Here is a 141096-nt window from a genome sequence, read left to right as displayed (position 1 = left end):
GATGAAAGTATTACTAAACGGTTGAGCAGCTGATCCTGAAGTTAAGCCTATTTATTAATAGTTATTACTTTATGGTTCATAGACGAGAATAACAAAAAGGAAAATGTCCAACAAGAGCCTGGTGTGAAGGCTGAAACATGCTTTTCCGTGCTGCCTGTTTACTTTATACTTTTTTTTTGTTTTAAAATCAGGAAGTTGGATTAACCAATTAGCTTGTTTGATGTTCAAGGCCTCTATAAACCAGGGTCACCCATAAAACCCTTTTCTGCCTAAATGTGCAAATGTGTTTACTTGTATCTTCCAGTGTTAAAGAACTGCTATCTTAGAAGGCTACAGTTTTAACATTTCATTACATTAACAACTGTTCGATGTTAACATAGCAACTGTTAGCATATAACATTTAGCATTGTAGCATGTTAGCAAGTTAACAGATTCATGTTTAAAATATAACCTTTTATCAGGGAAGATTGGGTCATTAATTTGTGGCTGCTCCCTCTACTCTTCAGAAGAAGCTTATAACTGTGCCACTTATATGAGAACACCACCAGGGAGTGTTGGGTCAACACAGGACACGAAACTTAAATGCTTATGGATGTGGTTGCTAGAAAAATGTTCAAACTAAGCATCTGTATAGGTGAATGAAATGTGAGACCACTGAAAAACCAGTGTAACCAGCAAGAAAAGAGCCTGTTCCCAGTACCTGGATGTAGTCATGGATTCTCTCCACGGAGGTGAAGCGAGCTTCTGTATCAGAGGCCAAACGCACTGTGAACTGGAACAACCCTGTTAACTGGAAGAGGGACATCCAGTTTCATGTCACAGTGTTTGGGACAAAAGCTAAACAACACAGGAAGGTGCATGTACGTTACCTGGACAGCGTAGGAGATGGCGAGGCCGGCGTAGGCAGGAAGGATCTGCCCGTGCATCAGGACCATCATCAGGGCAGTGATGCTGATCAGAGCCACACTTATGACGTCCAGACGCACCGCCAGCCAGCGCATCGCACAGCTGAACAGGTAGAACGGAGCCTGGTTCTGGTCCAGCAGAAGCTGGTAACTGAAAACAAAAACACGCTCAGAATAGGCATAGGGGTCACGTCCTGTATCATATCATGGCTTTCAGGGTATTTCCCCATTTTTCATGGTTCCAACCCTGACCGGTTGAGGAAATCGCTGCCCCGGCCATAGGCCTGCAGAGTAGCCAGGCCGTGGATGCTGGAGGTGATGTGGGACATGAAGGGTGACATCGTCACGTTGTCCAGGCGCTTCAGCTCCCGGATGAAGACCCTGGAGACACTGTGGAGCGCAGCAAACAGCAACACCAGGGGACCCACCGCTACCAGGAACCATGGGAAAACACAGCTGATGACGCTCAGACAAAAGAAGACCAGGATCATGTTCTGGATTAACATCTCAGTCTGGAAGGGCAGACGAGTGTCGACTGGAGGGAAAAACATAAGAAGTTATCAGAAAAGTTCCAAAAGGCTCCCTGACTCGGTCAGATACTGAGCAGCATCTGGGAGAGTGGTGTAGTCCGGTCCTTTACCTTCGTCCATGTCCCTGGAGAAGCGATTAAGTATTCGTGCTGTGGGTGTCGTGTCAAAGAACTTCATGGGGCAGCGGAGGATCTTGTGGAAGAGTTGGTCATGCAGCTTAGAGGAGGCGCGCAGAGTACCCTGCAGGACACAACCAGACCCAGATTCAAAACCAAAATCAGAGCCATATTGATCCTGAGCTTTTGATGCCATTACAGATCAGTATGAGAAAGTGAACACAAAACAAACATCCCTCCATTTTTCTTTTTTTCTTTGGGTGTGGAGGGCATTCTTGGGTAATTTTGGGTCACCTTTGCATGTTAACTGGTCTCTGCCCGCTGAGGTGAGCCCTTTTTGTTTTCAGTTACTGCCACTTGACTGTCAGCATGTTAGAAGAAAAGCTGAACACTGAAGTGAGCTGATGTGAGCTTTGTTCTGTCCTACTTCCACTCCAGCTTCAACTCACCTAAACCTAAAAAATAGCTAATGAAACAAAACAGGAAATGTGAATATTTACATTGCATTTACATAAAAAATGAATTGATCATGAATTGAGACAAAATGTAATCTCACATTCCCTCAGAGTGCATGTGTGACTATTTCATTTGCTGCTATATGTGTGATTTTAACATCAGCATTTTAAACCTGAATGGAGCCAGGGCTGATTTTAAGAGAGCTGCTCTTTTTAAACTAATGGAGTTAAAGAAAGTGGACGTGATGTTTTTACAGGAAACCCACAGCACCAAAGACAATGAGAGTGACTGGAGGAGGGCTTTTAATGGGGGTGTCATTTTAAGCCACAAGTCCAGCTGCAGTGGAGGAGTGGGGATTTTATTTGCCAGAAGTTTTTTACCCGTTTCCTACGAAGTGGAAGAAATTATTCCAGGTGTTTTATTGAAAGTTAAAGCTCTTTTTGAAAAGGTAAAGTTAGTGTTTTTAAATGTCTACGCGCCCACCAATGGGGTGGACAGGGTGGCATTTTTAAACATTTTATCTGATACCGTTAGAGCTTGTAGCAATGATGATTTTCTGTTTTTAGGGGGTGATTTTAATTGCACAGAAAGTCCGAACCTGGACAGGAATCATCCTGAGCCTCATCCTGCCTCGTCCTGCAGGATCAGGCAGCTCATTGAGACGCATGAGCTGTCTGATGTGTGGAGGGGTTTTAACAGGAATAACAGGCAGTACACCTGGAGTCACTCAAGAGGAAATGTTTTATCTCTGGCCAGACTGGACCGCCTCTATTGTTTTAATCACCATGTGAACATCTTTAAGAGAAGTCACATTCAGCCTGTGGGCTTTTCTGATCACTGTCTTGTCTCCTGCTCTGTTTTTATAAAAAATGTTCATTTAAATAGCGCCTATTGGCATTTTAACACGGCTCTTTTAAATGACCAGGTTTTTAAAACTGCTTTTAAATTGTTTTGGTGTTCCCACAGAGAGAGCAAACCTGCTTTTAGCTGTATTCAGCAGTGGTGGGATTTTGGCAAAGTGCAAATTAAACAACTTTGCCAGCAGTTCACTCGCAATGTCACTAAAGACATAACCCGGTCTATGAAGGATCTGGAGACGGAGGTAGTAGCACTGCAGACTTTAGCAGAGTCTACAGGAGATTGAGGGCTTTTAGACTCCCTCAAGTCCAAAAAATCGGCCATAGCCAGCATGCTGGGCGTTACGGCACAGGGAGCTCTGGTCAGGTCTCGTTTCCTGAACATCTCACAGATGGACGCCCCCTCTCAGTTCTTCTTTGGGTTGGAGCAGAAAAATGGACAAAGGAAGATCATTCATGCTTTACGATCGGGTAACGGCTCGGAGATCTCAGACTCATCTGAGATCAGGAAGTTTGCTGCCGGTTTCTACAGAGACCTCTTTAAGAGTGAATGGTCACATAATCCAGATGTGTCCAGATCCAGCAGTTTCCTCAATGGTCTCCCTCAGGTGAGTCCAGAAGCAAACCGTCACCTGGAGGCAGACATAACTTTGCAGGAGCTCTTCACAGCCATGTCGAATTTGCAGAGCGGCAGAGCTCCGGGGATGGACGGCCTTCCTGTGGACTTCTATAAGTCCTTTTGGTCTGAAATAGGAGAAGACCTGCTCTCCAGAGAGGGAGACTACCTCTGAGCTGCAGGAGGGCCGTCATCACTCTGCTGCCCAAGAAGGGAGACCTACAAGACCTTAAGAACTGGAGGCCAGTCTCTCTGCTGTGCACGGATTATAAAATCCTGTCCAAAGCTCTGGCCTTGAGGATGAGAGAGGTGATGGCGTCCATCATGCACCCTGACCAGACTTACTGTGTGCCCGGCAGGCTCATAAGTGACAATGTCACTTTAATTCGAGATGTTTTGGAACTCTCCAGTTCATTGGCTATAGACACCGGTCTTATTTCCATAGACCAGGAAAAGGCTTTTGACCGGGTTGAACACCAGTACTTATGGCAGACTTTGGCTGCCTTTGGGTTCAACCCAGGCTTTATAGCCAAGATACGGGTTCTCTATAGTGACATTTTGAGCGTCCTGAAAATAAATGGTGGCCTGAGTGCTCCTTTTAACATCCAGAGGGGGGTGAGACAGGGATGCTCTCTCTCTGGCATGCTGTATTCTGTAGCCTCCTCTGCTTCACAAACTGAGAGATGATCTTAGTGGTGTGTGTTTCCCTCATTGTAATGTGCCTTTTAAGTTGTCTGCGTATGCTGATGACCTTATTGTGCTGGTCAATACACAAAGAGATGTGGACATTTTAGCAGACGCTGTCAACAAGTTTGGTTTTATCTCATCTGCAAAGGTAAACTGGGGGAAGAGCGAGGCTGTGATGGTGGGGGAGGGGCTGGGGGATCAGCTCAGGCTCCCTGGTGCTTTATCTTATCTTATCTCACCTTGACGAAGGCTATGCCTCTGATGAGCTTGAGGAGCAACATGACTCCCATGGAGGAGGCGTAGACGGCGGCGTAGTGTTGCATCATGGGATTATCTTTCATGCTGACGCTCACAGCTGAGCTGTTGCCCTGGGTTACCGTGGTGTTCTGGAAAAAACAGGAACAGAAGAGACATGAGAGGAGTCAGGAGGAGGAGGAGATGATGAAGAAGAGGAGGTGATGATAAGGAGGAGGAGGTGAGAAGGAGGTGATGAGGAAGACGAGATGAGGAGGAGGTGATAATGATGATGAGGATGTGACAACGAGGAGGAGGAAGTGATGATGATGATGATGATAATGAGGAGGAGGTGTCTCACCCCGCTGCCCTGGTTGATCCAGTAGCTGAGCCACCACTGGCAGAAGGCGGAGCTCCCCACGTTGAGAACAAACAGAGCCAGGATCAGCAGACAGGGGGCGGAGCCACCACAGGCCGCCATGTAGAGCCGGAACACAGGCCAGGCCACACCCCCGCACTGCTGCTCCTCCCCTTTAATGTCACATGACCAAACACAGTGAGGATAAAAATATTCTAAAAAAACTACTTTACAGCACCTTTGTGACGATGAAGGTCAGACACTGGTGTTACAACAGACCTGGTCCTTCTCTGTGCACAACTCTGAACAACACAAATCAAAACCATGAAGTAAACGGACTTCTGTGGGCGATTATTATTATCACTCAATATGCTGATGACACTACCTTCAATTAATATAATATTATTTCTACAGCCTGCCATGTTTGAATAAGTGCGAACTGTTACAGTCTGTGGTACATCGGTCACATTCAGAGATTATCATCATCAAGAATGAAGATGAACGACGCTCTGCAAACTTTACTTCTTATATTTAAGTGTATGGAAAATGTACTGTTGGGTTTCAAATTCAATTAAAATAACAGATTTAATCAATTTCATTACAATATCAACAAAATACAATGTCCTCAAATGTAAATATGCAAATTAAAAAACTTAATTTTTATTACTGAATAATAGAATCAAGTAGAATTGAATAGAATGAATTAGAAGGGTAGAGGCGTTTAGTTTTACCATTATCCTTGGTGACCGTAGCGTTCTTCTTCACTGATCCTGGTTTAATGTCTGCTGGCTTCCTCTGAGAACCACCATTCTTCCTGCTGGGAACCTGAAACATTACATATCATATAAATATATATGATATATATCTGACAGGCAGGCAGGCAGGCAGGCAGACATACAGGCAGGCAGCAGGCAGGCAGACATGCAGGCAGGCAGGCAGGCAGCAGGCATGCAGGCAGGCAGGCAGGCAGGCAGCAGGCAGGCAGGCAGGAAGGCAGGCAGACATAGAGGCAGGCAGGCAGCAGGCAGGCAGACAGACAGACAGACAGGTACCTCTATGTAAGCAGTGTCTCCCAGCTGGAAGTGGTTGAACATGGCGGTGTAGTCTCTATTCAGTTTCATCAGATTGTCATGGTTACCCTGCTCTGCTATACTCCCCTCCCTCATCAGGATGACATCATCACAGTCCACCAGGTACTGCACACACAAACACACAGGTTATCTCCACGGCAGCCATTTGCAGTAAAGCATTCCTGTACCTGTAAGGAGGAGGTTCACCTGCAGCTGGTGGGTGATGAAGATGACTGTCTTGTGGCGAAGCTGCTTCCTAATGGCGTTGTGGAAGATGTGGTTGGCCACATGGGCGTCGAGGGCGCTGAGCGGGTCGTCCAGGATGTAAACATCCCGGTCACTGTAGAGGGCGCGGGCCAAGCTGATTCGCTGGCGCTGCCCACCACTCAGATTGGCACCACGCTCGCCAATCTGACGGGATGGAAATATGAACGTCTTCAGAAAGATGAAATTTGTTTGAGCTGTTGACACATTCATGTCCTCGATCAACAGTTTGTCAGTAATGCAGATAAAAATTTGATAAAAAAGTTTGTCAGTAATGCAGATAAAAATTCTAAATCTTGTTTTTGGAGGTTAAATCTGGAGTCAGGCGCTCTCTTCTGGTTTGGAAACATAACCACTGCTGCAAAGCTAATTCCACCCTAATTAGATTATGTCATACTGAAGATTTCGGGGTAGTCTGACCTAAGTGGTCAAAATGTTTTTAACCCCCAAACTACTGGGAAGGGGGTTCAGGTCTTCATGCCACTCTCAATAGATTTAATAATCCACCAGAAGGTACTGTTGACATAACCTTGTACAGAGACACAAGCCAGATACAATTCGCCCACTTTGGTTGAGTTTCAGTTGCATGTAGAAGACAGGGCTGTGTTTCATTTCTCTTTAAGAAATTGTCTATAATGAGGTCAGAGATCTTACTTATCTTTGGATCATCACAAGGTTTTGGTTAAATTAACTGTGAGCTCTTTTACACTGCAGGAATTTATCAAAACGAATGTAACATCTCTGGTTTTGTTTTTGCTGTTCTCCGAATACTTTGAGGGCGAGTTTGTGGAACTAAATTTGGGCTCTGCTCAGGATTTGATACTAAATCCAAGTTAGGTATTGGGGGTAGTGTTGTCGACAATGGTTGTTAAGCAGATGTGATGTCACATCACAACAAGGACAACTACAACAAACACAATAACAGTAACCATCACGATACTGCTGTGTCTGCATGGAGCAGGACAACCAATCCTTGGAGAATGTGTGATGGAAAAACCAGCATGTCCAGGCTTTATTAGTGTTTGTAGAGAGGAGGTCATTCAGAGCAAGCTGGAGTCAGATGTTAGAAACCAAAAGGAGGACCAAAAGATTTCTTTGGGTGTGGCAGAAATGGGGATACAACACACATACATCCATTTTCTGCCACCTATATGGGTAGGGTTTGTCATGGAAGCAGGATAAGCAAGGTAGCCCAGATGTCCTCCTCCCTTGCCACATCCTCCAAGTCTTCCTGGGGGATCCCAAGGTGTTCCAAGACTAGACAGATATATAATCTCTCCAGTGTGTTCTGGGGTCCCCTCCCAGTTGGATGGACTTCCAGAGGAAGCGTCAAGGAGGATCTTGATCACATGCGCAAACCACCTCAACTGACTTCTTTAAATGTAGAGGAGCAGTGGTTCTCCTCCAAGGTTGTTCAGGATGTCTTAGTTCCTCACCCTATTTCAAAGGGTAAGCCCACACACCCTGTGAAGGAAACATATTCTTTCAGTCAATACCCAAAGCTCATGACCATAGGTTAGAGTTCTAAAGACCAAAACATGCATCAACCAAAACATAGAGAGCTTCAGGGTCAGCTCTCTCTTCACCGCGACAGTCCGGTACAGCATTGACATCACTGCTGATTCTATACTAATCCACCTGTGAATCGCACACTCCATCTATGTGAACAAGACCTTCACTTGTCATTTGGCAGTGACCTACTCCCACCCCAAAGGCAAGTCCAGCCTACCATGGCCTAAGACTTGGAGGTACTGACCCTCATCCTTGCCACTTCAAACTCAGCTTCAAACCATCCCAGTGTTCACTGGAGGTCACGGTCTGAAGGAGCCAGCAGAACCACATCATCTGCAAAAAGCAGAGATACAATCCACAGGCCACCATACCGGACACGCTCCACATCTTGACTGCATCTTCAGATTCTGTTCATGAAAATCACAAACAGAATCAGTGACAAGGGACAGCCTTGGGCGAGCCCACATTCTCTTCCTGCTGAGAATGTGGACAGAGTTCTCACTCCAATTATACAAGGACCGAATGGCTTGTAGTAACAGCTCTGGTATCCTACACTCCTATAGTGCTCCCTACAAGATACTCCAGGTGGTCTCCAAAAAACAAGTACTGTTGCTCCTCTTGAATTTTAAGTTCAACAGTTGGCCTTTCCAGAATCCTGGCATAAGCTTTCCAAGGGAGGCTGAGTAGTGCCATACCCTGATAGTTGGAGCCTTCAGCCCCCTTTTTTAGCTACAAGTATCCCCATTCATTTCACAAGCAGTGTCCCCAACTTCATACCCAAACAGTCCAGGAAAAAATAAATAAAAATAAAGGATCACCATGCTGCATTGGAGCAAATGAAAAAACTACTAAGTGGTAAATGGGTTGGATGCTGTTTTGAGCCACCAGCCGACTTCTGAGATCACCAAACCGGTCCATGGATGTCTCTTTTCATTGGTCAGTACATTATCAACACCTCACCTCAATCTGAGCTCTGTAATTTTCATGGTACCTCCATCTTATTGTGCCTCTCCTCCCACCTTTGCACTGTGCAGGTGAGCAGGGCAAAGTACATTTTGTAAAAGAGTAACAAGTTGTAGCACTGATTGTGCTGGTGTGTAGGGTTGTGTACTTCTACCTCTACCTTTACCTAAATAGTGTATACTAAAGGACAAACAGGAAGTGATGTAACCTCTGTAAGGTCAGCATTGGGCAGCAAGGCAAGGTCTGGTCTGAGACAGCAGGCACTCAGCACGGTCCGGTACCTGCAGAGACAAACAGACAACCACAAGTCAGTCAATCTGTCCTGGTCTAGGGGCTGGACCACACCCCATACTTGAACGATAGAACAATAGTTCAAGGATGTCCACACTTGTCCTCCAGGTGTTTTTCTCTCACCTGTCCTCCTCGTACTCCTGTCCAAACAGGATGTTGTCTCTCAGCGTTGCATTCAGGATCCAGGCCTGCTGAGCCACGTAGGCCAGCCTTCCTCTAACAGCCACACTGCCCTCCAACATAGTCATCTACCCATAAACCAATCAATAATCAATTCTATTCATTCCACCAGCAGCAGTCATCATGTAGGAATTGAGTTTTTACAGGATGCTGTGGCATCAGTTATCAGAGGTAACTTCACCTGTCCTAAGATGGCGGAGATCAGGGATGTTTTTCCACTGCCAACACTACCACAGACACCGAGCAGCTTCCCCTGAACAGACAGACAGACAGGCAGACAGACAGACAGATACTAGTGGTGTATGATGTTCACTCTCACACAGGTGTTGCAGTATTTAGACCTGATTCCTGGACCTACCTGCTGGACACTGAGGTTGATGCCGTGCAGAGTGCTCTGAAGTCGCTGTGCAACAGGGGGGGCAGGCAGGAGAGGAGGACAGGCCTCCTCCTCCCCCTCTTCCTCCTCTGGACTCGAAGCTACATCTCCTACTCTCTGCAGGGAGCCGGTCACCTCCTCCTCCTCCTCCTGGAGAACCAGTCTATCTCTGCACCTGAAAGTCACCAAACAAACTACTTGATCTACCTCCTTGTGAGCTTTTAAAATAATTTTCCTCCAAAAGAACCAGAATCTGTATTAAACACACAATAAACACAAATGTTGGACACTTTGGCTAATGTTTAAAAACTATAATGTTAATTCTTTATTTAGCATTTTGATGTTCAATCTGTTGTTGCAGTTCAGTTTCAAACACTGTTCAGTTTTCTGAATTGTTTCTCCTCTGTCACAATGCTCTGAATGTACTGTAAATGAATGTCAGTTTTCATACTTAGTTAATACTGTATCTGAATATGGTCACTGGTTTACAGGCTGTAAAGTGTACATGTCCCCGGATCAAACCTGCTACTCAACTGTTCACTATCATCAAAGGCAAAAATGCTCAAATAAATCTAAAAAACTTGCGATGAAACAAAGGTTTCAATTTCTTGCAAAAGTTGACTTTGCAACTTAACATATGGGGGGGGGGGCAGGTTGGGCCAATCAGCCTTCAGACCAGTGAAGAATAAGAGGTCTCAACTGGGACACAGATGACGTAAATGTCAGTTTACTTGTGTCGATGTCTGTTGGTAGTTCGGACACATGGGCTGGGCTGAGCAAACTGTCCGCCCCCCTCCCACGCCAGACTGGCCCCACACATCTCCACAGCAACCTGAGGATCGCCAGGCAATGCACGGACGCTGTCGACCTCCGGCAATAGGAAGAGACTCTGAGAAGAGAGACAGAGAACCAGATCCAACCAGAGGACAAGCCCTTTAATTTCACTGGGTTTTGATTTTGGAAAATATTCATCCATCTGTTCATCCCTCCATCCAACAGCCAGGCAACGGCTGAACCCTTCAACCTCTCAACACCACAAACTGGACCAACGGAAGTATGCAGGTACCTTGTGTAAATAAGTAGAAAGTTAGGAGGTTACAATGTGGCAGGTAGGGATGTAACTAAGTAGGTAGGCATGTAGTTAGGAATCAGACCTTGAATCTCTCCATGGCCACTGAAGCCTCAGACAGAGACTTGATGGAGAACGGAGTGACCTTCAGGGCAAAGGTCATGGCATTAAACACCGTCACCACAGTGAAGGCCTACAGAGACAGACAGACGGTAAACTTAAAGACAAAGTAAATGCTAAGATATGTCAGACAGTTGGCTGCAGCCTGCAATAATGCTAACGGGTAAAGAGAAAGAACAGTAGCAAGGATAGCATGTTAGCGTTAACCTTGTGTAATGCAAAAAAAATATGAAGACAGATGTACAGCGAGGCTAGCCAGTTAGCTAGAATTTGTTATATTGTTGACGGGGATGAAAAGAGACTGTTTAATGTATTTATTTTGTTTAATTGATCAGAATCAGAATCAGAATCAGAAACTGTTTATTGCCAAGTAACATACATTACAAGGCATTTGCCGTGGTCTGATGGTGCTATTGTTTTGACAACAAACATGTAAAAATATAAAGGTAAAAAAATAAAAATAAAAGGCACAGTTAGCAATAAAGACACAAACATTGAAACTACACAGCACTGCTTACAGATTTCATTTTTTTTTGTTTGGTACCTGTGCTGCTGTCAGGTCATATCCTAGCAACATGTGGGTGGAGAATGTTGCCACGCTGGCAATGACAACAACTATAGGAGCCACGCCCACAGTGATGCTCTGGAAGTAACCTGTCAGTTCCAAGATCCTCCGCTCCTCGTCACGGATCCCTGAGAGAAAACACGACTCAAAAACACTGACCATATCACTGTTTATCTCTGTTACTATGGCGACAAGCCGACCAGGTGAATGTGTGCAGGTGAGTACGCACTGTGGATGTCCTTGGCAAAGGCTTTGACCCAGGCGTACATCTTGATGAACTTGATATAGTTGAGGATTTCGTTCATCTTCTGCACTCGTCTGTCTGTGATGGCCACGCCCTTCCTCCTGAAGTACGCCGTCAGTCTGGAGCTGAACATCTGATCAGAGAATAATGATCAATAAACCTGATCAGGTGGGACGATCCCTTTCAGCAGGTAGATCGTTTAATCACAGACGTGTAGAAAGAGACGCTGTAAACATTTTGTATCCGGCTCCATACCAGACTCCCTTTAAAAAATAACAACAATCTCAGATGTTACAGACCTCTCCACTGTGGGCAGAATGTGACTCTATATGTATACTATACATTTAATGCCAACAACAAGTATATAACATATCATAAAAAACTCATTACAGGTGGTACAGGTGCAACACAGCTTGCAATATACAGTAGTTCACTATGATTAGCTGTGGGCAACAACTAAAGCCCTGTTTTTTAAGTCAATATTTGTTTCCATTTAGTCACATTGTCCATTACAGCAGCTGAATCAGCTGTTAGCAGCTCCTGTCTGCAGCGTCCTCATGGATGGACAGACAACTATCACTGATCACTGTGATAGTGAAGGAAACTTAAAAACAGGAGGATTCTCAGGCAGGTTCTGCAGTCTTGGATTTCTGGAGGTTTATTCTGGATGGACATCAGAGATGATGATCTCCTGAATGATCCATGTGTGTTCAGATCTGACTGAGTTATGACTCTGAGAAGGAGAAGGAGCACAGTCAGTTACTGACCATGGTGGGGTAGAAGAGAATGAAGACAGCTGATCCCAGCAGAGACGTTGGTCCCAGTATAAACAGGTTGTAGGCAACACCGAGCACGGCCACCAGGGGGCCTCCTGCCAACAGACTGCCCACTGCTGCTGCCTCAAACATCCTCTGCCCATCACTGGAACACATGTTCACCAACTGAGAGACAGACGAGAGAGAGAGAGACAGATAGGGAGAGGGAGAGAGAGACAGACAGGGGGAAAGAGAGAGAGACAGACAGGGAGAGGGAAAGAGAGAGAGACAGGGAGAGAGACAGACAAGGAGAGGGAGAGAGAGACAGGGAGAGAGACAGACAGGGAGAGGGAGAAAGAGACAGACAGGGAGAGAGAGAGAGAGACAGACAGGGGGAGAGAGTGTGACAGACAGGGATAGGTAGAGAGTGACAGGGAGAGAGAGACAGGGAGAGAGACAGACAGGGAGAGGGAGAAAGAGACAGACAGGGAGAGAGAGAGAGAGACAGACAGGGGGAGAGAGTGTGACAGACAGGGATAGGTAGAGAGTGACAGGGAGAGAGAGACAGGGAGAGAGACAGACAAGGAGAGGGAGAGAGAGACAGGGAGAGAGACAGACAGGGAGAGAGAGAGACAGGGAGAAGGAGAGAGAGACAGACAGGGAGAGAGAGAGAGAGAGACAGACAGGGGGAGAGAGTGTGACAGACAGGGATAGGTAGAGAGTGACAGGGAGAGAGAGACAGGGAGAGAGACAGACAGGGAGAGGGAGAGAGAGAAACAGATAGGGAGAGGGAGAGAGAGACAGACAGGGAGAGGGAGAGAGAGAGACAGACAGAGAGACAGACAGACAGGGAGAGAGACAGACAGGGAGAAGGAGAGAGAGACAGACAGGGAGAGGGAGAGACAGACAGACAGGGAGAGAGACAGACAGGGAGAGAGAGAGACAGGGAGAAGGAGAGAGAGACAGACAGGGAGAGAGACAGACAGGGAGAGGGAGAGACAGACAGACAGAGAGAGAGACAGACAGGGAGAGAGACAGACAGGGAGAGAGAGAGACAGACAGACAGACAGGGAGAGAGAGACAGACAGGGAGAGAGACAGACAGACAGGGAGCGAGACAGACAGACAGACAGACAGACAGACAGGGAGAGGGAGAGAGAGACAGACAGACAGGGAGAGACAGACAGACAGGGAGAGAGAGAGACAGACAGGGAGAGAGTGAGACAGACAGGGAGAGGGAGAGAGAGACAGACAGGGAGAGAGTTATACTACTACTGTAGATCACTTCCCGGACATCTGGGATCGAGGTCTCATCACGCCGAGCTTTAAAAACAGGAATAAATGTAACCCTGATGATTACAGAGGCATCTGTGGGGAAGATTTTCTGTAGCATCTGATACCAAATCATCGCTCATCAGACCACATTTACACCGTAGTAGATAAATATGTTTATCTAAATAAAAACTAAATATTTGTATGTTTCATTGATTTCAAAAAAACATTTGATTCAATTTGGCACATTGTTTTATTTTACAAACTACTTCTGAGTGGTGTAGGGCGTAAAACATACGACTTAATAAAATCCTTCAAGATTGGACACAATAGAACAACATTTATTACTCAAGAACGTGGTGTGAGACAGGGCTGCTGTTCATCACCTGCCCTGTTCAACATCTACATTAATGAACTGGCCACCATCTTGGAACAGTCCTCAGCACCTGGTCCCACACTTCATGACTCACAGATCAAACTCCTGCTTTACGCAGATGATTTAATCCTGTTAAATAAAAGATGGACTTCAGCAGAGTTTGAACATACTTGAATGTTACCGTCAGACCAGGGCCCCGGCAATAAACATAAAAAAGAGCAAATCAATGATATTTCAAAAAAGATCCAGATGTCTGAGAAACAAGTATCAATAGAAAACTGTTTGGAATACAATTATTTACGCCTGAAAAGTTCCACCGGAAGTTTCAATCCAGCAGTCAGTGAAGTGAGGGAGAGACACACAGGACATTTTATACAATCAAAAGACAAATTCACTTTCAGATTCCAGCTTTAATTTGGCTCAAAGTTCTTCAGTCAATGATAGAACCCATTCTGCTCAATGGAAGCGAAGACTGACAAACCTAAACTTTGACCAGTGGCAAAGAATCCTGCAGGTGCAGGACAACAACTAACACTGCCTGCAGCTGAATGAGCCGCTTTACATTCTTATTGAAAATCCAAAAACCATCAATTAAATATTGGCTTCATCTAAAACAAAGTGACCCCCACTCCTACCACCACAGAGCCCTGCAGTGCCAAGAGACGTGCAAAGACAAAAACCACCTCACTCAGCTGGTCCTGACGCTCTGGTCCCAAACCAGTTCAAGCAGGGTTCTGCCTAAAGATCAGTCTGAGACCAGAACTATCAGAGTTAACCAAATTATAAAACTAACAAATAAAACTACAAAATCACACAAAGTAAAATGCAAAGTTAAAAAAGACAGTAAACTGTGGCGAACCTGTCCCATGGACTTGTCCCGGATGCTACGGACCTTCAGGATCTTGTGGAAGGCCAGACTGAGAATGGCTCCTCTCAGTCTGGATCCTGTCCTGTAGTTCAGGGCCCAGGTCAGAGCCAGAGACCAGGATCGAACAAGCTCCGTGGTCAGAAGACCCAGCACCAGCAGCAGCCCGTAGCCCAGGTCTGACGCCTCCTGCTGGGTGTACTCCAGCAGACCCCTCACCACAAACGCCTGGAGGGGGGGGGCATCACTGGTTATACTGGTCATACTGGTCTTATCGATCATACTGGTCTGGTTGGTTATACTGGTCTGACTGGCTTAAGTGGTACTGGTCTTACTGGTCTGACTAATCATATTGGTCTTACTGGTTATACTGGTCTACTGGTCCTGACTCACCGGACCACTGAATCCTGCCAGCTGTGTGATGGTGAGACAGAGGATGGAGAGGAGGAGACGAGTCCGGCAGAAAGACCAAACCACTGAACACAAAGACGCATCGCTGCCCTTTGACCTCTGCTCGTCCTCCCACAGAGACGCCAACCTGAGGACACACAAACACACACACAGTCAGAGTCTGCGCAGCAGTGATGGGGGGTGGAGCCGCGAGGTCGAGGTCCCGCCCACACAACAGCCTGACCCAATCGCGAGCATCGTCAATCTCAGCTGTCAACCTTGACGTTTCCCTCTGTTTTTGTAGCAAAAACGAATTAATCAAATAACAAATTAAAACCGAACTGATCAGAAACACGAACACAAACTCCTAAAAACACCTGTCTCTCTCTCTCTCTCTTTGTGACCACCTGTCTCTCTCTCTCTCTCTTTGTGTCCACCTGTCTCTCTCTCTTTGCGTTCGCCTGTCTCTCTCTCTCTCCGTGTTCACCTGTCTCTCTCTCTTCGTGTTCACCTGTCTCTCTCTCTCTTTGCGTTCGCCTGTCTCTCTCTCTCTTCGTGTTCGCCTGTCTCTCTCTCTTCGTTTCACCTGTCTCTCTCTCTCTTTGCGTTCGCCTGTCTCTCTCTCCGTGTTCACCTGTCTCTCTCTCTTCGTGTTCACCTGTCTCTCTCTCTCTTTGCATTCGCCTGTCTCCCTCTCTCTTCGTGTTCGCCTGTCTCTCTCTCTTCGTGTTCGCCTGTCTCTATCTTTCTCGTGTTCACCTGTCTCTCTCTCTTTGCGTTCGCCTGTCTCTATCTTTCTCGTGTTCACCTGTCTCTCTCTCTCTTTGCGTTCACCTGTCTCCCTCTCTCTTCGTGTTCACCTGTCTCTCTCTCTCTCTTTGTGTTCGCCTGTCTCTCTCTCTCTTTGTGTTTGCCTGTCTCTCTCTCTCTTTGCGTTCGCCTGTCTCTATCTCTCGTGTTCACCTGTCTCTCTCTCTCTTTGTGTTCGCCTGTCTCTCTCTCTCTCTTTGTATTCACCTGTCTCTCTCTCTCTTCGTGTTCACCTGCCTCTCTCTCTCTTTGTGTTCGCCTGTCTCTCTCTCTTTGTGTTCGCCTGTCTCTCTCTCTTTGCGTTCGCCTGTCTCTATCTCTCTCGTGTTCACCTGTCTCTCTCTCTCTTTGCGTTCACCTGTCTCTCTTTGTGTTCACTTGATTAAACTGTTCATTCATTGGCTCCTCCCACCTTAGGCTGTTGGCATGGCAACCTTCCCGCTGTGACACGGGCCAGATGTCATCCAATAGGAGCTGTCCTTTCCTGCGGGCGTGTACGGCCAGAGGAGTCATCCAATGAAACGTCATGAAGGAGAAAAGACCAGCGCTGTCGACTGGATGATCACGCCTGAGGACACACACACACACACACACACCTTAAGACACACACACACACACCTGAAGACACACACACACACACCTGAAGACACACACACATACACACACACACACACACACACACACCTGAAGACACACACACACACACACACACACACACACACACACACACACACACACCTGAGGACACACACACACATACATCTGAAGACACACACACACACACACACACACACACACAAACACACACACCTGAGGACACACACACACACACACACAGCTGAAGACACACACACACACACACACACACACACACACACACACACACATAAACCTGAAGACACACACACCTGAAGACACACACACATACACACACACACACACACACACACACACACCTGAAGACACACACACACACACACACACACACCTGAGGACACACACACACATACATCTGAAGACACACACACACACACAAACACACACACCTGAGGACACACACACACACACACACACACACACAGCTGAAGACACACACACACACACACACGCACACACACACACACACACACACACCTGAAGACAAACACACACACACACACACACACATAAACCTGAAGACACACACACACACACCTGACGATGCGCACACACACACACACACACACACACACACAGAACACACGGCTCAGGTGTGTGTGTGTTACCTGTCCTTCTCTCCACCTGCTTTCTTCTGGTCTGTGTTTTTGGATCCGCCCTCCTCCAGCTCTTCACCATGGCAACCAGCTGATCTGTCCTCACGCAAACCCAATGCACCCTGACAACACACAAAGACAGACAGAGGGACAGAAAGACATGCAGAGAGACAGACAAACAGATAGAAAGATAGACAGGCAGACAGACAGACAGAGGGACAGAAAGACATGCAGAGAGACAGACAGACAGATAGAAAGATAGACAGACAGACAGACAGAGAAAGAGACAGACAGACAGAGAGAGAGAGAGACAGACAGACAGACAGACAGACAGACAGAGACAGACATTTTCAACTTTAATAAATGTTGTGCAGTAGAAGTACAAAGTAGCTTAGTTACTTTACAAATGTTGATACACTAAACATCTGTAAACGTTCAGCTGAAACGATAAATTAGTCGATTAATCAATTAGTCGATTGATTAAGTCAAAATTAATTGGCAACTATTTTGATAGTCATTTCCCGGTTCCAGATGTTCCAGATGTGAAAATTTGCAGCTTTTCCTTTGAATGATTTTACTTATTTTAATATCAATAATAATATTATACTAAATAATAATAGTACTCTTACTTTTAAGACTTTAAGTACATTTTCCTTTCCATTATACTTACATACTTTCACTGAAGTAACATTTTCATTGCTTGTGTATTTCTACTGTATTAGTACTCTGTTGTTGTACTCTGCAGGAAGCTTTGACGGATGAGATTGATTCTCATTAATATTCATGACCCTCACTCCTCCAATCAGCTTTCTTTATCAAGTTGACTGCTAACAGAGCCTGAAGCATCAACCCTGTTGCCGTGGATACCTGCAGGGTGATACACCTAGAGTTCTGATGGAGGTTAAACCAATCAGGGAGCAGCATTTATCTGTATCAGTTGTATAAGTGTGTGTGCGTATGTGTGTATGTGTTTCACAGCCTCCTCTCTGAGCATGTTCAGCTCCCCAGAGCAGATGAGCTGCTACTGAGCACGTGCAGAACTCACGTTTGCTGCCTCATGATGCTCACACACATCCCATCCATTCACACGGCCTCGGCCAATCAAAAGACTTGCAGCTCCCTGACCCTCGGCCAATCATATGGCTGGATTCCCCTCAGCGTCAGCTGGGAAACAGCAGGAGGCGGGGCTTCATTATGTAAACAAAGACGTGATGTATGTGAGGATGAAGGTTTTTATTTGCTCTTCTTGTGAAGCCTCGTCAGGTTTAATTAGTGACTCATCTGTTCATCATCTGACAGACCAATCACAGCTGGGGGGTGGGGCTAATCAGTTTCTGTAATCTTTGATCATCTGATCAGTTATCGAGATGAGACATGTCTCTAACAGCAGCTCCCATCTTTATTGAAAGACACATGAAGAGCAGCAGCAAATGGAAATACTCAAGTAAAGTACAAGTACCTGACGAATTGTACTACCTCCTCACCTGGACCTGGACCTGGACCTGAGGGCAGGACGGCTGCAGAGACGCCGTCTGGCTCCGTCCACCGTCATGTTCTCTCATCTTCTGTCAGACCACATGGAGCTGAGACCCTGACCCCCAACAGGAAGCTCCTGAGACTGGAGACAGACAGAGAGACAGGCAGGCAGACAGGTAGAGAGGCAGACAGAGAGACAGACACGCAGACAGACAGAGAGGCATACAGGTAGAGAGACAGACATGCAGACAGGTAGAGAGGCAGACAGAGAGACAGATATGCAGACAGCTAGAGACACAGACAGGCAAACAGACAGAGAGACATGTGCTTTTCTTGTAAAAGAAATATTAATGAATGTGTCATCATTTAAATATCAGTAAAGACACGATATCAAAGATCATAATCTAAGAGTAGAAGAAGAAATGATAAAATACTGTAATATTCAAATATACTGTAGTGATGAGACAGACAAACTATAATCAGATATAAAGATAAACTAAACACATAATCAATACCACCACATGACCAATCAGCACAAAGGACAGTGTGAGATACAACAGCAGTAAAACTACAGGAATACTTCTAAATACTCAAAAGAATACCATGAAGATTACCACAGATGGATTTTATGGAATATAATGAAAATAATTAATAATCATTTGACTTCAGGAGAGAGAGGTCGATCAATAAAACACACAACTACAATACTAATACATCAAGTTACAGGGATGTAGTATTTCACTACACGCTGTACATGTTAGATGACGTACTGTGAAGAGAACCAGAGTACATGAACTTGCAGTACTCCAAGAAGAAAATAATCATTTACTACAAAGGAACATTATAGAAGTATTGTAGTACTCCACACAGTACTGTCTCTGAGTGTACACAGTATATATAAATACTGCAGGAATATTACAGGTACATAGCGATACTTTAAAAATACAACAAACACAAACATTATTAAAATGATATATTGTTATTTACTCGTTATTAGACATAGAGCTTTACAAAATACTGCATGAGGAAAGTACTAAGAATATTACAGTACTAATACTATGAAAATACTGGGGCTGTTGTATAAAGTATTATTGGAGTATATCATGTATACAAACACCAGTTAATCCTTCAGAATAAAAGAATGACTCGGTCCCTTCAGAATAAAAGCATGATGTTGCTGTCGTTATAAAACAAAGTGTCCTCGCGGTCTGAGCATCAGACAGGAAATGAGTCCAAATCAAAACCAAAGAGCAGCCGAGCGACCTGCTCACCTGTCTGTCTGTGTGTCCGCGCGCTGAGGACACACGCTTGGTCCTGCCTGTCTTCCTTTAGGTCCGCCGTTCTCAGTCAACAGCTCGTGCGGCTCACACTCAAAGCAGCAGAGCAGGCGCGCGGGGTATCATAGGAAATTGAGTTTTACGTGACGACATACAACCACACGGGATGACGCCAGTATCGACACCTGCCCTGAGTGTGGTCTGTCAGGCAGCGGAGCCCAGAGCTGCTTAATTAACGTCATTAATTATTCATCTGGATTCATAATCTCATGTTGTGTGAGTATACTAATGAAGAACCGATGTAATCTGGATCTGATTGGTGAAAAAATGACGTGTGTAAAGTCACGTGATGTCAGCGCATGCGGTCTTCAGATGTTTCACATTTAAAATGACGTGAAACATGAATTAATACTTCAGGAAGTTGTTTGGGACATTTTACTTTGAAAGTAATTACTAATAAGTAATTCACATTTCACATTCAACATGTGAAAACAAGAATCTCACGTTCTTCAGGGAAGGAAAACTGCAGTAATATTACAGGCACAGCATACAAATACTGCAAACCAAGAACACAATAAAACAGATGGACCATAGCAACGTTCTGGAGTATTGAAGTACTGCAGTACCAGACAAATATACAAATACTTTAATTTACAGTAAATTTCAACATTTAATTAATAAGGAAAACTAGAGGCAGAAACATCACGACAGATGTTATAAGTATTCCAACTTATTGATTTGTTATTGGAAACTTCTCATCTGTGTTAAAACTGTTTTCATGATCAGCAGATTATTCAGAACGCGTTTAGATGTGAGAAGAGTTTCATCACATTTACACCTGCGACGTTACTGGGTCCAGGTCTGAGCTGCAGGTCTTGATCAGACCTGTCTGATCAGGACTCAGGTGTGTGAACAAAGTGACAGACTCTTTCATGTTTAACTGTAATCAAAAGTTCATCAGTTTATACTTGAACAGGTCTGAATGCCACTCATATCGTCTCCCAGAATGCTTTGCTGTTGCTGCAGCTGAAGATCATTTATTTTGACTAATTAATAAAAGTCTTCGCTGACAGTTTCAATAAATCAAGAGATGAGACTCAAGTTGTTTTCTGATCAGTTTATTGTTTCTGTACAAACAAGAACATCAAACAGCCGCAGAGATGACGCGTCCTCTTCACACTCGAGAAGGATACAGCATCTGGAAACAGACAGGAGGTCAGACCGTCACAATAAAACACAACATGTTCACACCAATATCTGATCTGAGAGCCGCAGAGAGGAGACGCTTTCAGAAGGTTCATGAACCAGAAGAGGTGACTCTGCACCAGACTCCATGATGATTGTCTGGTGTTCAGGGGAAGAGGGACTTGAGGCAGGCCACTGATGGACGTGTGTGTGTTATTTAGTGTTCTCAGCATTAGACCATCAGCACTTCTCATCTGGCTTCACGAACAGCTGCATCCCACTAAACACTTCACAATCCAGCCATGAGCACGTTCACAAAAAAGGGGCGGGGTTTGCAACATCTGACAAATCACAAACATGGACACATCTTCTGGCAGCAGAGCGGCATATTTTACAACCGGACAGCAAACTACAATATTAGACAAAGAAGAAGTTCAACACATCACCCAGGTTGACAGCCCCCACTGTGTGACTGAAGGCTTCTAATATCACTGCTGCATCATGAGGGCCCGAGGAGATCTGACTGATTACATTTGTGAGTTCTATTAAATTCATATGTTGCGAGATCTGTTCTTATGGCGTGTTGGACAGTTTTAGTCTTATTCTGTCAGCTGCAGCCTGCATGGTTCACAGTGGTGAGTAGGCTTTCTTTCATATCCCTTAAGAACGAGTACAAGGCGTCAGTGCTTCAGTCAGTCTCTGCTGGAGGATCTCCAGAACATAACCGGAGCAAGTTATATTTGCAGCATAAGTTACCACCTCAGCCCTCAGCACCCCCCCCCCCCCGACTCACCACTCTGACTCTGTGTCCGATGGCTTTAGCCGGCAGGTTGCTGCTGAACTTCGCTCGGACCATCCCGCTGTTCCCGTGGGCTCGGGTCACCTTTCCCCAAATCACTCTGGTCTTATTGGGTTTACCGCCCGGCGTCACCGTGTTCCTGCCGACAGGGAACACCGTTAGTTTCATTCGTACTGCAGGACGGGCCAGTCGGGTGGAGTCGGACTGTTATCCTCCACAAACTTTACATTTTACAGACAGACCCTGAAGTTCTATATTTAATACACAAAACATGATGCACACAATGTCAAACCATTCTTCACACATATTTAACATTTTAACTGAAGTCTGCAAAACATTTACAGCTTCGGCTCAAAGTTAAATTCAGTTCTAAACCTTCAGGTGTGTGTTGATGTTTTCTCTGGAATCTGACAGTAATTCAGCTGCATTCAAGCCACCTGCTAAAACCACATTTATCACCATTATTAATGTTAATAATTAGTCATTTAACCGTCTGTGATGTGAACACTGAATCTTTCCTTCTCTAACATCCAGCACATGACCTGAACGCAGCACAATAGGTTCAAACCTGCCGTTTTAACATATTTAAATACATACGTTTGTTTGGAACGCCTCAATGTTCAAATCTAAAAACGTTGTGTGATTTATAAACAGGCGGTGCAGCTACATCACACTTCAGCCTCATGTTTTCAGCTGACTCACAGAAACAAACTGCTGAGTATTAACTCACTCCTCTTTCTATTAAAACACGTCCGTTACCTGCCGTTGATCTTAACGTTGTGTTTTAATCTCTACACAAAATCTATTCTGTCGTTTCTGATCAACGTTACGTGTCACGTAAAGCTGCTCTGGATTCAGCAGCTCTCACTGGACCACAGCAACACGACATGTATGTCATAGACACCTGAACAGATGTAACTGGTCACTTGGCAGCGTTGGTTCAACTGCACCAGCCAATCAGGTGTCACAACTGTCTTAATAACTTCTGAATTCAAAGTTGATCCTGTTTAAGACCCCCAAAAAACAGCTGGCCTCAGTGACTCAGGTGAGACTGGTTCCTGTGTATTTTCACAGTAGTGCAGGTGTCCTGACCCCCAGACCGTTCTTACTTCTTGGCCTTGTAGACGTAAGCGCAGCGTTTCCCGAGGTAGAAGTCGACCTCATCTCTGGTGTAACATCCCTCCAGCTTCAGGAGAGCCGTGTGTTCACGCTGGTTCCTCAGACCACGTTTGTAGCCAGTAAAGATGGCCTTACTCCACAGTCTGGCACACACACACACACGCACACACACACACACACACACACACACAGTAAGCAGATAGTCTCAAATAGAAAACACAAATGGCCTGTCGGACACTTTGACTCCAGTTTAACAAACTCAGCGTCTCAGCAGCTCAAAAGAACCAAAAAACCTCTTCAATCTGTAATACACAGAGACAGACATCATCATCATCTTCACTGCTTCCTCCAGCAGGAAGAAAAGAAGAGTCATCTGAATGTGAAGACAGGAGCTGGACTCAGGTCAGATTAGCTGATACAGATGTGAACTTACCTTCCAGGCATCGTTAGTCTTCTCCAGGTGAGTCCACCTGCACACAAACAGTCATGTTAAAACCTGAAGTCACCTCTATGAACTACACACAAATATAAATGAATGTGCGTCAGAGCTGTCGACTACATTTTAACCATCAGACTTATAGAAGTTAGCGTGTAGACCTTTACATAGAGAAATCCCTGGCGATGCTCTTCAGGTGAGCCACAGGTGAAGTTACGTCAAACCTCATGTACCTGTCCGGAGCCACGTTGGGACAGTGTCTGCAGCAGGACTGATGATTGTAAGGTCACACTCTGGTGTGCAGTTCTAAAGGACCATCTGGTCCAACAGTCCTGTAATAAACCCTCCCCCGGGTTCTAATGTTCAGTTTGTGTTGGATCGCTGCTGTTGGACTGTTACACCAACAGGTGCATTCAGTGTTTTGTCCACCCAAATCACATCAATGACATAAGATCCATAACAGGACTGTTGCTTTATACCGACTTAGTTTAAGCTAACTGTACCTAATAAACTTCTCATAATTTCAATGTATGTTTAACTACAAACCTCCAACAATGACAAGTATTATTAACTCAGTAAAAACGGGGGGGGGGTAACATCTTAGAGTAACAGCACCACCACCACCACACTTCGGGGTAGACACAGCGGCTCTCTGCAGACTACAACTCCACACTCAGACGGTGACAGGCGACCTGTTTGTAACACCTACAGAACTTCATACATAACTTCACTTGTCTGCAAACAAACACGTCACACATGAGACACTCACACACTCTGATGCTAACATGCTAACGTTAGCTCTGCTCGCCGCTACCGGTACACTTTATCCAGTGAAAGCTCTGTAGTATATTAACATCGGGAGAAACGGTTTGAACACCGCCGTGATGCAACAGCTCAGCTCCGACACACACCGGGACGTTAAACTGAATCTAAGCCAGCCCTCAGACCCTGTGCTCGGTCTGTTCTCCGGACTGGTCTCCGCTCAGTTAGCCGCTGTTAGCCTCATCCTAACTCAATCTCCGCCATCACGGACTCCACACCGACACAAACCGACCGATGACCAGGGAACAAAGTGAACGTTCACTGACGGTGAGTATCAGCCAGAAATACACCAGATTAACGGTTATAGTTGAACATTTAATCAGACATGTTGAGTCCCTTACCTTCACTGTGAGGGGAAAAATGGCGGAAAAGGAAGTGAGACAGGAATTCTGGGAAATTATTGTAAATAGAGGTGGCCGCGGATCTGCCTGATCAAAATAGTGAATTTAACGAATAAAGTCCTTTTTCTTGCGTTATTGGGACGATATTTTGTTAAGAAAATTAAAAGTAAATTTTCATCAGCCCATTTTACTTTTTAGTTTTTTATCTTTAAATCATATTATGTTTATTCTATCATTATTCTTCTCCTACCTTATGTTATTTATAGACATTTCTAGCGTCTTTATGGCAAAGAACTTTGTGCTACATAAATAAGCTTGTTATTAAATAACCCCAATACCTTTAAAACAAACGTTTTAAAATGTATAAAGAACTTATGTCCATTCAAAACACGCATGACTTTGTACAAATTAGACAAAACGATAATTTGTAATGCAGCTGTAACTTATTAGATCTATTTTTTATTCACTTGTTTTTATTAGAATGTAGTTATTAATTTTGTATTGTCAGTTTCATTGTTATTTAGATTTCTCATACTGTTTTTGTTGAATTTTGTTGTTTTATTCTGAAAACTAACTCAAAGATAAAAATATATTTTGGATTTTTAGTTAGAGAAAAAACATTTCGACCCTTTAAAATGTATGTTGTCTGTAAGATACCCATCACAAGGATAGTTTTATTATTCATTTCATTTACTTTGTTTTACATATGTGTGTGTGTGTGTGTGTTTTGACATCAATGAAGATTGAAATAAAAACTTGTTTGACAAAGAACTGTTCAGAGAAAGAGAATGTCCACTCATCATTTTCTACTCTGGATTGAACCAATCAGATGATGTGATGGACTGCAAGACAACATCAGTGAAAAGAGTCAAATTAAAATATTTATTTAAGCACTTAAACTTAACTCAACTCTTCTTACAGCTGTGTTCAAATCTTTTATACAGTTCAGCAAAAAAGAAAACAAAGTGGAAAAATGTAAAACTTAAAAACTGTGAGACAGTCTGTTTGTCCTCCATGAAAAAATGGTGGAATGTCCTTTAAAACCACGTGAGCCCGCCGTCACCTGACCCCCCCCCCCCCCCATCTCCGCCGCAGGAGAAACACACGAAGAAAAACATAAAATATCTGTACAAACATGAAACCACATCGTCCATCAGTCCACGTCTCAAACCTCCAGAGAATCACTGCACCCACAGGGGACTGTGGGCCCTGAGGTCAGCCTCACAGGCAGATCACAAACCCCCAATGAACCCCCAATAAAAGAGCTGAAGCAGATTAAATTCACACAGGTGACAGGTGGGAACACATGCTCTGACTCTGGTGCCAGCGTGATGCTGCATTCAGGTGAACTAGGAACAAACCAAAAGTCGTTTTCTTGCAGCAGATTATTAGTTTGGTGCCATGTTGACTTCTCCCGAGGAAACACTCAGCTGATACTGAACATCTGCATGTCCCACGTCATCTGAATGCAGCATGAAATATAAAATGCTGTCGAATTTTAAATTAAAACTTGTCTCCTGTCCCGTCAGTGGAGTTCAGCAGCAGCTCAACGTTAACCTCCAGACAAACTGTTTCAATATGCTGCGGTTCACTGTAACAAAAGGATCAGATACGAGTTATTGACATAAACGAACCGTCAGTCATGTGATGATCAGAAAGTAAACAGAGGAGTAAACAAATACTGAAGGAAATCTAAAATGTGAACCATGAACAGGTTTGTTCTGGAGGAGGTGAAAGGAGGAGTTGGCAGATAAACTCCAGTAACAGGAGGAGACGATGACTCGGGTTACAACTCCTTTAAAAAAGGAGCAGAGGACGAAGCCCCGCCCACCGCAATGCCTATTATTTATATTCTAGTCCTTTGACCTTTGATTAGGGACCAGCCATGATGCTCTATGTGTCGCCATGGCAACACACACGTTTCAGCGTGTGTGTGTGTATATACACACACGACAGAATATATTTGTACACATACATTACATGCATTTAATAAAGATAAAAACTTGTGACTGTAGACCAGGACTCGTCCTGCAGGCCACACTGTTTTAGTGTCAGATCAGGAGGATTCATGTCACCTTGTCACTAGAAAAATGTCCCAGAATGCAACAGAAACATGAGGAGGAGAGGGGAGGAGATTGACCACCTGATTGTCCTCCTCCAATCACATGAGGACCACAGAGGTTTGTGTTTGGAGACTGAATATTTACTGATATATTATGTAAGTTTATCATTTCTTCTTTATTCCACTGTATTTGTTTGTTCCTGGACGTTGGTCCTGAACTCAGTTGTCTGTCCAATTGATTCATTTGAATATTTGTTCAGTTCTTTCACAATAAAAGCCTTTTGTTGTCACTTGACATTTTACTGTGTTTGGTTTGTATTTTTTCATACGTATTTTACATACAATATAATATCATTGTTGCTGTAGCATTAAGATTTCCCTTCATTGGAACTAAAAAAAAGGAAAAACAGACCGCTAAAGTCAACAGACTTACGGCCAGATAGTGAATCCCTACCACCCAAGGGAGGAGTGCAGCAGGTTAACGTGATGAAGGTCCTGATCACATGAGGAGGATCAATCAGGTGGTGAAGGAGCCACAAACATCCATCAGAGCTCTGACATTAACAATAATAATTAAAACATCAGAATATTATTAATGACAGGGTGCAAAACAAAAGCAGTCCATGTGTTGGCTCTGGGTCTGAAGACAATAAAAGAGACTCCAGGTCAAAGTTCGGGGCTGAAAGACATTTGTCTTCATCACATGACGTCCATCTCTGAAGCGACTCAAACTGACGTCGAGTCAGAACTGAATGAGGAAGCTGATATTATGATTAAATATGAAACTGTAAATTCTGATCTTTGGATCTAATGGAGAGACTGAAAACTAAAGATTCAACTGATAACAGCTATTATCATGTTAGCTAACGTGAGCACTGAGCTACATTAGCTCCAACTCAAAACCTAGCACTTTAATGTTAGTTAATGTTTAACTTAACGTAAGCTCCAAACTTGCTGGGTTCATAATGTTAGCTACATTTAGCATTTTCAATCCAGTTATTTTTAGCAACTTGCAGCATGGATGTAATCTCTACCCATGTTAACTAAAGTTAGCATGAAGCTACATTAGCTTCATAGCCAAACAGAGTAGATGTTTAACATTACAGCTAACTGTAGTTAAATCAAGTAGATTATTAGCTAATTATTAGCTAATTAGATGTGAGATGTAAACTCAACTTAACACCATTTAAGTTCACGTTAGCTAATATTATCAGCATTTTCATACCAATACTACATTTATGTTCGCCATCATTAGCAATTCATATTGGCGTAAACTCTAAACCATCTTTATCAACTGTTTTTAGATAAGCTTCAATCCCAAACCAAGTGGTTTAATATTAGATAATGTTAATAGCTACCTGTGTTGGTTTCATCTACAAACCAACTAGCTTCATAATGCTAGCTAACATTAGCAGTGAGCATTTTAAGACCTTCTACTGTATATTGTTGTTGCTATTGTTAGCAATTAGTAGTGTTAACATTAGCATTGACCTATATTAACTTCAACCCCTGAACCAAGTGGTTTAATATTAGCTAATGTTTACAGCTAGCTGTGGTAGCTTAATCTATTTGTTAATGTTAGCTAATATTAGCTGTGAGCTGTTAGCATCATCTCCAAACAAATTAAATAAATATTGGCTACTGTTAGCAGCGAGCTACATTAGTGTCATTCAAACAAAAAAAACTTGCTGTACATTTATGTTAGCTATTGTTAGCAATTAGCAGCGTTATATATAAACCAACTTTTTAAATCTGACAAAAAAATCTTAAAGGATGTATTTTCACACTCAACTTTTTAAATGTAAAGTAATGTTAGTATTTAGCCACGTTAGCTTAATTTCCAAACTGGGCCAGGTCTTATTTATGGAGACCGGTTATTAAATATTTGTTTTAGTTGTATTTAGATGTTTTAATTTTTGGTTTGTTTCTTTTTACTGATAAAATTATTTTATTTTTAATGATTTTATTGTTCATTTTACATGTTTTGTGAATAAATATCTTAGGATCTTGTTTGCAGCAAGTGTTCTTTCTCTGATACGTTATCCATTTGATTCAGTGTGTTTGGATCCATAAATAAATAAAATCAAAGGTCAATGTCAGCTGAAGATTACAGAGAGCTGTTCAGGCATCAACCTCCATGATGGTCTGTAACAGTGTTAATCCTGACCTGCAGTTCAGCCAATCAAATGTAAGAAAAACAAACAAGAAAGGAAGGTAAAGGCCTAACATCAGCGAGGAGGGGAGGTTCACTTCAAACCAACTAGACCCAAAAACTTAGCCAACATTAGCAGTTAGCAAAGTCAGCCTAATGTCAAAACTACATCGGTCCAACATGCTAATAAGTCACTGAATAATTCTCCAACCCTGAGATCTAAAAGCTGTTCTGAAAGGACTGTATGACGCTGCATTCAGACCGAATCCGGTGGCTGCAGTGATTAATGCAGGGTTGAGAAGCGATGTGGGAAATTATGTTGTGAACTTTAACACCCAATCCAGAGGGTGGCGGTAATGCCAACCAACAAAAGAGAAGAAGATCTTTAACCGTTGACTCAGGCTGCTAGTATGCCGGCTTGTCCCCGTCAACAGATTAAAAACACACATTTACTTTTGGTAAAAGGTAAACAAGGTTCTTCTTCTCGTGGGCTTCTTCCAGTCTGATCGGCGGTCTATATGATTGGCCGCCGCAGGGTGACGTCGGGTTGCATTTCTCCAAAAGTTGAATCCGTCTCAACTTTTTTTTTCTGGAACCCCCTGCGGTTACCATTGCCGCAGCCTAAACGCACTACTCTCATTCAAAATGAATGCAACGGCTGCAACGCCGGATTTGGTCTGAACGCCGCCTAAGGCTGTCAATATGAATATTAGTGTTTACAGACAATGTCTTTCCAGATTGTAATCATTGTCCCTGCATGAATACTTTGTTTTCTCTTAGTAAATTTGTAAAAGTGTCTTTTGATAACTCATCCTGAACTCAAACATACATTTAGCCCCAAAAAAGGGACCATGTAGAAAAGAGGGGGAAGGTTTTCAATGCAGAAACATCAATATTTAATGGACTAAATATGTGCACAGATACAGGAGGAGCTGCCAGGCTGAGCCTTTTTTGTGTTTTCTGTGCCATTGAGTGCATGCAATGGTGCACATATTTAGTATATTAAATATTCTCCCCTTTCTTCATTCGACTGCCCTCTTTTCTTTGTGATGAAACCTGTCCAATCATCTAACCAGGAGGGATCACCTGTCACATGATTAAAGCTAAAGACCCTTTAACAGCCACTTCACTTACTAAAGTTTGATCATTGTGAGATACAAACTGAGCTGCTGTCAGAAACCTTCAGCTGTGCTCGTCTCTCCATCAGATCCAGACCTGCTGCTCTGGAGGTTTTGTCTGCTCGTAGGTTTCCTCTCATCCTCCACCTGCTGCAGTTTCTCCACCTCAACACTTTGAAACATCTAACAGGAGCGTTACAGGAGGCTGACTGAGCGGGTGCAGTGTTGGTGTTGTCTACATGGTGACGGAGGGTCCCGGTGTGGTTGTCGTCGTGGTGAGGGGGTGACGGGGCGGGGCCAGGTCAAGCAGGGCGCTTACGGTCCCGGCCACCTGGGGGAGCCCTCGCTCCTCCAGGATGTGCAGAGGAAGACACAACTGACTCTACAGAGACAGACACCACAGAGGAAGACACACAGGGGGGACAAAAGAAAAACAACGGAAAGGTGGGTCAACGGATGGCAAATTAAATGAATGAGGAAATTAAGAGTAACCATGGCAACACGAAGGATGAAAATGAGGAGCAGCAACATCAACTGAAAATGACAAAATAAACTGATGGAGGGAAGAAAAGGTGAGAAACAGGACTGAGTGAAAGCAGCAGTTTGACAAAATAATCTCAACTCAAGGTCCACTTACTAGCTTTCTTACTTTTTTACAGATATGAGTTCTAACATAACACAAGTTCAACACTGAGAACTGATGATGACCATGAGAAGTGGTTGACAACTCTAGTAAATGGACCTTGATGAAGATATTTTTTTCTAAAAGAAAGAATTACATAAAGTTTTCTATCATCAGATATTTTTTATTAATGTTCAGAGGGAAAAGCAGAGCAGGGGCACACAGTCTGTAAAAAAAACTCAACACATCTTCACCATCATCATCCTCACTCTTCATCTTTTATAAAAAAACAAGTGCGCAAACCCACAAAAGTCAAACCAGCTCAGGGCTGGATTACAGCTGATCACAGGTTTATATCAGGATCCTGTCCCTGTCCAAGAGCAAACCACGAGTCATTTTCCACTGCAGGAACCAGTAACCTGGTTCTTCCCTGAACTGGAACTGTTCAGAACCATGCAAGTCTTTGGTACAAGGCTCTTCTTGTGTTTCCACTGTGTTTCTCTAACCGTTCACACATACGTTCAACGAAACAGATCATAAAAACAACGTTGTGAAGTCAGCGGCAGTTGGAGAGACAACAATGGAAGACGCTGTGCTAATAATTAGATGCTTATGGTGTAAGTTATTACACCAACAGAGCATTCCTGGGTCGTGTTGTGTCAAAGTCTGTTTCCCTGTTGGTTTGCATCTCCCCTTTGTCACAGCATAAGTAGTAGTGGAGAGATGATTTGCGGTTACGTCTAGAGACCTTGCTGATATCCACTAACCAGCCACTAACAGGCTGTAACATGTACTGGGTGCCATCAGTTCCTGCACCAAAGAAAGGAGTCCGACTTGGTGGACTCTGGTGGCGTCCCTTTCGTCAGCTGGGTGGTGGGACTGGTCTGGGCGGCTCACAGCAGAACCTTTGTTTCAGTTCATTCAGGGGAACATGAACGTAGACAGAAACTAAACCAAACTATTTAAGGGATGAGGCTTCAGCTGGATATATAGCGGACACGAGGGGTTAACAAGAGTGTTGCGTTCAAGTTCAGAGCAGCTGGAGCTCTGCAGCGTCATCACTTTGCTGTTTGTTAGTGAAAAAGAGAAAACTGCAGTCTTTAACTTCATGTCATCTTCACTCTCAACAAACTCCATCACAAACACAAGCAGCCAATCACAGCTCTTGTTGTCTCCTGGCATTTCCGATGGCGTAACCTTAGAGACTACGCATGTAGCTGCAGTAGGTACGATGTAAACCCTGAACACAGAAGTAGAAATCCAGCTTTATTATTCGTTGTCCATCATGGACTCAACAAAAAGTTTCTCGCCATCAGCAGCACGTAGCATAGAAACCATGTGACCGTGACACCTCACATTAACCTGAACCAAACCAGTCACCCGTGCGATGCCTTATTATAACCAGACCTAAGCCATAACCACAACATCAGAGAACAGCACCACAGAAGACATCTCAAAAGGGAAACAGGACATAAACACAACACAGACACAAGACTGTTCTGTGCCCAAAACGGCGTCCGGTGCATCAAACCGCTTTTTGTCCAACAAGAGTCCTCCACTGTTCTTCAGTACAGGTCATCCTGCTCCATTCAGACGCAGCAGTAAAATGGTGGTTACTGTTCTTGAGCAGACCCCAGATTTAGTTCAAGGAACTCGCCCCCAAAGCAGGTGGAGAACAGTGGAAACAGAAGCAGAACCAGAGAGGATGGAAACATGTTAGGTTATGATTCAATAAGTTCCTGCAGGGGAATGAAAGGACCATGAGAGTCCCTGACCTGCTAACACTGAAGGGTTCCTACTCTTCGATTATTTTTATTCATGATGAGTTGCTCAAACACTGTTGGTATCACAGAGAGGGAGACCACGAGTGGAAAACACTGATTGTTGGTGCTCATGCACATACAGTATGGCAGGTTTCTGACCCAGGGAGGGTCTCCAGAGGATGTGTTTGGGTGGGGGGACTGGTTTTAGACCACTTTACGAACAGTAAAAATAGTAAAAACATACACATTCACACAGGCAGCTAAACATAAGGCACAGGGCGGAGCTTCAACAGGCATGAAACAAGCTTCAGGGTAAACCGTAACAGATCACGTGATCCTCCATGGCTTCAAAGAATCTCCGACCCTCAGGGAGATAACAAACATATGGCAACATATGGCAGCACAGGTGGACAAAGTCATTGTTTTGGATTGTTCTTGGCTATGAAGTCCCAAGTCATGGCCAACAAGTCCCATGTCAAGACCAACAAGACACATGTCAAAGCCAACAAGTCACCTGTCAAAACCAACAAGTCACCTGTCAAAGCCAACAAGTCACCTGTCAAAACCAACAAGTCACCTGTCAAAACCAACAAGTCACATGTCAAGGCCAACAAGTCACATGTCAAGGCCAACAAGTCACATGTCAAGGCCAACAAGTCCCAAGTCAAGACCAACAAGACACATGTCAAAGCCAACAAGTCACCTGTCAAAACCAACAAGTCACAAGTCAAGGCCAACAAGTCCCATGTCAAAGCCAACAAGTCACCTGTCAAAACCAACAAGTCACCTGTCAAGGCCAACAAGTCACATGTCAAGGCCAACAAGTCACATGTCAAGGCCAACAAGTCACATGTCAAGGCCAACAAGTCCCAAGTCAAGGCCAACAGGTCACCTGTCAAAACCAACCAGTCACCTGTCAAGACCAACAAGTCACATGTCAAGACCAACAAGTCACATGTCAAGGCCAACAAGTCCCAAGTCAAGGCCAACAGGTCACCTGTCAAAGCCAACAAGTCACCTGTCAAAACCAACAAGTCACATGTCAAGGCCAACAGGTCACCTGTCAAAACCAACCAGTCACCTGTCAAGACCAACAAGTCACATGTCAAGACCAACAAGTCACATGTCAAGACCAACAAGTCACATGTCAAGGCCAACAAGTCCCAAGTCAAGGCCAACAAGTCCCAAGTCAAGGCCAACAAGTCCCAAGTCAAGGCCAACAGGTCACCTGTCAAAACCAACCAGTCACCTGTCAAGACCAACAAGTCACATGTCAAGACCAACAAGTCCCAAATAAAGACCAAGTCAAGTGCACGTCGTAAGTCAAGATCAATAAGTCCTTTGTGCTTTGACTCCAAAACAAGTCATTATTTGTTGTCCACTGATCTTCACTAACTAACACCTTTTCCTCCTGCTCTAAAACCTGATTGGCTGCCATCAGATTGACTGATCTGTTGTCAAAAGGCTACGGCCCAAGTAGTCACGAGTCACCGGTGTTTAAGTCAAAGCTGAGTTACAAGTCTTTTGTCAGGTCTAATGTCATCAGACTCGTCCAAGTCCTGTGATTCGGGTCCACACCTCTGGAGTTTAGACCTACATGCAGGACATTAAAGGCTTGAGTGATTTGATAATGATCACTGTCATCATCAAAATGATCACAAACACTGAAAGATGAACATCGTTAGACGCAATAAGAAAATTGATAAGATTTGAATTAGTCTGAATTAATTTGTGAATACTATACTCAATTCAGAGCCAATAAAATTTTAGTGAACCCCAATCCTATTGCCTAATAGTGTGTTTCATGGAATTCCATCCCACAAAAGAGATTAACTTAAGACGTCAAAAAGCTGGCTATTCTGAAAAAGATGAAACTGTAGCCTGGAACTAAGAGACTTTTCACCTGTGCTTGATCTGTCCAACATATCTGCGTCTCTCCACCAAGTCACAGCAAGAATTTAACTCTATGACTGGCTGATCTGACATGGGTGAGGGTAACATGTCCCAGGACATTGGTGCCTTGTATTGGACTGTTGTTGCTCTCTAAGTACTGATCAAAAGCATGAGATCCAAGTGGTCGAAATGAGATTTCTTGGCAGGCTGGAGTTCCTCAGACACCCGCTGAGAAGACTTGGATTCTCTCCTCAAGGAATAAGATTGTGGATACGGGTGGTTGAAATGAATTTCCTTGGCAGGGTTCTGGGCTCAGCCTCAGAGACAGGGTGATGTCTCTACTCAGGCAGGAACTCAGAGAAGAACGGTTGCTCATTTTAGTTGAAAGGAGTCAGTTGAGATGGTTTGGGGGGCTGTGTCCGACCATTTCTGTAACTTTCCAAAACAGACAATTCAACAATCACACCTTCATGCCGTGATTGGTCAGCTATGTGGAGGTGAGAGAGGAGGGTTTAAACTTCTCTCAGGTCTCTTTCTTCATTCTTCACACAACTATTTCTGTCACTTTTCATGTGAACAACTGAGGTCAACACTATGCATGTCTTCCAGGAAAGATTGAAAATGTGCTCCATTATCTCCATAATTATATCATGTCTCTTCCCTCTCTATGACGGCCGGCTTGTCAAAATTTGAGGGTGGCTGTTCGGAACACCTATAAACACTTTTGATTTCCAGCGTGGCTGAACAACATGTGTACAAACTAGTTCTGATCGAGTATACCCCGGCCCTTATATATATCCCATCTAGCCTGGGAATGCCTTTTGATCCTCCAGGAAGAGCTGGTTGATGTGGCTACAGAGAAGGACATCTGGGCTATCTTAATTAGCCTGCTGGCACCACAACCAGGACCCAGGGAAGTGGCAGAAAATGGATGGATGACACACAGAGCCAAGCTACCCGTTTCCCCATGCCTCCAGTTTTGTGCTAAACAAGACTAAACACAAAATGTTGAACAATTACTTTAAATTTTGTGTTGTCATCAGATGTCTGTTGGGATGTAACCACCTCTGACACATTTGCGCTATTCTTGTATGTATTGCCTTTGTGGTATCTGGTTAGATATGTTGTGCTCAGGATGGGTTCAGACATGCGGTGCCAGGTGTACATAGATGGCACACAGCACCAACATGACAGACAGGTAGAAGAGGGCGAAGCCTGCCAGCTGGACCCGGGGGGAAGGGCTGATCAGAGGCGGGGCCATGGAGAGCAACACACCCACTGTCCCATAAACCCCGCCTCCGTTCCCCTCCAGGACCTCCCCCGCTGAACAAAGACTGTCCTGAGTGTTGGTGAGTGAGTGGGATGGACATGGCAAGGGATAAAAGTTATAAGACAAAGGAGAGAGATGGGCAGAATAAAAAAGGATTAATGAAAGGCGGGAAGATGAAAGAGAAGAAAGAAAGTTGTTTGTTTAGGAGAAGCAGCTTCGTACAAGTTTCAGTACAAGGACCGGACAGTGATATCACAGCCAGTACACTTCCTGTTTATGGAGCCAAGATTGATAAATCCTAGAGTGATTGACAGTCCTTTGGTGAGGCCACAGCCATGTAACTATAGATCAGTGTGAAAGAATCAAAAGGTTTTTCTTTGTTAAAATAGTGTTAAGATTTAAAAATCAAGGACCATCCACTCTTGGATACTGGTGCAGTTTGCAAATCATTATTAGGAAAAGCTCTTCAATTGTGGAAAACAAAGGACTGAGGGGTTAAAACACTGACCATGAACTGCAAATCCATCTCTCTCCACTATCGCTACTAATGAGGCATAAAATGTTCAAAAAACTATTTTAGAAGAAAGGGAAAACAAAGAGTTCTCCAGAGTTCACAACTGCTGCAACATCACTGTCCGTCCATCCATCCAGTTATTCCAGTTAGCCCACACAACTTAGATACATACTGAAAATACGAAAAAGGGTCCCAGGTAAGTCATCATTAGTCCGGGATCCTCAGATCACAATACTGTTTTGGTACTAAGATGTGTCTGCTGATATTAAATGTCTGATCAGATTCATAATGTTGTTAACTTCTTTGATCAGATAGTTTCTGATTTAAATAAAAGGTATAATGTTGGTATCATTACTGATGTGTGCGTTACCTGTGGAACACCAATCCTGCGACACGCCTCCAGGAAGTTCTCAACGTTTCGTCGACATTTGGCCATGGTCAGTTTAGGCTGCAGGACACAGAGGACCAGAGTTTATATGATCAGAACTAACAGCAGCAGCAGCGATCTCAGTCTCCTCTTGGTGATAATAATCTGTACTCACCACAGCGGGGGAGGGGACGTGGATGCTGGGGACGGATCGTGGTCTCACGTGATTGGCCAAGTGACAGAGCACCACCCCATCTGTCAGAGCTGCTCCCAGGTCGCTAGGCAACGACACTTTCAGACGAGCCTCGATATTCTGGACAGACAGAGGAATACAGAGAGAGAGAGAGACGGGTTAACTGTGATGTCATGAGAACTGTAGTACATGTCAAAGATGTGTTTGAGGTCATTTAGAAACAGACCTGACAAGCGTCACAAGTGACTCCAGGCAAAATATTATAAAAACTATGTAGAAAGATGTTGTGACAATACAAATACAGACAGCTACATATTTCAACACTGTAAAATACATTCTGATCATTATTCTTTAAGAAGCACATTAGGGTTCCTGATCACTAAAGTTTGTTGTGTGTCTAAAAGGATGAATGTCAATGTATCTTCAGCATTTCTTTACTCTCAAGTATCGATATTTGTCTCAAAGACAGTAACGGCTGGGCTTAACGTTACATTCAGTCCGACTGTCACAGATCACGTGTTACATTATGACGACACTTTAAATAAGATGTGACATTTGAAGAACAAGATAATCTCAGGTTCAGTTCTCCACGCAGAACCCCTGCAGTTCCTGGAGCATCTGTGCAGTCCACAAGGAGGACCATCCACGAGTAGGCCAAAGTGTTAACTGGACTGTACACACCAACACATGTGTGAACACCCCACCATCAGGTGTTATTAGGTGTAGTAGATACAGGTACAAACCTTTCGAAGCTGCTCCACCAGCTCAGCATCTTCTCCAAACAGAGGAGGAGCAGCAGGAGCCTCCTCCTGGTTCTGAGGAGCAGCAGCAGCAGCATCACCTGGAGGACACAGTGGAGACAGCAGGAGTCAGATACTATTGGCCAGAGAGCTAACAGGTAAAAATAGTAAGCTTGTTCCAAGGGGTCACAGGTCCAGGGGGCTGAAAAGGAGGTCTGATGCCTTGCTCAAAGGCTTTATGAACCATTAACCTTCCAGCCAACGCCTCCTTTCTTTAGCTGCACCTGAACAGGTCAAATGGCAACATCTCACCTTTCCTCTTCTCTTCTTTCTGACTGAGACGAAACAGGAAGCTTTCTGGTCTCAGACTGGCTGTCCGACAGGAGGCCACGCCCCCTGAGCTGGGGTAAGAAGGCGACTGATTGGCTGGAAGAAAAAACTAAATCTGTCAAAATCAGTCAGTCAAAAATGGACAAATGTAAACACCAGGGTGATACATGAGCTGTCTCACCTGTGGGAGACAGAGCAGCTCTGTCCTCTCCCTGCAGAGACACAACACAGGACAGTTACACACCTGAAGTCACCTGACACACAGGAAGCTCTTCAGCTGGTTCACATTAAATATTCAAAACCATTTTAGATGTTTCTTCTCATCATTAAACCTCATGTTCAGACTCAAAGCAGCAGTGACTGGTTCTACTAACAGTGTTGTGTGTTTTTTCACAGCCTGACATTTCTTCTTCTTCTTCATTACCATGAACACACACTGTAGTTTATCTTGACTCAGTCCCACACACACCTAGAGCACCACATGTGGATTCATCCGCCGCTGAAAATAGTCCCCAACAGATGCACTATTTCCTCCTGTTAGTTTGATAAAAACTATTGCGAGCAGCCGTTTGAGGAAATGACTGAGCCTTTTTAAAAATGAAACTATATATTTGTGAGGTGTTTTTAAAGATTCACGTCTTCAGTAGGAGCCAATGGGCTGAGAGCTGAGAGCCACAGACATGAAGAGAGACAGGACTGAGAGACGGACTGACTGGTTGTTGGTCTGAGTCTCAACATGAGGTTTGATGACTATAATGAAATTATCAAATTTCACCACCGTGATACTAAAAACTCAAACTACACGAACATTTGAAACAGCACGTCGGTTTGTTGCCCACAGTGACCTGAACACATTCAGACAGACAGGAAGCAGGCTGCAGTACCTGCAGCAGACAGGAGGTGGAGCTATCAGGAGCGTGAGAATGGCAGCCGTCTACAGACACTGCAGTCACAGACTGACAGACAGACAGACAGACAGACAGACACAGACAGACAGGCAACAAGGAGAAAAAGGAGGAAAAAGACAAAAATAGAAGGTGGCAGAAACAAAAAGACAAAGGTTCATATTTCAACAGACTGGATCACTGGTCCCTGTTGGCTTTGTAGGTTTATGGATCACAGCCTTTACAGGGACACTTCACCATGGGGCACCCCCCCCCCCCCACAGTCTTGACTGGGCCACATTACAGCTGACTTCATGAGACCTTCTATAAACATGATCCTAAATCAGGTCTATAGACTCCACACATCACTGATATCAGATCAGTACGCAGCATCATCAGATAGCAACAACACAACTGACAAAGCAAACATACAGCTGGTCCTGAATCAGTGTGTCACCTGTCTGTGAGAACCAGGACGTCTCTTTATAGTGTTGGTGTCAGAGTCTGTCTCAAACACAAGCACACACTGAGGCACGCAGACAGACAGACAGACAGACAGACAGACAGACAGACAGACAGACAGACAGACAGACAGACAGACAGACAGACAGACAGACACGCAGGCAGGCAGGCAGACACGCAGACAGACAGATAGACAGACAGGCAGGCAGACAGCAAGGGAGAGGCAGAGAAAGAGAGAGGCAGAGAGAGAGAGACAGGCAGGCAGCAAGAGAGAGAGAGAGGCAGAGAGAGAGACAGGCAGGCAGCAAGAGAGAGAGAGAGGCAGAGAGAGAGACAGGCAGACAGACAGGCAGGCAGGCAGGCAGCAAGAGAGAGGCAGAGAGAGACAGGCAGGCAGGCAGCAAGAGAAAGAGAGAGACAGACAGAGGCAGACAAACAGAGAGGGAGGTAAAGGAGGAGGAGGACAAACTAAAGAGAAAGTGAAGAGAAGAAGAACATAAAAATGTAAAAAGACAAAATGAAATCAAAGTTGACGGCAGGAAGGATTCAGAATGAAGGATTGACAGACGGAGAAGAAGAAGAAAGAGTTAATGCAGAAAGCAGATTCAGTTTGCATCTAATGATTAGATTAATAATAAAGAAAGAATGATTATAAATATGTTTACATATTAAAATCTAGATTCTGATGTATTTGTTCTTAATTGTTTCCATTTCTCATTGTAAATGTAATCAGTAATTAGACATTGTTGGATAAAATACAATGCTGGATAATATCTCTGTTCTGTGCCATGTTCCACATCTTGTTCCCACATTATTATCCTCTCTCCTGTTATTCTCCTACCATCACGACATAATAACGTGTGTGCACAGGTTATGATCTTGTCTGGACAACATATAGATCGAATAACTTGTTCACACAACATAACTCACAAGATACAACAAACTAAATGCCTCTGGACTCCTGTGATGTGAACTGAGTTACCAGTTTATTAGGAACACCTCCTGCAATAGGTGTGATGTATAGTTATACAGTTAGACTGGGACAAAATATTTGAAGCACAGACAGACACACAGTGAGACTGATGGTCAGACAGACACTATAAAACACGTCACACATGAGTGGAACCACAGGGGGTCATGAATCATGAATCTGTTACTCAGCCAGTTATGTCTGGTTCGACTTTGTTCTTTAAAGCTGTCAGTATCTGAGCTGCAGGTCATGTTCCTCAGGGGGTTTTCAGTTCATGTCAAAAGTCTAAAAGTGTTTCACATTACACCTAAGAACATCCCCACCATGGCTTTTAAAGCTGTACTTTGCTAAAGCATTCATTGTCTTTATTAATATTAAACCCATTGCAGAATTTCCATTGAAATCTAACAGATTTTAGATGACAGAAACATGACAGCACTGCTGGGTAAACTCAGTGTATAAAACATTATATTTTAGCAGTGTGAGGAGTGGGTGGGCGATGGTGACAGGATGACAGGGGATAGGCTGATGATAAATGAGTGACAGGTGTGTTCGTGCTGTAGTGTGTGTGATGTCTGTCAATTAGATTATAGAGAAAACTGTGACATCACATGCTGAGTCACTTAGATCATTCAGATTTATGTAACATCACCAGAAGTGATGCAGTTTGATGCTTTACTCAGATCAGTTTACTGTCTGTTGTCATCAGACCGCAGACGTGACCTCTGACCTTTGTCTCGAGTGGAGGTCTCGACACTGAACCTTTAAGTATTAAAGCCTGTTTTAGCTGTGTTGCAGCGTGATGAGCTTCTCTTGGTGTTGACACTCAGTTAACAGTGAACCTACTGATGATGCTGCTCTGCTGGACCAGTTGGATCCAACCTTCAGAGGTATGGGAAAGTTGTTATCTAAAGTGATCACAGACGGCTCAGCTGACAATGATCGATCAATCACATCGTAGTAATTCATCAGAGCAACACGTCACATGTTGGTAACAAAGAAAACCGGTGTTCTGGATTTAAATGCATTTTTTATGTGACTATATGAGGGAGTGTGTTCAAGCTAACATGTCAAGTAGCTTTTTAAAAGCTTTCCACGGGCTTTTACTGTAAAACAGCACAGGAAATGCAGTGAGCAGTATGTTAGTCATGAGTGATGAAACATAGATCTGAAGGATTCACATCAGTTTGTTTTTTTTTACTTCAGTTAGTAGAATTTGGGGGCGTGGCCAAACTCTTACCATAAAGAGGGCGGAGTCATCTGTGTGGGTGGAGCGTCTGGAGGGGTAGACAGTCTGAACACACACACATACACACACACACAGACAGACATGAGGTGAAGGTAAACAGGTGGGGTGGTGGAGGGGTGTGGCCTACATTGGGAAGGAGCGGAGCTAAAACACACTAAACCAATGTGACTGAAGAAAACTGTGGATGAGAATAAGAGTCAGAGCTTCAGAGTCACTTGCAGGGTTTTTTTGTGACAGACATGTGGACCTCATAAATATGTAAAGAGGATTATAGACTATCAAGTCTGTCACTGTGTTTTTAATGTGGGTCCATGTAGTAGAGTGAACCTTTAACCCTGATCCAGGACTGTCTGGACTATGAATCACCATCTCCTGTCATCTCACATTTCAGCGGCTCAGAAAATCCATTTCAGGAAGAGCTTTGAACCAACAGGCCTCTGAGGCCTGACGGCAGCAGGACAGAGGCAGCCCTGCAGTTTGGATCATGTGTTTGTGGTACCGTGCTCCTTTATGATGTGTGACATGTAGGAGTGTATGTAGAGCGGAGTCTCACCTCGCTGTCTGGACTGGACTTTATTGGACTCTGAGCTGCTTTATGCTGAAAAACAACACCAAGTGTAAGTCTTCTCACTTCACCTTCAGCTCTGACAATATGTCACCTACATGTCCTCAACAGATGTTACACGTGTTCTCTGGTTTCAAATATTCACTACAACATTCAGACATGATGCTACTGTAGGTTATCAATAATATACAATATCATTACTGTTTCTGTAATCACAGATGTGTTGATCAACATCAGTGATTTGCTGGGATCAGAAATGGATCCTATAGCAGACAGGTGTGTGACTGGTTAAACTGGTGGTACCTTGGTGTAGCTGGTGGCTGAGTCTCTCTGCAGAGAACGATTCTTCTGTCTCTCCTCATCGTACCTCAGAGCAGCGAGCTGAGCCTCTCTCCTCATCCTCTCCACCCCCCCTGGACCACCAGCAACACCTACACCTCTCTGAGGGGAGGACAGACAGACAGACATGAGCAGCTGGAATTTGTAGTTTATGGTCAGAAACATGATGTACTGACTCAGTCGTGCAGTTAGCGTCAGACAGACAGCAGGACGTGTTACCTGGCTCTGGGAGCTAGAGGGCGCCGTGACACCATCAACCACACTCCTACAGGACACACAGGTGGACAGACAGATTGTTAGACATGTCAGAGATGGTTTACAGTCAGTGGTGCCCATGTGGAGCAGCTACATTCCTCTCTCTGCCATCTCCCTGATGGATCAGCTGGGACAGTCTGTCAGGCTGTGAACAACTCCAGAGTGACGTCATCTCTCCAACTCTGGTCCAATCTGATCTCTCTTTTGACTTATAACTTGGGTTTTGATACGTTTGAAAAGGTGTATGTGTGTGTACCTGTTGTGTCTCCTTGTGTCTTCTGTCCTGGTTGAGTTGGTTTTTACTGGAGACCCCTGGACACACAAACAGGAAGTTTTACCAAATAAAGGACTTGTGGAAACAGTGACCTCTGCGTTCATGAATCAGCAGGTTTGAGGTTCATGTTTCAGAAGGTCCCACTTTGACCAGGAAAATATCTTTTCATTGACAGTGAAATCAGTCACAGTCCTGACTGGCTGCCACACGTCCAACCAATCAGGGCTGAGTTACATTCAAAAAACTATTTTAGTTTATTAGAGGCAAATACATAATTATAAACAGACAGAGTTAATGGGTTAGTGACCGATCAACACATGATGTTATCAGGGTTCACATAAAGTCAACATCCTGGGGTCTGAACACATTGTCACACACACGCGTCAGATTACAATCATTAAGAGGACATCCTGTGGGTCAGTGAGGGTCTTGATTTGCCTTTTGGAGGACTTGTTCAGTATCAAGCTGTGTACCCTCAGGTGACCCCAGGTAACCTCCGTTCAGAGAGTCGCAGGTTTGACTCCCGCTGGGCGGAGCTCCTACCTCTCTGGTGATGCGTTTCTCGATGTAGGCCATGAACTGAGAGCTCAGGCTGGCACTATCCCCCGCTCCTCCTCCTCTACCTCGACTCCTCCCCTCCTCCTCCTCCTCCTCCCCCACACAGCTGTCTATGAAGTCTATCTGCTCCAATTCCACATCTGGTGAAGACAGACAGACAGATGAGGAAATGATCTGGACTCAAGGGATGCCATGGTGAGGACATTTTCCTGCTGGTTAATAAACTCGTGACAACACCGGTGTTACGATTACACTGTACATTTTACAAGAAAAGATATTCGTCGATGGCGCTCGCTGCGGGGTGGGCCTCGGTCCTGAACATGCTGGACCAGCTCTCTCTCCCCGGGCCAAGTGGAAAAACAGGCGTCCTCACTGGTGCTTTTGCTTTTCGCTTTGACACCAAATCCTCCGCCATCGTCTTGTTGCTCAGCTCTCCCTACTGTGTCACCAGATGAGTGGAGTCTGACTGTACGGAGGAGACACTTCCAGCGTCTGTTGTCGACCACATCTTTTTTTGTTTTGTTTTTATGAACGTGGTCGTTGATACATGAAAATAAACTAAATTAGTTTTATTTCTACTTTTAAAAAAAGCAAACCCACAGTGGGGGCAGTGGGCAAGTAAAGTAATCAGTGTGTAATAGGTAAGCTCTAGGAAATGCGTGTTTGGTTTGTTTCTGCCGAGATTGTGATGGACCCACATCGTCACGGTTTCAAAGCTGTTGTTTTAGAGGCAATGCCAGTTCAACAAAGTCAATGGAAGGAGGCGAAGATGCACACACACACACACACACACACACAGCCTGTGTGTCTGTTGCTAACTAGCTTACAGTTTATTGGTTGTTTGGGATGAATAAACATAAGCGGTCCAGCCGTACAAAAGATGCAATGTGAACATGTCCTTTTCCTTCAACGGACTTTGATTCATTTCTTTCACATCCTGCACGAGGTGCGTCACAAAAGTGATTCCGTTTCGTTTAATTAACCAATTTTCCCTGTGAATGTCTCAGTCTGACCTTCATCGCCATCAGTCAGGACTGATCACTCTGAGACACTTGATCAATACAGACTCAGCTCAGGGATGAACTCACATGTGCCGTTAGCCAGCAGAGGTCCTCCTCCTCCTCCTCCTCCTCCTCTCTGTCTCTGCTCTCTGCTGATCTCAGCCACTCTCAGCGGCAGCTCTGACAGCTCCTCTGCAGGCTAAACACACACACACACACAGGAAGTGAGGTCACACACGGACAGGAAGTGAGGTCACACACGGACAGGAAACAGAGGACAGGACATGCTGTGAGTGTGTCTGACCTCATTCCCCGACCACCTCTTGTCTCCGCTGTCGACACTGTTGAAGCCAGAGTCCAGCGCTCCATATGGACGCCCTGGGTACAGCTCATCAACACTGACAAAGCACAGAGACATTTAATCAAGCTGGGGCTTTTATTGTGAAGGATGTGCAGGAAGTCTTCAGTTAGTCAATAGACGCTTGGATGATAATTTATAGTTTGTCTCCACGTGTTGTTCTTAATATTTACGTTAATAAAGAACAACAAATGTCCATCCCTTGTCTTAATATTGATACCCAGTTATTTTGTGAATGAAGCTGCACACAGTTGTGTTTGACCGCCGTCTGTCTGCAGCCTTTTATTTCACAAAGCCAGTCTGAGATTGACTCTTGTCCGGCCTCTTGCTCGGTCACTCTCTCACTTCTTCTCTCCTTAGCTTCCTCCGTAGCTTCCTCCGTCAATGTCTTCTTCGGTCTCTTCATCTCTGCCATGGTGTCTGTACTGAGAACACGGAGCTAGAGTTTACAGGGATGAACACAGCTTGCGTGCAGCTTCATTCAACCAGTCGACAGACCTGAGCGACTTAAGAATCAACATTAGAACAAGGGACGGACATTTACTGTGACGTTTACTGACGTGTAATCAGTAAAACATGCTGCTGTCAGCTCTTCATCCTCATCAGCAAACGTTCAAAACTAGTTTTTAAACTCATGATCGAAGATACAGTTTTCAACTGACAAACAAAGTCTTTATAATTAGTTAGAGGATGATAACAAAAGAGCTTCCACAGAGCAGCAGGGTGTTTGTGTGTTCTGACCAGGAGCTGAAGGTCAAAGGTCGTCTGTCGTAGTCTGGGAGGTCGGGGGTCGTCTTACTGGCCTCCAGGTTCAGATACTTAAATATGTGGATCTTCCCTTTAATGCAGATCTACACACAGACAGAAACACATTCAGCTGGAATTCAAACAGACAGTCCCCTCTAGCTGGGCGTAGATGATGATGTCACTTCCTGTGTGTACCTGTGCAGGTGGGGTCTGTAGAGGGTTGTTGTCGAGGACGATGGTCTGTAGCTGCGTGAGTTGTCGGTAACAGACGGGGATGGAGGTGACTTTGTTACAGGAGAAATCCAGACGCACCAGAGGGAGATCTGCCAGCTCTGAACCAACACACACAAGTACTTCACTAAAGAGTAACTAACACAAACACACACAAGCACTTCACTACAGAGTAACACACACAAGCACTTCACTACAGAGTAACACACACACACACACACACACACACAAGCACTTCACTACAGAGTAACACACACAAACACACACAAGCACTTCACTACAGAGTAACACACACAAGTACTTCACTACAGAGTAACACACACAAACACACACAAGCACTTCACTACAGAGTAACACACACACAAGCACTTCACTACAGAGTAACACACACACAAGCACTTCACTACAGAGTAACACACACAAACACACACAAGCACTTCACTACAGAGTAACACACACAAGTACTTCACTACAGAGTAACAAACACACACACACACACGCACTTCACTACAGAGTAACAAAAACACACACACACAAGCACTTCACTACAGAGTAACACACACACACACACACACACACACACTACAGAGTAACGCGCACACACACACACACTTCACTACAGAGTAACGCACACACACACACACACAGACTTCACTACAGAGTAACACACACAAGTACTTCACTTCAGAGTAACACACACAAGTACTTCGCTACAGAGTAACACACACAAGTACTTCACTACAGAGTAACGCACACAAGCACTTCACTACAGAGTAACGCACACAAGCACTTCACTACAGAGTAACGCACACAAGCACTTCACTACTTCACTACAGGGTAACACACACACACACACACACAAGCACTTCAGTACAGAGTAACACACACACACGCACGCACAAGTACTTCATTAGAGTAACACACACAAGTACTTCAGTACAGAGTAACACACACACACACGCACAAGTACTTCATTAGAGTAACACACACACACACGCACCAGTACTTCATTAGAGTAACACACACAAGTACTTCACTACAGAGTAACGCACACACAAGCACTTCACTACGGAGTAACACACACACACACACACACACACACACACGCTACAGAGTAACACACACAGATACTTCATTACAGAGTAACACACACAGATACACACACATACTCCATTACAGAGTAACACACACAGATACACACACATACACACACAGATACACACACATACTCCATTACAGAGTAACACACACAGATACACACACATACTCCATTACAGAGTAACATACAGACTCCGCAGCAGGAGAACTTGGCTCTCTCTGTGATGCACAGGTGTATTCCAGAACACTGTGACATCACTGTTGGGTATGGTTACAGGTGCATCCCTTCTGACCACACCCACCTGCTGTTCCCAATGATGTCAAGCTACTGATTCCTACACAGTCCACCTTAACAAGACAGTGTGTGTGTGTGTGTGTGTGTGTGTACCTGGAGGCAGTCGGACCAGGTGGTTCCTCCTGATATTCAGGTCTCGTAGAGCTTCCAGCTGACCCACCTGAGACGGTAGAGTCTGGATCTCATTACAGCTCACATCCTGCAGGGGGCAGTGACACAACCATCAATAACTGATAGTCAATAAGTAATAACTAATAATAGTATACAGTGAGATGACATATACACACACACACACACACACACACACACACACACACACACACACACACACACACACACACACACACACACACACACACACACACACACACACAATATATATAAACTGTTTGCTTGTAAATTACAAGACAGTCAGCCGACATATCGTCATGAGACAGAAGAACAAATTTATTTCTGTTCCATCAACGTCTTTATATTTTCAGGGTTTTTATCTGAAAGTTTCTTTTGTTCTTCCGCCAAATGAAACGAGCTGAGGCAGAACAATCTGTTTCTCAGTGAAGAACATCATCACATCCTGACTGGTTATCAGATGGAGCTGGTTAATAAATAGTCACACTGACCAGCTCAGTGAGGTGTCTCAGCTGTCCCAGTTCCTCTGGCAGAGAAACCAGTTTGTTGTTGCAGGCGATCAAAACCTTCAGAGGAAGACTGCAGACCACTACAGGGAGGACAGACAGCTGGTTCCGACTGACAGAGAGAGACAGGCAGAGAGACAGACAGGCAGGCAGACAGTTTAATGACTAAATCAAACAAACTGGAAGAAATAGGGTGTTTGTGGGGGACTCTTTTCAGAGGCGGACAAGGGTGTGTGTGTGTGTGTGTGTATGTGTGTGTGTGTGTGTGTGTGTGTGTGTGTGTGTTACCTGAGGTTCAGGTAGGTAAGGGCCTGCAGGTTGAGCAGACTGTCTGGCAGAGACCTCAGACAGTTTTGGTAAAGATTCAGACTCTCCAGAGACACAAAGAGACAAACCTCCAGAGGAAGCTCAGACAAACGGTTACGAGACAGGTCTGAACACAGAGAGAGAGAGAGAGGAGGGGGTTAGGTTGTTTTGCATTACATTTATCACATTTATTTACACACATGATGATGGAGACACGTGTGTGTGGGTGTGTGTTAACAAAGTGAGAAACACATGACATGACACTTGAGTCTGAAAATAGAAACCAAACAACCGTCTGTCTGTATCTGAACCTTCCCCCATGTGGTTGTCATGGTGACACAGGACGCCATGACACAGAGCAGCTGACCTCTCCCAGTTTAAAGTGGTGTTGGCGCCCCCTGTTGGTCATGACTGAGTCCACCAAGGCTCATCCTCAGACTCATCACAGACTAACTGGTTACCACACAAACACCAGCACTGATAGTGGTTAAACTGGTCGCCGGGGGCAACAGAGTCATACAGCAGATACTGTCAGCAGGGGTGTGACATCATTTAACCCCTGATAACACTGGTATTAATGTGACATTATGATATTAATGACAGTAAAGACTACTTCACTGACTCAGCAGTAAAACACAGAGTACGCTTAGTACTTCACTGACTCTGCAGTAAAACACAGAGTACGCTGAGTACTTCACTGACTGCAGTAAAAACAGAGTACGCTGAGTACTTCACTAGCTCAGTGTCTATATTTATCAGTGCAGCTGTGAGGGGATCAACACCTGGCCGGCAGGAAGTACACATCACCACGGCAACATGTATTTCCTGTTGTACAGCAGCCTGTGATCCTCGTTCACCCGTGATCATGGATGTATAATAACACTTCAGCCCTGCGGCCACTTGCAGTATTGCAGCGGAGCATCTTCCCATAGACCTCCATTATAAAGGAGACGTCCGTAAATCTGTCAATATGACTCTCTCTGCTGTGAATGTTTTATCCATTTATCCATATCATCACGATGTAGTCTGTGGGCCGAGCGGGAACTTGCCTTTTTGGCGTATGCGCCATTTTTCTGATGTTCGACTAATTGACTAATCAACTAATCATGTCAGCTTCCTGATATTTGCCGATACAGAGTATTGATCTGGACCCGAACGGGCGTCGATATAGACCTCGTTAATCTGATCTGGTATCAGCCAGATGTTCCTCTGTGTCATTATGACTTCACTCAGTCTGTTCAGCTGAGCCATTATCCTCATTTTCAACTTGTTCGTTTCTCACTTTTAATCAATTCATCGTTTCATATATAAGAAGTCAGAAAACAGTGAAAGCACCCGTTATAATTTCCCAGGGTTCAAGGTAACGTCTTCAAATATGCTATTATCATGTGAGACAGAGGAAAGCATCAGATCCTCACTCCTCCACAGCCTGCAGCCAACACAGACAGTGAGTCTCTTTCCACAGGCCATCAGGCTTGTGACCTCACCAGGACCCCGTTCTGACAGGGACACAATCGCACTGGAGCCCTCGTTAGAACGGTAAGTCTCTAGTAGCAGCAAGATATTTGATATGTCGTATACAACATTGTTGACCTTAGAGATTAAATCACTGACCGGCACATGTAGTTTTAAAATCACACCCCCTCCCCTAAAGAGATCAATCCTCCCAGATGGGTCTAAGCAGAGGACGGATATATAACCAATATCATTCACTGATTACTTCAAATCCAAGAACCAGAGAAGGGTTCTAACCCGACTCACAATCTGGTTTGTTGCCAAATAGGTTTACACATACAAGAAACCTGCTTTGGTATTTTGGCGCATAACAATAAACATAGAAAATGTAAAGAAAGATAAAGCAAGAGCTGCAAGTCAACAAGCATAAACAGAAAACTGACAAAAAGACATGAAAACATCATAAAAATACAATTAAAAGACTGTTATTTGAATAAAAGCTGTACAGCGTGTTCACAGTGTGAAGTAGGGCTGCATGATTATGGCCAAAATGATAATCACCATTATTTTGATCAATACTGAGATCACAATTATTTATTGATTTTAGGGACAACATATTTTTGTTGCACTTCCACATGTAAATAAACAGAGCAGCTCTTTCACTTCCTGTTGTGCTTCATTCCTGCTAAAGTTCAGAGAGCGCAGCTCCTGGAAGATAAAGATAAATACAACTGTACCAAAAACTTTTTAGGGTGATGTGATGTACAGTGTCACTGGATGAGGACGGAAATCCAGGGAGTTAAGGTTAGCGACGTTATTCTTCTTGACCTTCATGCATGTTGCTTTGCAACGCAGACACAAGTCTCATGCACTCCAAAAAAGTTTGACTTCAAGTATAAAATGACCCGGATCTTCCTCACTGTGCAGCCCACAGAGACAGCGTGCTAGTGTCTCCTTTAGCCCCGCCTCCCAACCACTCTGTCTCGCTCACATGAACGACAGTGACGACGTCCAGGAACACAACTCTGGATTCAGCTACTTGTGAACTTAACAGAATGATTTAAAGAAGGGCTGTTTAAGTGTTTGTACTGAAGCGGATATACCTAAAAAAATGATCAGCTGATTTACAGACATCTCTGTCACAACATAAGTCTATGGGAAAATGTATTTTTGGGCCAGTGTGCATCACATGACAGACCAGGAAGTTGTAGTTGTAGCAGCAGTGAAGTTGTTGTAGGCCACTATGTCAAACTGGATTCAACGCCCGGCGCACTTCCTGGGGGCTTGGTTCAAATGCAGAGATCAACGCTAACTTCAGGTGGGTGATACCACCTTAAAATAACATCTTATATTTCAGGGTAGTTTTACAATAACAATATTTATGACAATATGATAAAACACTGTATTAATAATTGCAGCCATCGATCAAGTCTGTTCTTAACCCGCTGAATTAAGTTTGTTGTGTTGCTGTTTCTTCGTACAAGGCCAACATGTTCCAGGTCTGTTGAAGATTTAACTCTTCTTTATGTCCAAATCACTTTCACACTCTCTACGCTGCACCCTTATATGTGTATATATATATATATATATATATATATCATATATATATCATGATATGACACACGAAAACATACCAATATATGATACCATCAGACACACATGATGAGCACAAAGACAGAAGAGGCATGATGCTCAACCTGTCCACCCTGTCCTGCTGCACACACACAGAGACAGACAGACCAAAGATCGCCTCCTCTGCTCCGTTTGTTTTGTCTCTCCACGCCGGCCCATCCGCCTCGGGTGGGCGGAGCAGCTCTCATTTACTCCCGCCTTATTATCTAATCAGGCATCACAGTCATTAGACAAAACAAAGCTAAGGTGTGTGTTCACTTTTTCAAACTTAAGCTGACGTCAGAAACTCGGGTAAGGCTTTTACAGCCCGGTGGCCTTCTTGTCCGGTCCGAGGTGTGGACGGCAAACTAAACCAGCTAACTTTAATTAAAGAAACTGTGTATGCTAATACTAGCATGTTTACCCACCACAGACTACAAACGCTCCTGTTAGCATGCGAGCAGGCTACACTAGTCGACATCAACTTCCAAAACTTACAGGTGTAATGACTCAAGTCGCAACCCCAAAATATTGTGTCCCACCACCTCTCCCCGGCGGGTCTTCGCCTCAATTTAACATCGGAAAACGAAATCAATCACAATTAATATGCCGTTTAACAGTTAAGACATTTTACACGTTTAAACAAGTGACACAGTTTTGATTTAGCCACGCTACAGAGTGCTAACTAGCTAAAGTTAGCTAACGTTATTTTGGGTTCTTCCTAATGACCGGATAATGTTGTAACTTTGATTATTTGGATTTTGTGTTCAAAAAGTCTACAAAAGATCTCAGGATATAAAGTAATGTACTGATAATTTGCTTGTAACGTTTGTGAGCGGCGTTTTCGTGTAATCATAGTTAGAGACAGTGTAACATTTTATAGGGGGTACAATGTTTGTCCAAACACCGGCCCTGACGGTTTTCCCATCCCATCCTTTCAGGAGCTGTTAAAGTTGGATTTTTGCTTTTCACCGTCCTAACGTCAATAAAAACTGTCTCCAAGTTACTTTCATCGACTCGTCAGAAAGCCGCCCGCTTCACTGTCTCCGGTCGCCGGGCTCTGTCGCTCACTCACCGGCCCTGGTGGTGTCCGTCAGGTCGTGGTTAGCGGCGCTCCGGGGAAACTCCTTCAGCTTCCTGCCGCTGATGTTCAGGCACCCGGTGGCCGAGGCTTCGTCCAGCGCCCGGTCCAGAGAACGGTTCCAGGGTGCCGGACCCGCCGGACCCAGTCCGTTATTGTTCCCGACTAACACATTCCCGGTACCGCCGCCGCTGCTGCTGCCTCCGACCGTGAAGTTGAGTCCGGTGTTGTCTGCAGACCCCAGCAACACCGAGGCCGCCATTACACACTCCGGCTGGTTAGCTCCCAGTGCTAACGGCTAACTCTCCCACCCTAAACTCCAGAATAGAGCATGCGCAGAGCGGCGTTAAGAGGGAAGCGGACAGGACAACAAATTATTTTTTTATTAACACCAAGTACATTAATACTGTATGTACAACGGTACATTAATACTGTAACATTACATTCATACTTACTGTATGTACAACAGTACATTAACAATCAATAGTACATTAATACTTACTTTATGTAAGTATGATAATTATTATAATAGCGGAAACTATAAAATAAAAACACAAGAAGTGCCCATGAGAGATAATAATCACAGATATAAATTCATTAAAATTCATATAACAGAAAAACATCCCTTGTCTTTCAATTTGTAGGCTTTTGTCATTTTACGCACAACCAACTTCATCCCCCAGAATTCCCAGCGCTGTCGCATATTGACGCATGCGTGTCGCTGCAGTGTCCAGGGCCGGGTATCATGGCGACGTACGTGGACATTCTGAAGAGCGAGTTTCCTGAGATCGACTCGGAGGTGTTCGACTACATCACAGGTGAGAGGCCGGGGACAGAGCCGCTGTCTGTCGGGCCGGTGGAGCGGTACAGACCGGCCTTTAATCTGCCTGTTAGCCGGGAAGCCGCTTCCCTTAGCTACAGAGCTAATGAGCTAACCGGGCTCACTGTACTTAGAGGAGGGACACCGGGTAGCACGGCATGGCTCGGTGAAGTTAGCTTAGCTAGACTTAAAACCTGGTCAGTTTGAGAATTAAAGTCCGCTTTGGCTGGACCCAACCCCGACCACTGACCCACAGGAACAGGGGAGGGGTCATGGGAAGTATTACAAGAGTATTATAGGAAGGGTTCTAGTAGTATTCCAGGAAAAATGACAGGAGTATCACAGGAAGTATTACCGTGAAGACTGTTGGAGTTAAGAGCAGCTGTATATTCTTTACTTATATTCAACCAACAAAGTTCTCATTGATAAATAAATAAATAAATCATGATAAAGTGTTGTGTGTGAAGAATGACTCCGTGAGTTACAGCAGCTGTTAGTCATCACCAAAGATGGACGACCAACTGGGAAAAGTGGGCAGCTGCCCCTAAAACTAAGGGGTTCAGTGGATGACGGTTGGGTTTGGTAATTTGATTGATCAGAATCAGCTTTTTTGGCCAAGTATGTTGACACATTACATACAATGAGTATGAACACAGTGTTAAAGTATGCACTACATACTTTCAAAAAACATGCGATACATATCAATGTTGTCTGCTTATGTGTTTATTAACACACTGCACTTGCTGCAGTGATGTACAGGTGTGTTCCTGGGTGTGTCAGTACACTGTGACATCACTGTTGGGTGTTGTTACACGTGCTACAAAGACAAGGTGGACACACTGCTGTTAGGTTACTCTGCCTCCAGTCAAATAATCCTGCTGCTAACTAGTGGTGACATCATTTTACTATATGACAAGTACACCTGAAATGTGTGTTTGTTTCAGGTGTTTTGGACAGTGGCGGAGCAGATTTCGAGGATGGGGAGGAGGTTTACGAAGCCATCGGAGGAGTCCTGCAGGAAGTGTCTGCTGATAGTAAAAACGAGGACGACGTCAGAGACATCTGCCTCCAGATGTTCAACACTCTCAAACTGTAAGGAAGATGAAAAGTCATGTCTTCTATGAGCTTTACAGGGACTTTAAGATTCCCTCAGCTGAGTGTTCAAACATCAACACTGAGCTGAAGTGCTGACATGTCAGGGTTAGAGGGAATAACACATGTTTCCATCAGGAATAATGTGTTCTCCGTGTTTCCATCAGGAATAACCATCGTGGCTCTCAGAGGCAGGTGTTGTTGGACGCTCCAGTGCAGCTCTCTCAGATCTCTGCAGACAATGGTAAGAAACACATCACTATGATAATAAAAGATATTTCTATTTAAAGAGGACCTATTATGCTTTTCCTTATTTTCTGTCATATACAAACTGTTACAATGTTGGATAATCCTATTAAACGTTACCAAAGTTGCCAGATAATGAGGAAAACGTACGTAAAAGTAATCCCTGTGAGCCAAAAGCTCAGTCTTCAGACTGCTCACAATGCTTCGTACGCTCTGATATATGCTCTTAGTTAGCTGGCTCTAACCAACTGACTCTCGGAGCCCGAGACTGAAAACCTCCTCCTCCCAGGAGCCGGCCAATCAGAAGAAAGTGGGCTTTTAGTGAGGCGGGCCTTGAAGAGACAGGAGCTCAAATGGCTTGTGTCAGACAGAGGGTGAACTGAGGGGCCGCATGAAGGGCCACAATAAGATGAAGAAGGACTTATTTGATCTGTTGATCATGCAAAGCTGCTCTAGTGGAGTCCCAGAATACAGATATAGAGCTGGACATGAGCAGAATACCTCCTCTTTAAACACCTCACTGTATTTCAACTTGTAATAACATTTCACATTTATAGAAGAAATTGTTTTACTGACCACGTCTGTCCTCTTCAGTTACTGCAGCCGACGATGTTCAGGGTATCTGGATGATGAAACGTTCTCAGAACACAGTGAGTCGTTTTTAACCAACTCTGATTGTAAAGAAGCAGACGAGTTCAACCTCATTTTCACAGTAAATCACTTCCTGTTTGGACTGAGTCTGTTTTGGGTTAAATGTTTGAGTTTTCTGGATTTATTTATAATTTTGACAAGTTGCATTTTATTATTACATAATGTTTACTTATTTTTATTGTTCTTATTTCAATTTCACATGGTTTTAATATTTAAAATGCATGATAATTGTTTCGAGCTGTGAAATCACAATAAAGTTTTCAGAAGAAAGTAAGACATTTTATAAGAATACATTTTCAGCTTATTTATTTTAAAGCCTCAGATTGTTGGATTTGAACATAGTCATTAAACGCATCACTTCCTGTCTGCCTGTGTCTCCTCAGACGGTGGACGCAAAGAAACTGGAGAAGGCCGAGGCAAAGCTGAAAGCCAAACATGAACGCAGGAACGAGAAGGACACTCAGAAGACCTCCAGTCCGCTGTCAGTACACACCTGTCCTCATCTATACAGCTGTCCTCACCTGTCCTCCTCTCACCTGTCCTCCTCTGTTGTCTCTCACAGTGTCCTGGAGGAGGCGTCAGCCAGTCAGGCCAGCAGTAAGAAGGACAACCGAGTCGACCAATCGGGGAAGAACCGCAGCTATGACATCCGCATCGAGAACTTTGATGTTTCCTTTGGAGAGAGGTGAGTTTAATTAACCATCTGAACTCTGAGTGAGTCTGAAATGCAGGACCCGGAAGTCCATGAAGTGTTTTACTGTACATTCAGGAGACCACCTCAAAATGGTGGGAACTTTATTCATAAAGTTTTATTTTCCTTCAGAACATCATACAAAATTATTCGATGAAGATCTCTGAGGTCTTGATGAAGATCTCTGAGGTCTTGATGAAGATCTTTGATGAAGATCTTTGAGGTCTTGATGAAGATCTTTGAGGTCTTGATGAGGATCTTTGTGGTCTTGATGAAGATCTTTGATGTCTTGATGAAGATCTTTGCGGTCTTGATGAAGATCTTTGTATCTCCAGGTGTTTGCTGCAGGGGGCCGAGGTCTCTTTGGCGTCGGGCCGGCGGTACGGCCTGATTGGCCGGAACGGTTTGGGGAAGACGACACTGTTGAAGATGTTGGCCAGTCGTAACCTTCGCGTCCCGGCTCACATCTCCATCCTGCATGTGGAACAGGAAGTGGCCGGAGACGAGACGCCGGCGCTGCAGAGCGTCCTGGAGAGTGACACGCTGAGAGAGGAGCTGCTGGCCGAGGAGAAGAGGCTCAACGCTCGCATCGCCAACGGAACGTAAGAAACAGGTTTACGCTGTCACACAAAGTCACATCATTACAACTATAAAAGCTGTTTGGCCTCGTGGGCTTCTCTGGTAACACTGCATCACAAAGCTGAAATACTAAGACTGTACGTGGAACTGGTAATAAATATATTAATAGATAGATATTAAAACCATAAAACATCAGAATCAGAAATACACTGCTCAAAAAAATTTAAGGAACACTTTTTAATCAGAGTATAGCATCAAGTTAATTAAACTGCTGGGATATTGATCTGGTCAGTTAAGTAGCAGAGGGGGTTGTTGATCAGTTTCAGCTGCTTTGGTGTTAATGAAATTAACAACAGGTGCACTAGAGGGGCAACAATGAGACGACCCCCAAAACAGGAATGGTTTTCCAGGTGGAGACCACTGACATTTTTTCCCTCCTTATCTTTTCTGACTGTTTTTCACTAGTTTTGCATTTGGCTAAGGTCAGTGTCACTACTGGTAGCATGAGGCCATACCTGGACCCTACAGAGGTTGCACAGGCAGTCCAACTCTTCCAGGATGGCACATCAATACGTGCCATTGCCAGAAGGTTTGCTGTGTCTCCCATCACAGTCTCAAGAGCATGGAGGAGATTCCAGGAGACAGGCAGTTACTCTAGGAGAGCTGGACAGGGCCATAGAAGGTCCTTAACCCATCAGCAGGACCGGTATCTGCTCCTTTGTGCAAGGAGGAACAGGATGAGCACTGCCAGAGCCCTACAAAATGACCTCCAGCAGGCCACTGGTGTGAATGTCTCTGACCAAACAATCAGAAACAGACTTCATGAGGGTGGCCTGAGGGCCCGACGTCCTCTAGTGGGTCCTGTGCTCATTGCCCGGCACTGTGGAGCTTGATTGGCATTTGCCATAGAACACCAGAATTGGCAGGTCCGCCACTGGCGCCCTGTGCTTTTCACAGATGAGAGCAGGTTCACCCTGAGCACATGTGACAGACGTGAAAGGGTCTGGAGAAGCCGTGGAGAACGTTATGCTGCCTGTAATGTTCAGCATGACCGGTTTGGTGGTGGCTCAGTGATGATCTGGGGAGGCATATCCATGGAGGGACGCACAGACCTCTACAGGCTAGACAATGGCACCCTGACTGCCATTAGGTATCGGGATGAAATCCTTGGACCCATTGTCAGTGGGTCCTGGGTTCCTCCTGGTGCACGACAATGCCTGGCCTCATGTGGCGAGAGTACGCAGGCAGTTCCTGGAGGATGAAGGAATTGATACCATTGACTGGCCCCCACGCTCGCCTGACCTGAATCCAATAGAACACCTCTGGGACATTATGTTTCGGTCCATCCGACGCCGCCAGGTTGCACCTCAGACTGTCCAGGAGCTCAGTGATGCCCTGGTCCAGACCTGGGAGGAGATATCCCAAGACACCATCCGTAGTCTCATTAGGAGCATCCCCCGACGTTGTCAGGCATGCTTACAAGCATGTGGGGGCAATACACAGTACTGAGTACCATTTTGAGTTGCTGCAATGGAATTTCAGCAGAATGGACTGGCCTGCCGCATCATTTTTTCACTTTGATTTTCGGGGTGTCTTTGAATTCAGCCCTCTGTAGGTTGATAATTTTCATTTCCATCAAACGATGTGGCATCCTTTCGTTCCTAACACATTACACAGTCCATATCAGTATAGATATCTGGCATGATTTTTTTCCCATTGAGATCTGATGTGTTTTCAAAGTGTTCCTTTTTCCTGTTCTAATTTTTTTGAGCAGTGTACTTTGTTGATCCCTGGGAGGAAATTAGACACGTTACAGGTGCTCCCATTCAAGAATAGAAGAAGTAGGACAGAGCTAGAAATGAGACGTATGTAAAAATAGAAGAAAAAATATTAATAATATATACATTTGCAGTATTTAAGTGAAAAATAAAAATATATACAATAACAATGTTTATGTACGTATATATATATATTGCACTGGTGAATTATTGCACAGATTATTGTAATTTTAAGTCAGTAACAGTCAGTAGTGCACAGTTCAAGTATAAATATAAATAGAGAATAAATGATGAGGTTGTAGTTGCTGACAGAGGTGAAATAAGTCCAGAATCAGTCTGTTTCTTCTGAGTGTCTGACACTCAGAGGGAGGAGCTGAACAGTTTGATCGCCACAGGCAGGAATGATTTCCTGTGGCGCTCTGTTGTACATTTGGGAGGAATGAGTCTCCCACTGAAGGTGCGCTGGTGCCTGACCAGTACGTCATGGAGAGGATGTGAGACATTGAGGTCCAAACATCCACAGTGGGGCGATTGTACCATACTTTATTTGTCTATTGTTTGTCTTTATTTGGCTGAGCAGCAGTGAAACGGAAGAATATAAACAGAGAACACAATTTAAAAATCTCTTACATTATGAACAGAAATATCAGTTTATATTAGGAAGATGACAAAGTTTTGGATTAACATGAGTTTTGTCTGTATTTGCAATTAAATTTGAAAAACTTTAGTTTTAAGCTTTTATTTTGAACTCCAGAGCTTCAGTCACAGTTTCATAAAGTCTGTTCCGTCTCGTCGTGGAGAAAAGATCTATAATAAATACACTTTAATGACATTAATACTAGTTCTCACTGCAGGATTTATTCCAGTTGTCTGGTCTCACCAAGTTAATATCTGAGACCTGTGAACCCGGAGACGTCACTAAAGAGAAGAAACACACGATCAATCTGGATACAAACACTCCACCGACCAATGACGGCACAGGAAGTGCAGAATGGCTCTTAACACTACACTACCTCAGCCTCAGCGGCTGTTGCTATGGAGATGCAGAGGTGATGTCAGAGTGTTATACTCATCACAGTTTGTTTTTGCCTCAGTGCTGAGGGGATGGAGAGCGTTCGACTGTCGGAGATCTACAGCAAGCTGGAGGAGATCGAAGCTGACAAAGCTCCTGCACGGTAACTATGACAACCACACAGCCTCACTGATAACACACCCATCACCACAGTGAAAAGTACAACTGCACTACTTAATAACCAGAGCTGGTACACTAAGACAGCGTCAGACTGTCTGTGCTGATACAGGTCTGAATACAGTAAACATCTGTTCAGGTAATGACCAGTTATTGATTCATCTATTAGAGTTTTATTCTTTTTATTAGGTAGTCTGTAAATGTTTAGCAGCCAAAACTATTGATAATATTGATGTTTGTGCAGTCAAGAAGTGAAATCACAGACGTGTTGAGATAATAATGTGATGTGATCACAGCAATTTGCTATTTGAGCTTAAGCGCGTGTCCTACCTGACAAGATGAGCAGCAGATGTAAAATTTTACAAATACAGTAACAGTAAAGTAATTCGTGAAGAAAGTCACCAGACTCCCTTCTAAAAACGTGCAGTTTTTTTATTTGTTGACTCGGGAGAAACTTTATGTGCTTTGTGAAACGTTGTCTACAACAAATGATTAAATCTTCATGCCTTCGAATGAGTTTGATATTGAATACATGAATTTATTTCTCCAACTGCTGTTTTACAACATTATAGTTGGCCTGTCCGTCTCTTGCCTTCCTGCTGCACATTTACTCCTTTGTCAGTTTGTCGTTGTGTTGCTGTACTTCCTCTTTTCACTTCGACTACCAGGTACAGTCGGTGGTGAATCCAAGGATGCTTTCATGAGCTCCACCTCCCTCACTGATGCCTCCTGGTGGTTGATGGTGCACACAACAACTCCTGGGTGTTATAATTTAAATGCAAATGATCTTAAGCGCCCCCTGCTGGTCCCGTAATAATGCTGCATAGAGCTGTTACTGTGAGGGACACCTGTGTGTACAGCAGATGCACACAAGTTGATGTGTGTTGTGTTTTTGATTGACATCTGTCTCATCCAATCAGAGCCTCCGTCATCCTGGCTGGGCTGGGATTCTCTCCCAGAATGCAACAGCAGACTACCAAGTGAGTCCTCTCGGTAACACACACGACTTGTTTCTATCACTTAAGAGGATGTTGCATTGGCTTCCATTTATAATAACGTACGTGTGTGTGTGTGTGTGTGTGTGTGTGTGTGTGTGTGTGTGTGTGTGTGTGTGTGTGTGTGTGTGTGTGTGTGTGTGTGTGTGTGTGTGTGTGTGTGTGTGTGTGTGTGTGTGTGTGTAGGGAGTTTTCAGGAGGATGGAGGATGAGGTTGGCGTTGGCCAGAGCTCTTTTTGCTCGGTGAGTTTCAGCCTTCCTTCTTTACAAACCAACACTTTCTTTTTCTTCAGTCATGGTGGTGTGTACAAGTAGCAGTACACGTGTGTATAAACAGACAGGAAGTCCACATGATTGACAGCTGTCTAACTGATTATTTATTTTCTTTCTTTCTTTTTACCAGGCCAGACCTGCTGCTGCTGGATGGTGAGTCAGACCCTCCTCTGTAATTAGTAGTAGGACGAGCAGTAATCTCAGTGCCACTAGTAGTAGCAGGACTATCTGTAGTTGAGGAGGAGGAGGAGGAGGAGGAGAAATACGAATAGGAGCAGTATTAGGAGTACAAGCAATTTGAGTAACAGTAGTATAAGTAGGACTGTAAGTAGTAGGTGGAAAAGGAGTATTAGGGGTAAGAGAAGTAGTAGTTGTAGTAGGAGATCAGAAGTACAAATACAAGTTGTAGGAGGAGTACTAGTAGTATTAAGAGTAGTATGAGTGGGAGTAGGTGAATGTAGTGGTACAAGTAGGAGAAATGGTGGTAGTAGTAGTGTCAGTGGCACTAGTAATAGAAGTTTTGTAACATAGTAAGAGTAGTAGTATTTTGGTGTTATCCTGGTTAGTAGGAGTTGCATTCGTAGTAGTATTGTGGTAGCATTCTGATGTATTCCTCTGTGTTTCAGAGCCAACCAACATGTTGGATGTCAGAGCCATTCTGTGGTTAGAGAACTACCTGCAGGTCTGAATATGACTCACTTTAATGTTAGCATTCTTCATTGAAAACGGTGAGACTGGTTAGCCACAAGCTAAAAGTCATAAATTATACCTCCTCCCACAGACGTGGCAGTCCACCATCTTGGTCGTCTCCCACGACAGAAACTTCCTGAACGCCGTGGTAACAGACATCATCCACCTGCACTCCCAGAGGCTGGACAGTTACCGTGGCGACTACGAAAACTTTATTAAAACCAAAGAAGACAGACTGAAGAACCAGCACAGAGAGTACGAGGCCCAGTTGCAGTACAGACAACACATACAGGTACTATACTACTGCAGTACAGACAACTAGTACTTTGTGGCTTGTGCTGATTGATTATATTGAGTTTTTGTTGGATGAGGGTCACATGATGCAGCCGTTTTCCCAGAATGCATTGTGTCACTGACACCGATGTGTTTGTGTTTCAGGTGTTTATCGACAGATTTCGGTACAACGCTAACAGAGCAGCTCAGGTTCAGAGCAAACTCAAACTGCTGGAGAGGCTGTGAGTATTCATACACCTGGTACACACCTGGTACACCTCTGGTACAACTTACACACTTAGTACACTTTATACTCTTGATACACCTAGAACACCTCCTACGCACCTGGTAGACACCTCATATACACCTGAATATCAGGTGTGTATGAGGCCATACTGATGACACCGGGTGTACCAGGTGTGTTTCTGGTGTCATCAGTATGGAAAACAGTTTATTGTTGAGCATTGGTTTTAGAGTTTATCTGTCACAGTAAGATCCACTTGGGATCTGATCTACCTGATCAGACTTTGTTCCCAGCAGCTCCAGGTATTTCAGGTGTCTCTCTTCACTTTGTTTTGGATCTGAATGTACTCTGGGACTACGACAGGTATACACCTGTACAGACAGTGAAACCTTCCTCAATGTGTTGTTCTCTCCTGCAGACCTGAACTGAAGCCCATTGAGAAAGAAACGGAGGTCACTTTAAGGTAAGAAGATAAACCTTTTGTTGTTGTACTGGATGTACAAATACTAACTTCTCCGACTATGACGTAATATTTCACTTTATTTAAACGTGACGGCGGTACCACCATCAGCGCAGTTGACTTCACACATCCCACAAGCTCATGCGTACACAGAGTACTATCTGAGTAGTAGTGTCCTCTGTCACCTTGAGCAACTCCATATTTTGTCACGAGGAGCTGTTATTTTCTGACCTTTATCTTGTTTCCCCCACACACGATTGATTGACTGACATGTTGACGTTTTTCTTCTCACAGGTTTCCAGATAACTTTGAGAAGTTGTCTCCTCCCATCCTGCAGTTAGATGAAGTAGAGTTTTATTACTCTCCAGACCAGCGGCTCTTCTCTGGACTCAACCTGTCAGCTGACCTCGAGTCTCGCATCTGCATTGTAAGTTTCATCATGAACCATGAAAGCAACCAATCAGTGACTGGACGCCTGTTGATGGCAGCTGTTTACAAATGAAGCATATAAATATGAATAAAGTTGAGCCTTCTGTAGAATCACATCTCTAGGACCCAAGAGTTTGGGCACAGAGCCTGTTATCATGGTGGCTTTAACATCAAAATGTGGAATACAACATCTGATCATACCGATCAATAATGCAGAATCAGGACTGTATTGGTTGTGAGTTGACACATCCTGTTGTGTTTCCTGTCAGGTCGGTGAAAACGGTGCCGGTAAATCGACCGTCCTCAAACTGCTGATGGGCGAGTTGACACCGGTCAGTGGAGTCAGACAAGCTCACAGGTAAGACAGCCAATGGACCAATCAGAGCAGAGCAGTTACCTGAATTTGTTTACCTGAACGTCAAACTGTTGCTGTTTACACCAAACTGTTTATAGGGAACCATTTATTCTCTGTTCAGGGTACCTTTTGTTCTCTGTTCAGGGAACAGTTTATACTCTGTTTAGGGAACAGTTTGCACTGTTCAGGGAACCTTTTACACTCTGTTCAGGGAACAGTTTATCCTCTGTTTAGGGAACCTTTAACTCTTTGCAGTAGTAGTAGTCCCTGACAAGATTCCTGATCGCTGAACGTTTTTTATAGCAGCCATTAATTGTGTCTTTGCTGCTGGTTTTAATTTCTCATCAGGAACTTGAAAATCGGTTACTTCAGTCAGCATCATGTGGACCAGCTGGACCTGAATGTCTGCTCTGTGGAGCTGCTGCTTAACAGGTTCCCCGGTAACTATAGCAACTACATCTACAACATCACACTGAGGCTGTGACACAGTTCATCTGTCAGCTTCAGAGATTCTGATTGGCTGGTCTTGTGTGTCACAGGTCGGACGGAGGAGGAGTACCGGCACCAGCTGGGAGGTTACGGTATCACCGGTGAGCTGGCCACGAGGCCGGTGGCCAGTCTGTCAGGAGGACAGAAGAGCCGCGTGGCCTTTGCACAGATGACCATGCCATGGTAGTAAAAAGCTCAGGGTCCAGCTGTTAGTGATGATGAGGAGGATGATGATGATGAGGATGATGAGGATGTCTGTTTGTCTTTCATTCAGTCCAAACTTCTACATCCTGGACGAGCCGACCAACCACCTGGACATGGAGACCATCGAGGCTCTGGCTAAAGCTCTCAACAAGTTCAAAGTGAGTGAGTGAGTGAGTGAGTGAGTGAGTCCAAATTATATTGCTTATAATTTTAATGTTCCATGATCGGGTCAAGTATTTTCTCATTTCCGTGTTTGCAATCAAACTGTGGATCGCACAGCCTCCCTCCACGTCTTTATTTATTGAAGAGAGATTTTCCATTGGTCCACCTGAGACTGTGTGAAACACATTTCAAATGAAGGTCCATGATCTTAAGCTCATACCCTTCATGTCATTAAACAAAAGGTCTTTTCTTCAACATTATCTTAATTAGCATAATCACTAGATCACAATGTACACTTAATAGTCAGAAAGAGAATAAATACACGAGGTTGCATTTAAAACTACATAATATATAATATCACCTGAAGTCTGTCCAGTCCTTATCGAAGTGTACCTGGCATGTATCTGTCGTATCAGAGGACAGGTGTGTCTCAGGTGTGTCTGCTCAGTGTGTGATGTCATGACTTTCAGGGCGGGGTCATCCTGGTGTCCCATGACGAGCGTCTGATCCGGTTGGTGTGTAGGGAGCTGTGGGTGTGTGAGAACGGGAAAGTTGGACGCATCGACGGAGGCTTCGACGAGTACCGAGACATCCTGCATGAGCAGTTCAAGAAGGAGGGTTACCTGTGAGGCTCCGCCCACTGTAGAGGAACCACGCCCACTGGTAAAATAAGCCCCACCCACAACACCTGTCACAGCAGCCTGGAGGACGTTTTCTTCTCTGAACTGTCTCACACCTCCTGCTTCAGGTGACGATCTGCTGCGAGCTGATTGGTCGTTTTTGTTCACCTGATGAGGTCACAGTGAACTCTGTAGGAGGAGGAGTCTATTTAAGAGCAGTCTGTTGTCCATTTATTGTCACATTAAACCATTGACTCGTGGAGGTTTGAGCTTTTATCGGTTTTAAAGGACCTGGCCGTCAAACATCATATTTGCTGGTATACTGGTGTAACTGGTTACAAAGTTCATCTATCAGTCACATTTGTACTTTAACACCAGTGACTCGTAACATCACTCGGACTCTGTCTTTCCCAAAACAAACCATTAAAGACGATGAACAAGTGTGTCGTGTTTTCATTTACAGATGGTACATTTACATTCAGTGACTATGAGCTCACAGCTTTGGTAAAAGTACTAATACCACAGTCCTGAGTATAATTTCCCCCCGGGGGTCAATAAAGTATTTCTGATTCTGCATTTAAGAATTTAAGTACAAAAATATTTGCATCAAAATATACTTAAAGTACCTAAAGTAAAAGCACTCATTATGCACTATAATATACGTTATTTATGCATTAATGTGTTAATACTCCATTAATACCGCTGGCTACTTTAATCTATAATAACACATCCTCATTTATTTTTATTAAAAATCTGAATTTAAAGCTGCTCACTCTTCGGACCCCCTGGTAGTCACACGGCTCCATGATATAACTGGCAAAAATGCAAGAATTTCATGCATTGGCCTACAATGGGAAAACGGTTGAATATGGTGGAATACAGTAAAAATGTCAAATATCACTACTTTTCTTGTAAATGAAATGCTGACATTACAGAATGCATGGTTTTATACTGTAATGGCAGTGAGATTAAAAAATGTGGTTTTAATGGAAGTCAATGAGGCATTTTTGTTGCTAATCTTTGACATATCCAAGACTCTAATCACCACCAATGTCCCATCCCCCTACTATTTATTATATGGAAAATAATTAATTGTTTGTGTTTTTTTGTAATATATAATTAATAATTCAAATAATTAAACTGGTATTTGAAGCGTTACAATCCTGAAAATGATTGAATGTTTGGTAGTTTTGAGCAAGTTTGAAGTTGTTTAAGTGATTTATGAAAAAAAAAGCAGAAAAAAATATTGATGTATGATGATTTAATAGCATTTTTTTGTACGTGTACATTTTTGCCACGAAGGTGTCCAGAGGGTGCAAAATGCATCAAGAGAGTATAAAAGACATGTAAGAGTAAAAGACATTGGATTTCAAAAATTTTACTTAAAAGAAAAGTTCTTGCAAAAAAGCATGCCAAAAGCTGTAACACAGCCAAAATGATCACCAAATCAAAAAGAAAATGTACAAAAATGCCCGAGGAGGGCACAAGGGTTAATGAGACGCACTGAGTTGTTTAAACAGAAGTTTCCTGTTGAAACAGAAAGAAAAGTTTCGAGAATAACAAGAAACATCTGAAGTCTGAAGAACATTCAGTTACAAAGTTTCCTTTTTTTTGTCCTACAGTACTAATACTAGTACTAGTACACAGCTGTACTACGGAGCCCCTGAAGTCCTGAAACGTGATCATTCTTTCTATGTTGTGTGCACAAGATTTAAAACCTATTTCTAAAGACTGAAGACCACCTGGACAAACTGTTCTGGATCAGTTCTGTTAAAGTTGAACTCGACCTCAGTGTGTTTCCAGGTGTTTCCAGGTGTTCCTACTAAGCCTTTGTCTCAGAGGGAGCTGCTGCAGCCTACATTAGCAGCTACTAGCACAACACATCACAGTCTACCACCCAACTGTCGGAGGAAGAGGTGCATTGTGGGAAACGAAGTTACAGGAGTGAGACGATGAATCTGTGGAAACTCCTTTAAGATGTCTGACACCAGATCTGCCAGATGTTCAAACAGCTGTCCTCAAGACTAAATAAGGAATCATGTCTGTAACACTTTGTCCTGCAGAGAAGTAAATTTCACTGTGGAGGAGAGACTGTTTCTATGGTAACCGGTCACATCCACAGAGGTCACCATAGAGCAGCAGGAGACATGACAAGAGACTGAGATTTGTCTCTACAGCTCTGGTGTCCATGCTGTTGCTGTGTCCTGCTGTGTCTGCTCTCTGAGGTGAGGCAGGACAGCGTCCCTGTAAAACACTTCCAGTTTGGACACCGTCTCCTCCCACAGGTCGGGGTCAAAGGTCACTGGGACGATGGCCATCTCCTCCATGGTGAAGACGGCAAGGTCTGCCCGCCTCAGGCCGGTCACTGCCAGCTGACACTGGATCTGTGTGAAGTAACTGTGAGACGTCTTCAGGTGGTAGACCGGGGACTGGGACAGGAAGACAAGGAGAGGACGTTAAAGCCAAGGAGAGGACAACTGAGACAGGAGGACACGTAGAGGACGTTCAAGACCAGGTGATGAGAGGAGAGAATGGGACATTAATGTCGGAGGCCAAACAATTCAATAGCCCGGCCAAGACAGACACCACCTATCCAGTCCAGCTGCACCAACCAGAGGACATTGCATGCTGTCCAGATGTCCAGCTGCACTATCGAGTCGGGTTGTGGTTCCATTCAGACGGATTGAACAAGGAGAGGACAGGACGTTAAGGACAAGACAACAGTGGTAGCACAGGACACTAATAACAAGGAGGGGACAGACATTTCTGTGTGACAGTGACATGTTCTGATTTCTTTTACCCCTCCAGGCTCCTGTCTGTCCTGGTCCTGTATTTCCAGACAGAAGGCAGGGTCGTCTCTGCAGGCGTCCTCCACTCGTCTATGTCTGTGTTTGAAGGGACACTTCACCTCCAGACATAGCAGCCATTGGCCAGTCCGGCTGTCCGTCACAATGCCGTCGGGACTCGCAGCCAACCAGGGCCTCTGAGCGTCGATGAACAAACCGCAGTTCTGAACCAAGACCGACTGTCCCAAAGCAGTGCTCTTCAGTCTCTGCAGGACATCATCATCATCATAATGAAATTAATAATATTTGATACGATATTTTAATGTCACACTGAGCTCATGAAGTCGTGAACATCATGATTTCATTGTTTTATCTTTTCATAAGAAAAGTTTTAATTTAATCAATAAGTTCACTCTGTGACTGAGGTTATCCAGATCCAGCATCCAGAATCCAGGGCCGTGAATCTGAAGGGGGTGTGTGTAGAACAGAGTCTCAGATAACAGAGTTTAAACATCAGGTGTGTTGAACTGTACCTGATACCTGCGGACCACCTCAGCCTCCATCTGGACCCCCCAGCTCATGGCTCTGGTCTGGATGTTCCGCCCCTCACCTGACGAGTCAGAGTCGGGTTCATTAATAAAAAAAACTAGTCAGTCATCTTTTCTAACAGGATACTGTCTCATTCTATTGACCTGTCTGTCTGCCCGCCTGTCTGTCTGTCTGTCCACCTGTCTGTCTGTCTACCTGCCCGCCTGCCTGTCTGTCTACATGTCTGTCTGTCTCTCTGCCTGCCTGTCTGCCTGCCTGTCTGCCTCTCTGTCTGCCCGTCTGTCTGTCTGCCTGCCTGTCTGCCACCATCATCAATTGATCTTTCTGATAATCTTTAATAATCAATGAATCAAGGAAAAAAATCATCAGCTTTATCAATAAGCAAAGTAATCGTTAGTTTAAATCCTGTAGGCCAGAACCACCAGGTGTGAGAGGGGCGTGTCCAAGTGGTTGGGGGCGTGGCTTACCTGTGATGGCAGCCAGGTAGGAGGTGGGCAGGGTTTTGCTCTTGCCATTAATGAAGCGGCAGTGAGCGATGCGGTGAGCCACTGAGGCCGTGATCCGGTTCTTCCTCCAAGTGAACCAGTCCTGGTTGGTACTCTGTCCTCGGGTCAGAGCCTCCACTTCCTCCACAACACACCTGTCCAACCGGACCCCCAGACCCAGAGGGAACTGCTCCGGTCTGGGAGGGGCTCTGTCAGAGAGCTGATCTGGTGTTTGAGGAGGATCTGGATCTGGATCTGTAACAGCTGTCTGAACCAGTTTCTGGTTTGGGTTCTTAACGGGTTTCTGAGCCCTCTGATTTTGTCCTCCACCAGGACGTGGTTTCTCAGCAGAAGCTGGATTAACCTGAGGAGTGTTGTCGGCATCCCGGTTCTCCTGGACTGCCTTATTGTCAGTTCCAGTCTGAGCGGGTTGTACAGCAGCAGGTCTGGTCTTCTGGGTTTGACTGGCTCTAGTCCTGGTTTTGGCTCGTGCTCCATCTCCAGGTGTCTGGGTCTGGATGGTTGGGTGATATCGGACCTTCGGGATGACGGTTTTCTGGGTCTGGTTTGTGTTCTGATTCTGCATTTTCACGTGGTCTACAGCAAAACAGAAACTGGTTTATGAATCAGGGTTTCTGTGATGGTTCAGACTTTTATTCATGAAACTAAAGACTTTTTTTATTCCTTGAATAAAAAAACTGCAATCACTGCTTTTTAAGACTTTTCAATGAGTTATTCACACTTTCACATTTCATTTAATGCTTGTTGGTCAAAAAAGTTGGAACGGTTTGGTTGTTGTGGCTTTTATTTTGGAAATGTACGACCGGAAGTGTTGTCCCCAGGATCGAACAGGTGAGAGAGACGTCTGTTCTGTACGCTTCCAACAGCGTCATGAACACTATGAATGCTCCGCCAGCCACAAACTTCTCACTAAACTTAATTCAAAATATATCGGGAAGCGAATTCTTTACAAATTGGCAGAACAGACTCGTCAGATTAGCTGTTTTGATATTTGTCGGGTTGTTATGAGCCGTTCTTGTTTTCAGCGTCAATCTCGTGAACGCAACAACACGTTTATAAACGAAATTCTATGGTTTTATAGTTGACCCTCGTCGTGTTCTTCCAGCAAAACGGATCGTAATCAGGGGCCATGACTGAACAAGTCACCCAACCTGAACGTTTATATAATGTGACTTTAAGGCCGAATACTTAAGAATGTACACTCCTTAGAGGACATACCTTACATCATGTAGTATAACCAAGGGGTAAGCGTAGTAAAGGAAGGAAGCATTAACCTGTGACATTTTGGAATGAGGTTTGGGGGGGGGGGGGGGGTGTTGGGTCAGCTCGTCTCCAGAATAAGTCGTTCCCAGTTCATGTGCAGTTGTTATTGTAATCAGACTCTGCTGTGAGGCTGAAACCAACTATCTGCGAAAGAATAGAAGCAGAACATCTTACCTGACTGAAGTCCGTCTGTCGGAGTGGAAACGGAACTGAAACTAAGTCGAAACTGACAGTGACTCATCCCATGACTCGCACCGTAGGCCTCAGTGTGTGTGTGTGTGTGTGTGTGTGTGTGTGTTGGGGCCCGACATGGGCCGACATGGCCCGAACATGCCCGACAGATAGATCCTTCCAAAATAAAGTTTTAGAGATCCTGTTGAAACAGGAGGTTCAAATTAATAAAAGTTACAACAAGTGATGTTTATTTTTATGACATTTCTCACGTTTGTTTCTTGTGAAATCATTTTCATGTTCAGGCGTCAAAAATCCTTCAAAAACATCTGAAACGAAAGGATCAGTCGAACCACATGGTGTCCACACCGAGACCAGAACACACCTAGACCCGAACACAGCGAGACCCGAACACACCTAGACCCGAACACAGCCAGACCAGAACACACCTAGACCTGAACTCACCGAGAGCAGAACTCAGCGTGACGCCGCGTCAGTTTACAGCTGAAACAGTTCGATGGACAGAAAGTGAATTAGCAGCTACTTTGATAATCGATTCTTAAATTTTAAACAATCTCTAATTCCAACATCTGTGTTTTGAGAATTTGCTTTTCTGTGATCAATAATCAATAAATGAACATCAACTTTAGGAAGTCTAACAGGTTGTTAATCAATAATGAGTTATAGTTGGTCAGAGCCCTACTTTATCTTTAGGGGTCTTAGGTTTGTGTCAAAGCCCTCAGTACTGTCTCACAGGTAAACGCGTTGTTCTGTCCTGCAGCTGGTCATGTCGGTCTCTCAGGTGTCTCCAGGTCTGTTCCTCAGTGGTCTGGACTCGGCTCTGAGCCTCAGCGTCCTCTCCAGCAGGAACATCACCCTCATCATTAACGCCAGCGGGCTAGAGGACGTGTCCTACCCTGAGCTGGACGGCCTGCATGTCCTCCACGTCCCCATCCAGGATCAACCTCACGCCCCTCTGAAACACTACTTTGACTCGGTGGCTGAATGGATCAACCAGAACCAAACAGGGAGGACTCTGGTCCACTGCACCGCAGGCAGGAGCAGATCCCCCTCTCTGATCATGGCCTACCTTATGAGGTAAACCACCACCCTCACCTTTTCAGGGTCCCCACTCCAGCTGTGTTTATAGTGGTTTGTAGTGTGTCTCTTTGTGGTCCTCTGACCCCTCAGGCCCCTGGTCTTCACCTGTGCCCGGCAGGCCCGTTCAGTAATCCATCCGTGGTCACAGGAGTCATTTTACTCCACAACCATGACTTGTACTGCTGATACTTTCACTGAAGTAGGACTGTGAATGCAGTACTTTCACTTGTGATGGAGTATTCTACACTGTGGTATGAGTACTTTTACTTTAGTAAAGGATCTGGTCACTTCTTCCACTGCTGTTGGTTTTTGTGTTTGCAGGTCTGAAGGTCTCAGCCTCCGTCGGGCTCACGAACTCGTTCTGGAGCAGCGACCGTTCATTCGGCCCAACGCTGGTTTCTGGAGGCAGCTGATGGACTATGAGAAGACCCTGTTCAGCAGGAACACAGTGAGGATGGTGAGGACGTCCAGTGGAGTCCTGCCTCAAGCTCTGGAGGACACAGAGGACACCAACACCGTTGCAGCGTACTGTGTCAACGTCTGATGGATTTCACTTGACTTCTGTCTGAGCTCTTCTGATAGGCTGTTCAGCTCAGCTGGAAAACTTCTGGTCACCAATCAGGGTTTAGAAGAAATACTATTAATAACTCTTGTTATTCTTTGTTTTTCTTTTAAATTAAATGAAACCTCCTGTTCAGACTCAAACCAACAACACGTCAGTCCGTCTCTCAGTACTGTGGACTTCCTGTCTGTGGCTCTCAGCTCATTGGTTCCTCTTACGGCAACAAGTTAAGACAGAATCAATTTTGGAGAAACGCAACCCAATGTCAGAGCTCCAGAGCTCCCACACCACCACACACAGCTGCACCTGAACGCAGCCTCGATGTGGCTCACAGATCATCCTCCAACTCTTTCATCGTTTCATGGATTCAATTCATTTCTATAAAATGTACTTTCAGACACGAGAAACTCGTTACAGAGAAAATCCATCAGAACCAGAACGACCCTTTACAAAGAAAACATATCAGAAGCAGTCGTGTAAAAAAGACAGATCAAAGTTTATTGTGACGTTAGGAAATGTTCAGCCGGACAGACGGACTCTGTTTAGTCCTGATTACATCTCCTGTGTGAGGACTGTGATGTCATCAAATCACATGATCAGGATCATTCAGTTCAGTTCAGTCATCCTGGACTTAAAAAAAAGAAACAAAATAGAGGACAGGGACCAGATGGAGGTCAGGGCAGGAGAACCAGGAGTCACAGAGGTCCTGGTCTCAGTACTGGAAGCTTCTCTTGGTCTGGATGTCGTCCAGGATCTGCTGCAGCTCCTCGTCTTCAAACCGACCCTCCAAACTGAAAACACACACACATGAACACACACCTGAACCTGCTCTGATCCCTCAGGCACATCTTGAAAGACGATGAAAGAAAAACGTTAATAAAGAAGCTTCACACTTAATAATAATATTTACTCCGTTCAGTTTATTACATTTTATTAGCTGCACTTTGAGTGAGTTCAGCTGTCTCAGCTCTGATCTGGTTCCTGTCTGGGTATCATGCGGTCTGGGTGTGATGTAGATCAGACTGACCTGGGAATCAGGGCTTTGGCCTCTTCAGCAGCTTCGGGACACAGATTTGCTAAACTGGCCAACTCAAACTTGTGGAGCTTCTTCTGCAGGAGGAGACTGAAGACACGGGGGGGGGGGGGTCAGATCCAGATCAGACCACAGAGACTCAAACAGCCGATCATGTGAAGGAGACCTTACCTGCGTACGGCAGTGATGGTCTCTCGGTTCTTGAAGCGGCTGAATCGAGCCGTGTAGTTCAGAGTCTTCATGAAGACTTCGGACAGTTCCTGTTCGTCCTCGGCGCTCTCGTTCTGCTGCTTCCTGTGTTCCAGCAACATGTGGACCTCCGAGTTCAGCAGAGTCTCTGCGTTCTCAAACTCTGTCACAACAACAACAACAACAACAACACAGAGCGTCACCTTCAGGGCAGGAAGTGAAACTGTACCATGAAGAGGAAGGACATGTTTGTAGTTCTGGGCTCTGTATGTGGATTAAAACGTGGGTTCGGCCTCCGGGAGACCAGAACACCTGCTGTAGGATCACAGGTAGAGAAATCACGGCTGTACTTCCTGCCATCACTCTGATGAACAGTTCAACCAGTCATAGTGTCAGAACAATATGCAAATAACTCCTGTACATAACCACCTCCTTCATGTATATAAAGTAAGTCAAAGTCAATATTTGCTCTTTTACAGTATCTGTATTTACAGAAACACTTGTTTCTGTAAATAACGTTACTTGTAAGCATGTATCTGTTTCTCTCCTCCTGTAAACACTGAGAGGAACTTCAAACCGGAGTGAAATCCATTGTTTGTGTTCACATATTGGGCCAGTAAAGCTGCTCCTGATTGGCTGATAAGTCTCAGCTACATACATAATAAAGTGCACATGAATGAAAGACGCCTGTAAAAACAGACCGACCTTTCGGAAACAGCAGCTGAGAAGCATCTTCTTCAATATCACCGACGTGAGTCGCAGCCGCGCCGCCTCCAGCCGCCATGACAGACACAACACCTGCTAACAGCTAACAGTCAGCGGGCATCAGAGACACAAAATGGCGGACAGTAACAACAGCCGCCGGTCCGGAGGTGAAGCACCGACTCTCGGAGACTCCCGGCAGTCTGAGGATGGACTCTGTGGATCAGCGAAGCTTCAGCAATTTAAATATCATACAGATTTCAGCTCGGCGCCTTTCAGTCCCACAAAAACACAAAGAATCACTTCCGAGTCCGAAACCACTCACTTCCTGTCTGTAGTTATCTTCCTTCAGAATAAAAGCAGCCCGCAGCGCCCTCCGGCGGACAGTGAATGTCACAGCACCGCCCGGGACTCATGGACTATAGTTAACTATAGACAACTTATAGTTATCCAGATAAATAGATAAATATAATGCTTTTTGAAAAGGAACAACAATAAAACATTAAAAACATAAATAAATATTCTAGATAAAATGAGGGTCTCATTCATACAGAATGAGGGTGGATTAACTCATAAAACTGTCATTTTAATTTCATTTTCTTCACTTCATGTATTTATTTAGCTAGTTAACTAACAAGGTACTCTGGTCTTTCTGTCAGTTTGTACTATATTTGTACTATATATATATATATACAATACACACACACACACACACACACACACACATATAGTTTGTGTCCTGTGTTTGTGTAATATATTGTTCTTGTTCTCTGTGTACATTATTTTTTTGCCACTAAAGTTGGACATGATTCTGGGTTTGTATGTTAAGAGGTATTGTGTTGTTTTTAAGTTTTATAAATCTCATCAGGCCTCCTCAACAAACAGTGCATAATAATATACAACAATTCCAATCGTTCCGATATTTACCCAAACACAGAACAAAAACTGCAGGGAGGCAGGCAGACAGACAGGAGGAAGACAGACAGACAGGCAGGCAGGCAGGCAGGAAGACAGACAGACAGACAGGAGGAAGACAGACAGACAGGCAGGCAGGCAGGCAGGCAGGAAGACAGACAGACAGGCAGGCAGGCAGGCAGGCAGGCAGGCAGACAGACAGAAAGGCAGGTAGGCAGGCAGACAGGCAGGCAGGAATACAGACAGACAGACAGACAGGCAGGCAGGAAGACAGACAGACAGACAGACAGACAGGAGGAAGACAGACAGACAGGCAGGCAGGCAGGCAGGAAGATAGACAGACAGACAGGAGGAAGACAGACAGACAGACAGGCAGGAAGACAGACAGACAGGCAGGCAGGAAGACAGACAGACAGACAGGCAGAAAGACAGAAGTTGTGCAGTTTTTGGTCACAGCAGCCAAATTCTGTCACCTCAGCAATTTACTGTCAGAATTTATTTTTCTAATGGCGTTTGCTGAATATGTCCTGTTTAATATTAATATTTGTAATATTAAAAGGAATGAATAGAACAGAATGTTTGCTTGGAGTGTTTCTCTTATGATGAATACAGTGTGAGAACTTCAGTCACGATGTAGCTATGGAGCCTATGTACCTGGCTGCCTTAAGTTTGGAGAAACTCCTCAAAGCGAAGTATTAATGAAGCTTAAGGCCACCAGGGTGTTGATATTTTTTTTTGTTTCAAGAAAAGATAACGAAGCCACAATAAGTCCCATTTAGTGTTAATACTGGTTTTATCATAACACCTTAAAATCATAATCATTACTTTTACTGAGCGTGTCCTCCACGTTTTGTTTTGGAACAAAGTTGGTTAAATGCACCGTGCAACTGCACTAAAAGTATAGTTTTGTTCCTTTTTTCAGAAAAGAAGTATTCATTCATTGGCAGTTGGGTGTTTGACGTACTGACGTACTGACGTACTGACGTAAGCGTCCTGCTTCACGGCCGGTTTCTGTGTCACTGCTATCGTGTGTGTTTGGCTGCTCTAAGCTCTCACAAGTTCAGTTTGTTTGTTATATATTTCATTACACCACTGAAACGTACACTAGTTCTGCTGAACACTGATAGTTCTCTCCTTCTTTTATAGTTTACACACTATTCTGCCCGTTACATTAGCTGAGCAGCTAGCGATAGCTTCTCTCTCTCTCCTCACTCTCCTGCTCTGTCCTGCTCGGTGTGTCAGATGTTTAGTTACTCCTCCGCCTCCTTTAGCGATAAAGGTAAATGTAATAAATGTAGTTTATTTAGCGTGCTGGAGGCGAGGCTCCGCACCATGGAGGGGGCTGTAGTCAGCCAGCCCCCAGCAGCCGGACTCAGTGTAGCTCCTGCTAGCCGTCCCCCGGGAGGCTGGGTGACTGTCCGGAGGAAGCACAGCCCTCAGCTGAAGCCCACAGTTCACCACCAACCACTTCATGTTTCTAACAGGTCCCCCCCCACTCAGCGACCCCCCCCGCTGAGAAGCACATTGTGGTCATCGGCAGCTCCACAGTCAGAAACGTGAAGTTAGCCAGCGACCATAGTGAGATGTGTTCCTGGAGCCAGAGCGGGCGACATTAAGATAAAATAAAATAATCCTTTATTAATCCCTCAGCGGTGCATTGTTCCAGCAGCATACAGGATAGTGGAATAGAGACATAAGTAGACAGATATAATAAATAACAACAATAAAGACTGTTAACTAAAACTAAAAAACAACTGCAGTTCACAAATTCACAAATTCACAGAAAGAAAGAAGTGAAGGTAAAAGGATTGTACTGTGTTGCACAGAGCTCTACTGGGAGCAGGTCCACTGGGAGCAGGTCTACTGGGAGCAGGTCCACTGGGAGCAGGTCTGATTGTAGAGCCTGACAGCAGCCAGGAGGAAAGACCTGCGGTGTCTCTACTGCACACAGCGCGGGTGAAGCAGCCTGTCCCTGAAGGAGCTGCCCAGTGCTGCCAGAGTGTCCTGCATGGGGTGGGACGTGTTGTCCCTCAGGGATGATAGTTTAGGTAGGTACAGAGCAGCCTATTACTCAACATTAATAGAAGAGAACAAGAACAACCCAGAGAGTCACAGCTCTATGGAGCCATGTATTCCTATAACCCTCAGCAGTAATGACTTCATGAGCTTCTTTCATGATAAAATTCTAACTATTAGAGACAGAATTGATCACCTCCTGTCTTCAGGTGGTATCTTACCTTCAAACACAGGAATCTCAGAAACAGCTGTAAAACCTGATGTATATTTAGATTGCTTTTCTCCCATTGACCTTCACCAAATTACTAAAACCATCTCTTCATCTAAGCCATCAACTTGTCTCTTAGACCCCATCCCAACCTGGCTGCTCAAAGAGGTTTTACCTTTAGTCAGCACTTCTTTACTAGACATGATCAATCTGTCTTTATTAACAGGCTACGTACCACAGTCCTTTAAAGTAGCTGTAATTAAACCTCTTCTTAAAAAGACCACACTTGATCCAGAGGTTTTAGCCAACTATAGACCTATATCTAACCTTCCCTTTCTCTCCAAGACTCTTGAGAAAGCAGTCGCCAACCAGCTGTGTGACTTTCTACATGACAATAAGTTGCTTGAGGACTTTCAGTCAGGTTTCAGAGCTCATCATAGCACAGAGACAGCACTGGTGAAAGTTACAGATGACCTTCTAACTGCATCAGACAAAGGACTTGTCTCTGTACTTGTTTTGTTAGATCTTAGTGCTGCATTCAACACCATTTACCATCATATCCTATTACAGAGACTGGAACATTTAATTGGCATCAAAGGAACCGCACTAAGCTGGTTTAAGGCATATTTATCAGATCGATCTCAGTTTGTTAACGATGAATCCTCCATGTACGCCAAAGTAAGTCATGGAGTTCCACAAGGTTCTGTGCTTGGACCAATACTATTCACCTTATATATGCTTCCTTTAGGAGATATCATTAGAAAACACTCCATACATTTTCATTGCTATGCGGACGATACCCAGCTATATTTATCGATCAAGCCAGAAGAACCTCATCAATTAGCCAAGCTCCAAGCATGCCTTAAGGACATAAAGACCTGGATGACCTGCAATCATCTGATGTTGAACTCAGACAAGACAGAAGTTATTGTTCTTGGCCCTGAACGCCTCAGAAACACAGTATTTAAGGATATTGTTACCCTAGATGGCATTGCCCTGGCCTCCAGCGCCACCGTGAGGAATCTCGGAGTTGTCTTTGATCAGGACATGTCCTTTAACTCCCACGTAAAACAAACTTCAAGGACTGCCTTCTTTCACCTCCGTAACATTGAAACATCAGGAAGATCCTGTCTCAAACAGATGCAGAAAAATTAGTCCATGCATTTGTCACGTCTCGGCTGGATTATTGCAATCCCTTATTATCAGGCTGTCCCAATAAGTCCCGGAGGACTCTCAAGCTGATCCAGAATGCTGCAGCACGTGTACTGACAGGAACCAGGAAAAGAGATCATATTTCTCCTGTATTAGCTTCGCTGCACTGGCTCCCAGTAAAATCTAGAATAGAGTTTAAAATCCTTCTCCTGACCTACAAAGCTCTTACTGGTCAGGCACCATCATATCTTAAAGAGCTCATAGTACCCTATTACCCCTCTAGAGCACTGCGCTCCCAGAATGCAGGGTTGCTTGTGGTTCCTAGAGTCTCCAAAAGCCGAACAGGAGCCAGAGCCTTCAGCTATCAAGCTCCTCTCCTGTGGAATCGGCTCCCAGTTTGGGTCTGGGAGGCAGACACACTCTCTACTTTTAAGAGTAGGCATAAAACTTTGCTTTTTGATAACGCTTATAGTTAAGGGCTGGCTCAGGCCTGCCTGGACCAGCCCCTAGTTATGCTGCTATAGGCCTACACTGCTGGGGGACTTCCCATGATGCACTGAGCTTTCCTCCTCTCCCTCTTCATCTTTACACATTCATGTCCCTCCAATGCATGTTACTAACTTTATATCTTACTGGAGTTTCTTTGTGCTTTGTCGTCTCACAGGTTCCTGTGGATCGTGGTCCTGGTACGCCTGGCTGCTGCTGCCATGGGCCTGCCTGACTCTCATCACTACAGTTATTATTATTAGTCATAGTTCTGTTACTATTAAAGTTGTTATTGCTGTTATTAATCATATCTCAGCTATTATTACAGCTGTAACTACTATTATCAGTCATATTTCCATTATTATTATAATTATAGCTGCTATGGCTACTGCTGCCATACATCTCTGCCTGTCTTTGTCTCTACGTCTCTCTCTCTCTGTCTCTCGCCCACCTAGAGTCTGGTTCTGCTCGAGGTTTCTGCCTCTTAAAGGAAGTTCTTCCTCTCCACTGTCTCCATAGTGCTTCTCATGGTGGGAACTGTTGGGTCTCTGTAATAACATTATAAAGAGTCGGTCTAGACCTGCTCTATTTGTAAAGTTTCATGAGATGACTTTTGTTGTGATTTGGCGCTATATAAATAAAATTGAATTGACAACCTTTTAATAGTTTCTTAAGAATAATTCACAGCCTGGACAAAGCGATAGCATGTCAGTATCTTCAGGATGTGCTGTCGGATCTCGGTGGTTCTGATGCCGTAGATGATCGGGTTGAAACAGCTTGGGAACAGCAGGTACATGGTGCTGAAGAAAACCCGGGTGGTGGCAGGAAGACCATTTCTGATCCGATACGACAGGAAAGCAACAAGTGCGATGGTCAGGCTGACAGTGATGACCACGATGTGGGTAACACAGGTGTGGAGTGCTTTGACCCCTGACCTGCCAGAACTCAGCACGGAGCTGAATATCACTACATAAGAGGCAGCAATAAAGATGAAGTCGGCCACAGGGATGAGGAAGGCGGCGAGCAACCCTACCAGGTTGTTGATGCTGGTGTTTCCACATGCCAGCTTCACTACGGCCATGTGCTCACAGAAACAGTGGTTTATCACATTTGCAGCGCAGAATGACAATGTTCCTGCCAGACTCACAAACAGTGTGATCATGAGGACATTTCTGACCACAAGCGGGATTATAAACTTGAGGAATCTCGGTAAAGCCATGCGTTCATGGTAGTAAAGTGGCGTGCAGATGGCGAAGTAGCGGTCCAGTGCCATCCATACCAGCAACGTGGACTGAAAAGCTCCAACAAAGTGAATGAAGTGCATCTGAACCAGGCAGCCGCTCAGAGAGATTCCCCTCCAGTCAAACAAGAAGCTCAGCAGCATGTTGGGGACGAAGAACAGCGGGAGGCTCAGGTCCACACACGCCATGCCGGCGATGAGGATGTACATCGGTGAGTGGAGGCTTTTCTGTGAAATGATGACGTACAGCAGCAGGGAGTTGGCCAACTGTGACAGGACGAACATGATGAAGAAAGGGATGAAGAGGACGGGCCTCAGCGCTCCGAGTTCAACAAAGCCGTCAAGAAGAAAGTGTTTGTGCGAGGAGACGTTCTCCCTGAGTGCCTCCATCCTTCCCTCCTCCTAAAATCTTCTTGTCCAGGGTTTCTGTCCTATCAACTTGGAAACAGAGAGACAAAAGAAACACTTTGAAAAGTTCCAACTGCAATAAATGTTTCAATTAAGAACTTACAGAACTCTTAGGGAAAGATGGTGCTCATGGTTTTTAAAAAAGCTAACTTTAATTGCAGGTCTATGGAAAGACGAACCTTCAGCAATCAATCCAACAATCATACCCACTTCTATATATACGCAGCAATTGGCGTAGTCACTTTTCATGTCTGTTTCAACATCATGACTGCCTTTGAGTAGAGGCTGTCTGAAAGTGTGCGCTATTATACCCATTTGTATTAATTATGGCGTCTTGCCCCTCTCTATGATGGCAGGTTTTTCACCCAGCCTTCCAGTGTGGCCAGAAAAGCTATAAACACTTTCCTGGATGCACCTCCTGGACAACTCCAAATGGGAGGAATGGGATCCAACTGGGGGCAGACCCAGGACATGTTGGAGGGATTAAATATTCCATCTGGTCTGGTATGCCTCGGGGGCCCCCCAGGAGGAGCTGGAGGACCCGGCTGGGGAGAAGGATGTCCAACCTTGCTTAGCCTTCTGCCTTTGTTGTTCAAGTAACTACTATCCATGTTCAAACCCGAAGAATGTGGTGATAAAACTTAATATATACAGAATCTCCATCAGATCAAGTCACTCAGTCACTGAGTTGCAAAAAGCTGAACTCTCTTGTTCAGTTTTCATTCTGTGATATTTTTCAGTGTGTGTCATGAAGTAAAAGCCAACCAGAGACATTTATATGACTGGTGAAGACAGCGTTTAAAGGTCATGATAAACGTTCTATTTTATGTAGTTTATAGGTTTCAGTTTAGTGTTAATAGCACGTACACTTCATTATGAATAACAATGATTATTGAACAGATTGATATGTAAATTGAACGTTGCTTTGTTTTCATACAGATGTCACACACACAACAGACTGTCTGCGACCTGTCCTGAACATTTCCTTCAGTAAAGTTTGAAATCTGAACCCTCCAAACTGTTTTACTGACACACATCTAGTCCTTCTCCTCCTCCACTGTGAGGGAGATCATCGTAAAGGCTTAGTGATTCATCTTTATAAATATATATGCAAAAATCTGAACTTTTGTTTTGTGTTTGTCAGCTGATCCTAATTTAAAATATTGATTTGATATTAGCTTGATGTGATCAAACCTTTAACAGCATCAAAGAACATCCACACCTTTGATTCAGCAGCTTCCACCCTGCAAGAAATCTCAGTCTCATTCTCATCAAGTCATGTGGTGAATTATTGAGTTGTAAAAATCTTCTTGTCTTAAACCAACTTTGAACGTCAGGCGATTGCATGAGATTATTAACAAATCAGCCCTTTTAAGAATCAAGTGTCATCTGGCTTCATGTGTTTTATTCTGTTTTATCAAGATACTGACAGTTATCAGTGGAAAACCCCTGAAATGTATTGATTTACACTGAAAAGAACAAACATCATTTAGTTTGTAATCGTTAGTTTTTCATTCTTTAGGACTTGATTACAAACTGAACGGCTTTGGATTTTCATACCTGACCAAAGACGTACATGTTTCCAGGACATACCAAACTGCTTTTAACCTTCAGGCCTAAAGACTTAGACTTAGATTTAGACTTAGACTTTATTAATCCCACAGCGGGGAAATTTACAAGTCACAGCAGCAAAGACAGAAAGGTGCAGAAACACACAGCAGACGGCACTGTGTCAATAAGAATTAGAAGTATTTTTTAAAAAGAAAAACAATATACAAATAATAAATACAGATATAAAAAATATGGGGGACAAAAATAAATATATACACGGAAAATATAAAGTATGTACAAATTGTGCAGATTTATGTGCAGTTAAACAGTCTTATAGCCGTAGGCATGAACGGCCTGCGGTAGCGCTCCTTCTTACACCGCGGGTGTAACAGTCTGCTGCTGAAGGAGCTGCTCAGGGCCCCCACAGTAAATATCGCACCATACGACCAAAGTCGCACCATCCAAACCAAACTCAGGTTGTAATAGAAATAATTACTTCATTAAACATTTAATCACATTAAATAGGAAGCTACTTTTCCACTATAGAGAGGCTACAGAGTTCACTGGATACCAGAACAATCAACTTCACAAGTTTATCAGAGACAGAAAATGTCTTTTAAAAAGGAACAATTCCTTCATGGAGGGACACAGAGACAGTTCAGCAATATCAAGATCAATTTGAGTGTCTTGCTCTAAGACACAGTGAAGGAGCCAGGGATTGAACTATCCATGTTAAAGCTCACTCATTGTACAAGACAAATAGCTTCCGAGGTCAAAGGCCACCTGAGCAGATACTGTCGGTAGTTTCACATCCAGAAAGGAACAGACTCTGAAATCACTTCTCTACTCCAAATTTGTGTCATGTATTTGCTTTCAAAATCATCATCATCATCATCATCATCATCATCACTGAGGAAAGCAGCATGTTGAACCCACACAGCACCAAAGACACCCACCATCAGCCTGCAACACTTATTTGTCTTCAAACTAGAACAGAACCAGTGAGTTCAGGCTCCGTTGTTTCTACTAATGAATGTCAGTCTCTTGAAATGACAGAATAAGACAGATTACTGCAGCAGAATCAAGATAAATGACGATGATGTGACGATAGAAAGTGTCTGTCTGATTGTTTCTCTGGTTTGAACATTGAAGAGCTGCTGACAGACTGCTCTGTAGAAATAAAATCAGCAGGTTTTACTTGTTGTTGGAGTTCATCAGTAAACGTGTCCCGTCTGCAGGTTGATCATATCAGACGCTGACTCTCCTCCATCCATCCCCTCATCCACCTGTCCCTGCTGAACCGCTGACTCAGCACTTTAATACCTTCTGTCTGATGCTGCCATTGGCTGCAGAGACAACGTCCCCCGTCAGGTTGTTGGTGTGACGAAATAAGACACTAAAGACACTAAATTGGGAAAACTTTTGTTTGTAACTCACTTTTTAAAATGTGCTTCACAAAGCTTCACAAAGCCTGGCAGGTGGCACAATGTTTTGGTTATCATACTTTTACCCTGACACCTGCCGACCTTCTATAAATTGAATGTTAAAGCCTTGTGGCTACTGCTCTTATATTTTATATTAAAAATAGATCAAATGACTATGAAACCCGTAGTGATGAACCCATACAGAAAGACACCTGACTCTACCGAACCTACCGCCAGACGAGGACGTTATTGTTGAACATTTCTGCGCTTTTTAAAATACTCACTTTCTGTTAGAGCTGTACCTGACTCAGAATGTCGAATCAGATTTGGCTTCAATATGAATACTCCAGGGTCCCTGGGTCCAGGTCCACAGCTGTCTCCGTCTCACTCGGACTCACCTTGAGTCCAGGTCTACAGCTGCCTCCGCCTCACTCGGACTCACTCCGGGTCCAGGTCTACAGCTGCCTCCGTCTCACTTGGACTCACCCTGGGTCCAGGTCTACAATGAGTGGACGTGATGACTTGACGTAATGATTTTACCCTTGAAAGCAGTTTGAAAGTGAGGAGCGCTCACTCTGCAGCTACTTCTGGGGCCCAAGATGTCCCCAGAAACACACTGAGTGACTGAAAAACATAAACAACTGCTCGACGTGAGGACTCTCAGCACATGGGAGAAGTTTGCCTGCAAGTCTTTAGTAAGCCTTTCTGCCAGAAAGCGCATTGGAAGTCAGGTGATGTAGTGTAAATACCAACAAAGTCTGAGGGTTTCATGTTGTGGTGGATGAATGGGTCAAATACGCGACTCTCATCCAGGCTCAACTCCTTTGTGAGAAAATTTTGACAAATGTGCGTTATTCTTTTTAGACTTCAAAGACTTATTATAGTGGTGAGTCTGTATTTTTCTCAGCAGCAGATCCTGTAAGTCCTGTAAGTTGCGAGGTGGGGCCTCCATGGATCGGACTTGTTTGTCCAGCACATCCCACAGACGATCGATTGGATTGAGATCTGGGGAATTTGGAGGCCAAGTCAACACCTCAAACTCGTTGTTGTGCTCCTCAAACCATTCCTGAACCATTTTTGCTTTGTGGCAGGGCGCATTATCCTGCTGAAAGAGGCCACAGCCAGCAGGGAATATCGTTTCCATGAAAGGGTGTACATGGTCTGCAACAATGCTTAGGTAGGTGGTATGTGTCAAAGTAACATCCACATGGATGGCAGGACCCAAGGTTTCCCAGCAGAACATTGCCCAAAGCATCACACTGCCTCCGCCGGCTTGCCTTCTTCCCATAGTGCATCCTGGTGCCATGTGTTCCCCAGGTAAGCGACGCACACGCACCCGGCCATCCACGTGATGTAAAAGAAAACGTGATTCATCAGACCAGACCACCTTCTTCCATTGCTCCGTGGTCCAGTTCTGATGCTCACGTGCCCATTGTTGGCACTTTCGGCGGTGGACAGGGGTCAGCATGGGCACCCTGACTGGTCTGCGGCTATGCAGCCCCATACGCATCAAACTGCGATGCACTGTGTATTCTGACACCTTTCTATCACAACCAGCATTAACTTCTTTGGCAATTTGAGCTACAGTAGCTCGTCTGTTGGATCGGACCACCCGGACCAGCCTTCGCTCCCCACGTGCATCAGTGAGCCTTGGCCGCCCATGACCCTGTCGCCGGTTCACTTCTGTTCCTTCCTTGGACCACTTTTGATAGATGCTGACCACTGCAGACCTGGAACACCCCACAAGAACTGCAGTTTTGGAGATGCTCTGACCCAGTTGTCTAGCCATCACAATTTGGCCCTTATCAAACTCGCTCAAATCCTTACGCTTGCCCATTTTTCCTGCTTCTAACACATCAACTTTGAGGACAACTTTGAGCCCAGGATGCAGCCACGGTGCTGTTTCAAATAGTGTCTGGGGGGGGGGGGGGGGGGGGCTTGTTGTGGTGGAACATTTGCATGTGGGGAGGCGAGCCCTGGCTTTAAAATGGTTAAATCCCCGCTAAAGAAAACGCAACATGAAACAGTAAACGACGTATGTAGACTATGTCATTTTACAACTTTTACTGTTAAAAAAGACAAACAGAACTTGATCCTCGGTGTCCTCGGTGCCGACCTATACTTTAGTTCTGGAGGGGCTCTGGAGGGACCTGTTAAAACCACCCCATGTTTGTAATTTTCAGCGTGTAGGCTGCTAGCTCAGAGGCTTTTGATGTTGTGGGTCTTTGAAAACAGCAACACGCAGATAGCTGAAGGGGAGGAAAATAAGTCTTATCCCAGACTACACAATGTAAAGCTTTGTAATCAGGGATATCTGGTCCAGCTTTGTGTATTAACTGGGGACGCCCCACCCTCCCAGGAACCCTGAACTACTCACCGGCTGTGTGTATTTGCTGGAAAGTCGGCTCGTCGTTTGAGAGCAGGAGGGAGTTTCATACTGAAAACTTTGTGATGTGGAGTTTTGGATTATATTCACTGGACAGATAAGCGTCCTTTGGTTGATCTGAATGACCACAGTGTCTCAAACAAACTCTTCCAGCAGTTCTCTTTTGTTGGTGGCTGTTTGTTGAAACAGGAATGAGATGAAACTGAGCAGCAAGCTAACGTTAGCATTAAGCTGCTTCATGCTAGCTGGAGTCTTGAGGGTCATAGAATCATAGTAATCATAGAAGGTACAATCACAGTGAAATGTGATTGGCTTGTCTCATCCCAACATCAGTAAAAACCTAAATAGAACAAAGATAAAAGCATCAGAATCAAGAAGTAAAAGCAGCTCGGAGGTGGAGGTGCCAAATCAGACTGGGCCTTAAAAGTTATTAGGAGTATTTTGAAATCAATTCTGAAAGACACGGCTAGCCAATGAAACGAAGCCAAAAAAGGTGCGACATGGTCACATGTTTTGGAGCCAGTTTAGAGCCGAGCTGCAGCTCTTTGTATGAGTTGGAGGCGATGGAGAGACGTGTGAACAGGACGTTTCAGTAGTCGAGACGTGATGAGATGAACGACCTTCTCCAGGTCAGTGGATGATGACACCAGCGCTCTGGTTTTGGCGATGTTCTGTAATTGATAAAAACAGGATCGGAAAACCTTTTTTTACGTGGTCTAGTTTGAGACCACAGACGAATATTAGATTTCTGGCAGCGGGCTTTAGATCGGACACCAGTGGACCAAAGAGGTTGCTATCAATCTGAGCCCTAACATGGGGTGGAAGACGACCTCTGATTTGGTGTCACTTATCTGGAGGAAGTTGTCAGACATCCAACTCCAGCAATTATGAAGCGTTTGTAGGCTGGTTTCGTCGTCCAGCGCCAGAGAAAACAAAAGCAGCATTTTGTGTAGCTATACTCAACTATATACAGCTATAGCTCAACAAAGTATATTCAGTGGAATCACACATATGTTTGATATTAAATGAGTCTGGACAGACTGGAAACTGCAGTGGTTGGAGGAGGCAAACATGTTTGAATCAAACAACCAGATATTTTCTAACATAGTTGTTTATATTTTTGATAGATGATCCAACCATTCACCAACTGTGAGTCTTTGTTAAAGCTGTGAGTCTGTTTCTGCGTCTGTCTGAGAATCTGTTTCCTCACGACAGTCAGGTCAGGAGCCACTGTAGACACCCACTCTGCCCTCTAGAGGCAGAGAGGTCTTACTACTATAACAGCAAAGTTGAGAAAAAAAGTGTTTTATGTTTGCAGGCTGGCAAACATAGAGAAGTTGTAATAGTTGCATATTATGTCTTTTTAGACTGATTATTTTAATCCAAACATCATTGCCATAAAAGCTACAGAACACCTTAGAAACGCAGATTCTGCCCTCTTCCTGCAGGTGATCTTCAAGGTATCTGCTGATCAATCTGCTGAGGTATCAATAAAGTATTTCTGATTCTGATTCTGACTGAATGTGTTCCTTCAGCTTTCTGCTCCTTTGAACTTGTTTGTTTAAGAAAATCAACTTGAATGTTTACAGTCCGAAGCTTATAGAAATGAAGTGCATATCTGTTTTACATCTGATTGTCCGTCGAATGTGTATCCTGAAATCAATATAAGACATGAATTTACAATTGAATGTAAAGCAGCTGCTGAGATCTGCTCAGGTAGTTACCTTTAGAGGGAGTTTAGCAGTTTTTATTTCTTAGTTATGCACAGTAACAAACTGAATGATGTCAGTTCATCAAAACGTGGACAGTAAGTACATTTAGCCTTAGCTAAGGCTAACACAGATGTCAGAAGGTCAGGCAGACAGACAGACAGTGAGACAGTCAGACAGGCAGACAGACAGGCAGACAGTGAGACAGACAGTCAGTCAGACAGACAGACAGACAGAAAGACAGTGAGACAGACAGACAGACAGACAGACAGTCAGTCAGACAGACAGACAGACAGACAGGCAGACAGTGAAACAGACATGTATGCAGGTCACAGATGTTATAACTTGAAGCATGTTTGGTTGTATTAGTTTGGGCTCCAGTACGATGTGTGGTGGACAGAGAGTGGGCAGTGGGGACTCTGGTCCTGTTTACTGTATCATTTGACAGTAATGAGCCCCGGCGGAGCTCCTCTCTTCATCAGCTTCATCAACAGCAGCTATTTCCATCTGAAACACAACACAAGGCCTGAACCCCGGGGGGGTCTGCGTGGACACTCGGACACTCTGGAGGCTCTAACCAGCTTCACTAACAGGCCAATTAACGCAGTCTGCATGGCAGGGAATCATGGGAGGAGGCTCTGCTGTTGCCGTGGTTACAGCTGACAACAGAGCAGCTTCAGGCCTTCGCTTTGGGTGTTTATGCTCCTGAGTCATGAGCAGTGATTCTGTTTCTTTTTTCGCTGACCGCACAAACATTTTCAACTACATCAACTCCCCATTCCGGGTTTTCCCATAGGTTTGAAATTTACTTGTGGTGTTGGCAGAGGCGGGTTCAGAAACTTTTGCAGGGGGGACCGGACTGGGCCATGGATTTAAAGAAGGGGGACACATTACTAAAAAGACTCAAATTCAAAGCTCTGCATTAATAAACTGTATGTAGTTACACTGTTAATTCAGTGTAATAAATGAATGCCAGATATGAAATAAAATCAATAAATAGCTGCTATCTGTAACTCTGAGATTTGCTTTGAGCTTGGTTGGAGACGGGACGTCTCTGTGGTCAGGAGGAATGACACATCATCAACATTTGGTATGTTCATGAACTCCATATAAACAACACAGCTTGATACTGCACTTATTCAGGGTCATTGTTGTGTACAGTTAGCTGCTAATGTTAGCATCACCTTGTGTTGCGGCTGGTGATTCTGATGTATTTGACACTCTGATCTGTGAGTATGGAGAGAGATGTATTTCAGACTTCTGATGCTTGTATTCTTTCATCATGCAGTTATACAAACAGTTAGCACTTTGAACGTGAAAGTTCATTTGTGACTGCAGTTTGTCTTTAAACAGCTACACGTAACTTAGGATCTTTTTATCCATCCATCCATCTAGTGATGAGAGGACCGGTTCGTTTTATTCACCCGCCACCAGCGAACCGACTCATGAACGACTCCTTCGGTTCTGTATTTTTTAATCACTCGTTCTTTGGCTCGGGGGGTATGTGCAGATATTCATAAGTTTACTTATATAGCACATTTGAAACAACCAATGGGCTGAACAAAGAAAACAAATTTAAAGTAAATAACAAATGAAAATAAATGAAAACAATAAACATAATAATAATAAAGGAGTTGCGGCACAATAGACGATGAAATCATGAGTTCAAGCTCAGCTCGAATTGAATGCCAACGAGAAGAGGTGTCTTTAGCAGTGACTTGAAAGTTTCTGGGTTCAGAGCAGTTCTTATATGAATAGGTTAATTGTTCTAGAGAATTGGGGCAGCCATCTCAAAGGCTTGGCCACCTCTATTTTTGTGCCTGGATCTTGGTCGACCTCAGTGCTCTAACTGGAGTATGGTGATGCAAGAGGTCCGCCAAATAAGGAGGCGCCAGCCCACTGCAGAGGCACTGCAATCACTGCAGAGTCACTGCACTCACTGCAGAGTAACCGCAGTCACTGCGCTCACTGCAGAGTCACTGCACTCACTGCAGAGTAACCGCAGATTCACCGCGCTCACTGCAGAGTCACTGCGCTCACTGCAGAGTATCCGCATATTCACCACGCTCACTACAGAGTCACTGCACTCACTGCAGTGTCACCACGCTCACTGCAGAGTCACCGCAGATTCACTGCGCTCACTGCAGTCACTGTGCTCACTGCAGAGTATCCGCAGATTCACCATGCTCACTACAGAGTCACTGCACTCACTGCAGTGTCACCGCGCTCACTGCAGAGTCACTGTGCTCACTGCAGAGTATCCGCAGATTCACCACGCTCACTACAGAGTCACTGCACTCACTGCACAGTCTGTGGATTTGGTGCTCAGGTCATATAATGGTTAAACAAATATTCTTATATTAATCACTTGTTTATTGGGTCTCTGCTTTTGCTGCGCAGACTGAGGCCTCCAGTTTAACTGGAAGAGGCTCTTTTCTTCATTGTGCCAGGTGGAGTTTGGTCGTCAGTGTATTCCTACCAAAAAGGAATCAACAACTTTTCTGATTTAAGTCATTTATGAATCATAACGTCCATCCACTCTCTGGCGTCAGTTCCTCCAGTGTCTCAGGTTTTTTTTCCCTCTGTTTTATATCTTGGTAAACTGAATGTCTTTTGAGTTTTGGACTCTTGGTCGGAGAAAACAAGACATCTGAAGACTTCACTTTGGACTCTTAGAAGTTAGTGATGTACATTTTTCATGGGTAATTGACATTTGATAGATTAAATAATCCTTTCATCAAAATAAATTGTTTCTCGTCATATATAATCATCAGATATCAATGAATGTAGACCTTTGTCATGTAAAATGTTTTTTTGAACACTTTAACTCAGAATGAAACTGATTAGGGGAAAGATTAATATGTATTTTTTTATGTTGATGTTTAAACCTCTTTATCCCATGACCTCAAAGTCCCTCCTATCCTGTACCATCAGCTACTGTTGACAAGATAATGACAATAATTTCAAAACATAATGATGACAATTCGTGAAAAAGGACAAAATGACAAAAAAAGTATAAATCCTTTAAACAGGCTTCCTATGCAGTATGGAAAAGCATGAAATTTGAATTTAGTAATTTAGAATAGAACAATATTTGTTTCCAGACTAGGGGCCTTTTCTGTTTTCTAAAATATAAAATTCAGAATTTCTAAAAATAAATTGATCATACAAGCAGAGTGAGCTCTGCCTCAAATGCCTTATATCTACCAAATCCAGACATCCACCACCAAAAGAGTCTGAAAGAAAATGCAGCAATATCTTTGAATTGCATACACACATAGCATCACAAATAACCAAATACTAAGCACTAATATAGAGTACGCTCTACATGCTCTGCATGTGAAGTATTGCGAGGTGACTTCTGTTATGATTTGGCGCTATATGAATAAAATTGAAACTGAATAAAATGCATTGAACTTGGTTTTGGACTTAGTCGATTTGTGTAAGTTACAGCAGCTAGCTACAATCTTAAATGGTAAATGATCTCACTCATATAGTGCTTTTCAACCTTCACGTCTTTATTTGGCTACATAGTCAGACTGTAACATACATTCAGTCAACAGTTGGATTTTAAAACCACTTATTTACATAATAAACATTCAGCTATTTCTACTCAGAAAAAATCTACCAAGAATTGTGGAAAAGTATGGAAGTCTAATTGGAAAATGTGTAGGAACCCTGTTTTAAGTGCTCAGGGAGCCTTTTAAGATCATCATACAGACCCCTGGTGGTGATCATTTCCGCTTTAATTCTCCTCGCCATTCACAATGCAAAGTCTAATATTCTTTAATTTATTATTTGGTGGTTCTTCATTGATGGAAACCCAAAAATAGTCGTCCAGCTGTCTAAAGCTGATGGCCCCAGACCTTTTTACTACCAGGATAGATTTGCTTCAGGGAGTGTTTGGTTTCCTCCACTTATATATATTTTCCTTTTTCCATTGTAGTTTTTTCTCCCTTTTTAATTTTTAATTTCTTTTCAACGTTTCCTGGTCTGGTTATCCCTGAGTAAAAGAAACTCAAAAGTCGCTTTTAATTATACACTTTTTCTTTTCATATTCATTTTAGTTTTCTCTGTAAATTATATTATTTACATCCACCATAGTTACTCGACCCTCTGTGTCAAACATTCAGTAGGTTATGAAACGTAGAATAAGAAAATAAACTCACCACATTCACCATAATAATCATCAGTCAGTGTATTTTATTGGCAGTTCATTAGTGAAAGTAAAGCAACCAAACTGACTTTTTAATATATCTATATCTAAACTCACAATTTTATGATTTTCATTTTCATCATTTTGTTTATACTTTGCCGAATCTCTTGCATTTTAATACCATAAATTATGGGATGCAGCAGAGGAGGGATGACAAAGAAATTGATACATGTGAAAATATTCACTGCTTTTGGGACTTCATGACTCATACGATTATAAATGACACCAAAAAAGGACGCCACCGAGAAATTAATAAAGGTCACTACATGAGGGGTTAGGGTCTGCAGAGCTTTCCTCTGAGACTCCTTTGAGTTTTTTAGAATCACCATGAAAATATGACCATATGACAGAATGACTAGAAAACAAGGGAAAACGATTACACAGATGGCGCAGCACAGGCCATACACGCTGATCAGAGTCGTCTTTTTACAGGAAAGGTTTGCAATCGCCAAACTGTCACACAGAAGTTTATCAACTGTGTGTCTGCACAGCCTGAGTCTGGACGTCAGATAAACCTGGACGGCTGAGGAGGAGCTGAGGAAAAAATAAACCACCGCCAGCATCAGTTTGACTTTAGCCGGCGTCATGATGGAGTGGTACAGCAGAGGTTTACAGATGGAAACGTACCGATCGTAGGCCATCAGCGCTAAGATACAAAATATACAGCCGCTGTACACGTTGGTGAAAAACACCTGTGTTAAACATTCCTCAGGGGAAGACTCCTGCTTGTTCGCTGTGAGGTGTTTGATAATGTTCAGACACACAGGCGAGCTGCCTATCACTCCGCTCAGAGACAGATTGACCAACAGAACGTACATCGGTCTGTGAAGGCGAGACTCGGCACAAACAACCAGAACGAGGAAAAGGTTAATACACAAACCTGTAATGTAAAGTACAGAGATGCAAATGACAAGCGCAAAGTTATACAGACCAAGAGAGCTGTAGATTGTAAACGTGAGGACCATAGACACAGAGCTGTTCATAGTGAAACATTCAAAATAACAGATACATACAATAATTATCTCAAATAATGCAAAAAACTTTCCTTCACCTTTTCCCAACCTTCTCTGATTCTTACAGTTCAGAACAGGAAAGCAGATGTTTGGTTAGATGTGACAACTGAGCTGGTGTTAATGTCCCAGCCTGCATTGTGTGTGAGATCAGCCTGATGCCTTTTCATCTTCCTCCTCCTCCTCCTCTGAATGACCTCGATAAGAGTTCAATTCAATTCAATTCAATCACAACAAAAGTCATCTCATGACACTTTACAAATAGAGCAGGTCTTGACCGACTCTTTGTAATGTTATTACAGAGACCCAACAGTTCCCACCATGAGCAAGCACTTTGGCGACAGTGGCAAGGAAAAACTTCCTTTTAAGAGGCAAAAACCTCGAGCAGAACCAGACTCTAGGTGGGGGGGGTCATCTGCTTTGACTGGTTGGGTTTGAGAGAGAGAGAGAGAGAGAGAGAGAGAGAGAGACAGAGAGAGGGAGGGAGGGAGAAAGAGAGAGTGGGAGAGACAGACAGACAGACAGACAGACAGAAAGAGACAGAGACAGAGAGATAGACGTAGAGACACAGATAGACAGACCGACAGACCAACAGACAGACAGACAGACAGGCAGAGATGTATGGCAGCACTAGCAGTAGAAATAGCAGCTATAATTATAATAATACTGAAATGACTGATAATAGTAGTTACATCTGTAATAATAGCTGAGATTAATAATAGCAATAACAGCTTTAATAGTAACAGAACTACGACATAATACAAACATAATAACTGTAGTGATGAGAGTCAGGCAGGCCCATTGCAGCAGCACCCAGGCGTACCAGGACCACGATCCACAGGAACCTGCGAGACGACAAAGCACAAAGAAACTCCAGGAAGATATAAAGTTAGTAACATGCATTGGACTGTGATGAATGTGCAAAGATGGAGAGGGAGAGGAGGAAAGCTCAGTGCATCATGGGAAGTCCCCCAGCAGTCTAGGCCTATAGCAGCATAACTAGGGGGCTGGTCCAGGCAGGCCTGAGCCAGCCCTAACTATGAGCCTTATCAAAGAGCAAAGTTTTAAGCCTACTCTTAAAAGTAGAGAGTGTGTCTGCCTCCCGGACCCAAACTGGGAGCCGATTCCACAGGAGAGGAGCTTGATAGCTGAAGGCTCTGGCTCCTGTTCTGCTTTTGGAGACTCTAGGAACCACAAGCAACCCTGCATTCTGGGAGCGGAGTGCTCTAGTGGGGTAATAGGGTACTATGAGCTCTTTAAGATATGATGGTGCCTGACCAGTAAGAGCTTTGTAAGTCAGGAGAAGGATTTTAAACTCTGTTCTGGATTTTACAGGGAGCCAGTGCAGCGAAGCTAATACAGGAGAAATATGATCTCTTTTCCTGGTTCCTGTCAGTACACGTGCTGCAGCATTCTGGATCAGCTGGAGAGTCCTCAGGGACTTATTGGGACAGCCTGGTAATAAGGAATTGCAATAATCCAGCCAAGACGTGACAAATGCATGGACTAATTTTTCTGCATCTGTTTGAGACAGGATCTTCCTGATGTTTCAATGTTACGGAGGTGAAAGAAGGCAATCCTTGAAGTTTGTTTTACGTGGGAGTTAAAGGACATGTCCTGATCAAAGACAACTCCGAGATTCCTCACGGTGGCGCTGGAGGCCAGGGCAATGCCATCTAGAGTAACAATATCATTAGATACTGTGTTTCTGAGGTGTTCAGGGCCAAGAACAATAACTTCTGTCTTGTCAGAGTTCAACATCAGATAATTGCAGGTCATCCAGGTCTTTATGTCCTTAAGGCATGCTTGGAGCTTGGCTAACTGATGAGGTTCTTCTGGCTTGATCGATAAATATAGCTGGGTATCAGCCGCATAGCAATGAAAATGTATGGAGTGTTTTCTAATAATATCTCCTAAAGGAAGCATATATAAGGTGAATAGTATTGGTCCAAGCACAGGACCTTGTGGAACTCCGTGACTGACTTTGGCGTACATGGAGGATTCATCGTTAACATGTACAAACTGAGATCGATCTGATAAATACGCCTTAAACCAGCTTAGTGCGGTTCCTTTGATGCCAATTAAATGTTCCAGTCTCTGTAATAGGATATGATGGTCAATGGTGTCGAATGCAGCACTAAGATCTAACAAAACAAGTATAGAGACAAGTCCTCTGTCTGATGCAGTTAGAAGGTCATTTGTAACTTTCACCAGTGCTGTCTCTGTGCTATGATGAGCTCTGAAACCTGAGTGAAAGTCCTCAAGCAACCTATTGTCATGTAGAAAGTCACACAGCTGGTTGGCGACTGCTTTCTCAAGAATCTTGGAGGGAAAGGGAAGGTTAGATATAGGTCTATAGTTGGCTAAAACCTCTGGATCAAGAGTGGGCTTTTTAAGAAGAGGTTTAATTACAGCTACTTTAAAGGACTGTGGTACGTAGTACGAAGAGGTGTCTGTTTTTATAAAGCTCGGATATCCATCTCTGGTTTCTTCCTCTGACGTCAGAGTATCTGGGCAGCGGCATGTGCAGTCTGCAACGGAGGCTGAAGACTTGCTTTTGCATTCGTTTTTCATTGTTTTTCAAATTGTGCATCATGAATTAGTCATATTAAATAAATGTAACTTGTCTCCATGTGTTATTAGGTGGAAAAGGTAAGCAGCAAAGCAGAAGGCAGCACAATGTTGTTTCTAATGTTCTTGCCTGATGAAATGTGTAGTTCATAATTTACTGTAAATTCTAAAATAGTGTCTGGGGCCTTTATTTATGTCACCTGCAGAGAGAATCAGGCTTTTATTTCTCATTTCCATGTCTGTTTTATATTTGGTCATATTTCAGTAAGAGTCCTCCCTGTTTTTGGATCTGCTACTGTTTTAATTTGCTGTTGATTCAAACTCAAAACGTCCTCATTTGCCTATTGTCATGATCTGTGAGCAACACACATCTCCTCTTAGAGGTTCCATGTGGAGTTTTCAGAAAGTCCTTGTTTTTAGTGACACTGGTGGCCGTGAAGTGAACCGCAGTCAGCGTCCTGTTGCTCGTGTCCGCAGTCTGGAGGCGAGCGAGCCGAAACAGTGAAGTGACCCCCAACTGATTTACAGTCATATTTAGAATAACGTTACTGTCTGTAATATTCCTGTATTTTATGCTACATATGGTAAATGGGAATCAATACACCTTTAAGGCCCCTTTACACAGTTTGTGCTGTCTGAGATGAAAGTTGACAGTTGTGACAAACATGGTCAAATCTTTGGTCATCAGTCCGTTGGTCCTAGATCTCACTGTGAGATTGACCAAAGACAACCTGCAGAAAAGTGTTGAGTGTCAGAAATTTAGGACCAACTTGTCACAATGTGACTGCTGCTTCGACCCATGACAACAACCAACCAATCAGAATATGACATGAAATGATGCAGAATACAATACGACTCACCACACATTCATCGTACAATCGGACAAACTGATATTGTACAGTTTGTACACCAAACTTTAACTTTTTTTACTGAATTTATCATCCAGTCCAGAAGTAAGTGGTAATGCAGCTGAAGCTGTTTGGTAACTGGCAAAAACACCAGAAGAAGAAGAACGACACTCTAGCAGTTTAGTTACAACAATAACAGTTTAGCTAGCAGCTATCCATAAGCTAACAAAAAGACATGGGGCGTAGACACGGTTGAGCAGGTAGATGATGGCATCCTCAACTCCAAGTCAGGGCTGATTGGTGAAAATGGGGTCTTTTGTGCTTAGTTCTAAGTAGCAAATGTTAGCGTGCTAACATGCTAAACTACGATGGTGAACATAAACATCAAGCTGCTAGCATTGTCGTTGTGCCCATGTTAACATGCTGATGTTAGCATTTAGCTCAACTATAGCCTCACAGAGCTCTTAGCCTTGTTTGCATCAATGTGATGTGTGATGACCCCTGAGGTCATCTTGAAGGCAGCTCTAAGTGGTCTATTTCTATTGGTTGTGTGAGTGGCTGCTTGGTGTGATCAGGAGCACCTGTGGGCCCCAGTGTTCCCAGGTTATTAAAGAGCTGGCTGATTTGTAATCACTCTCTGCTTGCCTCCGCAGGTAACACATGGTTTTGGTTTTGGTGTTTTAGTTTACGTCTGTTAGGATTTTGGTTTGCATTTGCAACACTTGCACAGACATGATTCACGCATGCATCATTCACACACCACTGACTCTATTGATTTTCATACCCCATATTATCTTTGGCTTTAATTGGATTTGATTTAAATTAATAAAAAATAAGCTTTAATCTTTAATCCTTTTGTTGTGGCCATCTTGAGCCAGGTCATAACAGATGACATTACCATCTGGGTATTTTATCCAGTTTCTCAATTGATTTCCCATTGTATCCATATTGCCCTCTTACTTTGCGGTATATAAATATTTATATAACCCTATATTTATATATATATAATATATATATATATAGGTTTGTCATAGCAATGATGACTTTTTTTAGTGACAATGGCATCAACAGATCAAAACATGTCTTGATGTCACTTACTCTCGTCACAGCAAATCTTGTGATCCCAGGGGTCATTTTGATGACCTTTGCAGCAGCTGCCCTGCCATGTACATCAGGAGGTACTGAGCTCCAACAGATGTTACCACCCAGGAGTGGGAGCAGCTTCAGCACCGGTGACCTCCTCATCAGACTCATCAGATGTGTCTGTGCCTTCTGGTTGATACTCCACATCGTCTTCCTCCTCAGAGACCTTCTCATCCGTATCGCTATGCTGCTCTGTGTCCTCTGCCTCATTTTCAGTAAAGATATGATCCAGAGCTTGGCTTACTGTAATTCTTCTTCTCATTTTTGCATGCTGCAAACTGGAGATGTGTTCTCTGCAAGTCACCAACTCTAAAGTGAATTGGCCTTACATGTCTGGACATGTCTGTCTTTGTTTGTTTTGTTTGTTCAGGGAAGGAGACAAACAGGTAAAGAGAGAAGCCCCTAACTAAAGCTCAAGTGGTTGGGAGAGGAGCTGGCTGTTGGCTGATAGTGTGTTTATGATTTCAGTTTTGGCACTAATCATTGTTTTATAATCTTATATTATAACTGGGTCGAAACCGACCCTAACAACACAAAGGTCATAATTTTCATCAGAGCATTTTATCATTTAGTGAAATTGTTTTTTTAAATTTTATTTTGTTTTGATAGAAGTTCCTGACAAAGTCAAAAAGCCTTGATGCAATAAACAAATTTATGTGCTACTTTTATACGTTTAAAACCTAAAAACGGGTCGTGCCGACCCTAACACAAGAGGAAGGTTAAATAAACATTAAACTTGAAATTTGAAGCTATAAAATACTGTTCACTCTGCAGCTATTGAACAAGCTGTAGAAAGCCATCTGTCAGGAGCTTTAGCTCATAGCTATCATATGACAGATAATGTGGTGTTAGAGGAGAGGACCTGTCCTCAGGAAAACAGAAGTGTCCAGGTCTTCTTTGTTTGTCCCAGTCATTGTAGTTGTGCCCAAAAAGCCCGGAAGAAAGAAATGAAAATTTAGAACCTTGAACTGATTGTTTGCTAATTCTTTCCTTCAAAGCAAACAAAAGGATGGTGGCTGCTTGGATCTATGCTGACAGATGCTAACTGCCTGCTGACGACTGGTTCTTCTACTTGCAAACGTATAAAGTCAATTTCTCAATTTCATGATGCGAGGTGTTTTCTAAAGCTGTTGTAAAACTTGATCTTTACTATTATGGATGTGTCAATCTTGAATTTTCCCTGTATTTACAAAAGCAAAAGTAAATTTACTTTACTTTCATTTGATTACGAAGTGCATGGTAAAGCGCATTAAAGCACACAGAATATCTGATTAAATAAAATCAAAGCAAATAAGTCAATCTGTAATTTTCAAATAATTATTATAGATATAATAAATAAAATACTTGTTCATATAATGCAGATTTTGTGAAGTGGGTGTGAATGTTTCAGAAAGTTGTAATTGTCAGACACAGCTGGCAGCTATTGAAGGTCTGTCTGCTTTGTGTATTGTCAAGTTTTTCTTTTTGCCTCTGTGGATGCTCATCTTTGATTTGCACAGATCATACTTATCTAATGAGCTTTTTTTTTCCTGAAAAGGGGGGTCTCAGAACAAGACTGTTTAAAAGGCAAGTAAGGACTGTGTAAATGCAGAGGCACCCAGCTGCTTATCTGACAGACACACCAGCACCACTGTGCCACGAGACTGTGGAAAGGCTTATACTGAAAAGCTGCCATGAATGGAAACTGGGAGAGCAAAACAAACAGTGCACACACCTAGGCTGAGTCCCATCTTACCTGGAATTCATATAAGGAAAGTTCATCCATGAAATCTACACCTTCGACGTCTGTTAATGATGCATGTCATGTGATTAGATTTGTTGCCCATGGGGATGACCCTTCACTAGATGCATAACCTGTAAGCACGGCTTGTGCCAGTATAAATGGCAGATAAACTCTCTTGAACTTAAACAACAGAAAAAAAATAGATGGTGTACAGGAGTGCAGCGGTAAAGTTCTGATCCATCCATCACAGCTAAGACCTACAGTTTTACTACCGCAATTCAAAGAAACTACACATAGTATTGTATAATTTCAAGAAATTTTTAAAAAGTATTGTGATGACTACAGGAGGAGTCACTGCACTACCTATTGCTAATATATCCTTTTAAAAGAGAAACAACAAATCTGCAGAAAAGAAAGATAATTGTTCATTCTTTTGGACTCCTGAATTTTGATTATAAATGAAATGAAATGAAGTGTTGAAACAAGTTTATTGCAATGACTTTAAAGGTATAAACAATAGCTTATAAGCCCTACCCTTCTCACATCACAAAATTTAAAAACGTATAGGCTCCTATATATTACACAGTCCAGATAATAGACCGACTTTACCAACCATAAGGCCTTTAGACAAGAGAAGCGTTCACCTTGAGAGCTTCTTTAGGGATTTTAGGTTTAGTATCAAAAAACCTCAAAGATTCAAACCACATTTATCTACATGTTTATTTTTACATGATTTATTTTTTACACATTTAAAACACACATTACACAGTTACCATTAGATGACAGATGACACACAGTAAGTCTTCTACATTCTTTTACCAAAAGAAAGACTTTTGCATATGTTGCGGATTTTGGACATATTCAGTCCATACAGTACAGGGTTGAAGAGCGGCTGGCATGTAAGCCAGTATAATGATAAAAAAATGCGCAACACAATGGGCACACTGCTCATATCAAATCTGGCCTGCACTATTTCAAAGAAAGCCCCAAAAGAAAAGTTGAGCAGGGAAGCGAGGTGAGGCGTGCAGGTACTGACTGCTTTCTGTCTGGTCTTTTTGGAGCCAGAAAAACACACTTTAAGTATCCTCATATAAGTGTAAAGAATTAAAAGTATAAGAGCAAAGATTACTGTAAACAAGTAAACAATTCCATAAAGGTTGTTGACTGTAGTGTCAGAGCAGGCCAGTTTAACGATGGCGTAGTTGTCACAGTACACTTTTTGAATCGTGTTTCCACACAGCTGTAAAGGGACACTCAGAGACATCATGACAACTGTGGCAAGTACACTGTATAACCATATGAATGCAGTAAGGATTGCAACCCTGCTGGATGTCATACGTGTGTTATATTGTAGAGGGTAACAGATAGCAAGGTATCTGTCATAAGACATGACCCCTAAAGTGAAAAATTCTGCACTTCCGTAGAAATGTACACAATAAATCTGAAGGAAACAAAACAAAGCAGAGACAGTGTGAACGTCAGAGAGGATCTGGACCAGAAGGAATGGGAACAACCCTGTACTACCATACAGCTCATTTACAAACAGGCCGCACAGAAACAGGTACATAGGTTCATGTAAGCTTCTGTTCATGCAGATAACCACAATGAGCAAAAGATTGGAACTAACTATTAACACATATAACGACATGACAATCATGAAAAACAAGTATTTAAAAACTCCAGTGTCAAAGTAGGCAACCAGTGTGAAATGAGAAACCTGAGTAGAGTTCATCATGATCCTTCATTTGGTTCATTGAGCGATCATAACGTTATGCAGTGGATAAACTAATATTCATTATTATGTGACATTTTGTTATAGATTTGTAAAGAATTAGTTTACACTTTTAACGTATGTGAAGCTAAAGCATTAATCACACATTAACAGAATTCATGGCAATAACAGTAAACTGATTCATTCATCATTATGAAAACAAACAAGAAAAATGACCCAAACTTACCATTCCCCTACATAAAAAGTATATGATATAAAGATATACAACCTTACAAGACACAGGTGAATGTCAGCATTTCATAGCTGCTGTAGTTATACTGAGTCCCTCCTAACTGAGCTGAAACTCACTCACACTTCTTCTGCTTCTTTTAACATTTTCCAGTCGGTTGACACCCACAGCATCAGGCTGACCTCATTATCAAAGGAACCACTGATCGTTGTTGATTCCTGATGTCAGGTAAGAGAGCAAACTGCCGTCTCAGGACGCTATGGTAACGTTTCCCAAGGAGTACATGAGCACAGTGAAAAATGTTCAAGTAAACAGTTTATTTCTTACATATTTATACTGTGTGTGCTTCTCCTTGTGTGCAATTATAATGTGAAAACCAGTGGAAGACTATAGAAGTGGAAGACCCAAGTATCCAGGGACTCGGCATGGGCGTTAAAATATTCACAAAACTTTTTAAAACAATGAAACTGATTTTTGGAACATTTGAAACATAGAAAACAGCTTTTCAAACACTGACCACTCATCACAGAAACCTACTGTGATTGGCGCATTGCGGATTGTGGATTGTGGGATTTTGTGTAGTTTTTGAACCAGCTTTTGCTTCTAGTTTTATTAATATCACTGAGTCTTAATCTCAGTCAACATGTAATAGGCCCCACACACATCAGAGGACATACTCTGGACCTTGTTTTTGGTCTTGGTTTAAAGGTTGAGTGTGTCTTTTCTGAGGATATTTTCATTTCAGATCATAATTGTGTTTTATTTGACTTTTCTTTTAATTTGGATAGTGAAATCAACTGTAGCATCCTGAACCATCTCTCTGCTGCTGCCTTTTATAACAGCCCTGTTATTATGTCTTATAGTGATCTTTTAATGAGCACTTTCAGTCCTGGATAAAGTAACTCCTACAAAGACTAGATTGGCTCCTCTGACTAATTCCTCCCATTGGATGAACGACAGTATTCGCTCTTTTAAACAAACCTGTCTTAAAATAGCGTTTGTGGAAACAGAAATAACATCTACAAGTTCACTACCAGTATTTAAAAGAACGTTTAACAGATAGTAATAACATGGTTACAGATGCCAGAGCTACATACTTCTCTAACCTTGTATCAAATAGTTGAAGTAATCCCAAAATCTTGTGCGACACCATCAGTAACATTGTCTCTCCTGCATCACCTGCTGTTCCAAATACTTCATTTAGTGAGTACAACAAATGTCTCTCCTTTGTTGGTAAGATAAATGACACACAAAGACTCCAATTTCATTATAAGAACTCACAAATCTGGTTAGTACTATGAACAGCTCCTCTAATCCCCTTGACATTTTACCCACTTCTTTGTTAAAAAATGCTATCGATTCCAATGGTCCGTGTGTGCTCTTTATTAGGGATGTCAATGGTTAATTGGTTGAATTGATTGGTGAATATTTTTGACCTGTTATGCATGTCGGTCAATAGGTTAATTTGCATACATACTCAGCTAACGGCTTTGCTAGCTAGCAGCCTGAAGTTAAAAATGAATTGCGCTAAAGGAAGCCTGGTGTGGGACCATTTCCTCCAGAAAGGCAACAGAGTCAAATGTAGATCATGTGATGCTACTCTTCAGTTCAGTAGTAGTACTAGCACTATGCTGTACCACATTAAGAACAAGTACCCAGCTACCATGTCCGAGGACGGCTCGCAGCCAAAGATCCCGTCACTGCTAGCCGGGGGGAGAAAGAGTGATTGAATGATTGAGACCGATACGCTACCGATCAGTGTGGTAGATGGCCAGGGATTCAAAGTTTGGTACCTTCAGCCCGAGTGTGTTATGCCATTGAGAGCTACTGTGACTAAATGCATTGATAAACACTTTGAGGAGGAGAAGGATGAGCTAAAAGTCAAGCTAGCCACGGCAGACAAGCTAAGTTAGCTCTGACCACCGACTGCTGGACAGATCTCACAAATGAAAACTACATGACCATTACCTTTGTTGTTGGCCTGCATCCACGATAACTTTAAAAACATTGTGGCAGCTAACTCGCATCCCCTGGGGCTCTGTGTGACGTTATGCGCGAACATTCGACCATCAACAACGGCGTCAATGTTTGTCTCGTGATCGTTGCTGCTGGGAGGCTGGTGAAGCACTTCACCCCCCCACCACCGTGGCACTGAAAGCCGGACTAAAAGGAACGCGCTTCTTGAATTACACGTCATTTTGTTTTTTTCTTAAAAAACAACTGGTTAGTTACCGGTTAATGGGTGACAGGCTATCGAAAGCTAAATTAACTGAAACTGACATGTCCCAGCTAATTTAAAAAAAGGCAGCTGTTCAACCACCTCTCAAAAAAAATAATCTGGACCCTTCTTTGACCCAGAACTACAGGCCTGTTTCTAATTTATCTTTTATAGCTAAGGTCTTAGAAAAAGGGGTTTCTAAGCAGCTTACAGCTGTTTTAGATGAGCACATCATACAGGCTGGTTTCTGTCATTTTCATTCAATAGAAACAGCTCTTCTCAGAGTTTCAAATGACCTGTTAATGCACGGTGATGCAGGAGAATCTTCTGTATTGGTAGGCAGTGAGTGGGTATCTCTGACAGGTATGGAGAACCAATCCAAAGCTGACTCAGACAGGACCTTCTCAGTTACAGTTCATAATTATACCTCATCAACTGAACCTCTGTTTTGTGCATTCCCCAAGGTTCTGTCCTGGGCCCGATGCTGTTTGCATTGTACTTGCTTCCTCTTGGGCAGATAATAAGTAATTTTAAAGGTATCTCATTCCATTCTGAAGCTGACAACAGTCAATTATACATTTTGTTTTAGCCTCAAAGTGTTTCAAAACTGAATTGCATAAACTCTATAAAAGATTTGATGGCAGATAATTTTCTATAGCTAAATACTGACAAAACTTAAGTTCTTATTTCTGCAACAGAAGGCGTTGTCCTTGCCTGGGTCCAGACCTTTCAATCCACCCACTCCACCGAGTCGACTGCTTCTGGTCTGGCATCATGACATGGAACAGCTTTTTCTCGGTTGGAAAGCGATCGATCCAATGAGTACCACAAAGGGACTAATGCTGTTGACAAGCTGTTGTCAAGCGTTGTCAAGATTCAGGCAGATACGTTGGTCTCTAGTGATTGGTTAGGGGAAATCGAACCCCCCCCCACCCCCCCATGGAAATCAGTTAGAGTGGAGGCAATGACAGACTGAAGATAGAATCGGAGTAAAACAAGTTGACATTTGTATCAGGCACATTCCCGAGGGTGATGGAAAGTCTTGGCTTCTTCTGTTAAACCTACCCTACGTAATCTAGGTGTTTCTATGGGCCAGGCTCTGAGTCTTGACCTGCTTGTAAATTGTTGATTTGCATCTGTTCCTGCCAGCTGAGAAACAATGCAAAACTCATGATACATGCATTTATTTTCGTGATTACTGCAATTGCCTTTTTGCCTGTCTTAGGAAGACATCTCTGATGTGCTTACAAGTGCTCTTAAATGCTTAAATGCCAATCTTCTGAACAAGTCCGCCAAAAGGTCTCATGTAACACCAATCCTGATGTCTTTACACTGGCTTCCCATGAAATTCAGAATCCAGTTTAAGATTTTTGTAATCACGTTTAGAGCCTTTCATGGTCAAGCAAGCATAATACCAGTAGAAATATGTGATCTGTCTAATCAGGGTCTGTTCCTCACTCCAGGCCCAAAGTAGACTGTGCTTTTGAGGTTGTAGCTCCTAAACTTTGGAACTCTCTCCCATTGGACTTTAGATCTGTAGACACTGTGGACACATTTCAAAAAGCAGCTCAAAAACACTTTTTTTCTTTTGGCTTTTGTTTAATTTATTTTTGTTTTGAGTCTTGGTTTTAGCTGGTCGCCTGCATTTAATGTCTGTTACTCTGTCCCTTATTTTCTTTTCTTTTTTTTGTGAAGCACTTTGTGATGTCTGCTCTTGAAAGGTGCTGTATGAATACAATCATATTTTAATACTGAATATTGATTATTCCTAGCCAATGTCGAATCAATCACCCTACTTCCAATTTTGTACAAATGATGAATTATCATAATTAACTATTCTAAAATCCTTTAAGCCATTATTACTACAGCAGAGATGGCCAACAGGCTGTAGACTTGTAGGCCTGAGCCTTGCATGCTGGAAGATCTATGATAAGAAATGATAAGATAAACTTTATTTATCCCACAGCGGGGAAATTTACAAGTCACAGCAGCAAAGACAGAAAGGTGCAGAAACACACAGCAGACAAGCACTGTGTCAATAAGAATCAGAAGTATTTAAAAAAAAAAAAACAATATACATATAATAAATACAGATATAAAAAATATGGGGAACAAAATAAATATACAGTTGTGCTCATAAGTTTACATACCCTGGCAGAATTTGTGAAATATTGTCCATTTTTTTAGAAAATATGTTTGATCATGGAAAAACTTTTCTTTCATTCAGGGTTAGTGGTCAGACGAAGTTATTTATTGTCACACAATTGTATTTGCTCTTTTTAAATGATAATGACAAGTTGAATCACCCAAACAGCCCTGATCAAAAGTATACATATCCTTGACGTTTTGGCTTGATAATATGCACACAAGTTGACACAAACAGGTTTAAATGGCTAGTCAGGGTAACTGTCCACACCTGTCACCTGTTTGCATGTAATTAGTGTCTGTGTATAAAAAGTAAGTGAGTCTCTGGGCTCCTGCACATTTCCTCTAGTGCTGCACTGACTTTGCTGGATTCTGAGCCAAAGAACTGTCAAAGGACCTGCGAGAGAAGGTAGTTGAACTTTATAAAACAGGAAAAGGATATAAAAAGATATCCAAACATTTGAGAATGCCAATCAGTAGTGTTCAAACTCTGATAAAAAAGTGGAAAATAAGGGGTTCTGTTGATACTAAGCCATGGTCAGGTAGACCAACAAAAATTTCAGCCACAGCTGCCAGGAAAATTGTTCGGGATGCAAAGAAAAACCCACGAATAACTTCAGCTGACACACAGACTTCTCTACAGAAAAGTGGTGTGGCTGTTTCAAGATGCACAATACGGAGACACTTGAAGAAAAGTGCACGGTCGAGTTGCCAGAAGAAAGCCATTACTATGCCAGTGCCACAAAACAGCCTGCTTACAATATGCTAAACAGCACCTGGACAAGCCTCAAAGCTTCTGGAACAAAATCATTTGGACTGATGAGACTAAGATTGAACTTTATGGTCACAACCATAAACGTTATGTTTGGAGGGGCGTCAACAATGCCTATGATGAAAAGTACACCATGGAGGTGGATCGCTGATGGTTTGGGGGTGTGTGAGCTACAGCGGCACAGGGAATTTGGTCAAAATTGATGGCAAGATGAATGCAACATGTTATCAGAAAATACTGGAGGACAATTTGCACTCATCAGCCCAGAAGCTGCGCATGGGACGCACTTGGACTTTCCAACATGACAATGATCCAAAACACAAGGCCAAGTCGACCTGTCTTTGACTACAGCAGAAAAAAGTGAAGGTTCTGGAGTGGCCATCACAGTCTCCTGACCTCAATATCACTGAGCCACTTTGGGGAGATCTCAAATGTGCAGTTCATGCAAGACAGCCCAAGAATTTACAGGACCTGGAAGCTTTTTGCCTAGAAGAATGGGCAGCTTTAACATCTGAGAAAATAAAGGGCCTCATCCACAACTATCACAAAAGACTACAAGCTGTCATTGTTGCTAAAGGGGGCAATACACAGTACTAAGGGTATGCAAACTTTTGAACAGGGACCATCTCAGTATTTTCTCTATTGTTATGCTTTATTTAATGATTGTTCTTTTTTTTTTTAGATGCCTCATAGTTTAGTTTGAATCCCATTTAAAATAAAATAAATATATTTTGCCTGATCATTCATGTTTTCATTAAAGAATGGTACACATTTTACAAATTCTGCCAGGGTATGTAAACTTATGAGCACAACTGTAAATATATACACAGAAAATATAAAATATGTGCATCTGGCTGGGTGTCTTAGAGTTTGCTTTTCTTTACAATGAGCATTGCAGCCTCACAATTAAAAATAAAAAAAACGTAGGAACAAGCTACATAGTCCAGACAATGGACTAGCTTAATCAACTGTAGGTCCTTTAAACATAGAAGATTTTATCCACATGTATAATTTGTCACATTTAAAACACACATTACACAGTTACCATTAGATGACAGATGACACACAGTAAGTCTTCTACATTCTTTTACCAAAAGAAAGACTTTTGCATATGTTGCGGATTTTGGACATATTCAGTCCATACAGTACAGGGTTGAAGAGCGGCTGGCATGTAAGCCAGTATAATGATAAAAAAATGCGCAACACAATGGGCACACTGCTCATATCAAATCTGGCCTGCACTATTTCAAAGAAAGCCCCAAAAGAAAAGTTGAGCAGGGAAGCGAGGTGAGGCGTGCAGGTACTGACTGCTTTCTGTCTGGTCTTTTTGGAGCCAGAAAAACACACTTTAAGTATCCTCATATAAGTGTAAAGAATTAAAAGTATAAGAGCAAAGATTACTGTAAACAAGTTAACAATTCCATAAAGGTTGTTGACTGTAGTGTCGGAGCAGGCCAGTTTAACGATGGAGTAGTTGTCACAGTACACTTTTTGAATCGTGTTTCCACACAGCTGTAAAGGGACACTCAGAGACATCATGACAACTGTAAGAAGTACATTGTATAACCATATGAATGCAGTAAGGATTGCAACCCTGCTGGATGTCATACGTGTGTTATATTGTAGAGGGTAACAGATAGCAAGGTATCTGTCATAAGACATGACACCTAAAGTGAAAAATTCTGCACATCCGTAGAAATGTACACAATAAATCTGAAGGAAACAAAAGGGAGCAGAGACAGTGTGAACGTCGGAGAGGATCTGAACCAGAAGGAATGGGAACAACCCTGTACTACCATACAGCTCATTTACAAACAGGCCGCACAGAAACAGGTACATAGGTTCATGTAAGCTTCTGTTCATGCAGATAAGCACAATGAGCAAAAGATTGGAACTAACTATTAACACATAAAACATCATGACAATCATGAAAAACAAGTATTTAAAAACTCCAGTGTCAAAGTAGGCAACCAGTGTGAAATGAGAAACCTGAGTAGAGTTCATCATGATCCTTCATTTGGTTCATTGAGCGATCATAACGTTATGCAGTGGATAAACTAATATTCATTATTATGTGACATTTTGTTATAGATTTGTAAAGAATTAGTTTACACTTTTAACGTATGTGAAGCTAAAGCATTAATCACACATTAACAGAATTCATGGCAATAACAGTAAACTGATTCATTCATCATTATGAAAACAAACAAGAAAAATGACCCAAACTTACCATTCCCCTATATAAAAAGTATATGATATAAAGATATACAACCTTACAAGACACAGGTGAATGTCAGCATTTCATAGCTGCTGTAGTTATACTGAGTCCCTCCTAACTGAGCTGAAACTCCTGGTTCTTTTAACATTTTCCAGTCGGTTGACACCCATAGCAGCAGTCTAACGTCATTATCAAAGGAACCACTGACTGTCGATGATTCCTGATGTCGGGTAAAATAGCTGTCTTTTGTGTATATATCATATAGATTTAGATGGATAAACGACTTGAAATTACGTAAAAATAACTGACATTAATTATCATCCGTTGCCAGTATCAAACTGAGGACATTGTAGTTATTGTTTATATAGTATTCGTCTTAACCACGTGGCCACCAGGACTACCTGTGGAAATCAGATATTCACAGGTAGATGTCTCCTGAAGATTGCAGATTTCTCTGTCATGTATATGGGAAACTGTGTTCATAATCAGCTTTTTAAGTATACAGGTGCATGGCAAAAGTCTGCAGATAGGAAAAGCAACAGTGGAGCGGTTGGATGAAACGAGAAACTATTAAGGGGCCAGTATACCTCGTCAGAACTGCTTTTCGGACAGTCGAATTGCTTCGGAAACTCCTGCCCCGGCACCTTTCCAACATTCAGGCCTACTTTATAACTCAGTGATAGGTCAGCTGTGCGAAGATGAGAAAGGAGCCAGGGTTTGAACTTCTCTGTGAGCTCTCTTTTCTTTATTCTTCACTATTTCTGTCAATTTTTATGTGAACAACAGAGTGTAACACTATGAATGTCTTTCAGGAGGGACTGAAAATATGTGCCATTATCCCCATATTTAACAATATCGTGTGTCCTCCCTCTCTACGACTGCAGGCTTTTCACCCCACCTAAGAGTGTGTCTGTTCTGAAAACACATTGTACAAACTAGTTCTGATCGAGTATACCCTGGCCCTTACAGAGTGGTGCGCCCTCTTATTTAACTTTCATCCAGAGTACTAAAACTGGGGGGGAAGAGCCAAAGAGTCTGGTTGCCTGTTCAATGGAAATCAGAATCTTGGGCGAGCGGCAGAGCCGAAGAATTCAGGGGGACAGCCTAGGGACTGTACAGCAGTCAAGCAGAAGTCCTCAGGTGGAGGTTCTGGGGACTGGACAGTGGCGCAAAATAAGACCTCAGTCAGACAGGCAGATGGGCGGAGTTGTTCTGGATGGCGACTAGGAGGTGGACGATGTAGATGTGACCACTGTGAGGTTCGGCAACGTGGTGGTGGCCGACGGCTGTGGCTCAGGGCAGGCAGATGACTGAACAGTTGAGATGGCCGACTGGGTGTCAGCAGAGCCGGCCAACAGGCTGTAGGCTTGTAAGATCTGGCTGTGCACCAGTTACAGCGATGGGCTGCGTGGCACTGAGAAACAGAGGCTGTGTGGTTCTGAAGATCATTCCATCATTCCAATTATATTTATATAGCGCCAAATCATAACAAAGGTCATCTCAGGACACTTTCCATATAGAGCAGGTCTACACTGTATTCTTATTTACAGAGACCCAACAATTCCCACCATGAACAAGCTCTTGGTGACAGTAGCAAGGAAAAACTCCCTTTTAACAGGCAGAAATCTTTAACAGAACCGAACTCTAGGTGGGCGGTCATCTGAATGGCATGGGTCTCGTCTCTCATCCATAGAAAACACTACGTCTGCTGGGTCCAGTCTTGGTCAGATTGTACTGTTACGGGGTGTGTACAAGTAAAGACACTCTGTAACAGATGACGCATTACAAGCTGCACCAGTGGTATGAAATCTTATATTCACTTCCTGTCTCCTAAGTGGTCGTGGTTGCCTCCCTACCGCCTTATTTTGTCGCTTGTTTCATCCATCTAATAATATTCTCTTTTTTCCTCCAAAAACAGTTAAATAATAATGATAATAGTAATAGCATAATAATAATAATAGCAAAGAAACACACGTTTCATTTCAGTTTTTACATTTAATTCAGCACCAGCAGCGAGACGTGATATCTGTGACAGAGTCAGGTCTCGAGCAAAGAATCAGTCATATGACTCTGAGTTCAGCCATCTCCTTTCTAAACCATCTCTGGCACAAGGCGACAAGGGAAAGGCCCCAATCCACAGTTGAACACAAAATAAAATGTTTAGACAGGACAGTCAGGTTCAGGTTCTGGTGGCTGAATTCAGGGGTCCTTTGTGTCACAGCAGGAGCTGTCATGGGTAGGTATGGGACCCAATTGCAGCACAGATACAGGCAGGTATGGTTGGTAATGACTTATTTTCAGCACGTGCAGGGAATAATGCAGACAGGTACTCCTGGAAACAATGCAGGTCTTGCTTCTGGTGCGTCGTGAGCTCAGCTCAGCAGAGCTGAACCAGGGTGGAGATGAGTACAGGGCAGGTAGACAGTTCTTGTACTCACAACAAAGTTCCGAGGGGAGCGGATGAGCCAACAGGTGAGTATGTGCACACGGTGGTAAGTGTGGCGATACTGAGAGAGTCTCCGATCCACTGAAAGCCACCGAGGAGAAGATGACTGAACTCACGCTGTGCAGAGAATCACCAAACAGCCCAGGGGAGAGGCAGACAGAAACCAGGAACGGAGATCGTGGTCGGGGGCGGAAGGCTGAGGTGATGTCCGGGGCAGCGACGAGGCAGGATGGTCAGAGGCAGGCAGGGTTGAAACCGGGAGATCAGTCCGAAAAACGCTGGAAAGTCTTGCATGAGGAACAAAGAACAATCTGGCAACACATTCATAATCACTTTTTAGAGGCTCTACAGACTGTGAGCAGTATTTCCCATACAGGGGCTGCACTTGTGCGGCCTGCCCAGGTAGATTAAGACCCGCCCAGGTAAATAAAATCTGAATTCCAATTTTTTTTCAATAAAGACGAGTAATTCATTTCATAATGCACACAGTGGAACTTCTGTCAAAATGGTTAATTTATCTGGACTAATTGCACACGTGGAATAGAAATTCTAGAGTGCGAGTGTGAAAAATCCCCAAGCACTCCTCTACCTGTCTCCATCTACCTGGATGGAAAATCCCCAACCACTCCTACCTGCCTCCCTCTTCCTGGATGGGCGGAGCCCAGAGTCTATATAAAACAGCCTCACATGTGGCATCCCTTTTCTCTGGAGAACAAAGGAGCATGCGGATACCTCATCCTTCAATCAAATGGTTTGAACTGAGTAAATGAAATGTGAGTTCCTTTTAAATGCATTTACAGTGATCTTAGTAGATCATTATTTATTTGTTGTGTTGATTAAGTTTCTGTTAAGTTATTTCCCGATTCCTAGGTTTATAGTTGTGTTTAAAGTTAAATTACCTTTGTTGAATTATTAATTATTAATCAGGGATCATGATGTCTAGTTTAATATTCTTCACCCTTTTCTTCTGTTGTCAGACAAACACAGCTCAAACCGCCTTAAATAAAAGTTTCAAATGGAACCTCCTGCATGTGCTCATCTGTCCTAACCGACACACCATTGAGTTGATAACATCCTTAAACCAGCCTCTCCTAAATAGTCCTGAATATTCTTCATGGTCCTTCGAGCCGGCGGAGCAGATCAATTCAATGGACAGAGCACGAACACAGCGACGGCCCATATGTCCTCATAAACCACCCAGTTATCTGGCAGACGACCAGACATCGTTCCCAAGTGGGCCTACAGAAGCTAATCATGCTATTCTTCAGTCTTCAGAGTACCATGCTATCCCTCAACATTCAGAGCCTCCTGAGCTAACAAGGTTCAAGCACCTTCAGCTGAGAAAATCTTAACTGCTGAGAAAAGCCCAGCTACAGGTGCACAACTCGCTTCACCTCCCAAACCTCCCACCACTACTAGGGATGGACAAGTGGAAGGTGAAACTGCCAGTACAGACATGGAAGTTATGAAAGAGCAAATAGCACAACTTAAAGGCCTCATCTTAAATCTGGGGAAAACTGTGCAGGATCTTGGGGAGAGGATTGAGAGTCAGTTCTATTCTGCTTCATTGCATTCTTCCTATTCATCTCCTTCATCAGTAAATCCTGACTGCATTGATCACTCCCCGGGAGCTTGTGAACAACAGAATCCTCCCCCTATAGTCAAAGAACTGCATGACGAGCTACGTGAGCATAACATCCCCCTGGGCAATACTGAGGTAAATCATTCTCCACCTGCACCTAGTCATGTTTGCTCCCTTCCACCCCCACTTGGTTCTCTAGTGCCTTCGCCACAGTCTGTAAGGCCAAAGTGTGTAAGGCCAAAGTCATCCCAGGCCACGCAGACCAGTGGGGTTTCTAGTGTGGAACAGTCACATCTTGAAGCTGCATGTGAGCGTTCTGGCATGCAGCAACCATGGTCAGGAGCCTCAACAGGCACCTCTATTGTGGAGCTACCTCAGCCCACTTTTCTGAGTACTGAAGCTTTCCAGGGGAATGCGCTTTCAGTTTCTCATGTTTTGAGACCTGCTCCACATTTATCCCAGGCTTCCTCCAATCCTACTGTATCTCTCGGTGGATGGAGAATATCATCTGCTGTACAGCATCCTATTCAAAGAGAACCTACACTAGCCCCGATACCTGCTCCGAGGCCTGATCCGATGCCAGCTAGCATACCAGCCCCAATACCAGCTTCTTCCTCTCGTCCTCCTCGACTGTCTGTGCCCCCACCTGCAGTGGAACTCACATCTTCAGCAGTTGAATTTGTTCATGCTTCTTATGTGCAATCTCGAACTGCTGGGATTCCTCCCGCACTTCCTTACAGGCAGCCTCAGGCTCCTTTGGACAGTCATCATCTGCCTCTCATTCCTGCAGATCGACCTCCTTCACAGTCTCAGGCCACGATGACTAGTCCTTATTTGGGTCCTCATACTGCTCTTCCTTCTCTGAATGTCCAGAGTGCAGACCCCATTATCCAGTCTCATTCCATTCTTCAGTACCCACCACAGCAATTCCCAAGTTTGAACAGAGTCTCTCATGTTGCAGCCCCCTCCTTTCCATACTTCACCTGTGATGATCCCAGACAGTTCGCCCTGCTCAAGATGGCTCTCACTAATCTTCTACCTCATGATGAAAGTGAGCAGTTCAAATATGTATTACTGGGTCATTTGAAACTGGATACAGCCTGTCACCTTGCTTTGGCTTATGCACATCATCCACTTCCTTACTCCAGAGCTATGTTAGCCTTACAGCAGAGGTATGGCCAGCCACAGCAGCTGGTACTGAGGGAAATTACAGCCATCCAGAACCTTCCCTCTGTTCGTCATGGTGATTCTAGAAGTTTCAGTGACTTCGCCATCCGGGTCCGAGCTCTTGTGGGCATGATGCAGTCTCTGGAAAATGGTGAAGGAGATGCAGAGTTGGCTTGTGCCTCATGTACAGCAGCTTCTGGGAAAGCTTCCCTCTGAGCATGTTGCAAACTATGCCAGATTCACCCGTGCTACAAAACCCGGCCTTATAACCTGGTTGATTTCTCTAACTGGTTGGAAGAGGAAGCAGAGTGTCAAGCTATGGCCACACAAACAAGAGACAGTCGAAAAGGGCACAGCTATCCAGCTATCCAAAGTCCAGCTATCCAGTGGCGACCGAACTTCATGGGACCAGTCATTCTCAAAATCCAACTAAGCAACCTATGACTGAATCTGCTACCCATCATGGGCAGACATACCCCTTCTGTGACGTCCCTGATCACCACATAAGTGTCTGTCCAGATTTCTGTCAGTTGTGAAAGGATGCTGTCAAAAGGTGGATCCAAGAGAAATGGCATTGCTGGAGATGTGAACGCAAACACAGAGCCTCGAACTGTGACCTTAAGAAGCTTTGCCCAAAATGCAAAGGAAAACACCTTGGAGTCTTCCATGAAGTGAACCAACCACAAAGAGATTCAAGCACTTCTTGCCTTATTCGTTCTAGCTGCAGTTCACAAGTCCTATTGAAAGTAGTCAGAGTTTTGCTAAGCTACAGAGGAAGAAACCTTGAAACATATGCTATATTGGATGATGGTTCAGAGCGAACTATGCTACTAGCAACCGCAGCCAGATCTCTTGGTCTTGATGGGGTGGCTGAGTCCCTTATGCTGAAAATGGTCTGCCAAGGGACTGAGACTGTAGCTGGTACCACAGTCACATTCAACATTTCCTCTACATCCAATGCAGATAAGCAGTTCATCATACAGAATGCTTTCACTGCAGAAACACTGGGCCTTGCACCACAGTCCTATCCTGTTCAGATTCTGCAAAGATTCAGGCATCTGCATGGCTTACCACTCCAGGCTTTCCAGAATGTTCAGCCCCTACTCCTTATTGGCTCAGATCACCCTCATCTTGTATGTCCTGTTGAACGAGTTCGTTTGGGTCCAGGGGGTGGCCCGGCAGCTGTTCATACACGTCTTGGTTGGGCTTTGCAAGGACCAACAATGCTCCCTGAGGACCACCTTATCTCCTCAGGTTCCTCTTCTCGAGAGACCGGTTCAGAAGTTCAGTCTTTGTTCATATCTTGCACAGGCCCATACGCGGACCTTTATCGTGCTGTAGAAAGACTGTGGAAAGTTGATGTACTTCCTTACTAAAGCAAGAAGGTCACCACCCGTTCCAAACGAGACATCGAGGCACTAGCTCATCTTGAGAGCCAAACAATAAGAGTGGAAGTCAATGGAGTTGATCGTTATGCCACCCCCCTAATTCGCAAGAGGAATACCCCTAAATTGCACGCCCCAAAGGAGTCGGTCCTACCAGCCCTCAGACGTACAGAACGGAGGTTGTCAAGGAATCCGGAGCAAGCAATCATCTATGAACATTAGATCAACAAGTTGCTAGAGGCTGGATATGTGACGAAGCTTAGCCCTCAGGAGGTGGTCCACATCAATGAGGCATGGTACATACCCCACCATCTTGTGGAACACAATGGTAAAAACCGCTTGGTATTTAACTGCTCATTCCAATACCAAGGGCAAATCTTGAACGATTATCTTCTTACTGGTCCAGTCCTAGGCCCTACCTTGATGGGTGTTCTAATGCGCTTTCGTCAGCATTCTGTTGCCATTTCTGGTGATATCAAAGCCATGTTTCACCAGGTCAGGTTGCTGGCTAAGGACAGATCACTCCTCCGTTTTCTATGGCAAAACATGGCAAGTTCTGCCGTTTGGCACAACCTGTAGCCCTTGTTGTGCTACATATGCCCTTCAACGACATGTGAAAGACAATCAAGTGGGTCGGGTAGAAGTCCTAACCTCAGTTTTGCAGTCCGTCTATGTGGACAACTGTCTGCAGAGTTTTTCAACTGAAGAGCAGGCCAGAACTCTCCTTGACCGTCTCAGAGCATTGCTTGCCTCCAGTGGCTTTGAGATCTGACAATGGATCAGTAACCTCCCCTCAGTGGTTCAGCATCTACCCAAAGAGGCTCGATCAGAGAACACTGAGTTGTGGCTTAGTCAAGACCGCAGTGACCCCTGGGAAGGGGCATTGGGTTTGATATGGTACTGCTTCTCAGACACCTTGGGATACAAACACAGACCTGTTGCGTACCAGACCCTTACCCTTCGCAAACGTGTATAGGATACTGGCCAGTCAGTATGATCCCCTTGGGTTTATCATCCCATTCACCACCCGTGCTAAAGTCCTTCTCCAGAAACTGTGGTCCAAGGAGCGGGAATGGGATGACCCATATCTTCCTGATGCCTTTGTAAAAGCTTGGACATTGTAGGAAAAGGAACTTCCCCATTTGGCCCAAATTAAACTCCCAAGATGTTATGGACCCACTGAGGACCAAGATCCTTCAATGACCAGAGAACTGCATGTATTCTGCGATGCCTCTGAAGCAGCATATGGTGCTGTTGCATACCTGAGAACAGTGGATTCAAACGGACAGGTTCACGTCTCCTTTGTTATGGCTCGTTCAAGGGTGGCACCAAGATGACAGATCACAGTTCCCTGCTTAGAGTTGTGTGCTGCTCTTACCGGAGCCCAACTAGCAAGGATGCTGCGGACAGAGCTGACTCTCCCTCTCCACTGTCTGATGATGTGGACCGACTCCACCACTGTCCTCACCTGGCTGCAATCAGACTCTAGTCAGTACAAGATATTCGTCGCCCATCGTATCACAGAGATCCTTGAGTACACCAGTCCCTCAGACTGGAGGTACATCGACTCGGTCAGCAACCCAGCCTGACAGCTGAAGTCGGCTCTGTCTGTGGAAACACGTTAAACATGACATTTATCATGGCGTCACCTGAACGTGTCGACTAGAGGAGCGAGACAAAACCAGACTGGAAGGAGAGTCCTCCTCCACACAGCCTTCAGGCAGCCTCTCACCGCAGCTCCAGACCAAAGCATTAACTGATGCTACAGGAGTGTGTTATCACTGCAGATATGAGACCGTACTCAGTCAGAGAATACAGAAGTTAAGCATGTGGTCAAAGTGCTTGAGCTGCAATGAGCCCTCAGTGTGCCCGTTAGTCAGTGGTTGTTCCTGCTCTGTATAAACCAGCAGCTGCAGCTGTACAGGTCAGGGTCTGGGATGGAGCAGCGCTGACATTTGTGTTATTTATTTATTTTTAAAGGGAATACGTCAGTATTTGAATTAACATGAATGAATTTACTATGTATTAACTGTTACCGTAAGAATTATGGCCAATGAGTCTATGTTGAATGTTGACATTTTCCAAAATAAATGACAAAAATGTTATTTTGTAAATTTTTTAGTTTTCCCTGTTGTACTTAAAATATAATAAGACCCAACCGTGGATTTTGTGTACAGTTACACCTCTAGTGTTGGATGCCTAAAAAAGAAAGGCTTATCGCATTTGATGTGTTGAAGTTACACATCTTATTTTCACTTATGAGGGTAGTTGGATTGGTTAGCTAGTAATGTTAGTCTCGACACTAAACTCAACACACAGTGCAAAGTGATGTATTGAGAAATTAGCCAGCTACAACAACAGCTGACGAATGTGAGGTCTCTCTGAGTTATTCATGAAACCTTTGACTAGTTTCTGACTGAACCCGGCTGCCTCGCCACCACTTGAGAGTACATTTTCAATCTTTAAAGCAGAGGCCATTACCATGAAAATCAATTTGATTGATTTAAACAAAATCTTTCACAGAAACTAGATCAACCATTCTTACATGTTAAGTTTAAAACCTTTAATTCACACATCATACTCACATCATTACTGTTGACAGGACAATTGTCAAACTCCTATAAATGTTTTTTTTCTTGATGTTGAAGCAGAGCAAATGTATTGATTCGATGAATGGTGTTAAAAGTTAATGTCTTTTTTTACCAAAGAACAGGCTTTTACATATCATATATATTTTTGACATTCTCAGGCCGTACATCACAGGGTTGAAGAGCGGTTGGCAAGTGAGAAAGTATAATGATAAAAAAATGCGCAATATGTTGGGCACACTGTTCATATTAAACCTGCTCTGTATTATTTCAAAGAAAGCTCCAAAAGAAAAGTTGAGCAGGGAAGCGAGGTGAGGCATGCAGGTACTGACTGCTTTCCGTCTGGTCTGTTTGGAGCCAGAAAAACAAATTTTAAGGATCTGAATGTAAGAGAAAAGGATTAAAAGTATAAGGCCAAAAATTATGGTAAACATGTAAACAATTCCATAGATGTTATTGACTGTGGTGTCCGAACATGCCAATTTGATGATGGAGTAGTTGTCACAGTACACTTTGTTAATGATGTTCCCACACAGCTGTAAAGGGACAGTTAGACAAAGCACTGTGAAAGCATTTACAAAGAAAGGATATACCCATATTAGAGCAGAAATGATTGCGACTTTGTTAAATGTCATACGTGTGTTATATTGTAGAGGATAGCAGATGGCAATGTATCTGTCATAAGACATGATGGCTAAGGTCAGAATTTCTACACCTCCATAAGAATACACAGAAAAAATCTGCAGGTAACAAAAGGGAGCAGAGACAGTGTGAACATCGGAGAGGATCTGAACCAGAAGGAATGGGAACAACCCTGTACTACCATACAGCTCATTTACAAACAGGCTGCACAGAAACAGGTACATAGGTTCATGTAAGCTTCTGTTCATGCAGATCACCACAATGAGCAAAAGATTGGAACTAACTATTAACACATATAACGAAATGACAATCATGAAAAACAAGTATTGAAAAACCCCAGTGTCAAAGTAGGCAGCCAGTGTGAAATAAGAAACCTGAGTAGAATTAATCATCACCAGAAAACAATTATTAACACCGTTCATTCTTGAAGTAAAGTTAATAACTGTGTTACATTTTGTCAACTTGAGTTGTAAAACTGCAAGTGGTACCAAATTTAAACTTCTGACTGTGACAATGTGAAGCTAAGAATAATGAATTCAGTGTAATAATACAAAACATTTTTTCATGAAAACAATTGTGACAGATATTCCAAACTCACCATTACCTTATTAGCAGTGAATATAATGTTTAGGTTAGATGTAGATGATGTAGTGTGTGACTGTATGTGAGTCCTGACCTGCTGTCCCACTGTCTACACTCATAGTGTGAGTCCAACTGAACTGAAACTCTACCTCTGCTTCTTTAAGAGTTTTCCAGACAGGGGACGCCCACAGCAGCAAGTCTGATTTTAATATCAGATGACAAACCGACAATGATTTCAGCAACTATTATGAAACAGGGTCTCGTTGTGTGAGTTGAGTTGTGCCACGTGTTTACCTGAAACTTGTACCCATCCTGGAGTTTGCTTTTCTTTACAATGAGCATTGCAGCCTCATAGAGCTGCTAGCGTGGCTGCGTGCATAGCATGCAGTATATGGAAAGCTGCTGATAATATTTTGTTTACCTCAGTTACATATGTGGAGAAGCAAAATACATTTCAGAATAATTCAATCCAACCCCACTATTAACTACAGCCTTCCTCGACACATGTCCTCTCTAACACAATGCCAACAAAAATTAATAATAAGGAGGTTCACAAATGTGGGAACTTATTGTAGTACATTATATCACAATGTACAGGATTTTTTATTTGTCTGGTAACTCAGTATGTAATCTTGAAAGTTCACTATCAGCATGCATAATTTAGCCGCAGAGTTGAATATGCTCGATCACCAAAACTGGAATATTGAGTCATGAGTAGGACTGGGTATGATTTATTAAACTTTTCAAGATCAGTGCTGATATAATGATTATGTTTTGGTATAAAGTCCAAATTCCTAAATTCCACTTTCAGGACCTTTGAGGTTTATTAACATGTTTTTATACAAAAAAGCTTTTGGTTTTTGACAGTTTTTGATACTTACAGACACATTTTGGTTGGTATTGAAAAAGTATTAAACTTCAATACCCAGCACTAATTTTGAAACTGATTATTATTTCACATATGGTGAATCTTGGTTTGTCACGTTAGAATTTAAGTTGAATTTTAGAGTCATACATCCCTGTGTAACAGAGTCTGTATGTGAGTCGACTTGCTATTCCATGTAGATTTGTTGGCTCAAAGGCGGCCTCCCTCAGAGGTGGTAAACACCACTGGCACCTTAGAAGCATTGCCAGTTTGTGAGAGACGTGCCTGTGGTGAGTTGCTGTGCACAGCACTGTATGCAAATGTGATGGATTATGTCTGTATGTCTGCCATATGAACATATATGCACTGTGATTTACAGAAACATTAATGAGAGTTACAAATGGGTTGCAGTACTTTTTAAGTGCTAAAAATGTCCAATTAACGGCATAACACATTTGTTAAGTTAGCTAGCTAGCCTCTGTGTTAAAATAATTTGCTGATCAAACCAACCTTTATATACATGTTTAATTTGAATATACACATCACATACACATTACTCAGAAGTCATACCTGTCAATATTACTGCTTTCAAGGCATCCCATTTAATATTTTTGGTCTTGTTATGCAAGTTGAGCAAATCTGTTCAAAGTCTGATGACGTCAGTAGTCTAGATGTTTTTTTTTTACCAAAAAGCAGACTTTTGTATATGATGCGTGTTTTGGACATACTCAGTCCATATAGTAGATCTGCATGCAACATGTTGGGTACACTGTTCTGCTCTGTAATACTTCTGGTCTGTTTGAAACCAGAGAAACAGATTTTAAGAATTTTAAAGTAAGTGTAAAGGATTAAAGTTAAAGGAACACAAATTGTGATAAATGTGTAAATGAATCCATAGATGTTATTGATTGTGGTGTCAAAGCATGCCACTTTGACGATAGACTAGTTGTCACAGTACACTTTGTGAATGATGGTTCCACACAGCTGTAAAGGGGCAGTCAAATAAGACACTGAGATAACCATTACAAGAATAGTATTCCAAGTAAGTATATATTCCAGTGCGCATGCGCCGACCGTGCATGCAGCCTGGTACAGTCGCTCCTGTTTGTTTTCTTATTTTTTCTTATTTTTTCCTTTATCATAACTTTCATATTTTAACTACTAACTTTTTAAAGCTGTGCCCTCTCCAAACATGCTGGGGGAGAGAGTTCTGGTACTTTTTTTCACCCTAGAATTACTTTCATTGAAACATCGGACCGTCGCGCAGCAACTTCTGGGCCGCATTGTTTACTCCAGAGATCAGCTGATGGCTCTGAAGCCGGCCGGCTTGGAGACCAGATCATTGGAGATCCCCACTGAAATCTGGAGAAAAACACACAGAGGATGCAGAGGAGGAACAAAGCGACGAGAGAAGAGAGGTGGGTCGAGACAGCAGAGGCTTCCTCCTAACAGCTTACAACACTGAGTGGTCAGCAACACCGGGGCTCTACAGGGGACTGTCCTCTCTCCCTTCCTCTTCACCATCTACACCACGGACTTCAGCTACTGCACAGAGACCTGCCATCTTCAGAAGGTTTCTGATGACTCAGCAGTAGTTGGATGTATCAGTGAGGGTGATGAGGAGGAGTACAGGGCTGCTGTGGACAACTTTGTCACATGGTGCGAGCAGAACCACCTGCAGCTCAACAACAAAGACAAAGGAACTGACTGTTGATCTGAGGAGGACCAAGGTGCCGATGACCCCTGTTTCCATCCAGGGGGTCCGTGTGGACATTGTAGAGGATTACAAGTACCTGGGAGTTCACATTGACAATAAACTGGACTGGGTGAAGAACACTAATGCCCTCTACAGGAAGGGCCAGAGCCACCTCTATTTTCTGAGGCGGCTGAGGTCCTTCAACACCTGCTGGACTATGCTGAGGATGTTCTATGAGTCTGTGGTGGCCAGTGCTATCCTCTATGCTGTTGCATGCTGGGGCAGCAGGCTGAGGGTGGCGGACTCCAACAGACTCAACAAACTGATCCGCAAGGCCAGTGACGTTGTGGGGGTGGAGCTGGACTCTCTGACGGTGGTGTCAGAGAGGAGGATGCTGTCCAAGCTGCTGGTCATCTTGGACAATGTCTCACATCCTCTCCATGACGTACTGGTCGGACACAAGAGCAGCTTCAGTTGGAGACTCATTCCTCCCAAATGTACAACATAGCGATACAGGAAATCATTCCTGCCTGTGGCCATCAGACTGTTCAACTCCTCCCTCTGAGTGTCAGACACTCAGGAAGAGACTGGAAATCTGGATCTAATTCACCTGTTCATATACTACCACACTATTATTTGTTCTTTAAATGTCAGTGCAATACATATATATTCATACGCAATAGTGCAATACAAACATATATATACATACATATACATTGTTATTGCATATATTTTTTTCTTTTACTTTTCACTTAAATATTGTAAATGTGTATATTTTTTATTTTCTATTTCTTATTTCTTATCTTATTTTTGTACATACTCTCATTTCTAAATTTATGCCACTTTCTACCCTTGAATGGGAGCACCGGTACTGTATAATTTCCCCCCGGGGATCAATAAAGTATTTCCGATTCTGATTCTAATTGACCACCTTGGAGACAGATAGAGTACCAATGCTTACAGGGCTCAACCCTGAGAGCTGACCCTGAGAGGAAGACCTTCCGCTTTGGATAGTAGTGGGGACTTGGGATGCGATGTTGGTCTGCCGCCCGCTGGTAGAGACTGCACCCGGCCCTCACCTAGATACAGCGGCAACGACAGATGAAGATGTAGAGGAGGGAACACTGGCTTTTTTTTCTTGCTCCAGAAAGGCTGGGGGCTAATAGCCACAGGTACACTGGAAGAGGGGCAGTCCAGTGGCGAAGCAGGCAAGGTGTGTTGTTGGCATATTCAACTCATAGCAGCTGCTTGGACCAGGAGGTTCCATTGACCGGTTGGAGTCATGGTGGAGCCCGAAGGAGGGGCTGACCATGGCACCTATGAGGTTGCAAAACTCTTTCCAGAAATGGGGCGAATTGGAGACCTAAGTCACCGACCATGTTGCTTGAGCAGCTGTGCAGGTGGAAAAAAAAACAGCTTAGCACTCTGTAGCTTTGGGGAGCTTGGGCAATGGAATAACGTGGGAAGACCAAAGCCAGTGCAGGACAAGAAGAGACTGGAGGAGTCCAGCTGGGGCATGACAGGTCACCTTGTCCTGGGAGCACATCTGGCATGCTGCCACAAACTCCAGAACCTCCTTCTCCATGGTTGACCACCAAAACAGGTGTGTTTGGAGGGAATGGGTGCATCTGCTCCCCGGATCACAGACGAGAGGACTAACCCCACTGGACCACCTGTAAGCAGAGATGGTCTGGGATAAAGTGCCAGTCAGCAGGGCACCCACTGACTGCGGTAGATAGGGCATTAGGATTGACATTCTTGGAGTGTGGGCAGTTGGTGAAGAGACGCCTCAGCTCCCAGAACGCCTGTTCCATCTTGCTGGAAATGTTTTGAGAAGTTGAGAAGCATTTAATGGGGGTAGTTACACATAAAATGTCTACAGAAATTGGCATACACCATCAACAGCTTCTACAGCTTCTTCCAAGAAGTCAGGGCTGGCGACTTGGTGCCTTGAACATAGTGGGAGCCACCTGAATATGCACACAATAAATCACAGGAACGTCCTCATGGAAAGTAAACCCACATTTTCCTGCCTTGACGAATAGGTGGCTTTCCAAGCATCAATGTTGCACATACTCCAGTTTGGACTTGGAAAAGATAAAAATGTCATCCAAGTAGACAAGCACAAACTTGTTAAACCTGTCAAGGAGGACATCGTTGAGCAGGGCTTGAAGGACAGCAGGAGCATTAGTTAATCCAACAGGACCCACTGTGTTAATGACAGTTTATCCTTTCCTTATGCCAACCAAGTGGTATGTGTCCAGTGCTTGGCGAACATTGTAGCCCCTCGTAACTGTTCAAAGCCAGATGAACTGAGAGGGAGGGTGTACTTGTTCTTAATGATTATGTCATTAACCTCACGGTAATCAATGCTGGGTAAGAGGGATCTGAGTGTTTTCCCCCAACGAAGAAACCTGCAGCTTTTGTCGATGACGAGGGTCTTATGAGCCAGTGAGTTGTTGATTTCTTCATGGCCTGAGTCTCGGGTGGACAGAAAATACAGATGGCCCCTGGGTAGGGAGGAGGCCGGGAGGAGGTTGATGGCGCAGTCATGTGGGCGGTGTTCTGGCATGGAGGTGACTTGTGTCTTGTTGAGCACCTCCTTAAGGTCCAAATTCTCCCCAGGCATCCCCGAGAGGTCTGGCCAGATGCAGAGAGGTTAGAAAGAGTAGAATACAGAGCAGACCATGACAATGTTCACTCCTACCCATAATTGAACCTATAGGCCAGTGTATGTGGCATGTGTGCATGAGGGCGGCATCAGCACCGCAGTCAACAAACACTGCAACTGCGTGGGTTCGATCAGACAAGCTGGGCCTCAGGTAGAGGACAGGAGGATATTTAAGAATCTTTGGTTCAAGTCTCTTGGCTTTTTACTGGGCAGGGTGAGACAAAGAGGCACTTATTCTCCTTCAAGTGGCTGTTGGTCCTTCAAGGACAGCTTGGTGCGACCCAGGAGTTGGTCAAGGAAGGCAGAAATCTCCTTAACCTCAGCAACTGTATAGAGAGTTGTTGCTCATGGTGATTAATGGGTTTAGCCTTCACAGCTTGGCACAGAGGGTGGACAGTTGGCTAAATCCATACTGGCCAACAATGTGTCATTCGTATCTGCTGGTTGAATGATCCAACTCGCAGGCTGGATAGGGAGAATTTAAAAATGTAAACTTTATACTAGTTGTATGTACAAATATAAACAAAATCTTAAGGTAGGAAAGTTTAAAGGTCCCATACTGTAGAAAGTGAGATTTCCATGTCTTTTTTGATTATAAAGCAGAGGCCTGTACTTCGAAGCAGGATTTGAGGTTAGCAAGGTAACTTTGGGGTTAACCCTGGGCTTTCAGGGTTATGACGGTGGTTCACTTCTTACCGGGGCACATTGCCTTGTTAACTTATGCTGCAAACCCAACCTGGTCCGGAGCAGGTTATGTTCGTGATAACAGATCAACTCGTATAAAAGCCCAAACAGTTAAGCTTAATCAAGCCATATAATGAAAAGATATCCTGGGTATGTAAATACTGTGAAGTTATCAAAATGCTCTGTCCATGGAGAAATGCACACAGCCCATATTCAGATACTGAGCCGCCAGGATTCCCGTAAAGTTGTGTTGTCACGTCTATACAGTCACCAGTATACAGTCATGCCCAGCGACGCCCCCAGCAGGTCATCTGCTCCAGGCACAGCATGTCCACTAAGTACAGCGATGTGTCTATCCACCTGCTCAGTCTATTCTTCACGTTTTTGGATGTTGTTCAGTATGTCTCTTGGTGCACAGATGGCTTTACTTGTTGATAAATGAGTCGCTAACTACTGCTAACTGGAGCTGCCGTTAGCTTGTTAGCTCAGTTGGCCATGCAGCTAGCGGTCCTATTAGCTAGCTGACTCTGCCCGAACTGGGAGCTCGAGCCCAGGCCTGAAAATCTCCTCCTCCCGGCGGACCATAGCTCCTGTGCTAGCGGTGTAAATCCCAACACTCACGCGGTGCTCCGAGCTCCCACCCGGCGTAGAGTCAGATAAGCTAATAGGACTTGGCTGCACGGCTAACTAGCAAACAGCAGCTACAGTTAGCAGTTACCTTAAAGCTATCTGTCCATCAGGAAACTCAGAAACCTTTTGTACTGAGGCCCATCTATCGTTTTTCCAACCTACTTCTTGTCTCATTTGTGGTCTGATAAACAGGAAATTCATCAAATTCAGTGCCCCATGTCTCTATTTTCCAAGCTAAGTTACTGTAGCTGTCATTCGCCATAGAAGTCAGAAAACTATTTCAGTCGCCATTCTTCTCCCCTTCTGCTACCTACGCGCTTGCAGGTAGCAGCCTACACACTGAAAATGGCAAGTTTTGACAAAGACTTGGATCATCGGTGGTTTTAATGGGTCCAGTGAGCTCCATCAGAGCTATATTATAGGTAGGCTTCACCTCTAGGACACCGATGATCACGTTATGTTTGTCTTTTTAACAGTAAAAGCTGTAAAATCACAGTCTCCATACGTCATTTACTATTTCACTTGGGGTTTTTTATTTTGCAGTGATTTAACCATTTCAATTCCAGGGCAAAATTTCCCCCCATCTTGCAACGGCACTGTCGCTGCATCCTGGGCTTCACGCCGCCCAAGACGATTGTGATTGGTTTAAAGAAAAACAAACAAGCCAGAGTGTTTTCCTCCTATCACAGAATGACGATGGGTTGAGCCAGACCTCTCTTCAAAGTGTGGAGAGAGGTCTGGCTATGCGAGACTATACCTATGCAGACACAGCATATAAATAAAGGACTTTTTGTGAATCATGCAAAGCTAGTGGAGTCCAAGAATGAAAACATACAGCTGAAATGAGCATAATATGGGACCTATAAAAGAGGCAGAGGCAGAGTTTCTTACAGTATGACTACAGCAGGTCAGCATCTAAATTCACACAATGTCACAAACTGTTTTCTGTAGTGTCTTACCTTCATTTTATATAGACTTTGAATCAAAGAATGTCAAGTTTTCTCAGTTGTTTTCTTGCTGATGAATTTCTTTACTGTGTGTTGGCTGAATACTATTAGTGGGTTTAATACTTTAGCTGTACATAGTACACAACAGACACAGAGCTTATAGTTAAAGCTTTAGTAAAACAAAATGTAACATCCTATGAACAGTGTTATGACTGCTCTATAAAGCAAAAGGAGGATCATGATAAACTCTACACAGGTTTCATATTTTACACTTGCTGCCTACTTTGACTCTGGGGTTTTCAAATATTTATATTTTATTATTATTATGTCCTTGTATGTGTTAATAGTTAGTTCCAATCTTTTGCTCATTGTGGTTATCTGCATGAACAGAAGCTTACATGAACCTTGTACATCTCACCACTAGTGAGGTTACAATCCATTTAATAATGTCACATTCTTTCCAAATGATTACAAGTCTGTCATCAGTTGCACACTGTAGTAGCTTTGTCATTTAAACAAGAATGATGCTCAATTCAACTTCATCAACTTTGTCTTATTTCATTCTTGGAGCTTATATGCATGTTGGAAGTTTGAGATACTTCTATTTCATGATAACTGCTTTGCTTTACATTGTTATTGTTATTGCCAACACGTCTCTCATTGTGGTTATCTGCATGAACAGAAGCTTACATGAACCTATGTACCTGTTTCTGTGCAGCCTGTTTGTAAATGAGCTGTGTGGTAGTACAGGGTTGTTCCCATTCCTTCTGGTTCAGATCCTCTCCGACGTTCACACTGTCTCTGCTCCCCTTTGCTTCCTACAGAATTTCTTTTTATACTCATATGGAGGGGTAGAATATTTAAACTTAGCCATCATGTCTTATGACAGATACCTTGCTATTTGTTTTCCTCTACAATATAACACACGAATGACATTTAACAAAATTGCCTTGCTTATTGCTGTAACATGGCTTTGCCCGTTACTACTATGTCTTGTGATGACATCCTTGAGTAACTCCTTACAGCTGTGTGGCACCATTATTGAGAAAGTGTACTGTGACAACTACTCCATCGTCAAACTGGCATGTTATGACACCACAATCAATAATATCTATGGACTCATTGTCTCTTCACTTTCAATCTTTTGTCCTCTAATTCTAATTATATACACTTACATGAAGATTCTCAACATTTGTTTTTCTGGTTCCAAACAGACCAGACAGAAAGCAGTCAGTACCTGCACGCCTCACCTCGCTTCCCTGCTCAACTTTTCTTTTGGGGCATGCTTTGAATTATCACAGAGCAGGTTTAATATGAACAATCTACCCAATATTTCGAGAATCTTTTTGTCATTATACTGGCTTACATGCCAGCCACTTTTCAACCCTTTACTGTATGGTCTAAATATGTCCAAAATCAGCAACATATGTAAAAGTCTTGTCTTTGCTGAAATGTAATTCACTTATGTAATGGCCATCCAACAGATTTCAGTGTTTCCCACATGTTTAAGGTCAAACATATGGCATATATCAGCTACACAACTGCTGTAAATTAAAAAGCTGCCCTTTGATTAGATAAATTAGTTACAAAGATTTCAAATCAATGCACATTTTCTTATCACATTGTGTTTTGAACTGCTTTTCCACAAAGATGGATGAAAGAAAGCAACAAAAATACAAGAAATGTTTTTTATTGAAAGCAAAGTGGCTTTGATAAGCTGAAATTAAATCGTACACATGGGAAATTTTGACCTGAATAACAATAGAAAACATTAAACAATATGTTTGATAAAGATAGTGTCAACAATTTTGTGTCATAAATAATAATAGTTTGGTTAGAATCCTTCTGTGAAAGTCACTAATCATAGATGCCTTAATCAATTTTGATGATGAGTGCTTTTATGTTTAAAGGAAGAGCAAATTATTGATTCCAAACATTACAAAAGTTCATGTGAGAACCCTACATAGGTTTTACATTTAGATGAAAAAGGCTGTTTTTATCTTATTGCAAAACCCGTAATTAGTATGTATTGCATATATGTGTTTATCTATATTTACATCCATATCTATATCTATGTATGTCATATACTGTGTGTGTGTGTGTGTGTGTATATATATATATTAGCTATTAGTGTGTCTTTAGAGGACTGGACAAGCAGTTTAGCATTTGTAGGCTCATCCAACCTTGTTTCAGGGCAAAAACAATGATGTAAGTGTGAAACACTATTCATACCTACTATATATATATATATATATATATATATATATGTGTGTGTGTGTGTGTGTGTGTGTGTGTATATATATATATATATATATATATATATATATATATACCTATGTCTCCTTGGATTTGATAATAAATATCTTTTAAAAGGACATCAGAAATTGCGATGGCAGAGACTTTGTTAGTATGTTACATAATATGCATAATGCGTCTGTACGGTGGTTGCACTATAACAACAACAACAACAACAACAACAATAATAGTCCTAGTTTAACAAGAAAGACTGATTTAAAGATATTGTGTGATGGATGATGTTCTGGAAACTGAGTTTGGCATCCATAAAGTGGGACACTAGCTTCATCAGAAACAGGGAATTAAAAAATGAATGTTTCGATTACTTACTATTACTTTAATTTTCCAAACACTAATCTGAGTCACTGACTCAGGTCTGTGTGTTCAAGTCAAGGCCAATTTATTTGTCATTCCCCCTACAGTACTCACTATACAGGGGAGTAAAATTGCATTCCTTCAGACAGAGGGGTGAAGTTAGATTCACTCTCTGACGACATAAACCAGACCAAGTCCATGCAAAGAGGTGGACTGCTGCTCTAGCACCCTACTGCAGTATGCCGAATGAACCTGATTGACCTCACATAGTACCATACCCAGAGGGGGCAGGCATGCATCCATGTCAGTACCTGTCAGAAAGTAGGTGGCCATTAGGGTGCCAGATTGACTAACATTAAAGTGAATTATGTATGTGTCCAAAAATGTGCACTGTGCCTTTCATTGAATTTGCGCTCACAGTCTGCTTGTTAATATACAGCCTAATTTACAGGTCCGATAGGTATATTATAGGGAGTCATTAAATGGAAGGTTATGTGAATAAATAGATCTCTCCATGCTAGAGCTCAAAGATGAAAGAGACCATGGTTTCCACATGAGCCTCTCCATCCTGTATACATTTCATATGTTGATGCAGTCCGTAAGACTGACAAAAAACCAAGATGTTCTCCCTCAACATTGGCCACTGTGATGAACCTGTCCCCTTGAACCCTCTGCACAGACAACACTGTGGATCATCTCAGAAACTTGTTGAGCCCAAACTGTCCTGAGCTTCCCATCCTTTTCGGTGATAAAGAAATAGAAATCACTTTTACACGCCACCCTTATACCTTTGTGGCCAGGAGAGTGGAGTCTCTGCAGCCAAAGCCTGCCGGTGCTGCGGATCTTCTGCCACTGAAAAGGCAGCTTACCTTATGAGTGGACTTACCAGTGAAACTGTAAACTATAACACAGATTCATGGTTGTTGGTGGAGCAAGGAAATAGCCAATCATGGTGTTATGATCATGTGGTGTCATTTGTCCTTTTGATTTTTTGCCAAATTACAAGAAGACAGGTCTTGTCTTGGGAGAGGAGGAGTAAGGAAATAAAAAACACAAGAGAGTTGCATTCTTTCATAGGAGTTGGCAACCACTGGCTTAGTGTCTTAGTGTTAATTAATTACCCTAGATGTAACAACAACTGGCTTGGGCACCTCAATTTCCCAGAGACAGACTTGGATTGGGAGCACCAGTGGTCTCATTTGTAACCGTTGCATACGCACAAAACAGGGCCTGAAAGAAGCGCAAAAGTTGTGATCTATAAAAACAAACTTGGCAGGAGAATGAGCTCACCTGTACTAAACTCTGAGCCATGTATACCAACATGTTGGAGATGCAGACGGTGAGGTGGTGACCTGAAGCCAGACTGTTTCATGATGCCTAATGATACTTAAGAGTAAAGGGCCAGAGAAGTAGTTCTCTTTAGCTAAAGGCCAGGACCCTGCCTCCCTCTCCTGACAGCAAGGTCTGGGGTAAGAATAGATGGAGACCCCACACCCACTTGGTTATTCCAGACCTCTGCCTATACACAACTTAGCCTGTTGGGGCTACCCAATAGGAGTGGCTTTAGTTTAACACTCAAAAACTCCTCCTCTGTGTGAGTGTGCTTTGATCCGATTTGATTGACAGTGCTCGTTACATAAGCAAACAACCCAAAAACCTTTCTCATTCTTTGATTCAAATATTGTTCTATCCTTATTGCATGGAAGCACTTGATGTCACCTTTTCAAACTGAGCCCCGCCCACTTCACAGCAGCCTAGTATGAAGCTAATTAAGGAAATAGTTTTCAGGGCCTTAAGCTGGTGTGTCCTCCTTTACTGTACACAAATGTGTATGGAAGAACAAAACAACAGAACAAAATGCGCAATGAAATCTTGTGCAACCAGAGGCTCTGGGACACTTTATGCTCCTGCCTTGCTGCTTGTACTATTTGTGTGTACAGATATATAAACAACGACGTAAACGATCAATACTTCTTGAACAAGAGGTCCTCTTCTATGGAATATTAAATCATTCATAAAGGTGTGCCTGAAAATAGAGTTTTGTTGTTGAAATTCTCGTTGTACGTAATCTCTGTTTTAAATGTTGGTATATTCAGGTCATTGCTTGCAGGTTTAGTTTTTTTGAGTCTGAATATTTTTCAGATCCATGCCTTCAAGCTTAATTTCACAAGCTGTGGAAAATCATGCATGAGTGTCTGTCATTTGACACATTTGACAGGTTTACTGTGAAGTAATGTTTTGCGCACAGGAGAAGGTTAGCCGCAGGGTAGAGAGGGTGGGATCTTCGTCTTCCGACCAATCAGTGTCTTTGCTATGAACAATACAATTGGCTACACAACCCTGTCAGTTCATGCTTATGTCGGCTCCCAGCTCACCCGGCGTCCAATGGTTTGCATTACTCAGGCAAACTGAGTAACGGCAGTAAATCTACAAAATACATTCAACTTGTGCCAGGTGTAACGATAACCTTTTTTGAAAGTAATCAGTGACACAAATGTACGTGTTTACAAAACAAGAGTTACAGCAGCCAAACTGTATCTTTAAGCACACCCTTTGAAATTAAATGTTCAAGTTTACAAAACTAAAGACCATTTCAGGTACAAAACTCTATTTTAAAGCTCACCTTTATGAATGAGTTTTACATTCCATACTTCTCATATTTGGGTGGACATTGCAGAACATTTCAGTTTCATGGGTCACAGTTCAATCAAACTGAACCTGCTTGATGCAAACAGGGAGAGATAAATAAGCCACCTGAATGGGGAACTACTTCTTTACATTTGCTTTCAGGGAGCCCTCTTTTTACTTTGTGTAAAAACTAAAGTTTCCTCTGAGATCAATTAGAAATCAGTACCAACTAGATGGTCCTTTGATAATTAGGACAGTCTGCTGCTGTGGGTGTCCCCTCACTTCAGACAGTTAAAGCAGAAGCAGACTTTCAGCTCAGTTAGGAGAGACTCACAGTCTGGCTGAAGCAGAGGAAAGTTAGCAGTCACACAACGTCGTAAACTGTGTTGTGTAATGTCTTACCTTAATATTATACAGGACAACTGGGGAATGTTACTGTGTGTGCTTAATGCTTTAGCTGCACACAAGCTTTAAAGGTTTAACTGAACTTCTAGAAATCGATATCAAAAACAAAACAGGGTTAGTTCATCTTGTAAAGTTTCATGGTTGTTTTATGAGACAGGAGGATCATGATAAACTCTACACAGGTCTCATACTTCACACTTGCTGCCTACTTTGACTCTGGGGTTTTCAAATATTTATATTTTATTATTATTATGTCCTTGTATGTGTTAATAGTTAGTTCCAATCTTTTGCTCATTGTGGTTATCTGCATGAACAGAAGCTTACATGAACCTATGTACCTGTTTCTGTGCAGCCTGTTTGTAAATGAGCTGTATGGTAGTACAGGGTTGTTCCCATTCCTTCTGGTTCAGATCCTCTCTGACGTTCACACTGTCTCTGCTCCCTTTTGTTACCTGCAGATTTTCTGTGTGTACTCTTATGTTTGTGTAGAATATTTAAACTTAGCCGTCATGTCTTATGACAGATACCTTGCCATCTGTTATCCTCTACAATATAACACACGTATGACGACTAGAAAGGTTGCCATGCTTGTTGGTGTAACGTGGTTATTCCCTCTTCTTGCAATTGTTGTTTTGATATCATTGAGTGCACCTTTACAGCTGTGTGGGAACATCATTAACAAAGTGTACTGTGGAAACTACTCTGTTGTTAAACTGGCCTGCTCTGACACCAGAGTCAATAATATTTATGGCCTCATTTATACCGTCATCTCAATCATCATTCCGCTCATTTTAATTCTTTACACTTACATGAAGATTCTCAAAGTGTGTTTTTCTGGTTCTGAACAGACCAGACAGAAAGCAGTCAGTAACTGCACGCCTCACCTCGCTTCTCTCCTGAACTTTTCTTTTGGTTGTTGTTTTCAAATATTACAGAGCAGATTTGATATGAGCAGTGTTCCCAATATGTTAGGCATTTTATTATCACTATACTTTTTAACATGCCAGCCTGTCTTTACACCAGTACTCTACGGGCTCAAAATGTCCAAAATCCGCAACATATGCAAACGTCTGTTGTGAAGTTAAGTCATTAGTTCAGTTCAGTTTTACATACATGAAAAAGCAATAAATAAATACCTCCCCTGACTTCAGCAGTGTCAACACTAATAATAAGGTGATCTTGGTGTGTTTTTAATTTTGCTTTGTTATGTTTCTATCTTCTACACTTGATCTGAGAGACATGGTCTAGTGTTTGATGTTTTGTTCATGACTTACAATAGGCTGTCTAGTTGTGAAAGTATATTTACTAGTTTAGACTAGACTTTTTTTATTCTTAGATTTATTGTTTAGACTTTAAAATGTTAAAACAAAATAGTGAAAATTCCCTTCCAAAATGTTCACAATTCAAAGTCCATACAAGAAAGCCAAAGTTATTTAATATTGTAATAATAAAAAAACACTTAACAAAAACTTAACTAACTAAACTCTTCTTGGAGAGGGTGAAACAAGAAAATGCTCAGCATTTAAAAAACAACGAATGTACTATCACTTAGGTGATAGACAGAAAATCAATTTTGATAATAATTTCAGCACTAATCTTGATTCTCAGCTATTTGAAATGCTGCATTGAAAATCAATGATGCATGTTTTTTTTTTAACAAAAGTGCAAAGTAATAAAGTACATTTGTTTGTAGTGAATTTTGTGCAGTTGAGAAGCACTGATACATCACATACAATCAAACATACAATCTTTTTACACAAAATTCACGGTTCAGTATGTTACTCGGTTTTGGGGTCACGGTTTGGCAAGTTTTAGGTACAGCAGGGAAAACAGTAAAATATAGAAAATAACATTTTTGTGATTTATTTTGAAAAATGTCAACATTCAACAGCGACTCATTGGCCATAATTGTTCTTGTAACCTTTAATGCACTCAAATACTGACATATTGTCAAGAAGAAGTAATAAATAACAAATGTCAGCGCTGCTCCATCCCAGACCTGTTGATAGCTCCTGAACAGCTGCAGCTGCTGGTTTATACAGAGCAGGAACAACCACTGACTAACGGGCACACTGAGGGCTCATGCACTGTCTGTCTGTCTGTCTGTCTGTCTGTCTGTCTGCCTGTCTGTCTGTCGGTCTGCGTCTCCACGTCTATCTCTCTCTCTGTCTCTTTCTGTCTGTCTATCTGTCTCTCCCCCTCTGTCTTTCTCCCTCCCTCTCAAACCCAACTGGTCAAAGCAGATGACCCCCCCACCTAGAGTCTGGTTCTGCTCGAGGTTTCTGCCTCTTAAAAGGAAGTTTTTCCTTGCCACTGTCGCCAAAGTGCTTGCTCATGGTGGGAACTGTTGGGTCTCTGTAATAACATTATAAAGAGTCGGTCTAGACCTGCTCTATTTTGTAAAGTGTCATGAGATGACTTTTGTTGTGATTTGGCGCTATATAAATAAAATTGAATTGAATGTTTTTCACATATGGCTTACTTCCTGTTGCCAGTAGATGGCGCTATGACTAATGCTCAAAAGGTTCATGTGGAAATCCTCAGGCCTGGACTCTCATCAAACATGTCAAGTTTGATGCATATTGGACAATGTACAGTAAAGTTACAACTGCATTCTGTGCCCACTCTGAGCATGTTTATTTGGGGGGGGGGGTATAAGAATAATAATTCCTTGCATTTCAATAGGGTCCTCGCAGGGCTTTCCTGCTCGGGCCCTAATTATCATTTGCTGCAGGTCTTCATAAAGACAAAACTCAACCCAAAGCTGTTTGTTTGTTTGTGTTGTATAACTTACATGTTTAATGCCCTCTGACATTTAACTTCAGACACCATGATGGTTGAAATAAGTCCAAGGCATCCATGTATTGTTTTTTCTGGTTACTCAAAATGAACGAATTAGATGGATGATCTACACTTCAGAACAAAACAGACTTTTACATATCTTACGGACTTTGGACATTTTCAGGCCGTACATTACAGGGTTGAAGAGCGGCTGGCATGTAAGAAAGTATAAAGATAAGAAAATGCGCAAAAAGATGGGCACATTGTTCATATTAAACCTGCTTTGTGACACTTCAAAGCATGCCCCAAAAGAAAAATTGAGCAGGGAAGCGAGGTGAGGCGTGCAGGTACTGACTGCTTTCTGTCTGGTCTGTTCAGAACCAGAAAAACACACTTTGAGAATCTTCATGTAAGTGTACAGGATTAAAATTTGAGGAGCAAAGACTGAGAAGGCAGTAAGAAAGAGTCCATAGATGTTATTGACTGTGGTGTCGGAGCAGGCCAGTTTGACGATGGAGTAGTTGTCACAGTACACTTTGTTAATGATGTTCCTACACAGCTGTAAAGGGGAACTGAGGGATGTCGTGCCAACAACTACAAGAAAAGGGGCTAACCATGTTAGGCCAATAAGCATGGCAACCTTATTCAATGTTATATGTGCATTATACTGTAGAGGACAACGGATGGCAAGGTTATCTGTCATAAGACATGACGGCTAAGTTAGTAAATTCTGCCCACAGCAGCAGTGACCTCATTATCGAAATATCCCACTGAGTTGTACTGATTTCAAAATGACTAACTAAAACTGTGTACACCAAATATTTAACCACTGAACAGAAGACTGCTCAGTACAATAAGGTTTGACAAAAATGAATACTATCATTTTGTACCTCGAGGGAAGATTTTGCTGACATGACCTTTGGTATTTATAGTTATTGGTCCTACAGATAAATGTCTTAGTAGTTATCATCCTGTTGGTACCAGAACTTAGTTACAAACTGGAACTCGATATGTTCATGTGTTCTTGAGTCTGTTGTCTCCAAGTCTCCAAGTAGCCAGCACATCTCTATGTTTAAAGGGAACAGACATGGAGCCCCAAAGATGTCCTAACCAAACTTGCCTCTGATGATAATTCGAAGGGTTAGGGTTAGAAGTCCAAGTCGAAGTCTACCTGGACCTGTTTGTTTACAGTGGGAAACCATTCTTGCACCATATTTGACAGTGTATGTCATGGTCTGGCTACCATAGACACTGTCATAGCCAGTAAAAGAATTGGTTTATGGAGTCATATTTCCTTTCCAGATTCATGTATCCATGTTCTCAGGAGATTTATATGTCAAAGATGTCAAGTAAAAGAAATAAGATCTGATAATGGAACCAACTTTGTGAGTTCATGAGTTGAAAAATGCCCTACAGGAAGTCAATCAAGGCAAAATCCAGAAATCACTCCTGCAAGAAGGTATAAAGTGGATTTTCAGCCCACCTCGAGGAGCTCATTATGGAAGTGATTGGGAGTGTTACGCCCCTAATAAATGGGGAGAAATAAACACGAGTGATGACGATCCTTTCCTCCGCGAGAACTTCACTGTAATGCATTTAATAATAAATACAACAATTCAGCACCACAATATATAATACAGTCAACTATAAAATGTATGTACACATGAATTCACAGTGGCCACAAAATGGCGGCAGCACTCGGCACGGCAGCAAGTTACTCTTTGCTAACAAGCAAAATCTTCACTCACATCTTCCACTAGACTCGACAAAACTAAACACAAATCCACTCTTAACATGTTAACTGGTTATCACAGTTATATTAACGCTGTTTAACACCCGACAACATACCTAATAAATGGGGAGAAATAAACACGAGGGATGACAACCCTTTCCTCCGCGAGAACTTCACTGTAATGAGGAAAATACCGCGACATCCCCTGGTATGTGGGTGGAGACAAAACCAATCGATCTCAGGATCTTAGATTGAGACTATCTAGAAGATCACAGATCAACACTTTTACAGCTTATTTGAATCAAGTAAACAATGTTATATAAACAACTTCCTCCTTCATGAATGTATGATCTTTTTAATGCTACAGATTTTAACATTACAGACCATGAACTTAATATGCTTGTGAGCCTATAAAACAGACTATAAGTACCGTATTTATTATATTTCAACTTGTCACTCTCTCTTCTACAAAATAAATGTCGTCCCGACATTAAATCAAATCATTATAAAAATAACATTTTTTTTCACAGTCTTTCATGAACCTGACACTGGAGATCCTCTTCTGTAAGCTGGTGCTTGAACAAAGGTCAAAGGTCACAGTTCAAATACAGTCAACAATCCATATTCACAATCCATTTCTGTTGACTGGCCACTGTATAAACAGTCCATAAACAGTCTTTCCACATGCTCTCCATCAACAGTCCATCAGTTTCAATGATCGTATGAGCAGTCTGCAAATAGTCCATGATTCTAGTCGAACATGTCAACACTGTAGACTCATGTGCGTTGGAGTTCATACATACAGGGTGGTTGAAAGTAGTATGGCTGTAGCGGTGACAACCATGGGACCAGTCCTGGTGCCAGGTAGACAGGTAACAGCTGCGGTGGTGGCTGGATGCTGTAGCAGGAAGGGATGCCGAGCCGATCGTAGGTGATGCGTCTCGGTGGGCGTCTCTCTTGTTGTGGCAGCTGGTAGGTCGGCTCCTCAGGTTTGGCAGCAGCACTTGATGAAGGAGAGATAGTTGGTGAGTGATCATCAGGTAGCTCTCCAGCAGGTAAATCTATTTCCTCATCAGGTGGATTTTCGACTGTGTTGAGCTTCTCCAACTGCTCTCCATCAAGAGGCTGTACTGGCGGCACAGCAGGGACTGGCACTCCAACTCTCAGTTCTACTGGTGGGGACCTGCATTCAGGCTCCATCTCCGGTTCTGCGCATCTCTCCTTAGTTCCTGCAGACGATGTGGGGACATGAAGTAAGTAAGTACGTCTTCACGAAGTCTTGCTGGTTACTGGAACTTGACTGTGTACAATCCAAAGAGCATATCAACTGGAAGCCTGGGTGATCTCCCGAACAGAAGATAGAATGGTGAATAAACTGTCACTTAACAACAAGTGCAGTTATAGGCATATACAAGTTTGTTCAGAGACTCCTTCCAGCTTGATTTCTGTGTATCTGCAGCAATGTCCTGTTCATACGCTCCACTTTACCATTCCCCATCGGGTGACAGGGTGTTGTTCTGGACATGGACATGTCACTGAGTTTCTTTAACTGAGAGAACAACTGATTTTCAAATTCTCCCCCTTGATCATGGTGGATGCGGGTGGGTAAACCAAACTTCAGGGCAAAGTCATTGAAGATGAGGTTTGCAGCAGTTTTTCCTGACTTTGATGTGGTGGCGTATGCCTGAGCAAAATGCAAGAAATTATCAACAATGACAAGGATGTACTCATATTCACCTTTGAATCAGTCGACATGGAGGAAATCAATACACAGCTCTCGTGTCATGGCATGGCTTTTTCCTGCTTGAGACAGGTACATGCTTTAGTCACATAGTACTCAATGTCGGACTGCATACTGTATATGGCCAAAAGAAGCGGTAGCGTACCAGAGATACTGTGCGGTCAGCACCTTGGTGTCCCATGTTGTTGTGCAGCTCTTCCAGCTTTTTTCCTCTGTATTGCTCTGGTAAGACTAACTGCTTGCAGGCCGTGGTGGTTCTGTACAGAATGCCATCACTGTCGATTGTCAGTTTGTCCTAAGCATTTTGTCTTTGGACTGAATGTTTTTAGCTCCCTGACTACCGGTTTGGGACCTGACAGTTTACAATCTAGCACAGGACGGATGACTGGATCAGACTTTTGTGCCTTCCTTAACTGATTCCTTGGTATGGGGCTGATGGGTGCAGTAACTGTCTCGTCTTCAACTGAAACTGACATAGACACAGCCGAAAGTGACCAGGTTGCAAGGGACTGCTTGGATCGTGGCAGCGATGATGTCAGGTGGTAGCTCCTTAGAACACTCGCTGATCGGTGACTCTACATCCAGCGGCGTCCTTGGCAAAGTATCCGTATCACCGTTCGCTCTCCCTGGCCTACACTTTATTGTAAAGTGGAAATCAGCCAACTCTGCAACCCACCTGGAGGTGGTCGCGTTCAGTTTTGCAGTGGACAGTATGTAGGTGAGGGGGTAGGTGTCGCTGTACACAGTGAAGGTCGGAGCGTAATACAAACAATCACTGAACTTGTCAGAGATTGCCTATTTTAGAGCTAGAAATTCTAGCTTGCCTGCATGGTAGTGATAGTTCTTCTCAGCAGCTGTTAATATATGAGAGCCATAGGCAATGACCCTAAACTTGCCTTCTTGTTGATACAATACTGCTCCCAAGCGTTGGTGCGATGCGTCAGTATGTACAACAAATGGCTGAGTGAAATCAGGGAAACCTATCACTGGTGGGTGGAGCAAACAGTCAATCAGCTGTTCTAGTGCCTGTTGGGGCTCGTCAGTCCACATGATTGAGTTGTTTGAGGGTACAACATGGCTTACTTTCCTTGTTTTTCTTGGATTGTTAGGGACCTTGTTTGAATCTGCTTTCAGGAGGTCATACAGACAGCTGGCCTTCCTGGAGAAGTCTTTGATGTACTGCCTGTAGTAGGTAAGTAGACCAAGCATTTTTCTGAGCTGGCCCATGTTGTTAATTACTTCTTCATTCCCCAGATGTAGGCGATGATCCGATGATGGAAGGAAACTCCGCTGATACTGACTTTTCACATAATATTGTTTATTTGCATCAAAGATCAGGATCAACAGGCATGCGGATCTAGACCTGTACAGCACCCGTAGCCAAATCAGTACTGCTGCCCTGAACACTGTTCAAGCTCGTCTTTTATACCTTTAGACATACATGGGGTCCTACTATAACACACGAGTCTGTAAACTTCCGTTCCCCATATAGGGGTCAGGAAAAGAGACCTCTCAGAATGACCTTTCACATACCTTGACCTCTCAGAATGACCTTTCACATACCACGACCTCTCAGAATGACCTTTCACATACCAAGGAAGACCACGCCTAAACAACAATAAATCTTATCTTTATGGGCCCCAACATCTGCTAGTTGTTTACCTGGAACATTGCATACATGGCAACTTTGTACTGCATATCATTTTATGAAAAGACTACTTTTATGATTAGTATCAAATAATACACATCACCCACATTATGTGGTCTGATGTCTTTTAATGCTCTAACTGCTTCAAAATCAGCTGGATCAAATCCCTGGTGATAAGCTTTTCCCTGGTCTAGGAGGGAGAACCAGAAATTACCACCTAAATTGTCCATTATCTCTTGGGCCCGAGGGATAGGCTGGCGGTCGGGATGGGTCTTTTTGTTCAGGTCTCGGTAGTCTAGTCCGGAGGGTGCCATCTTTTTTTCTAATGCCCAGATAGGTGAAGACTATGATGAGTTTGACTTCCTGACCCAGCCCTGGACGTAGCCCTTCATCTCCTGGTACAGTGGCCTAGGCACTGACGTGTAGGTGCATTTGAATAGTTCAGGGTCTTTGAGAGAGATGGTCATTTGCAATCTTTCAAAGCAGCCAATATCACTGTCTGATCTTGAGAAGGAATGACTCTCTTCTCTAACCATCTGTCTGACTACCTGTCTCTTCTCTTCATTCAAGTGACTTAAATCTACCGGTGGATCCCACTGTTCATTAGCATTACATGGGGTTTGAATGCTGGTGTGATTCACTGTGGCTGGTGTTGCAGCTTTTTTAAAGGTCTGGGCAGGCAACACAGTCATAATGGTTTGTACTGTGCCAATTTCAGTGCGCCCTAACAAAACAATGTCATGATCAGTTCGGAAAACACCTTTCTTGACTCTAAATAGTGTGTCATAGAACTCAAGACCATCCGGCCACTGGGGGTTCAGGTCTGGATAAAAATAGCATGGTCATGTCCTCTTTAAAGGGCTGGGTAGCTACAGGACACTCAATCTGAATGCTACTGTGCTTTGGTACTTCAACCTTCTCTTTCTCAGTTTTTACTGCATACTCATCTAAATGCTCTGCGCTAATAGCCTGTATAAAAGCTCTTACCTTATTCCTTTTGAGACTTGGGAAAGCTTTTCTCACGGCACTGGAATGATCAGCTCTTTTATTGGGTCGGTTTCAGAGGCTAGCCGGAAAATTGTCTCAATCCATCCCAGGTAAGGCATTTCAATTCCATTTGCACCAGTCAATGTCAGATCATCAGGTGCGTCCAGGATTTCTGACACATCTCTCAGCTTTGCATTTGGTAAGTATTGCTCTTTCCATCGTTCATCGATGATTGATACTTGTGATCCTGTGCCCATAAAGCTTGGAGATGATGGCCATTCAGGTAACATTCAACAAGACACTGCCTGCCAACTAGTGAGGTCACTCTGTGGGTGTGACCAACTTGAAGTAAGGGTGGCAAATAGTGGCCAATGCCAGCTTGATAGGTGAACTATAGCAGGTCCATAGATGGGCTCACCAGGGGGCAGAGATGGAAAAGGACCAGCCTCTCCAGGGTTTTCATCAGATGCGATGTTTGGCCCGAAATTTTGAAATCCTTGCGCCAGTATGAGCTTGGCTGCGACTGAGCACTGGGTGAGGGCTGCATGCTCACTTGAGGGCTGACAGTGGTGTGGGGCTGGTACAGAGAATCTTTAACAGTAGCATTAACTGTAGTAATCTGCTCAACCTCCAATTCCTGTTGTCGATTTGCAGTCCTTTGTTCCCCCGTTTCTCTATCATGTTCTGTTTGTGCTGTTTGTGCCACTGATCATATCCCTCTCTTTCAAAGTACTTCATGACATGAGTCACCAATGACATGCATGATTTTTCCTTAGCATCTGCTCTTTGAATGCCTGATATGTCAAGAAAATCCAATAAATTGTCTCTTGTCAGGGTGTGTAGCTGACCTACTACCTCTTCCTGTAGCTCTTCCAGGGTTGTCATCATGTTGACAGGACAGGAGAAACTTTACTGTATAGGAGCTGACTCTGAACACGATGGTGTCCCTGATGATCTCTGACTGGCCTCAGGTGCCACATGCTCAACCACCAGCTTCCAGCTCTCCTGAAACAGCAATGTAATTCTGTATGTCCATATATAATTCTACATGTCTTCTTTTTATACCCCTTCTTTCCTTTTCACAAATATTGTTTTGTGTAGCTGACGCAACTCATCACTTCCATAGATGAGAGTTATCACACACACACACACACACACACACACACACTGACTCTCACTAAAACACTCCCTGACCATATCCACGGTTACATTGTTAGGAGCCATTTAAGAATAATTTCCCACTGAATCTTATCTCAAGTTCTCCTTTTTGT

The 141096-nt window shown here is 43.3% G+C and overlaps 14 protein-coding genes and 1 pseudogene across 15 annotated transcripts in view; 4 read left to right on the top strand and 11 right to left on the bottom strand.

Annotated features, from left to right (window-relative positions):
* The window catches only part of abcc5 (ATP-binding cassette, sub-family C (CFTR/MRP), member 5), a 21789-nt gene extending 3094 nt beyond the window's left edge, over positions 1–18695 (bottom strand). Inside the window, exons 1-23 of one of the 2 annotated variants that reach the window (XM_070906085.1) lie at positions 18618–18695; positions 17146–17255; positions 16293–16448; positions 15074–15218; positions 14675–14908; positions 12181–12354; positions 11399–11546; positions 11149–11297; positions 10570–10677; positions 10147–10304; positions 9398–9590; positions 9221–9292; positions 8983–9107; positions 8777–8849; positions 6037–6240; positions 5812–5955; positions 5491–5584; positions 4763–4932; positions 4407–4553; positions 1546–1675; positions 1158–1440; positions 870–1056; positions 701–790 (exon numbers count right to left, since the gene is read on the bottom strand). In XM_070906085.1, coding sequence (XP_070762186.1) covers positions 701–790; positions 870–1056; positions 1158–1440; positions 1546–1675; positions 4407–4553; positions 4763–4932; positions 5491–5584; positions 5812–5955; positions 6037–6240; positions 8777–8849; positions 8983–9107; positions 9221–9292; positions 9398–9590; positions 10147–10304; positions 10570–10677; positions 11149–11297; positions 11399–11546; positions 12181–12354; positions 14675–14908; positions 15074–15218; positions 16293–16448; positions 17146–17255; positions 18618–18695 — 3372 coding nt within the window. Of the gene's footprint in view, positions 1–700; positions 791–869; positions 1057–1157; positions 1441–1545; positions 1676–4406; positions 4554–4762; positions 4933–5490; positions 5585–5811; positions 5956–6036; positions 6241–8776; positions 8850–8982; positions 9108–9220; positions 9293–9397; positions 9591–10146; positions 10305–10569; positions 10678–11148; positions 11298–11398; positions 11547–12180; positions 12355–14674; positions 14909–15073; positions 15219–16292; positions 16449–17145; positions 17260–18617 lie in introns of both variants that reach the window. The other variant, XM_070906084.1, reaches the window with a different exon arrangement.
* A 2293-nt stretch (positions 18696–20988) lies between these two features.
* rpl35a (ribosomal protein L35a) lies at positions 20989–24621 on the bottom strand. Its single transcript, XM_070905715.1, has 5 exons — positions 24589–24621; positions 23423–23459; positions 22980–23132; positions 21865–22009; positions 20989–21084 (listed from the first exon to the last, which is right to left on the bottom strand). Exons 2-5 carry the CDS (start codon positions 23431–23433, stop codon positions 21061–21063), a joined length of 333 nt encoding a protein of 110 aa, XP_070761816.1. The 5' UTR covers positions 23434–23459; positions 24589–24621; the 3' UTR covers positions 20989–21060.
* Positions 24622–29591: 4970 nt separating this feature from the next.
* lrch3 (leucine-rich repeats and calponin homology (CH) domain containing 3) lies at positions 29592–52255 on the bottom strand. The gene is made up of 22 exons (XM_070905689.1): positions 51981–52255; positions 47822–47966; positions 47519–47645; positions 46992–47097; positions 45470–45606; positions 45269–45378; positions 44474–44567; positions 44257–44368; positions 43154–43308; positions 42593–42648; positions 42301–42346; positions 42046–42183; positions 41731–41775; positions 41169–41222; positions 38954–39022; positions 38497–38568; positions 37794–37824; positions 37595–37708; positions 37286–37383; positions 36525–36662; positions 36353–36430; positions 29592–30302 (listed from the first exon to the last, which is right to left on the bottom strand). Exons 1-22 carry the CDS (start codon positions 52246–52248, stop codon positions 30156–30158), a joined length of 2340 nt encoding a protein of 779 aa, XP_070761790.1. The 5' UTR covers positions 52249–52255; the 3' UTR covers positions 29592–30155.
* Positions 52256–52725: 470 nt separating this feature from the next.
* On the top strand, positions 52726–64667 carry abcf3 (ATP-binding cassette, sub-family F (GCN20), member 3). The gene is made up of 21 exons (XM_070905573.1): positions 52726–52804; positions 53751–53898; positions 54066–54142; positions 54739–54794; positions 55179–55276; positions 55358–55480; positions 55822–56088; positions 58938–59018; positions 59953–60012; positions 60214–60270; positions 60431–60453; positions 60927–60982; positions 61082–61282; positions 61429–61505; positions 61926–61970; positions 62262–62394; positions 62666–62754; positions 63100–63191; positions 63291–63423; positions 63515–63602; positions 64077–64667. Exons 1-21 carry the CDS (start codon positions 52732–52734, stop codon positions 64233–64235), a joined length of 2136 nt encoding a protein of 711 aa, XP_070761674.1. The 5' UTR covers positions 52726–52731; the 3' UTR covers positions 64236–64667.
* An 813-nt stretch (positions 64668–65480) lies between these two features.
* LOC139285275 (uncharacterized) lies at positions 65481–69568 on the bottom strand. The gene is made up of 5 exons (XM_070905809.1): positions 69505–69568; positions 68029–68643; positions 67546–67622; positions 67027–67278; positions 65481–66655 (listed from the first exon to the last, which is right to left on the bottom strand). The coding sequence occupies exons 2-5, from the start codon at positions 68630–68632 to the stop codon at positions 66398–66400; spliced, it is 1191 nt and encodes a 396-aa protein (XP_070761910.1). The 5' UTR covers positions 68633–68643; positions 69505–69568; the 3' UTR covers positions 65481–66397.
* A 271-nt stretch (positions 69569–69839) lies between these two features.
* Positions 69840–72280, top strand: LOC139285276 (dual specificity protein phosphatase 14). Its single transcript, XM_070905811.1, has 2 exons — positions 69840–70599; positions 70924–72280. Exons 1-2 carry the CDS (start codon positions 70289–70291, stop codon positions 71144–71146), a joined length of 534 nt encoding a protein of 177 aa, XP_070761912.1. The 5' UTR covers positions 69840–70288; the 3' UTR covers positions 71147–72280.
* On the bottom strand, positions 71642–73403 carry polr2d (RNA polymerase II subunit D). Its single transcript, XM_070905812.1, has 4 exons — positions 73092–73403; positions 72369–72549; positions 72192–72287; positions 71642–71955 (listed from the first exon to the last, which is right to left on the bottom strand). Exons 1-4 carry the CDS (start codon positions 73168–73170, stop codon positions 71877–71879), a joined length of 435 nt encoding a protein of 144 aa, XP_070761913.1. The 5' UTR covers positions 73171–73403; the 3' UTR covers positions 71642–71876.
* A 5132-nt stretch (positions 73404–78535) lies between these two features.
* LOC139285257 (olfactory receptor 52K1-like) lies at positions 78536–81572 on the bottom strand. Its single transcript, XM_070905791.1, has 2 exons — positions 81561–81572; positions 78536–79504 (listed from the first exon to the last, which is right to left on the bottom strand). Exons 1-2 carry the CDS (start codon positions 81570–81572, stop codon positions 78536–78538), a joined length of 981 nt encoding a protein of 326 aa, XP_070761892.1.
* A 9280-nt stretch (positions 81573–90852) lies between these two features.
* Positions 90853–91782, bottom strand: LOC139284867 (olfactory receptor 52D1-like). The gene has a single exon (XM_070905204.1). The coding sequence runs from the start codon at positions 91780–91782 to the stop codon at positions 90853–90855; it is 930 nt and encodes a 309-aa protein (XP_070761305.1).
* A 6883-nt stretch (positions 91783–98665) lies between these two features.
* Positions 98666–99829, bottom strand: LOC139284866 (olfactory receptor 6N1-like). The gene is made up of 2 exons (XM_070905203.1): positions 98926–99829; positions 98666–98715 (listed from the first exon to the last, which is right to left on the bottom strand). The coding sequence occupies exons 1-2, from the start codon at positions 99827–99829 to the stop codon at positions 98666–98668; spliced, it is 954 nt and encodes a 317-aa protein (XP_070761304.1).
* A 6438-nt stretch (positions 99830–106267) lies between these two features.
* Positions 106268–108907, bottom strand: LOC139285384 (olfactory receptor 4E2-like). Its single transcript, XM_070905947.1, is given in 2 exon segments — positions 106268–107213; positions 108876–108907. Coding segments are annotated over 2 exon segments (978 nt in total).
* Positions 108908–116674: 7767 nt separating this feature from the next.
* LOC139284865 (olfactory receptor 11A1-like) lies at positions 116675–117610 on the bottom strand. The gene has a single exon (XM_070905202.1). It carries the CDS (start codon positions 117608–117610, stop codon positions 116675–116677), a length of 936 nt encoding a protein of 311 aa, XP_070761303.1.
* Positions 117611–125901: 8291 nt separating this feature from the next.
* On the top strand, positions 125902–128890 carry LOC139284864 (olfactory receptor 1500-like). Its single transcript, XM_070905201.1, has 2 exons — positions 125902–126683; positions 128824–128890. Exons 1-2 carry the CDS (start codon positions 125902–125904, stop codon positions 128888–128890), a joined length of 849 nt encoding a protein of 282 aa, XP_070761302.1.
* A 2183-nt stretch (positions 128891–131073) lies between these two features.
* Positions 131074–132015, top strand: LOC139285355 (olfactory receptor 11A1-like). The gene is given in 1 exon segment (XM_070905919.1): positions 131074–132015. A coding segment is annotated over 1 exon segment (942 nt).
* Positions 132016–133844: 1829 nt separating this feature from the next.
* Positions 133845–134472, bottom strand: LOC139284863 (olfactory receptor 52N5-like; annotated as a pseudogene).
* Between the last annotated feature and the right edge of the window lie 6624 nt (positions 134473–141096).

This window comes from Enoplosus armatus, chromosome 5, assembly GCF_043641665.1.
Source record: "Enoplosus armatus isolate fEnoArm2 chromosome 5, fEnoArm2.hap1, whole genome shotgun sequence".
Classification (NCBI taxonomy): Eukaryota; Metazoa; Chordata; class Actinopteri; order Centrarchiformes; family Enoplosidae; genus Enoplosus; species Enoplosus armatus.
This window is presented reverse-complemented; position numbering and strand designations above follow the sequence as displayed.

What these genes read in the sequence shown, in the direction of transcription:
- LOC139285276 (XM_070905811.1), top strand. Translation starts at nt 70,289, where the DNA reads ATGTCGGTCTCTCAGGTGTCTCCAGGTCTGTTCCTCAGTGGTCTGGAC. An exon ending in ATCATGGCCTACCTTATGAG is followed by an intron (nt 70,600 to 70,923) that starts GTAAACCACCAC and finishes TTGTGTTTGCAG; the next exon opens with GTCTGAAGGTCTCAGCCTCC.
- LOC139284865 (XM_070905202.1), bottom strand. Translation starts at nt 117,610, where the DNA reads ATGATTAATTCTACTCAGGTTTCTTATTTCACACTGGCTGCCTACTTT.
- LOC139284867 (XM_070905204.1), bottom strand. Translation starts at nt 91,782, where the DNA reads ATGAACAGCTCTGTGTCTATGGTCCTCACGTTTACAATCTACAGCTCT.
- LOC139284866 (XM_070905203.1), bottom strand. Translation starts at nt 99,829, where the DNA reads ATGATGAACTCTACTCAGGTTTCTCATTTCACACTGGTTGCCTACTTT. An exon ending in AATCCGCAACATATGCAAAA is followed by an intron (nt 98,716 to 98,925) that starts GTCTTTCTTTTG and finishes TCTTGTCTAAAG; the next exon opens with GCCTTATGGTTGGTAAAGTC.
- lrch3 (XM_070905689.1), bottom strand. Translation starts at nt 52,248, where the DNA reads ATGGCGGCCTCGGTGTTGCTGGGGTCTGCAGACAACACCGGACTCAAC. An exon ending in AGAGGTGGTCGGGGAATGAG is followed by an intron (nt 44,369 to 44,473) that starts GTCAGACACACT and finishes GTGTGTGTTTAG; the next exon opens with CCTGCAGAGGAGCTGTCAGA. An exon ending in ACGTCCCCTCCCCCGCTGTG is followed by an intron (nt 36,431 to 36,524) that starts GTGAGTACAGAT and finishes TGTGTCCTGCAG; the next exon opens with CCTAAACTGACCATGGCCAA.
- LOC139284864 (XM_070905201.1), top strand. Translation starts at nt 125,902, where the DNA reads ATGATAACTGCTTTGCTTTACATTGTTATTGTTATTGCCAACACGTCT. An exon ending in CAGCCACTTTTCAACCCTTT is followed by an intron (nt 126,684 to 128,823) that starts ACTGTATGGTCT and finishes ACAGATTCATGG; the next exon opens with TTGTTGGTGGAGCAAGGAAA.
- polr2d (XM_070905812.1), bottom strand. Translation starts at nt 73,170, where the DNA reads ATGGCGGCTGGAGGCGGCGCGGCTGCGACTCACGTCGGTGATATTGAA. An exon ending in TCAGCTGCTGTTTCCGAAAG is followed by an intron (nt 72,550 to 73,091) that starts GTCGGTCTGTTT and finishes TTGTTGTGACAG; the next exon opens with AGTTTGAGAACGCAGAGACT. An exon ending in GCCAAAGCCCTGATTCCCAG is followed by an intron (nt 71,956 to 72,191) that starts GTCAGTCTGATC and finishes GTGTGTTTTCAG; the next exon opens with TTTGGAGGGTCGGTTTGAAG.
- rpl35a (XM_070905715.1), bottom strand. An exon ending in TACGTCTACAAGGCCAAGAA is followed by an intron (nt 22,010 to 22,979) that starts GTAAGAACGGTC and finishes CCCTGTCGGCAG; the next exon opens with GAACACGGTGACGCCGGGCG. An exon ending in TCGGACACAGAGTCAGAGTG is followed by an intron (nt 21,085 to 21,864) that starts GTGAGTCGGGGG and finishes GTCTGTTTCCAG; the next exon opens with ATGCTGTATCCTTCTCGAGT.
- LOC139285275 (XM_070905809.1), bottom strand. Translation starts at nt 68,632, where the DNA reads ATGCAGAATCAGAACACAAACCAGACCCAGAAAACCGTCATCCCGAAG. An exon ending in CTACCTGGCTGCCATCACAG is followed by an intron (nt 67,623 to 68,028) that starts GTAAGCCACGCC and finishes CTGACTCGTCAG; the next exon opens with GTGAGGGGCGGAACATCCAG. An exon ending in AGGTGGTCCGCAGGTATCAG is followed by an intron (nt 67,279 to 67,545) that starts GTACAGTTCAAC and finishes GATGTCCTGCAG; the next exon opens with AGACTGAAGAGCACTGCTTT.
- abcf3 (XM_070905573.1), top strand. Translation starts at nt 52,732, where the DNA reads ATGGCGACGTACGTGGACATTCTGAAGAGCGAGTTTCCTGAGATCGAC. An exon ending in GCTGACAAAGCTCCTGCACG is followed by an intron (nt 59,019 to 59,952) that starts GTAACTATGACA and finishes TCATCCAATCAG; the next exon opens with AGCCTCCGTCATCCTGGCTG. An exon ending in TCGAGTCTCGCATCTGCATT is followed by an intron (nt 62,395 to 62,665) that starts GTAAGTTTCATC and finishes GTTTCCTGTCAG; the next exon opens with GTCGGTGAAAACGGTGCCGG.